The sequence below is a fragment of the Rhineura floridana genome, chromosome 5 (genome assembly GCF_030035675.1).
Source record: "Rhineura floridana isolate rRhiFlo1 chromosome 5, rRhiFlo1.hap2, whole genome shotgun sequence".
In the NCBI taxonomy this organism is placed as follows: domain Eukaryota; kingdom Metazoa; phylum Chordata; class Lepidosauria; order Squamata; family Rhineuridae; genus Rhineura; species Rhineura floridana.
Genome location: NC_084484.1, coordinates 2672784 through 2790544, shown reverse-complemented (window position 1 = coordinate 2790544; position 117761 = coordinate 2672784). Strand labels below are relative to the sequence as shown.

The window sequence follows — 117761 nt, the reverse complement described above, 5'->3', positions numbered from 1 at the left end:
TGCTGAGTCCAAAGCAGGATACTCCCACTTATGTTTCTTGTAGCGATTGAAGCCTTTCACATTCACAACACAAAAATAACAATCATTGTGATGGTTTTGCGGCTCTCTCCACACCATAGGCACACCAAAGTTTAAACGTTTCCTTTCTCCATTTTTCCACTGTCATAGGCACTCTATACAGGTTTTGCAAACCTTATGGGGAGCCCAAGACTTATCTTGATCTCCAAGCTTCACTCCAAAATAAGCAAGATATGCTTGTTTTACAAAGTCAGTGATGTTTTTTCTTTGTTTTTGCAGAGTGTATTCGCCACAAATGTAGCAGAATGCATTAGGATTGTTTAAGCGCCTCTTCGTGACGAACTCATATTCCTCTTCAAAAAAAAAAAAGTATTGATATGATATTATATGCAATGGATAAACTTGCAAAACAGTGTTCAAGAGTAAAAAGACTAAACCCTGCTGCATATGTCAGCAGATACAGGTCGTATTGGGGTACAATTGCCATTTGAGGGATATCCATTATTTCAAAAACTAGAGCCAATTCGGCAAAACTAATGTCATTTTTGGATTTAGCACCCCCAAAATACCCTAAAGTCATTCAAACATCCTTGGCAACTAAAATTTTTGTTGTTGTTGTTGGGCTGTGAAATAATCACATTACAAGTATTTTATCTAATACTGGTATTACTTAGTTGTCACTTTAGCATTTTCTGGAAAGTTATTGGATGATACTTTTTTGAAATTGTGAAATCTTTCCAGAAGTGTACAGCAAAGGGACACCTATTCTAAACATTTGATCCTGTAGAGTTCTTAAAATTCTGGTAAGGGTGTGGAATTGGATAGGTGATATTTGGATGAGGGCTACAGATACTCTTGTGACCCCAGAATTCAATACAGAACTTTTGTTTTTTGTAACAGAAAGACTTAAATCCCAAAGTAATGGAGGGAGACTTGATCTGATGTTTTGAGCCATCCTAGACTAGTAGTGATTGGAAACTAATAGAACACACTTGATGAAACTTTAATTTTTAGCAAACAATTTATTAGAGTGCATATACTTCAGCTACACGTGGAATGGAAAAAAGTGACAATTTTCATATAATACCCCAGCAACATTCATTTGCTTTAGTTCCTAAAATTTCTACAATTTAAGAACAATTATGTGCATGCTGTTTAATATATTCCATGATACCCCTTTTTACATAACTGGGGGGTGGGGTGATGTGCGTGCAGACTTCAAGGTAATTTGCCTGCCTGGCAGAAAGACTGCAGATGTCACCCATCTACATTGCTTGGTAGGTAGTGCTGAGGATGAGTCAGGAGTCAGTGGCTGTGATGCACGTTGGCATCAATGAGAGAGGGAAATGCAGTTGTGACGTCCTGGAAGCAAGATTTAGGTTGCTAGGTAGGATGCTGAAAGCCAAGACTTAGAATGTGGCTTTCTCTGAAATGCTACCAGTTCTACATGCAAGGCCAAGTAGACAGGCACAGCTTTGTAGTCTCGATGCAGATGAGACAATGAAGTAGGGAGGGTGGGTTTGGATTTTTTGGCACTGGGGAACATTTTGGGAGAAGCCTGGCCTCAACAAAAGGGCTGGGCTCCACTTGAACTGGGATGGAACCAGACTGCTGGTGCTTAAAATCAAAAAGGTGGCACATCTGGTTTTAAACTGATGGGAGGGGGAGCCGACAGGAGCTAAACAGGGTCCAGTTTAGGACAAATCTCTCCCCAGGATAAATTTATTTATTTATTTTATTTATTTTATTACATTTTTAGACCGCCCTATAGCAATAAGCTCCCAGGGCGGTGTACAGCATAATAAAACAGGTTAAAATACAAGTGGATGTAAATACAATACACAATAAAACATAATTAAAAATTTTCAAGACAAATAAGATGAAAACAAAAATAGGGTAGGCCTAGAATTAGGCATTATGAGTGCAAGGGCACAGAGTAGCAATCCAGAGAGGCAAAAGTACTATCGTCCAAACCAAAAGTGCCAAAGACGCTTAAAAACAAACTGTATATAAGTTTATACGCTAATGCTAGAAGCCAGTGAGCCAAGATGGGAGAACTGCAGTGCTTTGTCACAGAAGACAACATTAATAGAGTAAGCATAATAGAACCCTGGTTAGAGAAAACCAGTAAGCCAAGGATATATCGGAAGGATATACTGAGGTGCTGCCACTCTATACATGAAAGAGGGCATTGAATCCAGGAAGCTAGAAACCCCAAAAGAGGCAGACTTCATAAAATTATTGTGGGTGGTGACACCAGACTCCAAGAGTAATTTTGTACTGGGGAGGTTCTGTTGTCCCCTGATCAAAATGCTGAGGGAGATCATGAGTTAAAAAGTGAAAGCGAGGAAGCATCCAAACTAGGAAACATAATAATGGGTGATTTTTAACTACCCTGACATTGACTACATATGTGTTGCAGTCACAACAAAGAAGTAAAATTTCTAGATAACATAAATGACTGTGCCAGTTGATCATGGAACCGACCAGAGGGACAGTGACCCTGGACTTAATCTTACGTGTGGCACACAGGACCTGGTGCAAGATAGGCATTGTCAGACCAGTTGGGAACAGTGACTACAGTGCTATTAAACATACATGTAAATGGCCAATTGCCAAGAAAATCCAACACGGTAACATTTGACTTCAAAAGAGAAAAAATCCCATAAATGAGGTAAAAAAGTTGAAAGGCGAAGTCAGGAGGGTCAATTCACTCCAAAATGCTAGGGAGCTGTTCGACTTCCCAGGAGGATCCCTCCGCCTGTGCTGCCTCTGAGATGGGCTCCCGTCTTGGATGAAACTTATCCAGTTTTAAATTCAGTCAGAAGGGTTTTTTCTGACTGGGGATGATTTCTTCCGGATAAGGAAGAAGCGTGAGATCTGCCACATAGTTTTGTTTTGATTGTTGGAGCCTGGAATTCGTCAGAATTGTCTGTCTTCCAGCAGTTCAGACAGAGCGAGGATTTTATGCTAGCTCAGCTGGATAAGTGACCCGTTTTTTTTTAACGGACTAGCAGGCAAACCTCCTGTCTACATTTATCATTTTCTTATCTATATAGCTAAAGAGATTTGTGAAAGTAACAGCAATTAAGATAACCTAGATGAGGTAAGACTTTCCTTCTTTATTTACGGAACTAAGGGGGAAGAAAATATAAATAGCTTATCTTTTTTTTTTTTTATTGCAAAAAGCTGACATGGAAAATTGCATTTTAAAGATTACAATGGATGAGAGCTTTCTGATTGGGAGAGATAAGAAATCTTTTTGATTTACAAGACTTTTGTGTAATATATATAAGGGACTATTTTTTCTGATCTACTTTTTTTGTTGTTGTTGACGAATCTGCTCATTCTCTCTGCTACTAGTTATTTGAACGCTGTGAACTAAAAGCTGTTTTTGCACTTCTGGACATTTAAGAGATAAGGACTGTCTAGCGTGTGACGTTAGTTGGTTGGAAAGATTAACTCCTTTGTAACTGGATAAAGAAATAAACTGCTCTTTGCTTGGGACATTGAAAATTGAAGGAGTTTTGTTCTTTTGGTTTTAAGAATGGCAATTAAGAAGATCATGGATGTACAAGAAGGGACTTTATTTCTAGACATGCTTCAGAAAATAATGGATGGGATTAACTCAATAAAACAAGAACTGAGAAATAATAGACAAGCGTGGAGAACTGAATTTCATGAAATGAGACAGGAGCTGAAAGAAACTCAGGATTCTATGAGAAAGGAGAATAAAGATAGATCTGGAAAACAAAAAAAGGATGAAAGAGAAATTAAAGGCAAGGTTCAATCTATGGAGATTGGCTTAAATATGGACATGAAAAAAGATTTGGATTTCCTGGTTGTGACGGATCCTGGAGATAAATATTACAGTTTGGAATACAGCGCTGTCTCTGAAGGAATTGAAGAGATTGGAGATAAAGATATTATCGGTTCAAAAACATTCCTGGACTGGAAGGATTTGATGGAACTTGAAATGGAGAAAGTTAATAGAATTAATCCCTGTTTTGTGTCAATGGAAAAACCTTCAAGAAATGTACTAGTGTATCATGTGGAAAAGAGGAGCAGAGATGCGGCTTTGAAACAATACTTCAGTGTTACGTTTGGATTTGATGGTAAGAAAATATCTGTGATGGAGGAAATTCCTATCAGGCTTTTATTATATGACTATGACAGCAAGATTTTTGGGTGCGTAAAGATGGAAGATGGACCCAATATGGATAATGACAGAAGAGCGATTTGAAACTACTGGACTCAGTAGATTTGATGAGTTGGATTAATTGACATGTTTATTTAGGAAAAAAAATTGATTGACATATATCTCAAGGATTGGAAACTTCTCTTTGACTTTTTGTGGAAGATTAAAATGATATGATGTTAATGAGATTTGAAACCAACTAAGATAACTGCTGGAGGAAGGTGATTTTATAATCTATTAAGAGATAGGTCTGTTATATATTATAGATTTATAGTTGAATTATGGTGTTTTGAAATTACTGGATTTAGTAGATTTGATGACCTGGATTAATTGGCATGTTTATTTAGAAAAAAAATGATTGATATATATCTCAAGGATTGGAAACTTCTCTTTGACTTTTTGTGGAATATTAAAATGATATGATGTTAATGAGATTTGAAACCAACTAAGATAACCGCTGGAGGAAGGTGATTTTATAATCTATTAAGAGATAGGTTTGTTATATATTATAGATTTATAGCTGAACTATGACAAATCGGAAGTCAATATTTTTATATATATGTATTTTTTTTGTATTGTATTAGTTATTGATTTGTGTTGTTTTCTTTTTGTATTATTTTGGTTTTGAAAATTAGAATAAAAATTAATTGAAAAAAAAAACAAAATGCTAGGGAGCTGTTTAAAAATACAATAGTGAAAGCTCAAGTGGAATGTATACTGCAGATCATGAAAGGTACCACCAGGGCTAAGAGGATGTTGGCACGGTTAACGAGCAGAGTCAAGCTATAAGAGGCAAGAAACCTTTCCAAAAAAATGGAAGTTTGAATGAGGAAAATAAAAAGGAACACAAACGCTGGCAAAAGAAATGCAGGAAGACAATAAGGGACGCTAAAAAAGAATTTGAGGAGCAAATTATTAAGAACATAAAAACCAACAACAAAAAATTATTTAAATACATTCAAGGCAGGAGACTGTCTAGAGAAGCAGTTGGACTCATGGATGACAAGAGAGTCAAAGATGTGCTGATGCAGAAGTAAGAAAGTGGCAGAGAAGCTAAATGAATTATTTGCATCTGTCTTCACAACAGAAGATACAGGGCAGATCCCTGTGCCTGAACTAAATTTTGCAGAAAGGGAGTCTGAGGAACTGAAGCAGATAGTGGTGATGAGAGCTGAAGTCCTAGGCTTAATAGACAAAATAAAACAGACAAATTGCTGGGTCCAGATGGCATCCATCCAACAATTATCAAAGAAGTCAAATGTGAGATAGCTGATCTTCTAACAAAAATATGTAACTTGTCCCTCAGATCTGCCTATATACCTGAAGCCTGGAAAGTGGCCAATGTAACTGCAATAATTAAAAAGAGATCTGGGGGGATCCTAGAAATTACAGGCCTGTTAGCTTAACGTCTGTCCCAGGAAAACTGGTAGAAAGTATTATTAAACATAAAATAACCAAGCATGTACAGTGCTTTGAGAGTGTCAACAAACATATAGATAGAGGTGATCTGGTTGATGTAGTGTACTTCGACTTTTAAAAGCTTCAATAAGGTACCTCACCAAACACTTCTGAGTAAGCTTAGCAGTCATGGAATAAAAGAAGAGGTCCTCTTGTGGATCAAAAACTGGCTAGGAAAAAAAGCAGAAAGTTGGACTGTATGGACAGTTCTCCCAATGGAGGGATATACAAAGAGAAGTCCTCCAAGGATTGGTATTGGGACCTGTGCTTTTTAACTTGTTTATAAATGATCTAGAGTTAGGAATGAGCAGTGAGGTGTCCATGTTTGCTAATACTAAATTGTTCAGAGTTGTTAACAACAAGTGATTGGACTACACGCTAGATATCTCTTGAACCAGACCACCTAGAAACTTATTTATTTTTTTAAATGAAAGCTGAGAGTCCAGAGATTGAAGCAAACACCAGGAGATCCAGAGAGGACCCCAATAATCTGGAGTCCCGGGGCAAAAACCAGAGACCTGACAACCCTACATATCTATCATTCTGCTTGATCAAGGAGTTGCTGCAGGTGAGAATTCTCACAGTCTATGCAAGCAATAATTCTCACATGTGGCCCCCACCTTTCAATACACATGCATAGGTCCTTGTAGGGTGCAGCAGCAGGACCCCCAACACCACACCTGTACTGGGCCCAATAAACTGAACAGGATCCATAGCTTTCTTTCTTTCTTTCTTTCTTTCTTTCTTTCTTAAGTCAGGGACATTCCTATGCACCAGCAATTCTAGTAACTCACTGTAGTAGTATTCAGCACAACTGTTATAAATCAAGGGTAGAGAGACACTATTCTGCTAGTTCCAGTGTGTCTCCACCTCTTTTCTGAAAATGAGGACACGCAAAGCTAGTCAAACCCCGCCCCTTTTCCTGTAAAACCTGGTGGGATCAGCTTGACTGCATTTAAAAAAAAAAATCAGCTTCAAAGAAATTTTGCAACTGATTGGCAGATCAACCCGTTGCCCCCCAGGTGTGGCCAATGGAAACACTTTGCTGTAGGTGACTCGTGTGTTCACAGCCTAAGTTGAAGATCTAGCTTTTCTCAGTATAAAATTGCAGTTCATTTTGTCTGCATTATAGACATTTGCCTGAATTTCAGAGTGTTTTAAGTTGATAAGATTACCATTTTTTCTGCAGTATCATGCACTGACGTTGACAAGGCGCCTAATTCAAAAACCTTTCAGTAAACACGGAGAAGCTTAGGGGTCAGAAAATCTGAATATGCCTTATACCATTTTACAGGAAACCCAATTGACCCCAGCGCTTTCCAAGTCTTCATTTTATGAATGACATTAAGAATTTCTTTCATCTGTAATGGTTTTAACCCATCTGTAAAGGAAAGGATCTATACTACCTACAACTACCACTTTAGCAACTAGAGAAATGTTGTATATTGTCTCATCACTTACAATTTGACCCATAGCTCATGCTAAAGTAACTTTATGGGATAATCCAGATTTGAAGATAGAGGGGAGCCTCTTTTGTGGAAGAAATTGGTTGATTGTGGAATCTATACATCAGCTCATCTGATAGGCTCAGATGGAGAATTTTTGTCATTTTCTTCATTGTGGCTTAAATATCATTTACCAGTGAGCATTGAATGGCAATCTCTTCAATTACAACACCTGTTGGTGTCTATTTAGGGACAATCTGCTTTGAGTACTTCAGCATTTCCTAAATGGATGGAATGATTGGCTTTTCTCAGAAAGCTAACTCTACAACTGCAGTTTATAAATGCTTATTTGACTTTTTGTAAAATAAATGTTCAGGAACTTAAAGAGTTGTGGAATACGGAATTATAATATGCTAGACAACCTAAACAATGGAAAATTGTTTTAGAATCTATATGGAACATTTCTCTAGATTTGAGACAGATCCAGCAAAAATGGATGTTTCGGGTATATTAGACTGAACAATGTATAGGAAGGCACTAATAGATGCTGAAAAGTCCTCATTGAGACATAGGGTGTGGGCGTGTCCAGTGACGTATTCATTTTGGTCTGAAGTTGTTCTCCATTTCAGTTTTGCATTGGAAAAGTTACTGATATTTGCAGATATTCATATGCTGTTAAACTATAGTATGGAGATTAACAGCAGGACAACAAAAAAATTCTGCAAACCCATTTATCAAGAGACGTATACTCTCTTGGAAGGCTAAACACCCATCGTCCATTACACAATGGTCTGAGGACCTTACCACCCTTCTTACATTTGAACTTTTTAAAATATAAATGCCAATTTCATGTGGACACCTATTTGGACATCTGGAGAGCTTATATCAATTTATATGCTTTGTTTTAGATGGAAGTACTAATTGCTATTGTATTCTCAATGTGAGCTGACAGTGCTTATTATGGATTTTCATTCCTTTTAATGTTTTTCCTTGTTAAATTTGACACTTAAAAATGAATAAGATTGCCCTATTATGTTCACTATCTATGTTCAACATCTAACAGTAGATTACGATGAATATCTATCTCCATAGGGGCTTAAACGCTTTCAAATAAGTCAAAGCAGAGTGAACCTTCTGCATGTTCAACAGCTGCTGCCAAATTACCTTGTTCTTTGTAGCTACCCCATTGACCAGAAGGAATATATTTTCATTCATATCTGTGTGTGTTCTTACAGTGTCTAAATAATTATGGATAAGTATAGGAAGATACGACTAGTTTACCTTTTATCTATCTTCTATTTATTTATCTACCAATGACGGTTTGAAAATCTTCCTCTAACAAAAGTTAGAGGAACTAACTGATACACCTGCCTCGACCTGATATACCGGCCTCAACCAAGAAAAGCACCAATTGTGATATATGCTGACCACTTTCAAATGTCTAAGAATGCTGTCACATTGACCGCTATGATAACACTCAGTGGATTGTTGTGATAACGCTCAATGGAATGTCCTGGTTTCATTTTGAATTTTTTGAATTTTTCATTTCTACAGTCATCAATAAAACCGAGCACACTTTTTTTTCCTGGTTGACAATTGTGTCTGGACTTTTTTTTGTAATGAAGTCACCTATTACCATAATGTTTTGTGGCCTTATACATAATGAAGTATATGGCCAAGTTTCTGTACACTGATCATTTTCAGTAATTTTGAGTGGTGGAGCATGATCTGATTTGATTTTTCAGTAAAGCCACCATCTCTTTCTGCTACTGTAAGTATTTTTTCCCATCTATAGACAATGTACCTGTTTTGACAAAGTATGATTCTCTAGATTTGTGGTGAACCCAAAGATCTCCAAATAATTCACAAAAGTAATTGACAGTTACAGTACATCTTTAGTTTCCTGTTGTGAGTAAATTGTGTTTAGTTTTTCAAAACTAAATTAAACTATTGTTAGGTAAGTGTTTTGAAAAACTTAAGTTTCTCAGTTCCTTATATAATCTGCACTGCGAACCTTTTTTCAAATTTTGTGTACCGATAACAAATCCTTTCAGATGTAACCTTATTCAAAATTTTGCTGTGACTGATTCCAGAGATTTCAGAGATTCAAAGGACTCTTTGAAATATTATCTATTATGGGAAACAAAGGTTTGGGACATGATGATGATGACGACGATGACTTGTTAGTTGCTTGTTACACAAGTGACTTACAACATAATTAAAAACAGTAACATAAATATGTTATAATATTGGCACATTCATACAAAAACACATGCACTTCATTAAAAATATACAAAACACTCCCATCCCCCAAGCTTTGGCAGCACACTAACAGCAAAAGTATCACCATCAAGACAAATTCAATTATGCCTCCCTCCCCCTCTGTGTTGTCTCTTTTTTGTTTTGTAAACCATGTCTGATCGTTTTCTCTCAGAACAACTCTTGTCCTATTTCTTCTATCTATATTACACTGACTTTTAAAAAAAAGAACATTGTTTATTGTCTGAAGTCTCTCTGAGCTTTGCTGTGGTTCTTGTATTATTACTCCTCACCCCCTATCAATTTTTGAGGTAGTATTTTTTTACTCTTCTCTCAGTCTTTATTGCTGTGATGGCATTTTTACAAAGTAAAATTCCAGATGCTAAAAAAAAAAAATCTGAGTTAGCTTAAAAACATTTAATGTTGGTTCTAAAAAGATAGTGTACCAACTTATACTTTACACTTGTAGGATATTCTGCATTACAGTAGAGTCATTGTAACAGGCTATACTATAGCACAGTGGGGAGGAGAACCTGGCTGGTAGTCCAGAGTCTCTGAGTTCAAACCCCTGCTCGTGTCTCCTGGGTGACAAGGGCCAGCTAAAGATGACCCCCACAGTGAGTGGCTCAGGGTTTATGTGCCCTGCCACCTGTGCAGCCGTGGGGAAGCTGCATAGTCCCAAGGAGCCCAGTTGCCCCCCAGCTGGCAGTTGTGGCAGTGGCGTCACTAGCAGGAGTGCGGGGGGGTGCGGACCTCTGGCACGCGCCCTCCTAGGGGCATGGATGAGGTGGCTGGGCTTGAAAGAGCAGGGATTAGGGCAGCAGGTACTAACAGAAGTCGTGGGCTGGTGGTGGCAGCTGACATTTTGGTTTATATCTTTTGAACCAGACCACCTAGAAACTTAATTTTTTTAAAATGAAAGGTAGGAATCTGGAGATTAAAGTGACTCACCCAGAGACCCGGAGAGGACCCCCCCCCAAAAAAAACAGAGTCTCTGGGCAAAAACTGGAGACCTGACAACCCTAATACGAACACCTGTGGACAGATTCTCACAGATTTCCAGCTTAAGGAATCATTCTGGAAAGAAACAAAAGCAAAAACAAACAAGTAATTAGCTGGGTAGATGTGTGCAAATAAACACATATGTTCAGGAAGACTTACATCTGTGTAAGCCTGTACAGGATTGTAGCATACCTTTTTATTTCTTCCTCCCTCCCTCTCTTCTACAATGATCTGTCTGTCAGGCAGAATTATTCCCTCAGCCTTCAAAATACAGACAGGCCTTTGTCATTTGATTTTTCTCTTCTTTTTAACCAATCTATATTTACTGATGCTTTTAATAATGCTTTTATGGTTATTTTTTATGATTTTATTTTTATAGGTTATACTCTGCCTTGATATATTCTTATGAAAGTGTGGATTATAAATACATAAATAAACGATAATACAATAAAATTACTTCACAGCTGATTTACTGTTACCTGTCCCCAGCTGTTAGAACATAGACAGGAGAACTGCACTGGGCCTGCTTGACATGTGATAAGAAGATCCCACTGCTGTAATGGACTGGGCCACTGACATCTAATTACAAGCAGAGAAACAAACCACTGAGCAAATGTCAATGAGATTTAGCCTATTCGCTGGTTATTTGCACATCCCAGTTTTTCTAGGATTCCTTGTTCACTCTCTCTTCAACCTTGGCAAAAAAAAGTCTTGATTTTTACAATGGGAAATCTCTTGTGCCAGTAGAATTATTGTGGTGGTTTATTTAAAACACAAAGAAGGAAGCTGGCAAGTCAACAGGTGCAGTTTGCTGCCTCTCTTGCTATATATGTTACCTTCTGATTTCACCAGCTCCCTGTCAGAACACTGGGGAATCTATTGGAAATTATCAAATTAAACTAGTAATTGTGGACAAGTAGCATGTTGACCCAAATATAGACCACACTTTCTGTGGCCTATATTCAGGTCAAATAGGAACTAAGCAGGGGACAAAAACAGACGTGTCAAGTATCTGCATATTAAACTCCTAATTCTTTTATTATTACATATTTATGCCACCCTTTCTACTCACAGAAAGTCCTCAAGGTGGTTTTTCTCCCTGTTATTTTCACTCTCGGGAACTGGAACCCTGCTATCACTGTAACTACACTACACTGGCGCTCTCTTTTTAAGATGGAACATTCATTCTTTTCCAGCTGATTATGAAACCGCCTATGTACAGAAGACTCTTCTAGTTCTCTATCCATATGCATGGTCCTCCCCTCTTTAAGGTCATATTCTAGAACTGAAGGAATAGGTATCACATATAGAATCCATTTGGTGACTCCCTCTGCAGACACTGGAGTACTGCCAGCATTCTAACTTTATTCTGGCTTCAGAATGAACCTGACCGTGCACCAACTTTGCCACGACTTTCTGTTATAGGCTTTAATGGGGCAAGAAAACCTTTATAACTTTTGAACTGCAGCTTAGAAATTCAACAGACTGATAAGGATTGCCTTCCTCAGCAAGCCTGAATAAAGTATATCAGTAGTTTTAATTGAAAGTTGAAATAAATATGTTATTTGTTGAGGGAAAAGGGTAGGTGTCAATTTTCAGCTCATTTTTTATTCTATCAGTTTAAAATTTGGAATATTCATAGACCTCATCAAGTAGCCTTTTCTTGCCAGGTTTCATGTTAGCACAACAGTGTCATTTTTATAAGCAATAGAATTTAGAGGCTCACAACAGTGGAGATTTTTTTAAAAAGCTCACCTTAATGGAAGGGACATTCCAGTGCCCCTTTAATAACTGTGGAACACTAGATGACCTCAAAAGATGCTCAGTTATTGGCTCAAGACAGATGCTTGAAGTTTCTGCTGTGGCATCTTGATTTGTCTACAGAGAGAAAGATGGGGGTTGAGGAGAATGCTACAACTGCATCCAAAAGTTCTGGGAAAAGGTGGAGAGAACTTTTTTCTCCTCTTAATTGTAGAACTTGGGTTTGCCCCATAAAAGTGATTGCCAATAGATGAAGATAAAGTACTATTACAGATTTTTGTGGAATTCACTGCTCCATAATGTAGTGAAGCTCCCTGGTTAAACACCTGAAATGTATCTAATCTCTCTTAAACTATCTGTCAATGACTATTACTTCTTTCAATAGCTAAACACAACCTATGTGCCACCCTCATCATTAACGTCCTTTTGATGGGATGTATACCCTGCTTTTTAATTCTATTATTCTGCTTTCTAATATTCTATTTTATATATACATATATTCTTTTTCTGTTTTATATAGAGTGACATGCTTATTGCACTTTGTTGTTTTACTTGTTCGTTGTTACATTTACTAGAAATCAAAATAACAACTCTTGAAAAATAAATAAATAGCACGCCACTGATTACTATATATATATATATATCAAGATAAGGGGGCAGCTATTGACATCATTTCTTGCATGTGTGCTTCCTGGGGGTACTAGCTGACCACAGCTGAAAACAGAACGCTGGAGTAGAAGCACCCTCGGTCGGATCCACGAGGAGGACTGCTCTTCTAGTTATTGTTAAATGACATCTTCAATTTTGCTCCCTCCACCATTAGTTCCTCAGGGTACCCACAGAAGAACCTATGCGCACGGGGCGCAGACATGCTTCCAATCTACACATGAAAGCCATATTCATGTTCATAATGTCGACTATGTGTGCATGCTGGGTATGTGTAGGCAGTAGGGCTTATTTAATGCAGATTCCCATTCGTTCCAGGATCAGTCAGTGCATGGGACTCGCACACTGCCCGAGGAAGAGTCAGAGGAAGGCGCTGTTGTTGCTTCTGCGTAATCTCTCCTGCTAGCCCGGCTCGCTTTTCGGTGAAGCAAAAGTAGGGGCATCTCAAATAAAGCGAGCGAAGCCTCTCGCTGGCTAACTCATCCATGACATGACGCAGTGGTGTACGCACTATTATTTTTTTCTAGTACACATAGATGTTGAGTGACACATCTCATTATCTGGGTAGACAATTTCCAGGTTCACAGTAAAAGGCGTTTCTAAATCTTTCCTCCGGCGGAAGTCGTGACTTGGAAACAAAACATAGCAGGAAAAAGAGGAGTTCGACCTTTTTCTATTCGGGTTTTATATATTCTGAGCGTTGAAACATTTGTAAAATAGCCCTGTCAAGTGAAACATCAGTGCAATACCGTTCCTTATCCCCACCTTATGGTATATGTCTGTATGTGTCGGGTGCGTGCGTGTAGTGACTTAAAACTTTATTTAAAGTCGCTATCATGCTTCCACTTCTACAATGCACAGTATCTGACAGAGCAGACACAACTAAATAAAATAATTAAAATAAATAATAATAAAAGGAAAAAACAGATAATTTGATAAAATATATTATCTGTTTACCTTCTCCCAAATGCCCCCTCAAAGAACTGGAAGGCATGTAGTTACGTGGCCAAACCCCCGACTGTAGGGAAGGTAACTAAAAAGGCACTGTTCCTCTTGGCCATCTGCTGACATAGCAAAAGGGAGGAGACCTGAAAAAAGACTCCAGATGTTGAAAGCGGTGTACAGAAAAAAACGCTTAGGGGAGAAGGCAGACGTTAAGGTCCCAAGCCATGGGCTCCTACTGGGAGGAACAGCGGGATATATACCAATAGTCACATCACACTTCCAGGCAGAGTTCGAAGGGCAGCCTCACATACAGTAGTCTAGCACTGAGATTACTGTACTAGTGTAGGAATGAGACCATTATGTATTTTCCAGCCAAAAATCCCTACAGAAAACACCCCATCACGTTGCAGCAAACAATCTTCATAAATCTGTTTTTATGCAGCTATGAGCTAGAAGGAGCACGCGCTGGAAAGCGTTCTTTGCTGTCACCGTTTGTCTTGGAAGTGGACATGCTGACGTCTAGCCAAGTATAGCAAAGTTCTGCTTTTCCAGGAGAGGTTTCACTTCCGCTTCAAAGGTGGAGGAAAAAAATTCTACAGAAGCCAGTAAAAGACTTTTATCTGTGGTCTAATTATTAAGTCTACAGTCCGTAAAGTCGCCATAGATCGATGAAGGATGGAAAGCCCCGCCTCTCCCCTTCCGACGTGACGGCTTCCTTTGCTCCCGTCAGAGGCTGGAGCCCTCATTTTCCTCTGTCGTAGCGCTCTCTAGCCTTATATCTGCAGGAAGGGAAAACGCGTAACTCGTCGTAGGCTGTGCGCGGGACGAACACGGCTGAAGCCTCCGCCGTGCCTGCAGTCGAGGCCTGCGCCTGGAGTGTCTGGCGCCTCCCTTCCGTGCCCGGGAGTGAGGCTGCTGCCTTCGCCGTGCTTCCCGACGGCGCTCTCCATGGGCTCCGCTCGGCTTCCAAGGATCGCAGTCAGCCTCTTCTTTCCTACTACTTTCAGGTATGTTAAGGTGGAAGACGAATTTTTGTGTATACTGTGACGTAGAAAGTGTTGGGTGAGTGCCTGTTTCCGGTAATTTTAGAATGAAGGAGCCCGCTGCTCTCGCTGTGTCTTTTCTAGGGGCCTTTACCACCCTTCAGTGAAGGCCATTAATCGACTTAGGTTGCAACAACGGGCTATGTTGCCCTCCACCTAGACAGGTTGGACTATCTTCAGACATTTGGCAGATGCAAATGAAAGCTTGATTTCACTGTACTCTCTAAATCCAATTGATGTAAATTGGTTTTCAATAATAATAACGAAAATAGAAAAACCCTCATTTCCTTTGTATCTGTCTTTGGGATCTTCTTGTCAAAATCTGTTATTTTAGAGTTTATTTAATAATTAATCGTACTAACAGGTTTTGGTTTTCACTTCAGAAATGGACCAAAAGCTGGCACAGCTGGTGGAGGATCTTACAACTTCAGGAGAACTACAGCTGAATCCCATTAAGATTAAAGAGCTAAAGAAGATTTGCAAGTATGATGCTTGCCTGTTTTCACATGATCTTACTATAAAGCAGCAACCGCATTGTAGTAACATAATGTAAATGCTTTTGAAAAACAAACTTGAGTTTGCTTCCAAGGTTCACATTTCTTTATATTAGGGTCATGCTGGTCATTAACCGTAACAATAAAGATTATTTTTATATATATATTTGGGATCATGTGCAATCCTATGAGTTATTTATTCAGGAGGAAATCTCACTGTATTCATTGGTGCTTACTCCCAGGTAAGGATTCCAGCCTGAGAAGTAAAGGACTTTTAATTGGGGGAGGTTTTGCAGCTGGAGTAACAATTAAGATGAGTTAGTTTAATTTTCATGCTGTATTGTATTAGTCTTTTTAAAATGCCTCATAGTTGATGGTATTTATTTTTTTGCTTATATGCTGGTTACTTTTCTAAAGGTCTTCAGATGAGCACATTAGTCATGTTTATCGCCTGCTGATTGCACAGCTAAATCAAGAGCATGCTGAGATACGTCTCTCAGCATTTCAAGTTGTGGATGAACTCTTCACCCGGTCCCATCAGTTTAGGACTTTAATCATTTCAAACTTCCAAGAATTATTGGAGCTCACAGTGGAAACAGACTATGATCGGCCTCTTCCCCCGCCAACTGAAGTAGCACAAAAACTAAAAAAAGCTGCTATTAAATCTGTACAAGAGTGGCATGAGAAATATGGAGAGGCCTACAAGAAACTTTCACTAGGATTCCATTTCTTAAAACAGAATAAGAAGGTACATGAATATTCACTTTCATGATTTAATGCTAAGTGACTTTATACAAGTAAAGGTGATTACTTCTGAAATTTCCTTGCAAGCAGACATAAATGTATTAAACTTGAACAAAAAAAATATAGTTCTGTATAAGTAAATAGCTAGACAAAAATATCGATTTTATATTGGGTTAAGCTACTGTTGTGCATAGACTGACTGGTAGTACTGAAATACTCCTTGGTTAGCTTAATATAGCCAATGTTGAGAGATTTATTTTCTGCATCAGATGGTATCTTTACTGAAAGATTGTGTCTTTTTTAATAATTGCTTTGAAACAAAAAAGGTAAGTATTATTGAACAAGAGTGGCTAAGAAAATCTGGATATCTTCCCATGCACACTTACAGCTATTTGTATTAGCAGCACCTTGTGTATATTTAATTTTCCTTGACGGCTTGAATCCATTTGTGCTACTTCTAGAAAGCAGTTGCTGTGAGATCTGCTCTAGGCTCTCTTCAAAAAGAGACTCTCTAGAAATATCAGGAAGCATTCTTTTGTGCAGTCTGTTACCTTCAGATGTTGACCACCAAAGGAAATTTGACTGATATGTACAATGTGTTCTGAGCCAGAACAACAAAATCAAATATATTCTACAATTCTTTTTTAGGTGGATTTTCAAGATATAAGTGCCAGAACTCTAGCAGAAAGGAAGAGGGATGAAGAAAAACAAAAACGATTGGATAATATTTACAAAGATAAAGCTAAAACAGCTGAGAGGGAAATGGCAGGTGAGTGAGGTTTAGGGCCTTGATAGGTGGTGCATTAGTCCCAATTTCATTTTAAGATATCAGTTGAACTATCTGCTCCAATACTAGTAATTCTTATTAATACAAACATGTATCTGCTAGGGGGGCTCTGTTCCCTCACTCCACTTGCCAGGAACCTCCACTCCCCTCGCCAAAACGTTTGCCTCGCCTGTTCTCCACTGCTACCACTTCCCCAGACAAACGTTGATGCTGCTGTCCATCCAGGCTGCTGCTACTGCTGCACCCCACCATCGTCTCCCTGGAAAAACACCGCCACCCCACAGTGCACCTAGGCTGCACGCTGGCCAGCCACACCTACGCATGCCCTTATCTGCTTTCTGAGGTGGGCAGTGCGAATGGCATGCAGGTCTGTAAGGTGAGGAAGTGTTCACTGTACCATTCACCATGCCACCTGTCTGTGCTGCTGTGAACTGCAGCGTGACACATTTTTATTTAGATACAGTACTATTATTATAAAAGAGCTTCATAGGCAAAAAGTAGGCAGACTCCTACTCCAAAGAAGCTTATAATCTAAAATGGGCAAAGGAGGAAGAGAAGAGAGAAGGGAGAGAAAGGCAATGCTGCTGATAGAAGAATCTGGGCAAAACCAGATACAGAAGTTTTGGAAGCTTCAAAAGCAAATGCCATGATATCAGAAATATTTCTGGGCATAATTCCAAGAGTTAAGCCTCATTCCATCTTCCTTTGGTAATAAAAGCATCAAAAATTTCCAAGTGTGAATGGGTCTTGATTCCTTCCACTCATCAGGGAACCATACTAGCAGTACCTTTTAACCAGACAGCTCCTCTATTCCTGGTAGCCTCCTTGGCTCCCGACAGGGTTATCTCTCACAGGGTAAGGTGTTGTGTTAACTTCATGGTGGGTCACATTGAAATAGGCTTTGCCCTTTGAGGACATCAGTAAGTCCTGCTACCCTTCACTTTTTTAACAAAGAAAAGGCACCGAAAACTGGCTTCCTCCATGATTTGGAACATTGTGTCCACGAAACCAGATGATAGGTTTGCACTCTAATGTTATACAAAAATTAATTGGCAGTCTCTGTAGTGGTGGGAAACTTTTTTGTAGGAGGCAAATTTGTTTTAGTGTGTATGTTATTTCTGTATTGTTTATGGCAGCATTTTAAAACTACTACCACTTGACAGATATGTCGCAAGAAATACAAGCTGCGCTGACTGCGATGGAGAATTGTTTTCGGCTTCTGATGCCAGATCCTTTCAACTTCATGGCAAATGACACTGAAGCAGTCAATTGGAATGCAGCTGATGTGGACATAGCTGTTTCCTGCTCATCTGTGGAGGGGGCAGATCAACAGCCACAATTTCTTGATGATAACGAGCAACCTTGTTGCAGCAAGGACCTTCCTTCCATCTCTCTGGTTCCAAAAGCCGGTAGCAGAGACTTGAATAGGGAAACGGAGGAGAGTATAGGCATAGAAGATTGTTTAGAGTCTGAATTAACCCATGTTGGTGCCAGTGGAGATGATGATTATGCATCCTTTGTTCGGAGTCATGGTCTTGGCTCTCATAAATACAGTCTCAGTCTTGAAGTATTCCCAGGTATTTGGATTCCGTTTCATGCAATCATTGATGATATATTACTTTTAGTTGCAGGTTATATGATTTTCACTAACCAACTAATGGGTGTTCAGAATTATGTCATCAGTATGTTGCAAGTTCTCAGCTGGAAAATGTGTTTTTTCAGGTAGGGATTTGTAGCTTGGAAAAAGACTGGAAATTACTGATTTAAGATGAAGAGCTATTGAGATTTAGGCCTCACTTCATACCTTTGTTCAGTATCTTCCATCTAGTTATTCATTTAACTCCTGTGGTTGCAGCTGCTGAATGGCTAAACCAGATTTGGGGGGCAGAGATTGCATGAAGGAATATCCTAATTCTTAATACATTTTAGACCAACCTACTTAATAGGTGGATGGTATATACTGTACCAAAACATTTTGTCAAAAATCTGACATATATTTGTTGTGTATTTTTTTCTGATAGATGTGAAACTTCAGGAGAATGAAGACAATACAGCTATAATAAATAATGTTACAGATGCCTATAAGCTTATCAGAAATAAATTCATGCCCTCTGTACAATCTTGGATTCAGGTGAGGAAAACTTTTCAGATAAGAAAAAAATTCTATCCATTCTGTATTTTGGTTGCTGTCTGTGTGCTAAAATGTTGATATGTTCATTTGGTACTTTAGATTCCCTGGGCTCTGCACCAACTTCAGGGTGCTGCACTAACTTTGGGCACAATATTTTGTGAACTTGGAGCAAACTTCTATTGATTTAATACTGAGTTGAGTTCGGTATTTGAGGGGAATATCTCTTCTGACTTCAACCAAATCTTTTGTATTCTCATGCTTTAAAAACCTTTGCAAATTAGTATTCAGAAAGTTACCTAGGGAGCAAAGTGAAGGGAAGATCTTGTGCTTGTTTAATGGCGCTATCAGCACTGCAGTTTCATAGACAACTACAGTGATACAGTTGGAGGTAGAAAATGGGCCTTTCTTTTTATCCTTGATTCTAGGTTTCTAACCTGATCCAACAGGATAGTTTGTAGCCAGTTATTCTTTTGGATTAGGAAAAATAGGCACTGGTGGTAGAGAGACACAGAGATACTTGGCACCCATCTCTGTTGCATTGTAATTGAACAGAATAGACTGTGGGTTGTTTCCAAAGTGCTTGTAACGTGGGTAGTTTTAGGTAATTCATCCCTTTCTTAGAAATATTAATTCCAGAATAATTTTGCTATGGAAATCACCATGGGAGGGCAGAAATATCACTGTAGTAACCATGGACTGGGGCAGATTTGGCTGGTGGTTGAACCATGAGTCTTCATTATCAACAGACAAATCTCTTCTCCCACACCCTCCACTTCATTTGCCATCTAGTCTGATGAAGAGTTCTTAAGAACTCAAAAGCTTTCACCCTGTTTTGTGATATTTTGATTGGCCTAATAAAGGCATTTCCCTAAGGGTTTTGGAAATTTTCAGATGGATGAACACAGCTACCTTTTACTTTTTATCAACCAGCTGTGTCTGTTTTGAAACTATTGGGGGAACAGGTATTGCTTCAGTAATAGTATCCATACAATAATTCTAATCTTTTGAAATTCTACTCTGAATTTAAACTCAACATGGTAGCTATTTGCTCTTGTACCTACAGTGGTAGTAATCTTACATAGCTCCATTGATGGATTTGTGAATACAGTCTAATCCTAACCCTAACCCTTTCAGCTTTCTAAACACTGAGCTAAGTGGGCCAAACTCACTTGATCTCTGCTTAATACATTGGTTCTCCATTTTTTTTGGCAATAATTCTAGTTGTTCTCTAACACTCTTCAAAGTTTGAATTTCCCTATCAATATATGTCACCAAACATGGGCTGAGTATTTCAAATTGAACTCATCTGTGCTTATGCATGGTAATTGGTAAATGGAAATGGACTGCCTTCAAGTCGATCTGACCTATGGCGACCCTGTGAATAGGGTTTTCATGGTAAGCGGTATTCAGAGGGGGTTTACCATTGCCTCCCTCTGAGGCTGAGAGGCAGTAACTGGCCCAAGCTAACCCAATGAGCTTCATGGCTGTGTGGTGATTCGAACCCTGGTCTCCCAGATCGTAGTCCAGCACCTTAACCACTATATCATTAATTCTACTAGAAATGTTTCACTTAAAATACATTCACTAATTATTTTGTTGTTGCACTCTCATTATATTTGTACATGGTGGTCTTGGGGAATATTGACTGATGGCAAGATTATCTTCCTAGTTTTGTCCCAGCCAGTAACAAAGTTGACACTGCCAGCTCCTTGATGCAATCTTCTCCAGGCAGACTATCATTGTTTCTCATTTCTGACCAAGAGTTCACTATGTAACGGCCTTGCCCATTGACATGCAATGTTCTATAAGGTCAGCAGTACAGGGCCTTGGCTATCCTTTATTCTGAATCCTGGTGCACTTTTCCATTAGCAACAGATAACTGGTGTCAATTGTTTCTAAACAATACAGTGCCTTGCAAAGGTAATCAGACCCCTGACCAATGCTCTCATATTACTGAATTACAAATGGTACATTGTAATTTCGTTGTGTATGATATTTTATTTTGAAACACTGAAACTCAAAATCAATCATTGCAATGTGACATTGGTTTTATGTTGGGAAATGTTTGTAAGAAACATAAAAAACTGACATGTTGCTTGAATAAATATTCAACCCCTGTGCTGTGGAAGCTACCAGTTTACACAGATGAAAGAAATTGGAGTTTGCCAGAAAGCATGAGAATGCTCCAGCTGTGATGTGGGAAAAGGTTTTGTGGTCAGATGAGACCAAGATAGAGCTTTCTAGCCAAAACTCAAAGTGCTATGTGTGGTGCAAACCTAATACTGCCCATGCCTCAAGACACACCATCCCTACAGTGAAATATGGTGGTGGCAGCATCATGCTGCGAGGATGCTTCTCATCAGCAGGTACTGGACATCTTGTTAAAATTGGAATGGATGGAGCAAAACAGAGAAATACTACGGCGCGGGACCTCGATATCTGTTGGAACGCCTCTCCCGCTATGAACCGGCTCGTACACTACGGTCTGCTACGAAGGCCCTCCTCTGGGTTCCGACTCATAGGGAGGCCCGGAGGGTGGTGACAAGATCAAGGGCCTTCTCAGTGGTGGCCCCCGAACTGTGGAATAGTCTCCTTGAGGAGGTCCGCCTGGCGCCGACACTGTCATCCTTTTGGTGCCAGGTTAAAACCTTCCTTTATTCCCAGGCATTTTAATTTTAATTTTTGTTAATGTACTGTAATGTCTGAAACTTGATTCTGAGCCTTTGCTGTTTTAGACTGTGATATTTGATTTTAGACTGTGATGTTTTTTTTTTGTACCATATTGTATTTTATTGTATCTATGTTCACCGCCCAGAGAGCTATTGCTAGTCGGGCGGTATATAAGTTTTAAAAATAAATAAATAAATAAGAGAACCTGCTTCAGTCCACTAAAAACTGAAGCTTGGGAGGAAATTCACTTTTCAGAAGGTCAGTGATTCCAAGTACAAGGCCAAAGCAACGTTGGAGTGGCTCAAGAACAAAATGATGAATGTCCTACAGTGGCCCAATCAAAGTCCCTCTCACTGCATGCAAAGCTGGTACATACCTACCCCAAAAGACTTAAAGCTGTTTTTTCAGCGAAAGGTGGCTCTACCAATATTAATGTGTGTGGACTGAATACTTATGCAAGCAATGTTTTGATTTTTTTTGTTTTTTACAAACATTTCCCAACATAAAACCAATGTCACCTTATAATAATTGATTTTGAGTTTCAGTGTTTCAAAATAAAATATCATACACAATGAAATTACAATGTACCATTTGTAATTCAGTAATATGAAAGCATTGGTCAGGGGTCTGATTACTTTTACAAGGCACTGTATGCAGTTCTTTTTGGTATAAGAGAATCAAATATCTGCACAGAACAAACCAGGCTCTTCAGCAGAGGCAGCTGTCTGTCTGTCTCTCTCTCTTTTTTGTTTGCACATGTGCGAAGAAGACCATTCTGGTTACGGTGATAGACTGCATTGGGCTCTCCTGTCAGGTGTCCATTGAGGAGCCCATGGGAGTAAATAGCCTGCTGATTCTGAGCATAGGTTTTTTGTTGGCTTTATCTAGGGGCTCTCCTTTAAAGGTATCCATGTAGCTGTTGTCTGGGAAACAATCTTTCTGGTTATAAAAGTAGCTCCTGATTTTGATCCATGGGTAAAATTCCCACTTGCTGAACACAGAAGAAACTTAATAGCTAATATTTCTCTCTCTCTCTCTCTCTCTCTCCTTCTCTCCTCAAAAAAACAAGCTATCTTCCAGTGTGTGCGCGATATATGCCTCTAGTAGGATTTAAGATCTAGGACCAGGATTCAAAGAACCGTGAAACTAGTTCCTTGAAGCTGCAGGAGATTTTAGATCTATTTTTCTTGAACAGCTATGTTAGTGCCATCTATGGCAAACTACTTTTGAAGCGGAGGAGCTTCAACAGTAATTTTATTTTTTTAGTTCAGGCATTTATATCCCACACTTCAAAAAACCTTCACAGGGTTGCTATAGTACAACACAAGTGTCTGATGTTCAAAGAAAAAAAAAGTGATCTACTGAGTCTGCTGTAAGCTTCTTAGGTATAAAAATTTACTGAGAAATTTTAACTGAAGGAAAACCATTGTACAGTTGATAATTTCTACCTGCAAGTCATAGACAATGGGTAGGAGAGAATTTTGTGCGCTAACGGCACAGTCCTATATGTATTTACTCAGAAGTGAGTTCAGTGGAGTTATTTCCTAATACATGACTAAGATTTGCAGCTGGAAGCTTATGCATCATTTACTTATGAGATATATCTGCTTATTAACCCATCTATTGCTGCTTTTTACTATTTGGAAATAAAGCTGGTTGCTTTGAGTATAGATGAACTGGTAGTTGCTAAGTATTACAACTTTGTATTTTTCCTGTGGCGTGCCAAATGTGTATGTCTTGACATGCATGTGAATGAAGTAAGTTAATTTTGTAATTTTAAATTTATAGTTGTTCACAAGGGCCGGAATAAATGATGATCGTCTAAGACAAGCTATTGATCTTAAAAATAAATTGGAGACTGCTACAGAGAAATGTAAGGAAATGAACATTGACTTTAAAGACAGGAAAAGGAAAATGGTGAGTTGAGATCAATATTGCTGATATAGGATATTTGGGGAATACATGACGTGAATACAAAAAATAATATCACAGCATTTTCTCAATATGACATATACTAGTCTTAATTTATATATACTTTGGTTATATGGAGGCCTCTAGAAATCAGGTTCTTGCTTTATCTTGACCTATTTATAACTTGACTCAGAATCACTGTGCAATAAAGGGAGGGATATAAATTTAACATATAAATCATACTAATTCTCTTCAAACTTCTCACAAAACAAACTGGATTCCTTTGAACCGGCTTTGTAGTTTGAGCTTCATTGTTCGCCATATCTTTAAAATAGTAGAACTTATTATTTCCTCCTCTCATTTTGCATAAGGTTTAGCATTGATGAAGCATTTATGCACACTAGTTATACTATAATACAGTTTTTAAGTCAATAAATATGGAACAAGATAGTGGCTGGTATAGGGTGAGAGATTCTTGTGGGAAAACCAAGAGTGGACTCATCTTGTTATCAGATTGGTTTTTTTTCGGGTGAGTAACTTTACCTGTCACCTAAAGCCCCTATGTTGTATACTGTAATGAAGATGTACATTCAGTTGAGCTTCGATTAAAATTGAAAGATTGTTGCACACTAGTCTTCCATGTCTACCATATCTATGGAGAAAGGCGTGGAATCACTTCTGACACAAGCAGATTAGGCTGGTTATAGACAAGGAGAGTCTATTTACATATATAGGGGGTTAGGCCAGCAACTGCAGTCCCACTTCCCTGTCCACCTGTATGTTATGTATGGAGAGCTACTGTGTGAACATACCAAGTGCTGAGTTCCCACTGACATAGCCCTGGATTGAGAAAGAAGTTACAACCTACCTCCCACCCCCACCCCCAAAATGGTCAGACATTGAGTCTCCAGCACAATGGAATTTGGCTGAGGAATCCAAGAACACCTCTTTACATGCAGGATGATACTACTTGCTTATAGAGCAAAAATGTGGTACTTGTTCAGTGGCAGATACAAACTACAGAATGAAGGTGTGCAGTTAATTTTCACTGACCATTGACTATGCTGTCTGGAGCCACCCCTGTTTCAAAGTCTACTTTTTCACTGTAGGATATTAGGTGGATGAATTTTAATGGACTAAATAAACCTCCGTATTTCACACTTCAGTTGAGGTTCTGATTATTTCATGCTGCAGCTGATAGTTAAGGCAAATGTCCTGCTAACAGAGGCCTTAGTTGGCAGTTAAATTTTCTTAACGCGCTTCAGATTTGCACTTAATCTAGCTGTACATTTTAGAACTGATAGTTTGTGTCCACGGTGATAGAAATGCTGGGAAGAATGGCACTAGTTTCGGAGAGAAACATACTACAACTTTGTTAGTAGAACATAAGAAAAACCCATGGGCAAAGTAAGAACAAAAAACCCAGTAATGCAAAAATCAGACTTACTCTAGTTTTGCTAGTTAATTGGGGCGGTGGTGCCAACTCTGCTCCTATTTTATAATCAAAGGGGTAGATACATCCCGAGGAGGTGGCTGTGGGTTGTGTCTACAGTTTTGTTTTTCTTGTAGCTGTCATCTTTTCACCACAGCCACCTGAGTTTCTCTTGATAATTATTCTGTGCCAGTTACCTTTTTTGGAGACAGATTTGTTTCTTGAGCACCTGGCTTTTCCTCTGTAACAGTTTCCTCCCCCCCCCCCCCGCCTTGCATTAGTGTTGGGGAAGCCACAGCCCTTAACAAGCAAGTGTCCAGTTGAGTCTGCTCTAGAATTGTCCTGAGCATGCCCACGGTGCGCTGCCCCACTTAGAAGTGAGGCCACAGATTGACCACAGAAATATGTTTGGATTGTCAGACAAGAGCACGGTTATCAAACATTCTCATAACTTGACAATAGTGAAATTGAACAAGACTTTCCGTTCTTGTTTCCCAGTATTTTGAAGTCCTTCTGAAAGATGCAACTGATTGTACCATATTAATTGAGATTCCTCAGGCTTAGTTCAGATGAAACCCATGGCTTGCACTAACCATTGCTCAGTGCTCAGACTTCCAAATAACCAGCTTCTAAATAATCAGGCAAATTAGTTTTTGGCTGTTCACCTGCTTTCGTTTTTCCATATGTTCAGCACTCCTCTCTCTAGGTCCAGTGGCCTTGGCAGTTGAAGTGATGCCCATAATTATAGGTTGTAAATTCAGACACTGTGCTGAGCCATGGTTAAGTTTTCTTAACCATTATTTGTTGAGATGTCTGAATTAAGCATTAACTGTCATTTTAAATTGGCAATGCATGTGGCAGTATTTAGTTGTTAGGCTCTTTACCTGGTCCTTGGACTAAAGCATAATAAGAAATGTGATACTTTAGGTCCTACAAAGGCTGATGCAGGGCAGGCCAACACAGGGTTCCAGTCTTTTATATCGGTAAATATGACTGGCACAGTACTTGAATTCAGATACTGAGAGCAGAGCTGGCTCCAGGCATGACTGGGCTCTTGGGCACAAGCCTGCCCAGTCCTGCAGCGCTGTAGTCCAACACCCCTTCCTATACAGGTGGCATGGGGCTAATAAGCCTGCCTGTGTGCCCCATCTGCCTCTTGTGTCATGTGAATGACATGCGAATGTAGTGCACATGCCTGCCATCAACCAAGATGGCGGCAGGGGCATCAGCATCTTAGGAAAGCCCCTGCCACCATCTTGGGTGATGGTGGGCATGCTTGCACATCACACATGGCATTCACATTGACAGGAGAGGTAGGTGGGGCATGCGTGTGGGCTTATTGAAACTTGTGCTGTCTGTATTGGGAGGGCTGGGAGCTCCCTTTTCGTGATCTGTATCAGGGTCAGGTTGCAGGACTCGACACTGCTGTGGATCAAGGAACAGGAGCGCCACTCTCCCACTCTAAGGAGGGTTTCTTCAGAGGCCTCTCTGAACTGCAGGGGTTCTTGGCCAGGATCCAGTCTGGCCACCCTCGAGCGCCAACCTGACTGACAGCTACACCTTCAAAGAAATTTTGAATTAGACTTGAATACTTTTTTCCTCTGAAACGACATTGTGCTCTTTTTAAATGGGGACTGGCATTTTTATTTTTATTTTGCTTCTAGGGCTTTGGTTCAAAGCATACTTAACTTGGTAGTAGGTCCTGCTAAAATCAGTACAATTCTGATCTGAATATTTTTAGATTAAAGATATAAACTATACAAATTATTTCAGGTGGCCAGTAGGGGAGTGCACCCAGCATCCTGGGCGCTTCTGCCCCCATGATTTAAGGAAAGGTGGGATATAAATCAAATAATAAATAAATAAATAAATGCGTCTGTGAGGTGAACATAGAAGTTTCCTTCTAGATCTCTTTTTCAATGTTTATACAGAAAAAGCACTCATTTCTAGAGGGTACCTTAAATTAGTTGCTCTTGACTAAAGCTTTTCTTTGTATGGTGTAAATCTATTCCAAAGATTTTCCTAAGACTAAAGTGTTAAGCACAAGTATCTCATGGCTACCTAGTGTAATTGGCTCTACATTTCTGTATATTTATGCTTACCTGTATTCTAATTGACTTACAGTGCTAAAAACACAAAAGAAATTTGCTTTTGCAGTTCAGACTGAAAGTACCAGTGTTTCTCCCCTTGCTTTACTGTTGTGAAGGATATGATAATAGTAATCCTGTTATCAAAATCTGTGTTGGGAAGCACTGATAATCCATTGATTCTGTAATTATGAACTGAACAATAGTTTGCAACTACGGGGAAGTATAACAAGTTGTTACATGGCGTTGACCTGGTTCACACACAAAACATGTTTTAACATTAACTGTCGTTTATTAAACCATGGCTGGGTGTTATTTGTGAACTGGTTTAACCATGGATTGTTTACTCTCAAATGAATCGTGATCTGAAACCATGGTTGGTTGTTGGTTTATGAACCTTGGTTTGCTTTAACTATGACTTGGTGTTTTGTGTTAAACCACACCCTTGCTTAACTGTTGTCTGCTTGACCTCTTGATCTGGACACTTGTTAAATTACCAAGGAAAGAGCAGCTGGAAAACAAAACAAACGTTGGAGAAACAAGCCACGTTTTGTTTGATCGTTGATTGGATAGCTAATGGTTAACATGATTTATTAATAAACTATGACTTAAACAAGCCACAACTAAGCTATATTCTATTGCATTTTTGAAATAGATTCCATTCAGCTGTTAAATAAAGATAAACCTAAACTGTCAGCCTCTAGCCCTGTAGCTTTACAAAACTGGGGCAGGCTCTGCCTTTCAGATTTTGCTCCAGGTAAATCTGAACAATAAAATTAAGGCAAGAATTTTAACTTGTTCCCTGAAGGTGGGGCATTAAAAAACAGGGACCATAGTTCACTGGCAGTACTCATATTTTACATGCAGAGGGTCCGAGGTTGATTCCTGGCATCTCTAATTAAAAAGGATCAAGTAACAGGTGATGTAAAATACCTCTTCCTGAGACCCTGGACAGGCACTGCTAGTTAGGATAGACAGTACTAAGCTAGATGGATACTTAGTCTGACCTGGTATAAGGCAGTTTCCTGTGTTATACTTAACATGCATTTTACTGTACTATAATATGCTTTCTGAAAACATGTGTCACTTTATCAGTTCACAACCCTTCCTGTATAAACTATGCAGTCACTTCTATTAAGTGGAGTACTCATTAGCACATTTCATCAAGTACAAATTTCAATTATTATTCATATTTAAAGCATTTCACTTGGTAATGCAAGATCTGTAAACAAATGCATAAATAGGGTATATTCTACCTCTGTGTCTACTCACCCATGTAGTAGGAACATCAGAAATCGCTTTACAGTAGTGCTGAGGAAGAGAAAAACCACGCCCTTTGGGTTGCATAGAAACGGGAGATTCTTTTATGGATACACTCAGACCTCAGATCCTTTCAGCTCCCCATCCACCTGATGGCACAACAGTAGATATACTTGTATATAGTTCTCAACAATCTTTTAAATAGTTAATCTTTTTTCTTTGCTTCCAGAATAACTGAGTAGATTGTGAAAAGTTTATTAGCAAACCTCCGTAGCCAGGGATGCAGTTTTTCTGGTCAGCCTTGAAGGCACGTAACAACAATAACCCCTCTGTGAAAGTCTATCTCCCAGATCTTGGAGATGCCGCTTGCCCCATACCCTTGTTGGTTCTTCATCTCCTTCACCCAGCACAAATATCTTCTGCACTGCAGGCATATACGGCCCATCACTGACACTTCTTTGCTTGGTATAATTATTGGTCCATCTATCTGTGTCCTACCCTAGATAAGCTAGGCAGGTGATGCTGTAAAACAGCAACTTGACTCAATTGCGCCATTGCCAAGAAGGATGGAACATACTTGGATATTGGTGGGAAACCCTGAGCTCCTCTTAGAGCTTTAAATTCCAAATCTCAATGGACTAGAAAACTCCTATATAAACTTAAGAAAATCAACAACGTTCGCTTGGTCAAGATGTTAGTCTGGACAAGAGGCTATTGTAAGGACGGAATATGGAGAAACTGATTGGTTCCCAATTGATAAGGGTGTGACGGGTGTATTTTATCACCCTATTTGTTTAATTTATATGCAGAACATATCATATGGAAAGTGGGATTGAACAAAGATAAAGATGTGAAAATTGGAGGGAGAAATATCAATAATTTAAGATATGCAGACGATACCATACTACTAGCAGAAACCAGTAATGATTTGAAATGAATGCTGTTGAAAGTCAAAGAGGAAAGCACAAAAGCAGGACTACAGCTGAACGTCAAGAAGTCTAAAGTAATGACAACAGAAGATTTATGTAACTTTAAAGTTGACAATGAGGACATTGAACTCATCAAGGATTATCAATACCTTGGCACAGTCATTAACCAAAATGGAGACAATAGTCAAGAAATCGGAAGAAGGCTAGGACTGGGGAGGGCAGCTGTAAGAGAACTAGAAAAGGTCTTCAAATGCAAAGATGTATCACTGAACACCAAAGTCAGGATCATTCAGACCATGGTATTCCCAATCTCTATGTATGGATGTGAAAGTTCATAGGCTCCTACTGGAAGGAAGGGCAGGAAATCAATCAATAAAAGCTGGATAGTGAAAAAAGTGGATAAGAGAAAAACCAACTCATTTGAAATGTGGTGTTAGAGTACAGTTTTGCAGGTATCATGGATGGCGAAAAAGACAAATAATTGGATGTTAGAACAAATTAAAGCAGAACTATCACTAGAAGCTAAAATTATGAAACTGAGGTTATCATACTTTGGACACATAAGACATGATTCACTAGAAAAGACAATAATGCAGGTAAAAACAGAAGGGAGTAGAAAAAGAGGAAGGCCAAACAAGAGATGGATTGATTCCAAAAAGGAAGCCGCAGACCTCAACTCAACAGGGTGATTTATAAACAGATGCTATTGGAAGTCGCTGATGCATAGGATCGCCATAAGTCGTGATCAGCTTGAAGGCACATAACAACAACAACTGCGCAATCTGGATAATGTTCGTTTATGATGTACCTGACCTCAAAATACAAAAGATGGCACCTATTTTCTGTGAATTCTCTCACTAACATAGACAAGATATAGTGTGAGCATTTCAGGCTTCTTGGGCAACTCTTTCTCTGACCTTGTGGTGAAATCAGATCTCTAGATTCTCTCAGTACAGGTGCAGTTGGTTAAGCCCCTCCTCATTAGCTCCAGTAGATGTAGATCAAGGCAAAGGGTGAACCATTAAGAGTTCTCTTCTCTCCACTCCTGTGTAATGTACAAACAGGTTGTAAGGAACATTGACAGTCTCAATGCAATTCAGGGTATAAATAGGATGGTGCAAGAATGAGTATAACCTGGGATAGAAATGAGATTAAAAGGCATGTGTATATAGCATAAATACACTTTTGTCTCAATTTCTAAATAAAGATATATTGTGGAAGACATTGCAAGGAGGGGGATTATGCAGGAGTTATTAGAGATGAGTTTATAGTAATAAACATTTCAGAATTTAAGGAAAAGCTTAAAAGTATGGATGCATTCAGATTGTGCAGTGGAAGGACTGTAATTCATCTACATGAATACTATGAATCAGTGAGTGGAACAGGCTGACCAGTAGGTAAAAAAATAAAAATGAATGGGTGTCTCTAGACCTCTTAATCTAAACGGGATGGGTACATCTGAACACTTGTGAAAGGACACATTTAAATGTCATTTTTGCTATTGGTTTCTCTATATAGAACCTCCTAAGGTCACTACAGAAAATTATGCTAGATTGATTTTCTTTGACAAAATATTTTTTTCTGCACAAAAAACTGAAGTAGATCAAATCTATTTGGATTTTAGTAAAGCATTTGGTACAGTATGACAGTAGAAAAACTAGAAGAGTTTAGAACATGTTAAGCTACTTCAGGGGAAGACACCAGGGGAACTGTCAGATTGGAAAGATATAAGTGATGGAGCCCCCTCTATCAGTCATCTATTTATTTATGTGGTTTGTTTAAAATAATATACATTCAATAATAACACAGTATGAAATAAAGTGAAAGCATTCACAAACAGAGTGGAGACAGAACAGGGTGGGGAAATGAACAATGGGACAAATATGTTCATAACAGGCCCTCTAAATGCCTGTAATGATGGCAAATTGGGCCTCTTGGGGAGGGAATTCCACCATTTGAATGCCATTATATCACAGCTAATTGGACCTCTGATGACAAATACCTTCTCCCGCAAAAAATGGCACTGTATCCTTCAGGTATCCTGATGGCAAACCATTGAGACTTGGATGTCTATTCATTATTTTAATCATGACCTGGAATGGGACGGGAGAAAGGATAGAGCAGTAGTGTGGTGGCAAATTCAGAAGTGCAGGGTCCCTTCATGATAGTCACAGCCATGCACACCCCTTTTTTGCTGCTGGGTTGAGAATGAGATTGTTATTAATACCTTCAACAATAATAGAAGTCCCTAGAAGCCAATAAGCATAAAAGGGGAGACTGTTAGCTCCTCAGCAGAGTCTTCTCAGTGGCCAGCTCACCTCCTTTCATTCTGATTTGCTCCAAACTGCAGAAAAGGACAAGGAAGAATATCGGTAGCTAACACAAGCACTTTCATGCTGATTGGCTTATAGGATGCTGGAGACATAGGGATCCTTCTCCCCCAAAAGTAAGGCGTCTAAGACCCTATGAGACCCTGGATGGCTACACCCCTTGGATAGAGTAGATGAAATATGCATACCACACAGGTTACAAGACTTTTGAAGATAGGAAGTTTTGCAGGATGAATTTTGAAGATTTAAATAGGGTAACAAAAAAGGAATAATTCAGCAGAACAAATTGTGAATTTATTATTTTAGGCACAAAGTGTATTTTGTTAGACCCAGTGGCTTGTCTGGAAATGATTAGTGAAAAATAGACAAGATAGACAGATATGAGTTGTTACAACCTCCAGGCTGGATAAGTGTAATGCGCTCTATGTGGGGCTGCCCTTGAGGTTGTTCCGGAAGTTGCAGCTGGTGCAAACTGCAGTGGCGAGACTGCTCACTGGGGCTGGGTATCGCCAACATGTCACCCTGCTGCTGAAAGAATTGCACTGGCTGCCCATTTGCTACCGGGCCAAGTTCAAGGTTCTAGTTCTGGAGTACAAAGCCCTTTTCAGCTTGGGACCAGGATACCTGAAAGATTGTCTTATCCCTTACATACCCAGTCGATCACTGCAGGTGAGGGCCTCCTGCAGATACCATCTTATCAGGAGGTCCGTTCTGCACAACATAGGAAACAGACCTTTAGTGTGGTGGCACCTACCCTGTGGAATTCTCTCCCCTTAAATATCTGTTATCTTTTCAGTGCCTATTGAAGACTTTCCTCTTTCAACAAGCCTTTTAAGTTAAGACCTATCCCAGTCTGCGTTTGTGTTGGAATTGCTTTTTATGTTTTTTTAAACATTTTTTTCCTAAACAATGTTTTTTTAAAGCTTTTTATTTAAGATGTTTTAAAAGCTTTTTTAAACAATGTTTTTAAAGTTGTTTTGTTTTAATGTATTTTAAGGTCTTCTTTATGATGTTTTAACGTGTTTTTACTGCCTTTGTTTGCCGCCCTGGGCTCCTGCTGGGAGGAAGGACGGGATATAAATTAAATAATAAATAAATAAAATAATACAAGATAGCAATGAGTTTCAGTGGAATGTAGTTACAAAGAGAAAATTCTATTGCTGTTGAGTAGGATTAGGTGGAATACTGACACTTCAATGTAAACCCATGTTGAACTTGAGGCCATACCTGGAATACTGCGTCTTGTCTAAGAAGGATGAATTCATACTGAAGTTCTGCTCCCCAAGATGGGCCAAGATGTACTCTTGGTAAGAATAGACTGTGGCCGTGTGTAGTTGCTTTCCTTTGAAGCCTGTGGTTTCGTCCCATCATTTCAGTTACATCTAATTGTCTGCTCCTTTTCTTTCTGTTTGTGGCACATCCTTGGATCTTGTTGATGGATCTGTATCTGTGGCAGAGGGTTTGTACTAGATGACCCTTCCAGCTATGTTTCTATGAACTGGTTATGTGACTTTGCTTATGCCCTCCACTACTCTCTCTTGTAGCATGGTCCCTCTAGATTCTGGTCACAGGAAGAGTCAGAGCATAGAAACATGTTTCTGACAGCTCTTATAGAGGGCAGCCTGGTGCTCTGCTGGGCTCCTAATGCTAGAAGAGAGAGCCTTTGTTGGACTCTTGAGCCACAGCTTCATAGCATTTAATAAAGCAGCATGATGAATAGGGGGGGGGGCTAGTTGCTCAAGGAAAAGTTGCAGGCAAAGGCTGTTTAATCCAAAGGGCTTGGAGTTACTGTGACAGTGTCCACTAGAGGGTAGGCAAAGACAAGGGGAAAAAGCCTTTAATTTGGGGATGAGGGGAGGAACAGGAGTTTCTTCATTCTTAGGCTAGCATCTTCCCCTCCCCCATACATCCTTTGCCTTGTGTTCTTCCTCCCCTTTCATGAAAAATGAAATCAAGGAAGCATCCAAATTAGGAAATGTAGTAATGGATGACCCTCAAATAGACTGGCTACGTAAGTGTTCCAATCACAACGAAGAGGTAAAATTCCTAGATACCCCAAATGACTATGCTTGGCAACCCTGGACTTTAATCTTAAGTGGTGCCAGGACCTGGTTCAAGATAATTATTGAACCAATAATAAATAAATAATGATAAAGATAAGATAATTATTGAACCAATTGGGAGTGGTGACCATAGTGCTATTAAATTAAACATGCATGTAAATAGCCAGTTGTCAAGAAAATCCAACATGGTCACATTTGACTTTGAAAGAGGAAAATTCCCAAAAATTAGGTAAAAGGAAAGGTGAAAGGCAAAGTCAGGAGGGTCAAATCACTCCGAAATGCTTGGGAGTTGTTTAAAATATTAGAAGCGCAACTGAAGTGTATACTGCAGATCAGGAAGCAGGAGACTGTCTGGGAAGGCAATTGGACCCTTGGATGACGATGGAGTCAAAGGTGTGCTTTAAGCAGAATAAGGAGATTGCCGAGAAGCTAAATGTATTCTTTGCATCTGTCTTTACAGTTGAGGATATAGGGCAAATCCCTCTGCCTGCCCTAACATTTGCAGGGAGAGAGTCTGAGGAACTGAGGCGGATAGTGATGAGAGATGAAGTTATAAGCTTAATAGACAAAATAAAAGCTGACAAATTGCTGTGTCTCAAAGAACTCAAATTTATTTATTTTATTTATTTATTTTATTTAATTTATATACCGCCCTAAGCCCGAAGGCTCTCTGGGCGGTGTACAAAAAGATAAAAACAAGCAATGTATAAATACAATAATACAATAATAATACAAATGTGAGATAGCTGATCTTCTAACAATAAAGATGTAACTTATCCCTCAGATCTTTTTCCATACTTGAAGACTGGAAAGTGGCCAATGTAATGCTAGTATTTAAAAAGGGATTCAGGGGCCAGTTAGCTTAATATCTGTCCCAGGAAAACTGATGGAACGTATTGTTAAAGATAAAATAGCCAAGCATATAGAAAAACAAGCTAGTGTGTGGCAGCTGTGAAAAAGATAAATTCTGTGATAGAGGTCATTAGGAAAGGTATTGAAAATAAAACTGCTGATACCATAATGCTGTTGGACAAATCTGTGGTGCAACCACATTTGGAATATGGTGTACAATTTTGGTCGCCTCAACTAAAAAATATTGTAGAATTAGAAAATGTTGAAAAAAGGGTAGCCAGAATGACCAAGGGGATGAAGCAACTCTCCTATGAGGAAAGGTTGCAGCATTTGAGGCTTTTTAGTTTAGAGAAAAGGTGAGTAAGAGGTGACATGCTAGAAGTGTATAAAATTATGCATGGCGTGGAGAAAGTGGATAGAGAGAAGCTTTTCTCCCTCTCTCATAAGGCTATAAGTCATGGACATCCAGTAAAGCTGAATGCTGGAAGATTTCAGGACAGATAAAAGAATGTACTTCTTCATACGGCATGTAGTTAATCTATGGAACTCACTCCTAGAGGAGGCAGTGATGGCCACCCACTTGGACGGCTTTCAAAGAGGATTCGGCATGCTCTGCCTCCACAACTGGAGGCCATATGGTTGTCCACTGTGAGAACAGGATGCTGGACTAGATGGGCCACTGGTTTCATCGAGCAGGCTCTTCTTACGTTCTTATGAGGAGCCTCACATCTCGCTTGGCTCTGGGAGGAGTTACCACTTGGGACGCCTCAGTCACGTTTGGAGACAAAGGAGATATTTATTAATTCTTATCTATTAAATTTGTTACTGACATACACTACTGAGAACCAGCAGTCTCTGGATTCATTACAGGAACCGCAGCATACAAATATAATTAGTAATCTGAATTCATTGTGAATTCCCAGCCCCCTGTTTTACTGCAGTTCTAAGAAAGGTAAAAGCAAATTGTTTACAGATTGGTTAATGTGCCATTTACATTTATGATTTAAAAGGTATAAAAGTTGTAAAAAAAAAATCACCCTCGCAGTAAGGTACCTTGTTTTGCTCTACATTGCCAGTCATTTCAAAAGGCTTTTATAATCTGTTAATGACCACTGCGTGATTTGGTTACACAAATTGTAGTTTTCCTTCATTTAAAATGATTTGACTATATTTTACATCATGTATGAATTCAAAGTGCATTCACATAAAGTTGCCCATATAAATTGGTTCCACTGCAGTAAGGATTAATTCCTTGGCCAAAAATCCTCTCTGCTGTAGGAAAAAATATTTAGTTGGCTGTGAGTAGATGCACATGAAATATTGGTAGGTGGAATAATTTGCAAGATCTTCCAGTGATGGTATTAGCATATAAATAGCAGATGCAATGATGACCATCACAGCTGAGTACATTTAATTTTTAGTTTATAAGATAAAATGGGTTTTTAAATGCATAGTCATCAAGCCTGCTAAAAGACAAATGAAGTTTAGAGTTCACTTATCTGAGGATGCCTTACATCATGTTAGACTCAGTTAGCGGAAGAGAATGCAAGCCTGCCAGCCAACCATACCTGAAAAAAAGATTTCTTGGGGAAAGGGAATGGAAAGTGTTCAAGTCAGAACAAGGAGTCTAGCAAAACATTTTAATGATCCTGGATTCAGTGAGCAAATAGCTATGGCTTCTTGGTTTCCATTCCCTTTTACTGCAACCATGCACCACATTATGTCTGTGGTTGCTAGGCCAGTACTTGTGCTTGTGTAATGTAGTTTTCTCAAGAGCCAACTCAAAAGCACAGTAAATGCAACAAAAAAAGTGAATGTAAGAACAGAAGCAACCACATCTATAGTTGCTCTGGCAATACTATCATTGCACATTGATCACAAGATTGCTCACTGGCTATGTACTTGTGTTACCCTTTCATGGCACCTATCAGTACATGGAATATGTCATGGAATCTTCTCCATACTTTATCCCACACAGGATTTGCAAACAGGCTGCTAGCCTGTAGCTCCTCCCCTGTAACTAGTGTCCTTAGTCCAAGGTTTAAAAGGCTTAAACATAAATACAAAGGCCACTGACCCCCCCCCCCGAAGGGTTTGTTGCCTCCTGGGGTATCTCCACTGGCATTATTCTTAGAACTGCACACAACATATTTGTATTGGCTTCCATATAAGGGAAGCAACCATTTTGTAATTGTGAGGGAAGGGTGCTACAAGGAAAAACACACTATTGCAAGATAATAGGAGATAATTCTGTGTGCTGTTTGGTAACTTGGGAAGAACACATGGATTCCACCAGGGGCATAAAAAAGCAGAGCTTGGAAAAGTTACTTTTTTGAACTACAACTCCCATCAGCCCCAGCCAGCATGGCCACTGGATTGGGCTGATGAGAGTTGTAGTTCAAAAAAGTAACTTTTCCAAGCTCTGAAAAAAAGTTTGTGGGCTATAAAAATTGAAGTTGAATTAGCAGAAATCATTAGGATTTTAGCTAGATTATGGAAATATAAATAGGTATCTACCATAAAGAGCAGTATCCAATGAGAGTTCTGTTAGGGTAAGGACTTCTGCCTGTGCAACCCCCCCTTCCCCCTCCTTCTCTCCATGGTCCCCTACGCCCTCTCCAAGTCTGCTCTGGAGTATTGGTGGAACCCTCAGGACAGATTTAGGGGGCACTTGGGAAGAGGAGAAGGAGAAGAAGATCCATTGTACAGGCAGAAGTTCTTGCCCTAACAAAGCTACTTTGTTGGGGTACTATCCAAACTAAGCTAAGCTTTTCATGGCTACTTGTTTTGTTCACACAATAAGATGAGCACAATCAATTTATTCCCTGCATTAGTCGTGATTCGCTTTCCATCCTCACTCAGACCAGAATAGTCAACCCAACAGATTGTCAACAGGAATAAGAACTCTAGATTAATTGTTGTTTAATGCATTTTTACCCTGATTTTCCAAGGGTCTAAAATGTGCAGGGAGCATCCATGATTATAGGAGACTTCCCATAGTAGCCCTACAACTCGTGGAGGGTGATAAATGGCAGGGAGGGTGGAGCTAGTGCTCTTGTCCTGATGCCCCACCCAGTGTGATTACTGTCCACTGCATAAGAACTCCTGAAACGTGTCTGTTACTCAAGCCTAAAATTCTGTGGTGGCCAAGCTTATAAATAGTCACTTGCCTTATTGCCTGTGGCAAGCAAGATTAAATACAGGTGACCTGACAATGGAGCCTTTGTAAACTGAATGAGAGGGGATGGAATATTTCCTGCAGACAAGCTTTTTTTAAAGAAGTGGAAGACTAGTAACTTGTTGACTTGTTTGCAAGACTGCGGGTAGTACTTAGATTACCAACTTACATAGTAATCACATATAGGATTTATGTTATAACTAAGAGTATCATTAAAAATCTGCAGTGTTTATAGGTGTTCAGCAGTTAGGGTTGTAACAAAAGAGGAAAGGCCAGGAGAGCCTATTTATGCCTTTCCTTACACAACTGGCTTGTAAGGTAGGAGAGTTACATCACAAACTATCTGGCAATTGCTGCCACCAGCACCCCCTTTTTATACCTGCAGCTCCCAGACAGGAAGAGATTCTGGTGCTCTCCAGTAAGCACTTAAATTGGTTAGCATCCAGTTTACTTGTGGGGCAAAAAAAATTGCTTTTCTCTGCCAAGGTCCCACTCAGTTTGCGAGGGGCACAAAGCCAGCACCCATCTCTCTGTTGCTCAGAGAAAAGCAGGCTGCACTGATCTCTGTCAACCCCAAACCTATACCTCTGTAGCATAAACCAAGTGACTTCTGGTCTCCTTATGAGTAACACAGGATAGATGGTCAGTTGCTGGTTTTCTGATGGTCAGTGAGGGACAAAGGACTGCATGGCTGCAGCCCATTTTTAAGAGTTTCTTACCCTTTGCATTTGACCAACAGCTGGCACCTGACAGCCAATCCTGCTGTAGGTTATGTTTCTCAGATAGCCTGTTCACACCTTTTGAGGGTGGGGAACCAGGATTTCCCAATGTTGTTGCCAGACAGAATCTATTCTTTGCTTGTGTATTTGGGGAACGACATGCTTGGCTTGCTTAGACGAAATGGAGGGTCAGAGGTCAGAGCTTTTCTCCACAAGGGTAACTAAACACTACTATATTAATACAGTGCTGTCCATAATTATGGTTTAGATATGCATCTAAAATGAAACTGCCTAACTGTAATTTACTTCAATCTGTTCGACATTAATCATTAAAAAGAGAGAGCGAGGACATGTTTATTGTGTTTTCCAGAAATAGGGCAAAACCCATAGCATACAGGTATATTCAGAGTTGTCTCTCAAAGCTGAGGAAGGCAAGTGACCAAATTAAACCGTATACCAAAAGGCATCATGTCTCAAAAATAAATGAGTGTTATCTGAACCATTTATATTGGTTTATGTTTGAGTGTAAATTTACAAAAAGGGCATTTAAAGTGACTATCGGCATGTTCCACAATAGTTGCTCTTAATGTGTTTGCTTGACTAGTTGCACCAAGGTGGGGATGCATCTTCTGCATTTGAAAAGAATGCAACGTGGGTAGGCAGCAATACACCAGCTGAAGCCTGCTTATGCACATGCGCCATCTTAGCTTGATGGGGGTGGGGGGTGTTACTTCTTATTAATTGATTTTGGAGTCTGTTGAAGTGCCTGTTGCCAAGGGTCTAATTACATTCAAGGACTGTTGCCAAATGTGTACCTTGAGTGAAGAGAGTCAGAACTGGAGTGTTGGAAAGTGCAATGAGTTAGAGTGAAATTGAAATGTATGAGTGTCTGTTGGCATAAATGCCTACTTGAGAGTGGAATCCTGGGCATGAGGCTTGTCTGGCCGTATGATACTGGATTTTGCGTCAGAGCAGATTTTTAGGGAAAGAAAGGGGTCCCGATATTGCAATCAGAAAAAATTAAGTAGTTTTTATAAGTAGCTGCTCAGTACTACTTCCCATTATATGCCTCTTTTAAGCAATTATCTTGGGTTACAAATGAAGAAAAATGTGGCTTGTTTTAAAATGATATGAAAACAAATATTTTCATATCTAAGAACTGAGGCTTAATTTCTCATAGTTAGCTAAGCAGTTAAATTATTCTTAGAGGAAATACAAATTTAATAAATTCCTCAGTGAATTCAAGGGTGCAGACAATAAGCATAATATTTTATGAAAATGACCCTCATATTTAAAATCTGGCATTATATGTTATGCATTGTAGCACCAAGTCCACATCTACCTTTTAGAAAATTAAAACACATAAATTCTGTTTAGTGTTTGATATGCACTGCACTAGCTGAAAGCAATAATGGCCCTAAAACCTTGGGTTGCTTTTCACCTTTCATAAATTCCTGGGTAGATTCTATACAAAAAATAATTTTCAGCTCCGTGGCTCATTGTTATTCAAACGTGATTGATTGTCGTCATTTACTCAGTGAGGAAGTTAAGTGCTCCTGTCATTTCCAAAGAGTATAATTGGGACGTTTCACAGGTCAGCGCTAGTGACAGGTTTTCCTTTTGATTAGTGTTGGACTGATAACAAAAATTACAGTTTCCTATGATTAATGCTGCCTATAGTGCTTAAATGCGCAGCTTACGGACTGAGCCTAAACAAAGTGACTTTGCATCTTATTCTTTCCCTTCTTAGCAAAGCTTGGTGATGGTCTCAAAGTTTGAGAGCCTGCAAGTGTGCAGTAATGTTGGCATTCCAGTTTCAGATCAGACTCATGCACTAGCGCTATTAGCATTGACTTGAGGCCTCTTTGGCTGTAATGCTTTCTAAACCCTACTTCTCCATGTAAATTAATATCCAGGAAAGTCTTTAAAAATTTTGTTTTTAACTTCTTCAGATTTTCCCTGATTACAGAATAGGTGACTTTAAAAACCACATTTTATTTATTTATTTATTTATTGGATTTCTTAGTCGCCCATCTGGCTGGCTAACCAGTCACTCTGGGCGACGTACAAAATTTGGATGGTGTATGCCTGCAGTGCAGACATATCCTAAGTCTTCAGCAATACGAACACTAGCATTAAACATTTCAATTGACAGATAGTATGAAGGGCTGGATTAATATATTATTCACTGTGTTTTACTAACATCATCATGCTTTACTAAAATTGGGGCTCAAGCGTATTTATGAAAAAAAGTAGTGCCTTTTCCCTTCACCAGCAGCAGGGCTATTCCACATCTCAGTAGGAAAACTCCCAAGCACACAAGCAAGCAGCAGCTGTCTTAGTGGCAGCAGCATTGCTAACTGGAACATATTTTATTTAGGCACAGATATTTTCTTTATACCAGTTTTTCTACATAAACCCTTGCGTTCACCTGGGCAAAGGTTTACCTGTAATTAAAATAAAGCTTCAAACCATAAATCTCACACATACCATTACAGATTACATTTAAGGTCCCATTTCATTTGACAAAAAAAATTTTTTTTTAAAGATTTGCAAGGGATTGCTTAAAAATGAGGCCTCAGCTGCTCTTTGCTTTTTAAAGTGCAAAAACTAATCCTGACAGTTGTGCTTCTTAAAACACCAAAGAACTGTTTGATGTCTGTTTCAGAAATACCAAAGCACATCATTGCAAATGTTCCAGGCCTTGATAGATCTGCAATCTTATAGTGGGCTCAAATATGTCATTATATTTGGTAGTATATATTTTCCATATTCCTCATACAGCTTTATCCAAATATAACAAATTATTTGCATCTTGTCATATATGAATGCTTTGCTTGCCATTGATCCCTAATAAAAGACAATTGACCATTTTTGCTTTTGGCTTGGAAAGGGTTTTTATCAATGTGAGTTAAAACTTTCCTTCTTTTTCTACGAATGAAATAGCCTACTAATTGTGTCCCTTATAGTCCTGTTTTCTGAAACATTTTACAGAACCTGTTACCTCTCAATATAAATTCTTCACAGCTTGTTTTAAAAGAGTAGGGCATTCAGCACTGGAGTTTAAGATGCGTAGTCCCTATAACTGGGCAAACAAGGAAAAACGCTGATAACTTTGTTACAGATGGTGGATTGCCTTTCTGTCAGCATCAGGATTTTTTAAAAAAAGTTTAAAAGAGGATATGAAAAAATGCCTTTTGAAACTAGTGTTAAAGTATAAATTTCCCTTTGCCCTAAATTACTGTTACATAAAAATTAAGCACCCTCTATCCCAAAACCTTCAATTCTCTAAAGAACAGTGTGCTTTCTTTTTTTGTCAAGAGCACAGTTGGAAGAAATGTAAAGGTGAGGGTGGTCTTTGGTTCACGAGTAACTCAGCAGCCTCAGGGTGCTTGATGCTGCTATGTATGGCTTGGTTTCCACTATAGCAAATGAAAGTTGAGGCGGGGTGTGAGTGTATATATGGCTGCCTCTATATGTACAATTAGACACAATCCAAGGCTGGCCAGCTAGAATGTGGCAGATAGCTGTCTGAAAAATTAACTCAGCACCACAAGTTTTGTAGAGGAGAGACTACTCACTATTTAGTGGAGATGGGACAATCCTTAAAAAAAATGTGACCCGGAACATTAATGTGCCATTACTACTGCAAAGAATCTGCAAAGTTCTTTGTCTGTACCAGTGCATGGAATTCAGATCTCATAACTGTGATTTATAAAAGATCTGCTGCTCTATTGACCTCTTTAACTGTTAGTACTAGAGGAATGGCTCTGTAATGTGATAGTGAAAACAAATAGCCTTTGATGAATATCCCTTAATTGCATTTGTTTTGTTTGAATAAAATAAAATAATTTTAAAAGTGATGCGATTTCTTGCCTGTTGCTTGCTTTTATATGTTGGCAGCTGATGAAGGCAGAAGCTGAAACATTCTGTTAATATAATAAAAACCTCTGTTTGGTTAATCACAATTATGTTCATATATATATATATATATATATATATATATATATATATATATATATATATAGCACTGTAAACTTTAGCTAGTGGTGAGACTCTGGTGAGATGTTTCCTGCATGATTCCTGGACATAAATATTCCAGAAATTCCTAGGGTTAGGGACTTAAAGGGCACTACAGTTCTAGCTATTTTTTGTAGTGACACAGGGTGAGTTTTTTAAAAAATGCTTGGTTACACTGAGAGAATTTATAGTTCACAGAGCAATAAAATATATTGCTAAATATATGAATATAATTCATAAAATATATGAATTGGCTGCTATCCTGGGCCCTTTGGGGAAGAAGGGCGTGGGCTAAAAATTGAACAAATTTAACATGCATTTTTTCAGTCCACCTTTATCTATTTACAGTATGTCTCTTCTACACATTCTTCATGCAAGGGCAGATTCAAGTATTTGAAGGTTCTGGTGCAATTCCCAAAATACCACACATAAAATAAGGTACCACAGAACAAGCCATGTGGTATCTTAGAAACTATCATCTTTATTGTGACAATCTTTTGTGGACTACAAACTACATCTTGAGCCTGTGGAGTTTCACAACTCTCCGCAAAACACACACAAACATTTTGCCAACCTTGATAAACAAAAAATAAAATACTCTGAGCATGGGCAGTTTTACCTTTTAAACTCACTTAACTCATCATTGTTTTTTTGCTCACTTCCTGCCTTGGGCCAATCACCAATTCTCACCTTAACCTATCCCTCATGGCTTTTGTGAAGACATAAAAGGAAGTATAAATGGCTGCAAAAGGGGACTTGTATCATAGGCATCAGATGTTGGTTCCTTTAACCAGAGTTCTCATGTCCAGGAGGTGGGGAGATGGCCTACTCTGGACGGAGTTGCGCTTCCCTGGAAGGAGGAGGGCCACGGCTTAGGGGTACTCCTGGATTCAACATTATCTCTGGAGGATCAGGTGGCCTTGGCAGCTAGGAGTGCCTTTTTCCAGCTCCGTCTAGTCCGCTAGCTTCAGGCCCTTTTGGACAGAGATGATTTGGCCATAGTACTTCATGCTCTGGTAACTTCCAGATTGGCTTATTGCAATGTGCTCTATGTGGGCTGCCTTTGAACAAGACTCAGCAACCTCAACTTGTCCAAAACGCAGCAGCCAAATTACTGGCTGGGGTTCCCTTTAGATTCGTATAACTCCCATTTTAAAATGGCTACATTTGTATAACCACCATTTTAAAACATCTGGCAATCACTGTACAATTTTCAACAAATGCCCCTCTTTACCCTGGCCTTTGACACCTGAGATGTATATTTTTAGGACCCATCCTGTTTTTTTGTGATGTGATTCTAGGCTGGGTTAAACTGCTTTTAATGATGATTTTTAAAACTGTTGTAACCCAGAGTGATGCATCTTTGTACTATAAAGGGCTATGTTGTTCTGCCTCCATGTCCAAATTAGTACAACTCCAAGGCTTCAAGCAATCTTAATCTGGCCTAATTATTGTATGTTTTAGATGTTCATTTGAGCTTGTTCTCAGTTTAGAGTGCACAGTGGATTGATTCCTAAGGAGTTAGTTTAAGCCTGTAGCCACTGGGGATGGGAGACTGCGGGAAGCAGAGTGATCTGGCTAGCTAGCTATGTATGTATGTATGTATGTCCTTTTTACTATTTTACTTTTACAGGTAAAATAGTAAAGAGAAGCATAATGCCACTTTCCATTTTCTGCCCCAACAGCAAAATCACTGAGATAATTAACAGGATATATTTTATTAATAATTTAATTGCATTAAATTTTGATTTTACATGCCTCTTTTATAAAATGACTTGAAACGTGATAGAATGTTTATATTTAAATTCTGCCCCTTCCCCACAAGAAAGCCAAGGCTGCAATCTTGTACCTACTTTCCTGGAAGTAAGCCCCATTCAACAGAAGGGGACTTAGTTTTGAGTAGATATGCATAAAATTGTACTGTAAATTAACTATACAGTGAATTCTTAAGGAGTTCCAGCACTTCAGCTTCTGCACAGCAGGAGACCTGCTGAAACCTCTTTGCAAAGTTTTCATGTTTTGTATTTGCATCTATTGTGAAGTAGCTTTTGCAGAAAATAATTTGTTAGAATTAGCTGATCTCAGGTGAACCTGCCACAATAAATTGTTGTTGTTATTATTCAGTTATTAATAAAGTTGCATCCTGGTTGCTAGGATGAAAGGAGGAGCAAAGTCAATGCTGGCTCCTGATTTTTGTGGGCCCTTGGGCAACCAACTATGACTGGTTACCCTTTGGTATCACTCCTTGTTGGTCTAGATCCTGATCCAAAGTGTAGACAAATGATAATAAAACCTCAAGCTTTTTAAAATGAACTATCTCTTTCCCACATGCCATTGTCACTTTGCATGGAATTCAGATACAAATTGTTACATGTAAAGTGTAACCCTGTTCAGATTATACTTATCCAAACTCTTAATTTTGTTCACCCAGAACACCACAAAACTTTCTCAGAACATGATATATTCTCAAACCCCTAAACTTTCTCCCCATTTATTAGATTGCTTTGTGGGGGTGGCAGTAAAGATGATGCATAAGTGGAAGGGAGGATTTCACCCCTTCCAAATATTGGAGAAGGTGATAAAGACATGAATGATGTTTTAACAGTGCCTTGTATAGGTTTGGAGCTGAAGATGAAATGGGATGGTACAACTTCAGTTGCTAAATGCAGAGGTGCCTGTTGTAACTGAAGCATATCTGTGAGGGGTAGTCACATGCACTGCTGGATATTTTCAGTGTGTGTCTGATGCATTTGACTTTTCTTCATAGATGAAAGATGATGATGATGATGATGATGATGATGATGATGATGAGTTTGTAGAAGTGCCTGAGAAGGAAGGCTATGAGCCCCACATTCCAGACCACCTTCGTAAGGAATATGGTGAGTTTTCCCAGCTGTGAAAACTTAATCCCTTCATGTTGTTACTACAGTAAAGCAAATAAACAGTCATTATGAGGTAATAAAGTGATCAGTGATGTGGGTAATCTTTCTGACTGCTGGGAGGAAATCATTACATAGATAGGAGAGCAAGACTCGCTTTAGAAAAATATTCTTTAGGAGGCAACTTGGGTCAGGGGGGCTTATTTTATTTACTCATATTTCATTGTAGCTTTGAACAAAGAATTAGCTGCACGCATGTGCATGTGCCTGTGTGCATGCACACTAAAACAGGACAATTATTTGTTCAGGTGCACAGAACAGGATAAATATTTGTGGCTTAGTATTACTTACAATCATTTGATAGAGCAGGATAAATGTGTTATTACTCACTGCAGATCATGCCACTTACAGAGCCAGTTTTTCAGAGAACTGATAAAGCAGGGTTTCCATTCAAAACATCAGCATAAAGGCCATCATAAATAAGGTTGAGCAGAGCCTGCTTGAGAAGAAAAACATTTGTACGGCTTTTATTTTAAAACGTTAGTCTTACTTTTTCATATAAAATGCTCTGTAGAGCATATTCTTGGGTGTGCAAGGCCAATGTTTGTGTATACCCCAGTTATTTGTCTGACAATTAGCTTTTTTGTGGCCCTCTGAGTTTGAGAGCATATCAGCTTTAAGTATATCACAGTAGAGGGAAATGCTTTAATCAAGAAAAAGTTAAAGCTCTGACTGTTGAGAGTTTCTTGGTTCATATTCCAGATCGCCGTGGGACTTACTGAAACAATGCTATGATAAACTGAAACTTTGTGCTCCAGTAACTTGTTATTGCAGAATGTTCAGACAGCAACATTTCATGTATGTGCATTCAACTAAATAATAGTGCCAATGCACAGACTGGACTTTCCACTCTTACTCCTGCTCTGCCCCAGATCTGCTCTGGAGGGTTGGGGGAACCCCAAACAGATTTAGAGGGTTCATCGGGGGGGAAAGAGGGGGGGAGTCTGTTGTGGTGGTGCTGATCCTTGCACTAGCATCGTTATTTAGTTGAATACTGCTCAAAGAGACTTTGCTGTCACCCATAATCTTCTACTATTTGTCAACATGCATCTATTGACCTTGACCCTGTTCATACTTAGACAAGCTGTGTGTTGTGAATCTTATAATGCCTGTGTTTGGCACCACACTTGCCAGGATTATTTGGCTCAGGAAAATCTCTACATATCACAGTTTCCCAAAACCAAAGAGTTAATTATCCCACCCCATTGTGAAACTTGAGTTAAAATAGCTTATTTGGTTCTTGTGTGTCTCCAAATTCTAGTCAGAATGGAATTGCCATTAAAATGTGCATATTTATTAATGATCCTTAAAATTCTATATACTTGATTTTTTGTCTAAAATTAACTGCCGTATACCTAAACCAAATAACCTTAACTCTTCTGCCTTCATTCCAACTATATAGTACCAAAAAGCTTCTTCGTGATGAGTAATGCAGTTTTATTTTCCTGACTGCAGTTTTAGAAATTTTAAAATAATAAACAGTTAAAATTTGCCACTAGTTCCAAAGCGTCTCTCTGTGTGGGTGTTTATTATTCTTCCCCAGAGAATTTTGTGCTCTTTGCTTATTGTTCTGCTATAGGACCTTTATGGCATAAATTTGTGCATGTTTTCTCTGAAGTAAGTATTCAGTGGATCTTACTTTTAGGTAGGTGTGCATAGGATTGGGGATAAACTGAACTCTAACATTTTTGTACCAATAAATGTTCATATTTAATATGTGGATGTTAACTGCATAAAGCCTTTTAAAATTCTTCCTTGGTTTTTCTTTCAACCAGTTGATTGATGAACCAGTTACATTTAAATGGATATGCATATTGAGATGTTGCAATTAAGGTTTATTTTGGAGGATACAGAAGAAAGGGAGAACTCTTAACTGTGAGATCTTGCAGTATGTTGAGTGAAGACATGTTAGGATGAAAGGCCATATCTAATTATCACTTAACTGGAGAGTATTCCCAATTACTTTTCATACAAACTTGAAGAAAAGACTGCTTTTAAATTTATTTTTCATCAAATTTGGTAAAGGTAAGAGGAGAACAACAAGCGTGTCTGGGCAATATGGCAGGCCCTTGAAGAGTCCATAATCTTTAATTATTCTCAGCTTCACTGATTAATCTGAGGACACTTTTTAAGGTGTGCTGAAGGCTTTCATTGATTGATGACACCAATTAATCAATTAAAGCCTGCAGCCCTAATTTAACAGTGGCATTTAGCGCTTTCTAACCCTATGAATCTTTACTTTCACATTCATCAGCCCTTTTCAGTTGTTAGTCAAGATTTTGGCTGGCTTGTCGGCTGTGCTGTAGATCATAGAATAGTGGAGTTGGAAGGGGCCTATAAGGCCTGCTCAATGCAGGAATCCAGATCAAAGCATTCCCGACAGATCTAGCCCCCTAACCCAGTTGAAGAAACGGCCATTTTCCAGGGGTTTGCTAACTAAAATAAGACTTATACTCACTTATGTATGTTTTTGGGAGCCCCATTATACAAAACACCACTGTCTCTGTGGTGAGATTGCATGCAAAGCTGCTCTTAGCTAATGCCTGTTGACAGCTTTCAGACTACTCTATAATGAAGTGGTTTGTGCAGTGAAGTGGCATGTGATAGTTACTGTTTTTAAAATAGTGAAAATGTTTTTAAAACGCATGTGCACATTATCAGGCTGCAGTAGTTGAAAGTGATCCAAAAACAGTAAATTGGATGGTGCTCTAGACAGTTTAAGCAATTTTACCCTCATAGGACCATAGGAGACTGCCTTATACTGGGTTAGACCATCTAAGCTCGGTGTTGTCTACATTAATTGGAAGCAGCTCTACAGGGTTTCAGATGGGACAGTACCAGCCCCGCATTTCTTTATGTATTTATTACATTTATACCCTGCCTTTCTTTTCATGATAGAAACCCAAGGCGGCTTCCATGTGGTTCCTAGGCGGTCTCCTGTCTAGGCACTGACCAGACCTGACCCTACTAGCGTCAGCAGGGAGCTGGCCTTATGTGCCTTCATACCATTGAGCCTGGGGCCTTCAGCATTTATCACAGATGCTGCATGGCCGACCTCAAGCTTGTTACAGCAGGCTACTGAGGGTACTATTAACTCCTCTTGGGTAGATCCCACAAGCACTTTGGCGGTAGAGAAATAAGCCTTTTTCAGCAGCACAACCACTACATGGTGGTGGTGTTATTATTAGTATTAGTATTATGTAGCTTCACTTGCAAGAACAAGTACAATGCAATGGTAGGCTCATGAGATGTGCTCATACCTGTGTTTTATGTACTCTAGCTGACCTCCTTGCTTCATCGTTTGCAGCTCCCTAGAGTAGCAGGGGTCCACAAAATTCAGAGAGGGCCACTTAAAAGCTCAGCTATGACTCCACCAAACAACATGGTCATTTGGTTTGCAACTCATGGAGAAACACTATATTACCCAGTGCCTGATTTTTTAAAGGTCTAATCCTATGTGTGAATATTTGGAAGTATGTCCTATTTTGTGCACTTGCTTACAAATAAGTGTGAATATGATAGCAGCCTTGGACTTCAAATAAGTGGTTTTGTTTAGTGTCCTTGTTTGTGTGCAGAGATAAGAAAACAGAAATATGTCTTAAGCTGCTGGAGTTCTACAAGACAAAAGGTGTATAGGCTGTGTGTCCAAAGATTTGGGATTAATCTCCTGGGTTGCTTAAAGGTTCTATTTAATTGAGAATCAATGTTTTAATTGTTATAGTAATGTTACTATGTATGCCTGCTCAGAAAATATCTGAATTTCAAAATGGGTAACTTGATTTAAATCAGTGTTACTCTCTTTTTTGTAATTTTTAAATCAATGTACTGTACTTCCTCTCTAGATGGCTGATCTGTTCATTCATTATCTTTATTTTTTCCTATTAATTGGTTTTATTGTTTTTCAATACACCCTCCATCAAGAAACATCATACTGAGTTTTCATTTACATATTACAAGAATTCTTGAGGACCACCTACTCTTTTCTTCATCCAGTGGTAAGGGAGTTGGAAATATGTTGCACAAATTAACTCCTTTAGTAAAGTTGCTGCTACCAGGCATTAATTATTTCACAATTAGGGATCAAATGTGCTCAGGCACAGCGTTGCATACAAATATGTACATTTACATGATGAGTACAAAATACAAAAGAGATTTGTCATTAAAGTACAGACTTTTCCCCCCGGAAATAAATGAATTCTCTTTATTATGGTCTTATGACCCATTCAGATTGAAACACATTACAAACAAAAAAAGACCAGGAGACCCTGCAGTTCATCCAGTTTGATTAAAGAAACCAAGCTCAATACACATAGGGATTAAAAAAATTAGCCACCTGCTCAGTAATATATAGTACCTTGTATGGTAAACAGTGCATAACCAGGACCTCATCTGGGTGCCCCAGGAGAAGAAGGTGATGATTCAAATCAGAATAAAAGTACTCCAAGATTATATGAACCAGGATTCTCAGAAATCTGCCCTGGAGTAGAACATTAAATCTTAAAAAATAAATGCTTTGAGGGCTTCTTTTATTTTCTTTGAAGGGAAATCAAATAAGATGGAAACTGCCTTAATTGGGTAGGACTCTATGAGCCATGGGGGAACAAGTTCTATTAGTCTTTAAATCAGTACTTTCAATCAGGGGTGGATCTCCATATGTTACTGGATGGCAGCCCCCACCCAGCATGGCCAATAGTCGGGGATTATCTGACTGTTATATCTGGAGGGGACACAATTAGCCACCTCTGCTTTAAATGTGGCTTGTTGTCGAAGCATTAGAAAAGAGTAACGAGACGCCAGTTTGACAAGGTTTATTTGCAACTTAAACATTTTTTCTTTGAATGAAATTTAACCAACTTTCCCCAATAATGTGATTAAAATTTGGTGGAGCTGTGGGGGGAAGGAGATTGCTTTGATGACGTAGAGCCACCAGTTGGCAGTCCCTGCATCATCTAATCCCTCACTGTCACACACACATGCACGTGAGCCCATAGATACAATACGATGCTCCCTTGATGATGCAGTGGATTTGCCAAGTAAGAGTTTAGTCTTATTTTAATGGACAAAATGTATGTTTTGAGTTACAGTTATTTTGTTGCTTTGCACAGAGTTATCTGTGCTAAGGTAAAACGTTGCATATATCATTTTTAATATAACAAAAGTACATTTTAACTACAAATTAAGGCAACAAATGAGAGAATAGATATTAGGAGAGAGAGTCAGTTTGAGTTCCATGTGTAATATGAAATGTAAATTTGTAAAAGAATTTAGGTGATTAGGCAACTGAAGTGTGAAGACATAACCCATTAAGAGGTGTCATGCCAAATTAACATTACCAGGCTTTTTAATGACCTCTCATTTGTATAATCCTTATTTACACTTACACCTGATCTCTTAGGATAGCAGCCATTTTGCATTATCACAATCTGAATGCTTCCTGTTTTGTATGCCCTGCAGTCATACAAGACTACACTCTATTCTTCTGTCTAGAATGGCTACGTAAATTAGTATGAAGAGTGATTTAACTTGTGAAAGTGTGATTTTAATGAACATGCGTTATGAATGTAATAGTGAGATGTTCTGAAGCATGCAACCATTATGTAAAAACAAACAAATGGACCTCTGTGTAATGCAGCATTTAATGCATAATAATAGAAGCAAGACTGAGAGGTCAGATTGCTTGGGGAAACCTCTAGGTTTCCAGATTTTTTTTTAAAAAAAACTTAATGGGGCAACCACCCCTCCCCCCCCAAAAAGCTGAATGAAGACTGAGCATGCTCAGCAAACACAGAATATTAAATGTCAGTTAGAAAAGGAAAACAAAAAATCAGGGTGGGAGGAAGAATGGAATGCCCTACTTGGAGGGAGGAGCTGCCTGAAAACCTGAAAATGAATTTTCCTATTACAGGGGAGTATACACTGCAACATTTTGTTGCAGATCCCACATGTTAAAACATTACATAACATTGATTTATAGATATACAAAGAAATACATATGATTAAGGGCAATGTATAAAGAATAGTCACTGCAATGAAATGAAAACAAATAGGCTGAAAATTGCAATCCACGTGTGTCTCTGTGTGTGGGAAAACATTTAGGTGCACTGAAGCTGAATCCAGACAAGACTGTGGCTCTGTTAGTGAGTGGCTCCCTAGACTGGATGGAGGGGTTGTGGCCTGCTATTTAAGGAGTTAGACTCCCTCTGAAGGAGCGGAAAGATAGTTTGGGAGTACTTCTGGATCCACTACTGTCACTTGAGGCTCAAGTGGCCTTGGTGGCAAGGGGTGCCTTCTATCAGTTTCAGCTGATGGCCAGCTACGATCCCATCTGGACAGGGATAGCCTGACTTTTGTTGTCTATGCTCTGCTAACCTAAGTTAGATTACTGCAATGTGTTATACGTGGGGCTATCTTTGAAAACAGTTCAGAAACTGCAGCTGGTGGAAGATGGTTTGAGGACATAACACAAATTCTGTCACAACAACTGGCTACCAATTAGTTTCCGGGCTCAATTCAAAGTGCTGGTTCTGACCTATAAAGCCTTATACAGCTCAGGATACCTCAAGGACACGTTCTCCCTATATGTACTAACCCGGACCTTGCAGTCAGCATCGGAGATCATTCTTTGTGTGCCCACTCTGAAGGAGGTGTGGAAAGTGGCAACAAGAGAATGGGCCTTCTCAGCAGCGGCCCCCATTTGTGAACCATCCTCCCCAGGGAGGTACATTTATCCATCTTTAGGCACCATGCAAAAACATTTCTCCCAGGCATTTGGTTCTTAACCTTGGAAGGCTTTTGGAGGGCTTCTGTTGTGTAGCCTTGTGTAAGAAGGGTTGCTCCACCACCTTTTATACTTTAAAAAAAAACACTTATACACACACACACACACGTATATGCATATATGCATACATACAATGCCTTGCAAAAGTAAACAGACCCCTGACCAAAGCTCTCACATTACTGAATTACAAATGGTACATTGTAATTTCGTTCTGTATATTTTATTTTGAAACACCGAAACTCAAAATCAATTATTGTAAAATGACATTGGTTTTATGTTGGGAAATGTTTTTAAGAAACATAAAAAACTGAAACATGTTGCTTGCATAAGTATTCAACCCACACACATTAAGATTTGGTAGAGCAACCTTTCGCTGCAGTAACAGCAATATATCTTTTGGGGTAGATATATACCAGCTTTGCACGCAGTGTCAGAGGGAGTTTGGCCCATCCTTCTTGGCAGATTCACTCCAGGTTGTTCAGGTTGGTTGGATGTGGCTTGTGGACTGCAATTTTCAAAGAGCGCCACTGATTTTTTCTTGGTCTCTGACCACAAAACCTTTTCCCATATCGCAGCTGGGGCACTCTCATGCTTTCTGGCAAACTCCAGATGGTGGACTTTCAGAGGGTACTTTTTGAGTAATGGCTTCTTTCTTGCCACCCTCCCATACAGGCCAGTGTTAAGCAGAGCTCTTGATATGGTTGACTGGTGCACCATGACTCCACTCCCAGCCACTGAACTCTGTGTCTCCTTCAAAATGATTGTTGGCCTCTCTGTGGCTTCTCTCACAAGTCTCCTTGTTTGAGCGCTGAGTTTTTGTTGGGCTTAAGCAAGCTTGCATGCTGCCCCTTTTGATAGGGAGATGTTCCCTCTAACCAGTGTTGGGGATATCTCTATATGTTTGTTCACCATGATGTGGGGTTATTTACCTTCTTCCTCCTCCTTTGCCTGGGAACATTGATCCCTTTTTGCATTAGCCTCTAGCAGAGGGAGCAGGCAGACATTCCTTCCAGGAACATCCTCACCAATGACTGAAAATGGACTGAGACTACAGATTATTTCTGTCTAAGCTAGAGCCTATGCTTTCTTAAACATATGAAGGTCATGAGTAAATATTCTTTTATTCTTTTTACCTAAGAAGATTGTCTCTGGGAGTTATTTGATTAACTAGTATGTCTAACAGAAGGTGTGGGACTGGTTATTCTCAAATCTGCTGTTCCATTTATACTTTGCTAAGAAATAGGACTACATATTGTTCTTATTTCATTTAACCAAACAGTTTTGAGGGATGGCTTTTTTTTGGCAGTGCCTGGGTGGTGTGATGCAGCTTCCACTTCCTGATTATTGATCCAACTGTGCTCACTGGGATATGAAAACACTTGGATATCAGTTTGGTCCCTTTTCTTAATTTATACATTTGTATTACATTATCTCTCTCTTCTGTAGAATGCTCTTTGGTCTTCATTTTCCTTCAGATCCACAGCCTGACCAATGATCCTTCAACAGTGGGGCTTTTATCCTGACAATGTGACAGCAACTTTAATGGTTCGCAGGTGGAGGCCAACGGTAAGGTAATTGTGTCCTCGGTAGGGCAATTTCTTTCATCTGTGTGAACTAGGAGCTTCCACAGCACAGGGATTGAATACTTATGCAAGCAACATGTTTCAGCTTTTTATGTTTCTTACAAACATTTCCCAACATAAAACCAATGTCACCTTACAATAATTGATTTTGAGTTTCAGTGTTTCAAAATAAAATATTATACAGATATACAGATTGAAATTACAATGTACCATTTTTAATTCAGTAATATGAGAGCATTGGTCAGGGGTCTGATTACTTTTGCAAGGCACTGTGTGTGTGTGTGTGTGTGTGTGTGTGTGTGTGTGTGTGTAAAACAAGGCACTGTGTATATATCTTTTACCTTTACTTTTAATTTTTATTTACTGTAGGTTGCATTGAGTGCACCTTTTTATGTAGAAAAGTGACTAACAAAATGTAATAAATAAATACTTGAAAGATAATGACCACTTGGTAGGATCTAAATTCAAATTACTTGTCCAAAGGGCACTATCTTTTTTTTAAAGTTGCAAACAGCTGTTTATATTGACTAGGAGTCCCATGTCTCCACTCTCATGCAGCACCTTTTCAACATTTTTATCAAGCTATCCAGTCAAGATATCTTTCCTGGTCAGTCATTGCCAGTTCCGACCCCATATGTGTATATATGTGAAGCTAAGATGGTTTGCTCCAATATTCATCACTTTACACTTGCTTACATTTTTGAGCTCTTCACAATCTTTGTTTTAATCACCATGAACAGTTTAGTATCATCAGGAAACTTGGCCACCTCACCACAAACACCTAAGTCCAGATAAATTATATGAACAAGTTAAAATGCACTGGGCCCAATACTGATCCTTGGAATAACCTCACTTCTTACATCCCTCGATTGTTAAAACTGTCCATTTATTTCTGCTTCCAGCTTCCAGCTCTTTAATTGGTTGCTGATCCATAAGGGAACCTTTCTCCCATATCAGCCGTAGTGTAGTGGCAAATTCAGAAGTGCAGAGTCCCTTCATAATGCTTTCTTTCCTCTGCCATCATCTCCACACTCCTTAGTTCTTCCTGCGTGTGCCTTCTCCCACAATAGCAGATGTTTCTAAGAGCTAATCAGCATGAAAGTGAAGTGTGTTTACTACTGAGAAGAGTCTTCTCAGTAGCTGGCTCACCTTTTTTCACTCTGATTGGCTCCAATCAGCAGGAAAGGACGAGGAAGCTTGTTAGAAGATTCTTCTCAGTGGCTAGCACTCATCAGCTTCAGCCACCTTTCATGTTGGTTGACTTGTAGGATGCTGGAGATATAGGGATCTGACTGGGACCCTGCTCCCCAAAAAGCAAGGGGTCTAAGACACCCCCCCAAGACCCCAGACAACTACACCCCTCGTTCTCAGATTATCCACAGATTAGAAAAATCCTAATGGGGAGCTGCCACTTGAATGAGGAGGATGTTGTGTGGACACACACATGCACACACACACACATGAGAGAGACAGAGACAGAGAGAGAGAGAGAGAGAGAGAGAGAGAAGCAAGCAGCTTCAAATCCACATTAAACTGTAGTGTAGATGAGCCTGCTGAAATTTGTGTTCGTTTTAGTTCTTACTTGGACAAGATTTCCAGTTTTTGAAGGAAGCTCTCTTGCCTCTTAGAGCTTCTTTGACTCTTCTTGTTGACCTCTTCATTCTGGTGACCTATTTCTTGATCTGTGATATAAACTCTAGCTGAGCTTCTAATACTGTGATTTTAAACCAATCCCAAGCATTTTGGAGATTTAACCCTCTTGACTTTCCCTTTCACCTTCCTTTTTATCAATATCCTGCTGGGAGGAAGGGCGGGATATAAATACATTAACAAATAAATAAAAACAACCCTAATTTTTGGGAAGTTTCCTCTTTTGAGGTCAAATGTGATTCTATTGGATTTTTCTTAGGAATTGTCATTTACATGTACAATAACACTATGATACATGTATGATAACACTATGGTCACTGTTTCTAAGCAGTTCAACTACATGTTGCACCAGGTCCTGGATGCCATTTAAGATTAAATCCAAGGTCATTGCCCTTCTGGCCGGTTCCATGATCAGCCGTTCTAGAGCACAGTCATTTAGGGTACAGTACTTAGAAATTTTATCCCCTTGTCATGACTGGAACACATATGTTCCAATCTACGGAGGCTAATGGATTACTATAACATTTTCTCTTTTGGATGCCTTCTTAATTTCATTCTCCATCGCAAGATCTCCCTGACCATTTTGGTCAGGGGGATGAGAGCATGTCTACAGTACTAAATTAGTCTTGGGGCCTAGTATCTTTGGAGGAGTTTGCCCGTTCTGGGATTTCTAGCTTGCTGGACTCTTATGCCCTCTGACATATGGAACTATACCACCTGCAGTACTCCCTTCCCTGTCCTTCCTATAGAGTTTGTATCCAGAGATACCCATGTTCCACTGGCTCTCTCCATTCCAATAGTATTCTGTTATACCCACTATATCTGTGTTCTTCTTTAAAACCAAGCACTCCACTTTGTTATCTTGGCTCCAAGGCTTCTGTCATTAGCATATAAACATATATATATGGTATATGTCTCCAAATGTCTCAGGCATGTGTATTTCCCCCTACGGCGCTTTGGCCTCTTTGAATGACTATTATTCTTTCATTATCTGCATCCACTCTGTCCTTATTTGGACTTTACAGAAATATTTCACCTTTTTCCCTTAGAAACGATTCATCCCAAATGATATGCTTCTCTACTCCTGTCAGCGTTCCCCTAGTAATCAGTTGAAATGCTGCTATGGCACCGTAATTATTTTAAGCACCAGCAGTCTAGTTCCACTCTGATTCAAGTGCAGCCTGTCTCTTTAGAACAGGCCCAGTTTCAATATGTTCCCCTGTACCTAACAAATTCAAACTCTCCTCCCAACACCTCATGTACTACTTGACTTTTTGTTTGCTTCTTATTCCTAGGTTAATGTGTTATTTGACTTTCTTTCATCCTTTCATTCGGAGTGCTTCTGTTGAGGGTGCCAACTGGCCAGCCATGCCTTTTTGGGGATACTCCACTCTGTTGCATTCCTGCCCTCAGCATTTTGTCACCACAGCACATGTTCTGTCATCATTATACTGTTTTTTTGGGGGGGGCAGGGGAGGTGGCAGGTTCCCCCCTTAGATTACCTTGGGGCTTCCCTGAGCGTGGTGGTACCTCTTTCTCAGTAGCCCTGTTTTGGCTATATAGCCATCATAACTCGGCACCCAAATTCTTTCGGATAAAAGGTAGAAAGATGCACAGGTTCCAAAACAACTTGGAACTAGTTCCATGGGAAGTGTGAAAATCAATTTGTGATAAGGAATGCGTGTACGTACTCATATGCATGTTGTTCAAAGAAAAAAAGTTTTAAAAAATTCCATTGGACACACACTACCGCTTTGTCATGCATAAAGTAGTCATTTACATAAATACCAGCCTATATGAATAGACATTTATGTATTTTGGATGAGCAAGTGCCGTGTGCAGAACAAAATGGAGGAAGGGGAGAAGACCATGTTCTTCAAATGTTTCTGTTCATGTTATTTATATTCTAGTTCTGCCCCCCCCTTTTCAGTTAAATATGTATTGCTACCTACTTTTGATTCTCTTAAGTCCAAATGGCTGATGAAACCTGTTCTTTTATTCTCTCTGAATTGAGGCACTTTTATCTTCCCTTAATCCCACCATTTCTGTCAGGACACAATCTCTTTCTCAAATTTACATTTTAATTACAAGGCCAGCTGAACTAGCTAAAATCAATAATGTCAGCATTCAGCAGCCTAACTTTCAGCTGAAATCCCAGCCTCTCTATTTCCTACTATTGATTTATCTCTTTAACACTGTCTACTTTATTGCTTCAGGCAAATAGGTGCCATTTGGTCAATTTAAACAACAACAAACACCACCAGGAGATTTGGGTTTTTTAAAAAATATTCCTAAAAGCAAGCATTGGAATAAATTTGAGCCAAGGTATTGTAGCAGTGATAATATGAAGGATAGCTGAAAATATATAAAATACTTAGTTTTAGCTTTAAACCTTATTCAGTTTCTGGTACAAACATGACTTCTGCCCAAGAATTGTAATTTCGTTTAGTATTTCTGCTTGTACTCGGTGTAATCAAACTTAGTTTTATACCTAATTATTAGAATAAATTTGGTTTAATGTACTAGAAACATATCTAAAAAGGAAACAGTATGGTTACCAGTTGATAACTTGTTTTCATTTGTAATTACTTCAGATTATCAGTAGTAAACTAGTTCTAGTTACAATTGCCATGTTTTTTAATCTTTCTTACATTCTATATTTGCTACTCTTGGTTTTGCACTCAGAATTGCACAAAGGCAATTATCCAGTTTAGATTTTTTCTCTCTGACTTTATAGTTACTACACTGATTTTTTTTTCACCTGATCAAGCCTCTATCCCTCCACAAGCTAAGAAGTCTCTGGTCTTCAGCATATGTGGGGCATCCATGAAAGAGAAAATAGTTGTACTTAAGTATAACTTACTGTACCTCAAATGGCTCTCTGTAGACTATCTACCTTCTCCTTCATAGAGGCATCTCTTATTGAAATTAATCTCTGTGATGTTTGGACGGAACTGAGCAGGTGAGGTTCTGACCTTGCCCTTCAGCTGAGGTCCTGGATATTAAAACCGTTGATCGAGAGGAGGGGAAGGAGGCGGCTTAGGCTCCAAGCTATACAAGATTCAAAGGCCTGACCTACTCATCTGCAGATCCCTTATGTGGGAATGCAGAGCCTCCTGAAAAACGAAAGGATTTGTTTTGTTTTGTTGTCAGTACTAGGGGCTCTGCCCCAGCTTACTTCGCTCGCCAACCCCGCTTACCAGCTCTTCCCCCATGTGCCAGCAGCATGCCTCCCTCCTTCTCCCCCCACAGGTCACTAGCACTCTCCTCCCTCCCCACGTGGGTCACCAGTGCTGCCCTCCCTCCCCCCTGCACACAGGTCACTCGTTGCCATGCTTTACTCACTGCAGCCACTGAGCACCTTTCGCTCGCTGCCACACTTTGCTCACTGCCTCTGGGTGCCTCTCGCTTGCTGTGCCTTGCTCACTGCCACTGCCAGGGGCCTCTTGCTCACTGCCACGCCTGGGTGACTGCTGCTGCCGCCAGGCACCTCTCGTACGCGGCTGCAACTTGTGTGCTGCCACTGTTAGGCACCTCTTGCTTGTTGCCACACACAACTCGCTGCTGAGCACCTTGTCTCTCACTCGCTGCCACGCCTTGGTTGCTGCCGCCATCGCCAGGTGCCTTTCCCTTGCTGCCGTGTCTTCCTCGCTGCCACCAAAGTGGCAAAGAAAAGCCCATTGTTGTGTATACAGTTTTCTTTCCTACCAAAACAACATAAGGGGCAACCATGTTGTGGATAGGGGAAAAAAATCACAAAATGCCTAACCTAGTAAGAATAGCAGATATAATGGGGTGGCCATATAACTGGCAAAAAAGTTCAGGACTCTTCTCCTTTGGCTTCCTTAGTATAGGAACCACAATAACAGTGACACCTACAGGTCTTGGAATCCTGATTGTTTCTTCACTGTAAAGCAAGGGGCATCTGTAATGGAGAAGCACTGAAGAGGCAGAGATGCATACGGTCCTCCTTCCATCGGTCCCCTGTGCTGCTGCTTCCCCCTTTCCTGCTGAGTTTTCTAAATGTATGTTTCCCACATCAGACGGCGGACTCTGGGAACAGAAAGGGATAGAAGCCTGCTGCTTCTCTGCTGTAAATCGCCTCCCCCACCCAAGCACTTTGCATGCGGGGGAAAAGGCAACAATTTCCCCAAACCTGAAATGTGCTATGCAAACTGACCAGCTATTAACTTTGCTTTGCTTTTTGCAGGATTGGAACCTGTATCATCTTCAAAAACCTTAGCAATAGGGAAAGCATCTGCAGTGACCTCCCAGACCCAAACTAAAAGACATGAAGAAGAACTTGATCCAACTTGTGCAGCTGCAACATGGAAAATTATCCAAGAGAAACGGCCTAGATTACAATTTCCTGATGCGAGGTGATAATAAGATATATATTGTGTTAGAAATCTTATTCTTGTGCATTTTAGGTCTACAGCAAAAGGTAAGATGTAATAATTGCAGACCTTTAATCAAGATTAATGAAGGTAATTAAGTAAATATTTTCATTTAATATTTGCGGTGTTTGAAGGGAGGAAAGCAGGCCTGCAGTTTTTGGGGAGAAAATGCAGCTTTATGTTTATAAATAAGCACTTGTGTGTGTTTTGATTAAAATAAGTAATTTTCTCCAGACTTTTTGTAGGACATGGGAAGTACAAACTTTACCTCTTGGGTTATATTTTTTTGAAATTGCAAATCCCAAATGAAATTTGGTGAAAATTTAATTAAAAGTGTTGTAATAATTGAATTCTGAGTTTTTTTATTTCCTGAACAAACTATTAGTCTAAGTTTTGTTTTCCTCTCTTATCTGAAGATTATTTAAATTCAGATATATTTTTCTTTGAGTAAGAAGCAGCTGTTCATATGCTGTATGGTGACAGCATAATAGAGTAAGGTTTATTTGTAAATGTAACTTTCACAGCAGACAGTCATCAATTTAAAAAAAATTAAGTGACATATGCATAGTTTAGAATATATATATATGCATATGCCAGTGCGCTGTCTCTTATTCAAGCACAATGATGCTACAAATGCATAGATGTATAAATATCAAGATTACTTTTGAATCGCTTTAAAAATAATAGCTAACTAGCTAAAGAAAAAAACCTGTAAAAACAGATTTTCAAAGATTACTGTGTCAGGAAGTAAAAGGTGTTATCGGCCCAATACATTCCAGTACTGTGATACCACATCAGGAGACCCAAGTCTGCTTTTGCAGTAATTCTGCTTCTCTTTTTTTAATTGCTGATACGTTAAATACACCATAAACTTCAGCAATTGGCTGTTTTCCTGTGAAAGCAGATGTCAACCCCATAGAATAGCACTGCTACTATATTCTGAATGATTTGTTTGTTTTAAACCTGAAGATACTTGAGAAATCACAGTGCAGGATTCATTTTTGCCGTTGTAGGAACTCTACCCTTGTCTTTCCAATTACTGTCCAGTTTTATTCTTGAAAGTTACTTTTACCAGTAGCAGTTAGGAGTGAAGAGCTTATCAATTGTACTCAACGATTTATGCTTCAGTCCACAGTCACCAAATAATAATTTCTAGCAACTAAGCAAGAATTGGAAGGAAACAAATTAACAATTTAGAAAAGAATACATGTTTAGCTTTAAATGCATAATTACTGTCGTTTCAAATTTTCACATTGCCAGATCAGTTAATTCAGGTTTAAATGAGATTCCTAGAGCTTTATGGTCCTATCTATGAATCCTTTTTTTCTTTCTCCTTAACTATGTCAAAAAGGTAACCATGACAGAAGATGCCAATATAGTGCTGTATGTTGTCTTTGGCAGGTAACTGTCTTTAGGTTGTAGGATGTTACCACAATGGCAACGTAACATCATATAAATGGCTTCAGAAAAAAGTCCTTACATACCCACAAGAAACTCGATTATAGGATAAGAGATTATTTATTTTGTGGGCATGTAAGAATTTCCCACTCTTTTACAAACCAAATTTGATGAGATTGCTACAATTGCCAGAAAATTTCCTTTGTAAACTCCTCTTGTAATCTTGCACTGTTCTTACTGGAGAGGCATATAAATGATGTTAACAACATAAACCTAATTAATGCAGTAATTTTTTTCTTTCACATTTCTGGTTTAATATTAATTGCAGGATTATTTATTATTATTATTATTAATTGCATTTCTAAACCGCCCTATAGCAACAAGCTCTCAGGGCGGTGTACACAAGATAAAACCACAATTAAAATACGAAGAAGTGTGGATTATAAAACATATTTAAGAACAGAATTAGAATACAAAATTAAAATAAAAATTACAATTACAATTAAGTTTAAAATTAAAATTAAATTTAAGCTTAAAATGCCTGGGCAAAGAGGTAGGTTTTTACCTGGCGCCGAAAAGATAACAAAGAAGGCGCCAGGCGTATCTCATCTGGGAGGGCATTCCATAATTCGGGGGCCACCACCGAAAAGGCCCTAGATCTAGTTGCTGTTCTCCGGGCCTCCCTATGAGTTGGGACCCGGAGAAGGGCCTTAGACGTTGAGCGCAGTGAACGGGTAGGTACATAGCGAGAGAGGCGTTCCATCAGATATTGCGGTCCGATGCCGTTAAGGGCTTTATAGGTAAGAACCAACACTTTGAATCTGGCCCGGAAACATATTGGTAGCCAGTGCAGTTGGGCCAGAACAGGTGTTATATGGTCGAATTTCTTCGTCCCAGTAAGAACTCTGGCCGCAGCATTCTGCACTAGCTGAAGTTTCCGAATCGTCTTCATGTACTTTGTAGTGCTTTGTAGTCCAAGGCAAGCCAGCAGCCCATGCTCTCTGAACTATTCCAGTTAATAGCTAGTCTAGGGGATAGTTAGCAATTCCTTCTACTAGACTGTCATCATGCTATAGTGATGCCCTCAGCCTGCAGAGGGTCTCTCACCTCCACCTCCTTTTCTCCACCCTCCCATTGAGCAGTCTGTTCTGTTGGTAAGCAGCAGGGAAGGGCAAGCAAGGCAGCTGCAGTCAGGGATGGGGACTTTTTTGCCAGCCCTTCGCTGCATGTTGCCCTGGAGGGGGACGAGACAAGGTGGGCAGAGCTGGTGACAGCCACCGCTGAAAGGTCCAGGCCAAACCTTATTCCTCTCAAGTCAAGCTCACCCTGGTGGTGGAGGAGGAGCAGACAGATGAAGCTGTGGAGAAAACACTGTTGACACAGAGGAGGAGGCTCCATTTGTCTACTTTAGGGGGATTCAGGGAAGGCCAGGGAAGAAGGGTGCACATGTGTTGTGTGTGTGTGTGTGTGTGTGTGTGTGTGTGTGTGTGAGAGAGAGAGAGAGAGAGAGAGAGAGAGAGAGAGAGAGAGAGAGAATGTTAAGCCTCTAGTGACGGGGTGGGGGAGTACAGCTGGAGAGGAGGAGGGATTGAAGAGAGGGGCAGGTAAAAGTGGCAGGGGATAAAGGGGGCATTTGCAGTGCTGGGGAGAAGCAAGCAGGTGCCCTTGGAGGAATGAGAGGGAATATGGGAGGAAGAGGCGAAATGTGTGGTGGGTACAAAGGGGGTTGCAGAATGGAAGTGGCTTCAGAACTGGGGTTTGGAGAGGTGAAAATGAAGCTAAGTAGTTTCATGGGATGGGAAGCTCTATGGGATTGATATGGATGGCGTGTTGGGGATGGTGAACAGAGTGAGCGTGGGCTGTTACTAATAAATGTATAAAGACAAAGGCAACATTTAATCTGCATCATGGTTCTTGATTGTATTTATATTGTTTTTGCTTTTCCACCTCTCATTGTCAAGGACCTAGGAAAATCATGTTATGTACTTCTTCTGGGGCATCTTTAATTCGTTGTATTTGTCTTTAGCAGCATTTTAACGTAGTAAAAGTTACAGTAGGTCTAGCATGAGATGGATACAAATTGTTCTTGAAAGTTTATTGTAATTCTTGATAATGGTGTTGCCATATACCACTGTCTCATAATTATCTTTTATCTACACATGTAGAAATTCTCAACCAGCAACTTCGGGGGAACAGAACAATAAACGTGAAGAAGAGAAAGCCAAGGCTCCTTTCGTACCTTTTGGGTTAGATCTTTTCTACTGGGGCCAAGATCAACCAACTTCTGGGAAAATTCTTAAGTAAATATATTCCAAGTTTTATTTTAAAATATTTAAAATTATTTCCTATTTTGATGCAATCAATTCCAAAGAAGCTTCTGGTGGGTGGTGTTGGTGTGCATAGACATAAGTGGACGATTTGTAGCTCCATCCTTTGATGCAAAGAAATCTGTATGAAGCATGGAGGTGGCATCTCACATCGTTCCTCTTAGAAAAAGGGTTTGTCTTCCTCAAAGCAATTCAGTTACTGTGTTCAAATGCTACAACGTTATTTTAACTGATGTTTATGACCCATGAGGAGTCAGAGGGCTAGATGAAAATGGAAGTGGACTGCCTTCAAGTCGATTCCGACTTATGGTGACCCTACGAATAGGGGTTTCATGGTAAGTGGTATTCTGAGGGGTTTACCATTGCCTTTCTCTAGAGGGCTAGATATAAATATTTAAATAAAATAATGTAATATTTTGATCCTTAGGGTAGGATTCAAAAGCATATAGGAGAAGGGCAGAAAAAATTAGGCTAAAATTTCCAATATTTCCATATGTAGCAAAATTAAAGAGTACTTGTATAAAATGGTGGTAGACCACACCAGCTAGGCTCTGAAAGGAAACTAATATGGTGCTCTTCAGATGTTGTTGACCTACAGCTCCCATCTGGATGGCATTACATTGGTTACTCCTGTTTATACTGGAGCTAGAGGGAGCCCCCAGCTGACGAAGCGTCAAGGCGAGTTAAGCAGCAAAGCGAGAAGAGGGTAAGTAGCATCCATTTATTTCATTATTTAATTGAATTAAAACAGCTCAGAGTAATAAGTCCTAAGGGCAGCCTAGGGTCACCCTGAGCTAGGAGCCAAATCCTGAAAGAACCTATATCTTAGGAGACAGATCCTAGGAGAAGGAAGCCTATAGAAAGCTAGTTGTCAGCACCACCCTAGCAGGAAAGCTGCAGGGGACACTGTAAGCAAGGCTAAATTCCAGTCGGAGAGAAGGGGAAAAAGGAAACTCCACCAATACACACAGGAGAGAGTCAGCTCAGTCTTTGCTAAAAAGGGCACCTTTAGCCTTCCTTAAACACAACCACAAGCTCTGTTTCCCAGGTTAAGGAAAGGTCAGGCTGTTCTAGGTGGGAGAACAAAAAAGACTCGCCTGGAAGTCGCAGCCTCTTGCTTAGATTAAAAGCAGCCTCATCTTGAGTACTGCGTCCAGTTCTAGACACCGCACTTTAAGAAGGATGCAGACAAACTGGAAGAGGTTCAGAGGAGGGCAGTGAGGATGATCAGGGGACTGGAAACAAAGCCCTATGAGGAGAGAGTGAAAGAACTGGGCATGTTTATCTTGAGAAGAGAAGACTGAGGGGAGATATGAGAGCACTCTTCAAATACTTGAAAGCTTGCCACACAGAAGAGGGCCAGGATCTCTTCTCGACATGGAATAATGGGCTCATATTATAGGAAGCCAGATTTATACTGAACATCAGGAAAAACTTCCTAACTGCTAGAGCAGTGTGACAGTGGAACCAATTACCTAGGGAGGAATTTGGATTCCTGCACTGAGTAGGGGGGTTGGATTCAATAGCCGAATAGGCCCCTTCTAACTCTACTGTTCTATGATTCTATAACATATTTAGAAGTACCTGGGACAAACTTCTGTCCTTCATCTTCATCACCTTATATATGTGTTGATATACAAAGCCCTGAACAACTTGGGTCCAGGATACCTTAAGGACCATCTGAACGCTAATATCCCAGCCTGATCACTGGGATTATTCGAAAGACCGCTGTTAGTTGTCCCCCAATGTTACGGACGCTCAGCTGGCCTCAACCAGATATTGGTCATTTCATGTCACCAGTCCCATGATGTGGAACACTCTTCCAGCTGAGATTTGGCAGGCATCCTTGCTTTTGACTTTCAGTCATCTCTTGAAGAAGCTGTTTAAAAACTTTTTTTTGAGTAGCTAGGCATTTTAATGATTGTTTACGTGGTGTAGTTGTTAAGAGTGTCGGACTATGACCTGGGAGACCAGGGTTCGAATCCCCACACAGCCATGAAGCTCCCTGGGTGACTTGGGCCAATCACTGCCTCTCAGCATCACAGGAGGGCAATGGTAAACCACTTCTGAATACCTCTTACCATGAAAACCCTATTCATAGGGTCACCATAAGTCAAAATCAACTTGAAGGCAGTCTATTTTTCATAAATACATAAATAATACTCTGCATCCCGTTGGCTGCTGTTGGATGAGACTCTTGGTCTGATCTAGAAAGGCTATTCTTATGTTCAACTCAAAAGTACATGTGAACATCATTTTGCTAGATATGATTCCTAGTGAATTAATTGTGTGAGATAGTTTAATGTAGAGAACATGTCTGATAAGAATTTCTACAATGGTTCTGTAAGAACAACCTGAAATATCTGGTCTTTTGTTATTTTTTATTGTATTTTTAATTTTTTGCTGAAATGATTCTATACTTGTGAAGCTGTCTTATAAAACCTTTTTTATTACTTTCTAAATTATACAGTACATATATATGAAATCAATATTTTCAATTATTAATTATTCCATCCAATTATTGGCCTTTTGCTATTAATGCCAGATGCTTCTTTTTGTAGCACAGAGGAGAGGTGGGGTCTTGCTCCATTTCCTGCGATGCTTCAGGGAAGACAAGAAGCGGTACAAAACTTTTTCCTCCCCTTGCCTGGTGTCTGTGGCAGTGATGGGGAAGGGACATGCTGCAAAAGGGACTCAGGCTGCGTCGTACATTCTCTGAAACCCCCACAGAAGTTGAAAGAAGATTCTGCACCTCTGTGTAAGCCAGAAGGCACTGGGTCTTGCTCCATTCCAATTCAGATTTTGTAGAAAGGCAGCAGAATTAAGTTCCCTGCACCATTTTTGCAAAGGCAGCAAAAAAGGAAATAGATCCCTTTGTTCCCCCCATTCTCTGTAGTTCACAGAGTGCTTGGGGAAAGGATGCTTGCTATGACATGCTGGAAAACCGATTTGTGGAGCCCTTGCTTTCATCTTCTACACTGTGGGGTGTGGTATTCAACTAAATAGTTGCCCAAGTGCAAGGATTACTGCTAGTGCAGTAGGACTTTCCCCCTTCTCCCCCCACATACACCCTATGCCGTCCCCAAGTCTGCAGACGGTTGGAGGGAAACCGAGAACAGTTTTTGAGGGGTATGGGGGGAGGAGAGGAGGAGAATGTTCCATTGCACAAGGAGAAGTCCTTGTTCTGCCAGAACTACCACCTTAGAGCTACATTGAATATAACCCTATAGCAATATGTTGTTGTATTGCCAAACTATGATTAATATTGTATTGTGTTTTATAAGAGGATAAATTCTAGTACACATTTGGGACAGGGAGTATTCTCTGTGTTTGCAGTGATAGTAGTGTCCTTTATTTCCAGTTCTTCTGTACAGTTATGAGTTTTAGAGTATTTTAAAGATTGAAAACTGTGGTTAGCAGTACTTGGTGTTTTGTGTGTCAGGTTGTGGACTCTGTGCTACCTAGAAGAATAGATGCTGAAACGCTAGCCTCCACAAACACCATATGGTACACTAGTGAAATTAGAGGGAGAGTTAATGTTTGCCCACTAGTATGTGTGAGGAAGGCAGTGTTTTCCTGTTGTGAAAACATTTGCACCAAAAATAAACCGATAGACTACAAAGCAGACTATATTACCAGTAAGCTGCAAAAAAAAAAAAGCCACATTGTGGGGTTCTTAAATCAACACTTCAGGGGCTTTAGTACCATTGACGTCAGAGGAATCAAACCATTGTGCTGCTTAGGACATCTAATTGCTAGGATTTATTTGTTTTGCTTTTCCTTCATGAAAATTTTCTGGAATTTAGAGGAAAGTGTCTACATGGGTAACTGTCATTAGTTGCATGGCTTATGCTACTAATAAACCATTTTAGAAAAGTAATGTGACGGGAGCTAATTGTGTTCACTGAAATACATAGGTGTAGCCTGAGAACATAAATATTTGATAACTTTCACTGGAAAAAAATCCACAGTCCACCAGGGGGCATAAGAAGTTAAGAGCACTGTTATGCAACATTGGTGCAGACATAAAAAAAGCAATTATGTGCTTCCCTTTGCTGTGCTCTCCCTTTAAGAAGGAAGCTTCAGTATACATACCATTACTAATCAGTTTTAGCAAAGATCTGCTTTCATGGTAACTTTGAAAAATTAACTTCTCATAATAAGTAACTACTTGCTTTAGAACTAGGCTAGTAAAACCTTTTAATAACTTTGGACTGTATATTCATAGTATATAGTGTGAATGGGCGTAATTGTTTTTTTGTGGGGGGGGGGAAATAGAAAATATTTTATAAGTGGCGTGTTTAGATTTTTCCATAACTCAGTTTTTCTACAACTATAGATTTCTATCCTGCACCCCTGTGCCCCAGCCTTTACATCAATGGCTTAAATATTTGGGTGACATTAACAGTTGGTTTCATATTACTTTTCCCACCTGTTTCAGGCGGGCAGTCTTATCTAGATTCAGTTGCATAAGCTTACTAGTGTGGATGGAAATCCTGCTTGAGTGTTGTGTTCTGGTTCTTTCCCCTTCTTGAAAAAAAGAGTAAGAAAGAAACACGAAGGAGCACAAAAATCATCCTATAACACAATGATGTACATTGTGATATATCAAGCCTTATCTGCTCATTTTACTGAGAGGCTGAAATGCAATACATTTGTGCATATTTTCAAATATTAAAAGCCATCTGATGACAATTAGCACTTCTGGCATAACCAGATCCATTTGTAGAAACACTTTATGTATTTATTTATTTAAAATATTTCTATCCCGCCCTTCTACCCTGTAATAGGGCACTCAGGGCAGCTTACAAAAATAAAATCAAACATGTACATAATAAAATTGTAAACAATAAAATCACAAAACATTAAAATAAATTTAAACACATAAAATACAATATATAAAATACAATATATATATATACATATTTACACATATATACATATATATAGGGAGTTGTACTAAAGGGGACTACAAGGGTAAGATTTAACGTAGAAGGCATAAAACCATAAAGTCAGTGTCAGGCTCTACCTTCAGTCCTTCCCTAAGGCTCTCCGGAACAAGATCGTTTTCAGAAGTCTCCAGAAAACAACAGGGAGGGAACAGAGCGGACTTGACCTTACAAGAAGTATACTGGGACTCCTTACAGAGAAGATAATTACTCGCAGTCTTCTTAAGACAGTAGTTGTATTTTGAAGTCAGCTTGCAGCTAAAATAAATAATTTTTATTTTTAAAAATCAAAGTTGTGAAATTCGTCCATCTAGCCAAGCAATGGAGGCTATTCCACTAGGGCTACTGGGGCACACTCCTCCTAATGAGAATGTCAAGCAATTTTTAAATATCCCCCTCCCAATCATCTAAAAGCCACACACTCTTTCTTGTTCCACACACATTTTATACTTCCAGAACTTAGGGAGCCTTGTGGATGCATTTCCGTCAGTCTCATGTTCTCTGGCCAATCAGCTCTCTGCATCACTCAGTCAATCGTAATCCAAAAGAATTGCTAGGTAGGGAAGTCCCTCCCATGTGTCTCTAGGAGGACAGTCAGCGTTTTAGCCTGTTGCTCTGTGTGTATTTGTGTTGCTTAATTTTGTTTAAAAGCAACACCACAGCAGCAGAGAGTAACAGCAGATGCTGAAATGCGAGTGTGCCAGCGTGTGCGTGCGTTTGCCTAAGAAAGCAGGCTTTTACCCTGCATCAGCATCACTGAGACTGGAGACTTAGCAAAATAAGAAAAGCTACTTTATTTAGAGAAATACATAGTAGATAGAAAAGGCAAACCTAGTTCTAACTAACTAGCTAAGTTGGAGGCGTAACGCCCAGGTGCGGGGGTTAGCCTCATGCTTGGAGAGAGAGAAACAAAGGGATGTCTCCTCTCTCACGGACAGCCAGAGAAGAATGGAACGGAAAGGGCAGAAGGAGGAGGGGCAGGTAAGCTTCCCTAAAGGCGTCACAGTCTAGCCACAGAAGGAAGTCAGTCAGAGCATCACAGGTAAAAGGTACACAAGCCTATCCATCTGGAGGACCCCAACTCTATCTCCCTTCTGGAGCATAAACAAAAGAACAAAACAGGAGTTGCTCTTGCCCCACTTCCAACATAGCCATTGTTGAGGAGCTTCCCCCTCCCACCTGTTCTTATTTATTTATTTATTGTTTGATTTATATCCCACCCTTCCAGCAGGAGCCCATCTATATTGACTACATTTATGTGACAGGACTGAGGCCATGATAACCTTACCGCAATCATACAGCTGATTCCCTGAAGTCCAGATCTCGTTTTATCGTGTTGTAGTAACGAGAGAAGCAACAGGGAGGGTGTTTACTACTTTGAGGAGCTGCGTTTGTTTGCTTTTTGTTTTGTGACCTGGCGGGGAGAGAGAAAGAGAGTAAACAAACAAGCAACAGTGATTAAAGTATGAGTCTCTTCTATACTATATGTTTTACTTAATTGTGTTGCATTTATTTTTGTAAATTGGATTTAGAGGAGAAATGGTGGATGGTTTCTGTAGATGTTGTAACAAACTATATATTAACCATTTTCCTGCAGTCCTCATTAAAAGCTGCAGTAGCTGCTGGGTGGGGCAGGGCAGGGCAGGGCAGGTTGATCAAAGCCACATGCAATCCCAGAGTATTACCAGAAAAGGTGTGTGGAACTGCTTCCGGCAAGTCCCTCCTATAGCTTAAGTTCAGAACATCTTGAATACAGAGAAATGGAGAAAAATGCTGCTGCTATTATTTCTTGCTTAGGTTTCTTTGGAGGTTTTCAGTCAATTTCTACAGTGAAAAAATTGGGACCTATGCCTGGCTGGATATTACACTGACTCTATGCCCTTTCCCAAACCTGGAAGATACTCTCCCTAGTCTCAGACATAGGAGGCTAATTATGATTTGTCTGTTGTGGTGTACTCTGCACATAAGCAGAGGTGTTTCACATTTTCAGGACTGAAACATGCATTGCAAATATGTTCTGTGCTCTAATGTGTCCTGGCTCAAAGGAAACAATCATTTTTGTCTGTTGGCTGGAATACTTTGTTATTTTAATTTAGAGAAAAAAGGATTTGGATAATGAAAAGTTTTGGGGGGAGGGGAGGAAAACTGCATGCAACCAGGAGCAAGTGTTCCTTGCGTTTCAAAAATGTTTGAATTTAGGGATTTTTGGCAATGCTATATAAGTGTAATCAATGCATAGTGATGGGATCCGTTGGCCATTGCTGCTTCAAAAGCATTTTGTCAACCTAACAGGCAGTATCGATTTGAATTCATTCTTTGTCTATCTGCTGCTTTTACCAGTCTGATATTTTCTTTCAAAATACCAATGTTTTCTTTGAAAATGTTAATATTTTGAAAGAAAATACTGATATTTTGAGATAAAATGTTGATAAAGGAAAGTGGCTTTGCCTCCTACTCTGCTGTAACTGAGACTGTCAGTTCTGATGTTAGCAAAAAGAGACTGGCTGTTTTCGTTTTGGAAAGGGAAGGAAGAAAGCAGCTTTCAGTGCCCTCCACCCCACCTCCTCCTTGGCAAGCCTTAGTATGGGTGAGACTTGGCTTGCTTGCTTCCACTTGGAGCTTGGATTATTCAATTGGAGGGGGGTGTCAGAGAGAGAAGAACCTATATTGTTGTGAATAAAATCAACAAAAGGACAATATATTTGAGGGAATATTCAAGAGGGAAAAGTCCAGTGTTGTGGGGAAAGCCACTGAAGTTCAGAGCAAACAGAATCACTCTGCAAAGATGGAGAATATATAGACTATTGAAAAATCTGGTGCTAAATCTGAATTCAGTGGAATTTTCACCCATCCATATCAATGTATGAGTTCAAAAACTTATGTCATGTGGTTATGGCTTAATTTCTAAATAAGAGTTATGGAGTCAATCTTGTCTGAAAATCATACTTGGACCTTCTTATGTGGGAGCTGTTCCTCTGTCCTTAGATGTGCCAAGAATAATTGATATTTTTTCAGCAAGGAGACAGTGGCACTCTCCACATGTGTAATGGCACACTTTCCTAAATAAGTGCTATACAAGTTCTATTGTGATGAGAAGAGCAAGGTATTTAATCTCTCCCAAGCAAAAATTGTTCAGATGTTTAAAAGCACCATTAAGAATACCGCATATATCAGGAGGAGGAGGTTGCATTATAATGATTCTATAGAATTTATGTCTGCACTGAGGAACGCCTCCAAAATCACCGATTGTGCCACCTGACGAGATCAGCCTCGCAAGACCTTCTCTCGGTCCCACCGGTGAGAACAGCTAGGCTGGTACGGACCAGAGAGAGGGCATTCTCTGTTGTGGCCCCCACCCTCTGGAACTCCCTCCCTTTTGATCTCAGACATGCTCCCTCCCTGTCCAGCTATCGCCGAGCCTTGAAGACCTGGCTGTTCAGGCAGGCCTACAAGATTGGGACAGGTTAATTTTATGTTATAACTGAATTAACGGATGGTTTCTTTAGCTTAAAATTTGATTATGTTGATGTATATGGATTGTTTTTATTCTTGTTGTTCGTCGCCTAGAGTGTCCCTAACCCGGACAGATAGGCAGCTGAAAAATAAAATTTATTATTATTATTATTATTATTATTATTGTGTTCTCTTTCCCAGATTTTCTTCTCAACATCGCTTCTGGGCACCCAGTGAAATGGAAGAAGAAGTGGAGAACCAAGTAGTGGCAGATAGTTTGAAGAGCAGATGCATAACATTTGCTGGCACGTTTGAACCAGTGAAACACAAATGTCGGGCTCCAATGCCTAATGGAGGACTTTGTGAAAGGCAGGATAGATTTAAGGTGGGTACATAATAACATCTCTAAGAGTGTTCCACTACATCTCATTTTGCCTTTGTTAAAAATGTTAATAGTGTAAGGCAGACTTTCCCAACTTTTGCTGGCTGGGATTGATGGGAGTTGTAGTCCAGCAACTTCTGGGAACACGAAGGTTGAGAAAGGCTGGTGTAATGTACAGAGAGTTTGTGCGGCAATCTGGTAGAGAGGAACTGAGCATTGGATAGGGGTGAAGGCACCTTCCTCGTCCTCCTGGATCTCTCAGCGGCTTTTGACACTGTTGACCACGGTATCCTTTTGTACCGATTGGAGGGGTTAGGCATAGGGGGCACTGTTCTGCAGTAGTTCCGTTCCTTCCTCTCTGATAGGTACCAGAGAGTGGCATTGGGGGATGAGGTTTTGGATCCTCGGCCTCTCACTTCTGGGATGCCGCAGGGCTCCATCCTCTCCCCAATGCTAGTTAACATCTATATAAAGCCGCTGGGGACTATCATCAGGAGATCTGGGCTGCAGTGTCACCAATATGCGGATGATACACAGCTCTATCTCTCATTTAAATCTTCACCGAGGTTGGCTGTAGAAACCATGTCCAAGTGCCTGGAGTCGGTGAGTGGCTGGATGGGAAGGAATAAGCTGAAGCTGAACCCTGACAAAACCGAGGTACTGTTCGTGGGAGACAAGGGAAGGTTATGGGATTTGGACCTGGTGCTCAATGGGGTACAACTGCCCCTAAAAGACCAGGTCTGCAGCCTCGGGGTCATTCTTGACTCCCAACTGTCCATGGAAGCTCAGGTTTTGGCTGTGAGCCGGGCAGCACTGTATCAACGCCATCTGATACGGTGGCTACTCCCCTACCTTCCCAATCATCTGCTCCCATCGGTGGTACATGCCCTGGGTCTCCTCTCACCTTGACTACTGTAATGCGCTCTACGTGGGGTTACCCTTGAAAACGGTCCGGAAGCTGCAACTGGTTCAGAATGCGGTGGCGTGCCTGATCAAAGGCAGCTGCCGGCGAGATCACATAACTCCAGTGCTCAGAGAGTTGCACTGGCTACCAGTTGCTTGCCGTGCCCAATTCAAGGTGTTGATTTTGACCTTTAAATCCCTACACGGTTTTGGCCCAGTCTATCTGAAGGAGCGCCTCCAGCATCATCAGCTATGCCGCCTAACAAGATCGGCCTCAAACGACGTTCTCTCTATCCTAACAGTCAAAACAGCTAGACTGGTGAGGACTAGAGAAAGGGCTTTTTGTATTGTGGACCCCACCCTGTGGAACTCCCTTCAAAATGATCTCCGCCAGGCCCCCTCTACAATGAGTTTCCGCTGGGCTGTGAAGACCCGGCTCTTCAGGCAGGCCTTTGGGGTGGGCTAGATTTTATCATTATCGCTTTTAGATTTTAATGTTATTGTATTGGTGTCTCATTTTGTGTTATTTTGTTCATTTTGTACGTCGCCCAGAGTGGCTGGATGGCCAGCCAGATGGACGACTAAAGAAATCCAATAAATAAATAAATAAATAAATAAACCAATCAATTCCTGTGTGCTCTACTTCGAGACCCACATAGTACACCTGATATATTGCTCAGAATTGAAGTAGGCCTCCCTTCTCTAAAAGTATACATTCTTAAATCCTTGATTCTGTACTGGAGGAAAATCTTGTTAATGACAGACCAACATGTAGCAAAAGAACAGAACAGAAAGACTGGGCACAATACAGCAGTAAGTAACTTGTTCTGTTAGCACAAGGATTTATGCTTGCTTCAGAGAACTTTCCGCTGTCTCCTTCTCCTATGCTCCTCCACCGAGTGGATTGTGCTTGTCCAGCTGTTTGAGGCAGGAAAAACATGATCACAGGAAGCTCCTAATCTCCCTCCCTTGGAATGCCAGCTAGCTTTTTCCTGCCTCGCTTCAGCAGAGCTACATCCACTTATCGCTCTCCTGGCTGTTACTATCAGGTTCACTCTACTATTTGTCATGAGTCTTATGTGTTGTGTGAATGTCTGTGCTTAAATGTTTCTCTGTGTCAAGCTGCTGGTTTCAATTGGTGTGTATGTGTGGTGTGTGTGTGTGTATATGTTCCTTTCCTCTCCCTTACTGCATGAATTAGACTTCTTGATTAACCTAATTCATTGCACATTGATTATCATTTAATTAACTGAAGAACTGATTGAGATTGATTTGCTTCCCTTCTCCCCACCAAAAAACCTACTTTAATTGCACCTCACCCAATCTTCTTTCTGCTGCCCACCAAGGTTCCATATACACCTACCTCAACGTTTTTTAAAAATGCCCACGGCCCTAAAGAAAAGTTCACCTGGATCCTCTACTGGGATATGAGGAGCAGCGACAACAGCGGCAGCAGTAGAGCTGACAGCTCACTCCCGCATACCAAGCCAAACAATAGCAAAATATTAATTCGTCTTTAACACCTATTTTGCTTAAACAAATAAAAGAGGCTTTAATGACCGAGATGGGCACCGAATTGGCAGTCTCAAGGCAGTCTGTGTCCACTGAATTAAGTAACCAGAGCCAGCAACCACTAAACAGTCAGGTGTCAGTGAACACACCAGTGGTCCCACACCAGTCATCAGACCCACATGCTGCCCCCAGGTGTCAGTTACTAAAGAACCCACTACTTTAAGGGTGTTGAGGTCCTTTACAGAAATCCAACAACCAGATGAGCATAATTTCTTAAACCCTCTTGACCTAGACAAGGCGGAATAGAGTGAGGGCTCAGATGCTGAGGAACAAACCTTGACAAGACTCTTCCAAGTCTCTCACTATGTGCCAATGCTATGCAAAGCAATGGTAACACTTGATCTAAAGGGTGAAATTGTACCCTCAATTTAAAGGGGTGCAATAGTTCTATTAGATCCAAAGCAAAATGACAAGGTAGTCCAGGTCCCAAATATGCTGGAAAAAATGTAAGCCAAATGGAATTTACCAATGCAGTCAAATAAATCAATTTCATTTGCTAATAAATATTCTCTTCTAGTTCTGGAGCTAATGGAACAGCTGAAACCCCCAGCTATCGACACCCCCATAGCGGCATTTTTCTCCAAGTATTTACTGTCGTCTATGGGATCTTAATGAAGCACAGACTAGTTATCATCTTAAAGAAGGTGTACAAAACCACAGCCTTGGTGATAAGGGCCTCCTGTACAGTCTCAGTCTTTGCAAGAGCATCCCTCCTGTGGATGGATAGTATTCTGGATGACCAATCACAGGATCCAGATAGTCTTTGTAAGGCTGCAATAAAGATTTCAAGAGCCACAGTATTTATAGCAGATGCAACAATGGATACAATACCGTTCACTGCTTATGCCATGGCCACAGAAACCGCAGCAAGGCTCATCCTATGGCTCTGTCACTGGGAGACAGACGTGAATTCCTGCTTAATTCTGGCCACTGACCCATATGATAGAAAAAAGTTGGAAGGTGATGAGGCACTGAAAGACATCTTGATAGAAACCAATGATAAGAAGAAACCCATGTGTTATATGATCCAGAAACAGGCCAACTGACACCTCTTTCGTTGATACCAACCATACCAGCCCTTTTCTCATGCATATTTGGAAGCAGAGGCCAAGATTTTCAGCTCACCTGATCTACTTAGATTCTACCAGATTCCAGCCAAAAGATCAACAATAGTCTGACTCTAAATCTCTGGGGCAGATGCTAAACTATCATATCTCAGACCACTGGGTGAAAGATGTACTATGCTATGGATATTGAATAGAATTTCAAAGACTACCACTAGGCTGCTTCATCACATCCCAGTATTGACAAGCTAAGAGAAGCAAAAACTAATGTAGGCAGCCATAAAACACCTCCTTCAGATAGCTGCAATCAAACCAGTGACTTCAGAAGTTCTCAGGTGTCTAATTGGTATTCATTGTTCCGAAGAAAGGGGACACCTTGAGAACAGTATTGGACTTTAAATTCCTGCACAAATTTTGCATGGAAATGCTGAATCCGTTCAGGAGGTGCTACAACCACAGGCTATCTAGCACTGGAGGATCTTTGCAAAGCCTACCTACACACGCCAATACACTTGGAGAATAGGTGGCTTCTGCGCTTCACCATATGAGTCAGCATTTCCAATACAGAGCAATGCCATCAGCCCCAAGGATCTCCACAAAAAATCTTTGTAACTATTGCTGCCTGCCTCTGCCAGGAGGAAATCCACCTGTACTTACACCTGCAAAGCATCCTGATCCAGTCACAGTCTATACAGGCAGTGAAGATTTGAATGTAACCTTGGCAATTCTGAAGGATCACAGATTCTTAGTGAACATTATAAAGAGCCATTTACAGCCATCCCAACATCTGCAATACCTTGGAGTGACAATAGACACCAACAAAGACTAATAGTGTTTACTAATTGCAAAGCCAGCAGAGGATGTCTTTCTGCTTGCCAAAGGCTTAGGGATATTAATGTCAACCATACAAATGAACCTGTGGGCCACACTCCTTCCATATCCTCTTCAGTGGACAATACTTCTGCACCAACAATTACACATGCAAACAATCAGCTCTGAGTCTCGCTTAAATTATGGACAAACAATACCAATCTGTGCAAGAGAGTTCTCCCGAAGAAACCTCCAAGGGAGGCAGTCACTATGGGCAACAGTCTAGTGGGCTGGAGTGCCTATTGCAGGGGACAAGTACATTCAGGGTACATATACAAACAGTAAATTGGCTAGAATTATGAGTAGCATGATTAGTCTTGCAACACTTTGTCCCAGTGCTGGGGCTGTGGGATGTAATGCTAGGAACAGACAATAAAACCACAAAGGCACAATCAAACAAAAGAGAGGCACCAAATCCCATGCCTACAGACAGAGGCAACCCTATTGCTGAAATGGGCAGAGAAATAATGCCAAAGCCCAAGGAATGGTAGCTAAACAGGGAAGTGTTCAAGAAGCTTCATTGTAGGTTGAGGAAGATGGAGGTGAACCTCTTCATGTCAGACCAGAACACTTTGCAGGTTCTTCACCAGATTTGTGTTAATGACACACCGACATGTAGCAAAAGAACAGAACACAAGCTTCATTGGTTTCAATGGGGCTTACTCCAAGGTAAGTATGTATTGGATTGCAGCCTTATTCTGGCATTCCCTTGTTTGGGATTTTTTGGGATTTATATTCTAACAGCCATTGGCTACAAACAGTAAAAAATGAACTGACTTAATACTTGGCCAGAGTGTTGAACATGGACCAGAGGGACCTATGTTCAAATCTACACAGTCACGAAACGCACAGAGTGGCCTCACAGTTCTGTTATGGGGATGAAATGGAATAATCCCATATATACTATCCTAAGCTGCTTTGGAGGAAAAGTACAAATGGGAGGAATAAATGAGAATTTTTAAATGTTCAGAATGATGTTTGAACTCTTTAGCACATTTAAGATTAAAAAACTGCCTTGGTGGGTCAGACCAAAGACTCATCTAGTTGTCCTCTCACACTGATCAATCCAGTGCCCTTGAGAAGCTCACAAAAGCAGGATATGAAATATGTTTTTCTCCTTGCAATTAAGAGTAAGAACTAAGGATGACTGCTTCACCTGCAGATATAGTGCTTCTAAGTATGAAGGTTTGATCTTTGTCTGACATTTATAATAGCTAAATAACTATTCATAGACCTATTCTCAATGAATATGTTTAATTATTTTAATAGGAATTTGTGGTGAATTCCACAGATACACAATCAGCTGTGTGATGAAACATGTCCTTGTTTTCCTCAACCTAATGCTAACGAATTTGAATGGATGTCCCCAGGTTCTAGTGATCTGAGAAAGAGTGAGAAAATTCTGTTGTGTTTATGTTGGCAATTTTTGGTTGATTTTTATTGATGTAGTTTTTATGTATTTTTTAAAAAATTGTTAGCCCGTTTAATGTTCTTTTAAAAGAAATTCAAGATAATTTTTCCAATAAATCAAATATTTCCAGAAGATTAGTTATATTGATCTGTTGCACTTCTTAAAAGACTAAGGCTGCAATCCAATACATGTTTACCTGAGAGTAAATTCCATTGAGTGTGATAGGACTTTTTTCTGAGTAGGCATGCACATGATTGCGCATTTAGTGTGAGAATAGTTTCTGTATATTCAGGTTTTCTACATTGTTGCTCATTTTATAACCTCTGTTGTATCTCCTCTTAGACATCCCTCCAAACTAAGAGTCCAAGCCTCTTAAGGCCTTTGTAGGAAAAATGCTTCAGCCTTGATGTACAAGATGGAATGACCAGCACCTTTTCAAAAGGAACAAACAAATACATAGATCATGGATTGGATCTTGGTCTGATCCAGTAGTATTTTGTGTCCAGAGAGGCAACATTATTCATACAAAAACAAAGCCCAAATGAAAATGTACAATCACAGTAAGATCTAAGAATGACAAAAAGTAGCTGGTAAAACCACCCAGTGCGTCCAAAACAATGCAGGGATTTAAATTCAAAACTCAAGCCCACCTCTCTGACTTCTGAAGGTGCTGACTCTCCAGAAATCCTTTTATTTTCACTATCACTTTCTCAGAAGTTTTTGTATATTGGGAACTTGGAGATGGATGAATAAGCTTAGAGTGTATATTGGGAACTTGGAGATGGATGAATAAGCTTAGAGTGAATTAATAATATTTTTGGTGTGGGGAATTCCTACCAAATTTTTTGCTCAAATAAACAAATCTTTCAAGGAACTAAAAATAATGGTTTTCAGCTCTGAGAGAAACTGTGGTTCCAGCGATAGCAGATTTGGATATTCACATCTCCAGAATGATATGGATCAATCAGCACAGCTGCATATAAAAAAAACCCATTTATGAATTCTCTGGTCTGTGTGTATATCACAAAAGATGTTCCTAATCAGGCCTAACTTATTTGTTTGAACACACACATATTAAAAAGCAAATATTATTTTTTCATCCTGAAGTGCCCTTTTCATGGAAAAATAATCCCAAGAGATGAATCTGGGATTCCTGTTGATCAAGAGGACAGAGAGAGAGAAGCCAAGCAGGAGTTTGAGAAAAAGGAAAAGCAACCAGGTTTGTATATTTAATTAAATCTGTGATTATTGCATTTGAAAAACATGCAAGGTAATCTTTGAATGTAACTATGATTTGGGGGGGGGGTGGCAGACGCCAATAAATTGGTATAATAAAAATGACAAATCCATGTTTGAATTTATAAAGCAATATTGGTTTATAAATTCAAACATGGATTTGTCATTGCTGGGAATTTGGAGAGAAGATATATTATTCCTGGTGATAAAGACAAGTAACTAATACCTTTTTTACTGCATTAAAGTTATTACTTTGAAAGGGTCGTGCCAATTTCCCCCCATAAATTAAAGCACTATATTTTGGATATCATGAGTCATTTCCTAAATACCAAAGGAAATAACTAGTTTGCTGCTTTTATTGCATCATTTAGGGTGAAATATTACAAATCCTACAGATTAATAATTCCTGCACTTCATAGCCTAAGAATGGCTACATTCAAAGGCACTGTTGGATCAAGAAAGTAGCTAAATTCTCAGATCCTCAGGTAACAAGGCTGGAAAGGGCCTTGAGCCTGAGACCTTTCAGCGTCAACGCTAGTTTGTTGTTGTTGTTATGTGCCTTCAAGTCGATTATGACTTATGGTGACCCTATGAATCAGCAACCTCCAATAGCATCTGTCATGAACCACCCTGTGCAGATCTTGTAAGTTCAGGTCTGTGGCTTCCTTGATGGAATCCATCTCTTGTTTGGTCTTCCTCTTTTTCTACTCCCTTATGTTTTTCCCAGCATAATTATCTTTTCTAGTGAATCATGTCTTCTCATTTTGTGTCCAAAGTATGGTAACCTCAGTTTTATCATTTTAGCTTCTAATGATGGTTCTGATTCGTTCTAACACCCAATTATTGGTCTTTTTCATGGTCCATGGTATCTGCAAAGCGCTCCTCCAACACCACATTTCAAATGAATTGATTTTTCTCTTATCCACTTTTTTCACTGTCCAACTTTCACATCCATATATAGAGATCAGGAATACCATGGTCTGAATGATCCTAATGTTAGTGTTCAGTGATACATCTTTGCATTTGAGGACCTTTTCTAGTTTTCTCATAGCTGTCCTTCCTAGTCGCTAGCCTTCTTCTAATTTTTTGACTATTGTCTTTATTTGGTTAATGACTGTGCCAAGGTATTGATAATCCTTGACAAGTTCAATGTCCTCATTGTCACCTTTAAAGTTACATAAATCTTCTGTTGTGGTTACTTTAGTCTTTTTGATGTTCAGCTGTAGACCTGCTTTTGTGCTTTTCTCTTTAACTTTCATCAGCATTCATTTCAAATCATTACTGGTTTCTGCTAGTAGTATGGTATCATCTGCACATCTTAAATTATTGATATTTCTCCCTCCAATTTTCACATCTCCTTCATCTTGGTCCAATCCCTCTTTCTGTATGATATGTTCTGCATGTTGATTAATTCACTAATAGACAAAAAATCTTGTGATTTAAGAACGTACCTATAAGCCAACAGATATTTCTATCAAACTTTAAAAAGCAGGGAAATTGGGCAGCTATAGTGAATGCACCAGGGGAGCCGGAGACCTGACCTCTCTGAGATATTGAACTGCCCTACAAATTTGTCAAAATGCAAACACAATTTGGGTTGGTCTTTCACAGTCTAATCCACTTACTGTGTAGCTTGGAAGAATCTATAAAGCACAGGGTGATTTCTTCTGAAATTCCTTGCTCCGTTCCATTATTAAATGTATGCTTGCAGTATGATCTCTGGTACCTTTTCCCTTTCTAAATCCAGCTTGGACATCTGGCATTTCTTGCTCCATATATGGTAAGAGCCTTTCTTGTAGAATCATGAGCATTACTTTACTTGCATGATATGTTAAGCGCAGGCAATAGTTTGATCATTACTGCATTCCTTGGGATCCCCTTTCTTTGGAACTGGGGTGTATATTGAATGCTTCCAGTCTGTGGGCCATTGTTTAATTTTCCATATTTGTTGACAAAAAAATTTGTCTCAGTAACTTGTAGCAACTCTATTGGTGTTCCATCTGTTCCTGGTGATTTGTTTCTTCCAAGTATTTTAAGAGCAGCTTTCACCTCACATTCTACAATTACTGGTTCTTCATCATATGGTTCCTCCATGAATGAATCTGTCGTCGTTGTCGTCGTCATCATCATCATTTATTTATTTATTTATTTATTTGTTTGTTTGTTTGTATACCACCCCATAGCCAAAGCTCTCTGAGCGGTTTACAACAATTAAAAACATTAAAAACAAATATACAAATTTAAAAATGCTTTTAAAAAAAAAAAACTTCCTAAAATGCCTGGGAGAAGAGAAAAGTCTTGACCTGGCGCTGAAAAGGTATCAGTGCTGGCGCCAGGCGCACCTCGTCATATAAATCATTCCATAATTTAGGGGCCACCACTGAGAAAGCCCTCTCCGTTGTTGCCATCCTCTGAGCTTCCCTCGGAGTAGGCACCCAGAGGAGGGCCTTGGATGTTGAGCGTAGTGTATGGGTGGGTTCGTATCGGGAGAGGCGTTCCATCAGGTATTGTGGTCCCAAGCCAGGTAAGGCTTTATAGGTTAAAACCAGCACCTTGAATCAAGCTTGGAAACATACAGGCAGCCAATGCAAGCGGGCCAGAATCGGTTTTATATTTTCGAACCGTCTGGTCCCTGTTACCAATCTGGCCGCTCTATTTTGCACAAGCTGCAGTTTCCAAACCGTCTTCAAAGGCAGCTCCACATAGAATGCATTGCAGTAATCTAACGTGGAGGTTACCAGAGCATGGACAACTGAAGCCAGGTTATCTCTGTCCAGATAGGGACGTAGTTGGGCCACCAACCGAAGTTGGTAGAAGGCACTCCTTGCCACCGAGGCTACCTGAGCCTCAAGTGACAGAGATGGTTCTAGGAGAACCCCCAAGCTACGAACCTGCTCTTTCAGGGGAAGTGTAACCCCATCCAGGACCGGTTGAACATACACCATCTGGTCAGAAGAACCACCCACTAGCAGCATCTTAGTCTTGTCTGGATTGAGCCTCAGTTTATTAGCCCTCATCCAGTCCATTGTCACAGCCAGGCCCTGGTTCAGCACATTGACAGCCTCACCTGAAGAAGATGAAAAGGAGAAATAGAGCTGCGTGTCGTCAGGATACTGATGGCAATGCACTCCAAAGCTCTGGATGACTGCACCCAATGGTTTCATGTAGATGTTGAACAGCATGGGGGACAGAAGTGACCCCTGCGGAACCCCATACTGGAGAGTCCAGGGTGCCGAGCAATGCTCCCCAAGCACCACCTTCTGGAGCTGACCCGTCAAGTAGGAGCGGAACCACTGCCAGGCAGTGCCTCCCACTCCCAACTCAGCCAGTTGTCCCAGAAGGATACCATGGTCGATGGTATCGAAAGCCGCTGAGAGATCAAGGAGAATCAACAGAGTCACACTCCCCCTGTCTCTCTCCCGACAGAGGTCATCATACAGGGCGACCAAGGGTGTTTCTGTGCCGAAACCCGACTGAAATGGATCCAGATAATGGGTCTCATCCAAGAGTGTCTGGAGCTGGCCTGCCACCACTTGTTCAAGGATCTTGCCTAGGAATGGAATATTTGCCATTTGTCATCCTTGCCTCTCTTTTATATACTTCTTCAGTGTATTGCTTCCATCTTCCTTTTATCAATCAGTGTGTTTCACTGTTGATGAATTTCCCTTTAATTTCTCTAATATTTTGGAATAGGGCTCTTGTTCTACCTTTCCTGTTGTGCTCTCCTATTTCCATACAATAAGTATTGTAATCGTTCTTTGTCCCTACATACTAGTTGCTGTATTATTGCATTTAGGGTTCTGACCGTGTTTCTATCTCCTTTTGCTTTTGCTTTCCTTTTCTCTTTAACCATTTTAAGAGTTTCGTCAGTCATCCATTGAGGTCTTTCTCTCTTTTTAATTAGAGGTATTGCCTTTTTGCATTCTTCCTTGATAATGTCAATCCATAGTTCTGGTTCTCTGTCAACTAAGTTTAAAACCTCAAATCTGTTCCTCATTTGATCTTTGTTCTTCTTTAGCTTTACTCTGATTTTCAATATTATGAGTTCATGATCTGTACCGCAGTCTGCTCCTGGTCTTGTTTTCACAGAAAGTATGGAACTTCTCTATCTTCTGCTACCAATTATATAATCAATTTGATTCCTATATTGACCACTTGGTTGCTCAAAAAATGTGTTTGCAAGAAACAAATGATTGGCTTCACAGAATTCTCCTGCTTCATTTCTATCTCCTAAGCTCCATCTCCCCACAATTTCTCGTTCTTCTGTGTTCCCTAGTTTAATGCAAGTTTAAAGCTGGCTTAAAGGGACCAGTAGTCTGGCAAGAATAAGGCAGTGATTGTGCTGCATAGTTTTTAGTGTCTTTACAAGGGAGGAGGATGGCAAGAGAAGCAGAATTAGCTGACTGACTGCTATTAGCCCCACCTGTTGTAACCTCTGGCAACACCTCACCAGTACAAATGGACACCCACAGGTTCGTTTCCTTTTTTGGAATCTGGATCCGCTGAAGGTGGTGTTAGCTACTGTGTTTGCAGGACTAGAAATGGGGAGAGGGAGTCAGGCAAGGTAGGAGAGGGTCTTGCCAAAATGCAGTGCAGAGTACAATCCATGCACTCTGTAGGAAGAGCATATGTGCTTTCTACAGGTCAAGCTCTGAAGGAATCTCTTGCTGACCCTGGTCTGCAGGAGGGTTGGATTGACCCAAGCCACCCTTGTAATTGCGCCCTCCCTCCCCCACCGTGATACTATGTGGGTCCCCTCTGGTACCCTTTATGTTTTCATGTCCAAGTAATTGAATGTGATAGAAGATGTGCAATCATAATGCTACAGTGTAACAATGATGAAACCTTGATTTTTGTTTTTTGACAGTTTTAAAATATTACATCCCAGCCAAGTGTCCACAGAGCAGAGCTTCAGGCTTTTCAGAAGTGACGAATCGTGAGGGATTAGCCTGACCTGCTAATCTGCAGTGTTCATCCTTTTACAATAGTTCACACAGAGGAGCAAATTAAGTGCCTATTTTAGTGTCAGCCCTGAAGAATATCTGGTTTTTCAACCCTTAGTGACTTGTTAACAAACAGGTATCAGGACAAGGTAGTGAAGGCAGCCTCTGGCCAGTCATATGTGAAATAGTATCTCTTTACTAACTACAGTATTGATTCCACCCTTTCCTTGCAAACTGTGTAATTTTCTTTTCCCTGCTGCTAAACCAGTAACAATGTATGAAGAGCTTTAGGGGCCCATCAGTGCTCAAAAAGGCTGCTCTTCCTGGCATGCAATCGATTTTTCTCAAAGGCTTTTAAATTGCTCCTTCATTTTACTCAAATGCTCATTTCATCTCTACTGAACACCAGCATTTTTGTTTTATTTAAACAATTGCTCCATTCACTGGATTCCTAAACTGTGTGTCTGTGACGCCTTCTTATTTACTAAGAGATAAACTGTTTAGACAGTTTTTGTTAATCTTGGATTAATTGTTCCTGTATCTGAATTCTTCTGCTTTGTATTCCTTTACTTAAAAAAAAGAACAAAACACTGTGTGATCCATCTAGTGCAAGTGTATGTGTTATTTCGCCCTTCTAGGCTTTTTCCCCTTTGAATTCCTTTTAGAGCTCCGTGTCGCCATTTGCTCTTGTAAATGGAACTAATTGTCTGGCTCTGTTTGCCTTTTCTAGGTTCATCACCTTCCCTAACCTGGTGCCCTCCAGATGTTTGGACTACATCTCACGCCAGCTATGCTGACTGGGAGTGATGGGAATTGTACTCCAAAACATCTGGAGGGAAGGCTCTTCACCATATCTCTTCAGTATGGAATGGCTTGATTCCATCTTCCTTGAAAGGAAATTTTTCTATTTTATAATCCATGGCACTTAAATATCTATGTTAAAAGCACATACGCAAATATTAATGAATGCTGATGGCATCTATAATTTGATATTATTTTCATTTGATAGCAAAATATAGGTATTAAAAGGCTGCATAACACTGTCATTTTGTACGTTTTCCATCAGAAACCTTAAATGCCTTCGGTTTTACTACTTCCTTAGACTATGTACAAACCATACATTTAAAGCACATATAAAGGTCATGACTTCTCCCAAAGAATCCTGGGAACTGTAATTTACCCCTCACAGAGCTACAATTCACAGCATCCTTAACAAGCTACAATTCCCAGGATTCTTTTGGGGAAGAGATGGGCTTTTAATGTAGGCTTAGACTGTTGAACAATAAGATGTCATTGTTTCCCTTTTTAAAAAGATGCCTTCCTGTGAATTTTATCAGCTTATTTTTATTTATTTATTCTTGCATTTATATCCCATCTTTCATCCAAACAGCTCAAGATGGTATACTTGCCCCCCTCTCCATTTCATCCTTACAACAACCCTGTGAGGTAGTTTAGACTGAGACATCGTGACTGGCCCAGGTCACCGGTGAGCTTCATGGCCAAGTGGGGATTTGACTCTGGTCTCCCAGGTCCTAGTCCAACACTCTAACCACTTCACCATGATGGTTTCCATTTTGTTTACTTAATCCTGTTTGTTTGTTTGTTCTGATTCATCATCTAAAGAAAGAACATTGATTCTCGGGGGACCCCACTTCTTACATCCCTCCACTGAGAGAACTCTCAATTTATTCCTGCTTCCTTCAGCCAGCTACTGTTCCTTGAGAGGATCAGTCTTCTTGTCCTATGACTGCACACAGGACTTTTTGATGAGGGAGTCCATAATGTCTACTGGATAACCCCAGTACACATGCGTATTGACACTCTCAGAGAACTCTGAAAGGTTAGTTAGGCAGGACTTCCTCTGTGGAAGCCCTTCTGTTTCTTCTATATGCTTGGTAATTTTGTCTTTAGTGCTTTCCATCAACTGAATTGTAAGTTTCTGGATGTTTTTCAAAAATTATATCATATTGGCAGCTTTCCAGCCCTCTGGTGTGATCTTAGGACAAGTTACATTTTTTTTTAGAAGATCAGCAATTTCACATTTGAATTCCTGAAGAACTACTGGGTGGATGCTATCTGGACATGGTGATTTGTTTGTTTTTAATTTGTCAAAAAGGATTAGAACTTCACTTGACACCACTGTGCAAGCACAGTGCTTGTTGCCCTCTTCCTTCCCCGCTCCTTTTTCCTTTTGTATCATGTCTATTAGATTGTGAGTCTATGGGCACGAACGCCTTACCTTTAAATATATGTACAGCACTTTGTATTATTGTATTAATTACAGCCTGGGACCTCATAGGACCCTCATCTTTTCTCTTTTGAGATGTTTAGCGTTAGTACAATTCAAAATATTTTGACTCTGAAATTTCATTGTGTGACTTAGAGGAGTGTTCTTCAATCTTGCGTCCCCAGATGTTGTCAGACTACAACTCATATCAACCCCAGCTAGCTTAGTCAATTTCCAAGGATGGTGGGAGTTGTAGTCCAACAACATCTGGGAACAGTGACTTAAAGCATCAACCAATATTTTTAATAGTGTTTAACTTGTTGTACTAGACTAACCATCCCCAACCTGATGCCCTCCAGATATTCTGGACTGCAATGACCATGCTTGCTGGTGCTGATGGAACTTGTATTCCCAAACATCCGGAGGGCACCAGGCTGGAGAAAGGAGTACTAGACAGCACACACAGAGGCCTTTTTTCATCAAACTCTGGGCAGTAACTGGGCCATAAATTCATCTTTTAAGTGAACTAGTATCTATTTTTCTGATGGAAAACATACGAGGGTCAATCCCAACCACCCCTAGCTTAAATATCCTTTAAAAAAAATCCTTGTAATGATTTTGCTTCAATTTTTTATTTGGTTCTGACATTCTGAAAATTCAGCAATAAAACACTTGTTCGGTTTTTGTCTTTGTTAGAGTGGCAAGATCCACAGTTCATGAGAGAAGTTGAAGCAGCCACTGGGATTGAACTTGGATCCTCTCAGTATAGTGGAAAAGGAGGGAAGAAAAGGGGGAAGAAAAAGAAGTATGCAAACCTAACAGATCTGAAGCAGCAGGCAAACACTTGTCGTTCCCGCCTGGAAAAGAAAGTTTTCAATAAGTAAGAACCTACTTTGTTTATAATGCCTACATTTTTTGTTGCTTGTTAACTTAGTCTTGATTTATTGTCTTGCTTCTTCAGTGTGCCTGTCTGTATATTAAGGAAAAAGTCTCCCCTGAAACATGAACAGGTTAAAATCTTGTGACCTTTTTGTTTGGCACAGGTAAACGGCTCACAAATTCACACATGCAGTATAAAGCATGTCACTTAAGGTACCTACCTTAACATCTGTGCCATATAAGCAGTAAACATGCGGTATTCTACAACCACAAGAGTGGCTATATACTATAACCAGCATGGATTTTTCACATTCCGCAATGTTAAATGGAAAATATCCCCCCATGCCATTCTGAGGCTTCCCATAAGCTCATTTCAAAAACAAAACCTTACAAAACTTACAGTCCTGAACTCATAAACACTTGCTTAACAACCCTCTAAATTTTCATAGCGATACACAAAACAATCAGATAGAATCGAGAGTTCTAAGTCTAGAAAGACAGGAAAAAACTCCAGACCCCTTTTGGACTTTTTCTGCCAGAGTTCTCATAATCTGTTGAAATTCATTAAAAATCAGCCATGTTGACAGAGTACCTGGAATCCTATTACTGACCTTGCCCCATACCCTGACCTTCATCTTCTGCAGTTAAAAAGATAAAAAATGCCTGGCTGATTTTTAATTAATTTAATAAATTTTACATGGAACTCGATAATAAGGCTGGGCATGGTCAGTAAGAACCAACTGTCAGTGTTCTATAAGCCAGACTCACAGCTGCTGGGCTTGCCTAATCAGGGGGCCACACCCACCATCAGACCTTTATTTCACATGAGACAGTCACGGCTTCCCCCCAAGAATCCTGAGAAGTGTAGTTTGTGAAGGGTGCCACTCTGCTTGAAGGTCTGTGAGGGGAACAGGGCTTCTCCTAGCAACTCTCAGCACCCTTCACTAACTACACTTCCAAGGATTCTTTTGGAGAAGCCGTGACTGTCCAAAGTGAAATAAAAGTCTGGTGTGGATGTGGCCAGGGACAGCTTTGGTTTAAATTTGGGTGGTAGGCTGAATGTGCCTGTTGTAGAATAAAAAGGTGGGGCAAATTCTGAAAAGTAATGATACTGTTCACAGTGTTTTCCTTTTGGAAAGGAAAGGGGCTTCCCTTCTGCCCAGTGCCCACCCATCCAATCTCCTCCCTCCCCCTCCCCTAGGTCAGTTTCACCTATCCTAAACATGTTTGCACAGAAATAAATCCCACTGAATTCAAAAAGTATGCAAATGACCAAACCCACCCTCCCTTCTCCCTCCTATCCCCTCCCTCTTGCCCCTTCCCTCCACCTTCCTTTGCCCCTCCCTTCTCACTCCCCATCCAATCCCCGCCTCCACCCCTCCATGGTCAGTGTTATCTATCTTAAGCATGATTGCACAGGAGTAAATACCACTGAACTCAATAAGCATGCAAATGATCAGACCTGTCCTCCCCTCCTTCTGCTCCCCTCTCCTCTCCCTTTCTCCTCCCCTCCCCTCTCCTCCTCCCCCATGGTCAGTTTTACCTATCCTAACCATAATTGCATAGGAGTAAATCCCATTGAACTCAATAAGCATGCAAATGATCAGAACTGCCTTTTCCCTCCTTCCCCTCTTCTCTCCCTTCTGCCTCCCCTCCCCTCTTCCTCCTCCCCTGCCCACTCCAGCCCTACCTACCTACCTCCTGGTCAGTTTTACCTATGCTAAGCATGATTGCATGGGAGTAAATCCCACTGAAATCAATAAACATGCAAATGATCAAACCTGTCTTTCTCCTCCCCTCCCCCTCCTGCCTGCTCCCATCCCTCTTCTGCCCTCCCCATACCCTGTGGTCAGTTTCACCTATACTAAGCATGATTGCAGAGGAGTATATCCCACTGAACTCAGTAAGCATGCAAATGATCAATCTATTCTCAGCAAACTTGCACAGGATCCCTTTCTTACCTCCCGTATTAAAAAGCAGAGAAATTCACTAATGGGCAAAAAACCTTGCAGTTTAAGAATGTACCTATAGCCCACAGATATTTCTACCAAACTTTAAAAAGCAGGGAAATTGGGCAGCTATAATGAATGCACCAGGGGAGCAGGAGACCTGACCTCCTCTCTGCTTACACTTGCTGTGTAGCTTGGAAGAATTTGGTAACGTGTGCCTCTGAGCATATGGTGAGTGCTGGCAACATCTGCCATCTCCAAAGATGGAGAATTACATTTTTGTATGTTTGTTGGTGTTCTTCTTACTATGCTTCATTCCTGTGTTACTATTGTTTCTACAGAGAATTTAATCTAGAAAACTTTATTTCCCTCATTATTCATCCTAGAAACCTGTTTATTGGTCAGTGTCATACAATAGTGAAGACAGCCTTTTGTGTTTAAAATTAGAGGTTATGTTCTATTTCTATTTTGGGTGCATTAACAGTTGAATCTGAAACTGCAGTTTGATGTAAAATCAGACTGATCACAATATGTTGCTACTTCAGCAATGACTCTAGCTCTTGGAAAAACAAACTTAGCCTGCCCAAGATGCATGTTTCCAGCCTGCTATGTTTAAACCACTTCATTTAAGGCAAGGTAGTCACTGTCAATTAAAAACATAGAGCACAACTAGAATTTTGCTAGAATATATTTCATCTGCCACTGTTTTATCAAATTTGTAGGGCAGTCCAATATCTCAGAGAGGAGCTCAGGTCTCCTGCTCCCCTGGTGCATTCACTATAGCTGCCCAATTTTGCTGCTTTTTAAAGTTTGATAGAAATATCTGTTGGCTATAGGTACATTCTTAAACCGCAAGGTTTTTTGCCTATTGGTGAATAGTCTTACATGCTGTTCTCACAACTTCACCTCTGCGCACCACACTTTACCTTTTTCCCCCAGTCCCAATCAGATTATATCCATTCTGAGTTTTCTTTTTCAAATTGCATATTGGGAAGACACAACATTTTAGGAACATAAGAAGAGCCTGCTGAATCAGGCCAGTGGCCCATCTAGTCCAGCATCCTGTTCTCACAGCGGCCAACCATGGGAAGCCAACAAGCAGAACCTAAGTGCAAGAACACTCTCCCCTCCTGTTGCTACTAGCTACTGGTTTTTAGAAGCATACTGCATCTGACTATGGTGGCAGAGCACAGCCATCAGGGCTAATAGCCATTGATAGTGTTATTCTCTATGAATTTGTCTAATATTCTTTAAAGCCATCCAAGTTGGTGGCCATCACTGCCTCTTGTGGGAGCGAATTCCATAGTTGAACTCTGCACTGTGTGAAGAAGTACTTTTTTTTTGGTCTGTCCTGAATCTTCCAACATTCAGCTTCTTTGAATGTCCACGAGTTCTAGTGTTAGGAAAGAGGGAGAAAAACTTTTCTCTGTCCACTTTTCCCATGGCATGCATAATTTTGTACACTTCTATCATGTTGTCTGTGACTCACCTTTTCTCTAAACTAAAAAGCCCAAAATGCTGCAACCTTTCCTCATAGGGGAGTCGTTCCATCCCCTTGGTCATTCTAGTTGTCTTTTTATGAACCTTGTCCAATTTTATGATATCCTTTTTGAGGTGAGGCAACCAGAACTGTACACAGTATTGCAAATGCGGTCATATTATAGATTTATACATGAACAGCACTTTCAAACCAGAGCTTGGAAGATTGCTTTGAAAAAGTAATAAATTATAGTTACAGTTACATGGCCCAAAAATGTAGTAATTACCGTTACAATTACAACTGCTCTGAAAGTAACTGATTACTTTTTCTCAAAAATAATCACTACAGTTACATTTCAGTTACTTTTAAAAAAAACTGCCTACAAGGTGCTGGCCTTGGCTGCTGCACATCTAAGCACCCTAAAACAACATTATAAACACACACATACAGAGGTAGTAGAGTAATTCTTTTTATCCATAAGTTAGCAATGGTGGTCTCTCCGCTGGTAAGGGAGGTGGGGAGGGAAGCAGAGGCCACTACTCAGATCTTTGCACATCAAACCAAGTGCAACCTCCGTCCCCACTCAGCCAGCAAGCATAATCTCTCTCACTTAACCACCTCCTGGACCCTGCCCAGCCACCAACTAAGGGACACTCACCCAAGCAAACATTTTTTCCCTGAGATGCAAAAAAGTTAAAATACTGCAAATGCAGCACAGTAGCCAGAGAGGGTGGTGGAGGCCACTGTGTGCCAAAACATGTTGTCATCTTTCACCTCCACAGTTGTTTGTCTCCATTCTGCTGCTGCCTCCTTCTCCTCCTTTATCCATGTCCTTGCCCTCCAGCTCCTTTTTCCCTCCACTCCATTTTTTTAAACAATTGTTTTCTCCACTCCACCCTGTCTCACTCTCCACCTCCTTCCTTGTCACCTCCTACCCACCCACAGACCATGATGGTAATGAAAGTTAAAGAGGAAAGCACACAAGCAGGACTACAGCTGAATGTCAAGAAGACTAAAATAATGACAACAGAAGATTTATGTCACTTTAAAGTCGACAATGACATTGAACTTGTCAAGGATTATCAATACCTTGGCAGAGTCATTAACCAAAATGGAGACGATAGTCAAGAAATGAGAAGAAGGCTAGGACTGGGGAGGGCAGCTATGAGAGAACCAGAAGATGTCCTCAAATGCAAAGATGTATCACTGAACACTAAAGTCAGGATCATTCAGACCATGGTATTCCCAATCTCTATGTATGGACGTGAAAGTTGGACAATGAAAAAAGCGGATAAGAGAAAAATCAGCTCATTTGAAATGTGGTGTTGGAGTAGAGCTTTGCGCTTACCATGGACTGCAAAAAAGACAACCATTATAACCAAGTGACTTGCTGGAGCTATTATTTCAAATAAATAGTCTGAATGCCAGCACTCCCCCGTGGCTCCTAGATCTGAGGCTTTGACTTGTAAGTTTGACAGTTTGATTTAACGTCAGTTCACAAAAGCACCAAACATCCAGATAAAAGCTGGCTGCAGGATCCCCAGTTCCAGCCTCACTTCATGGTCCTTGATAAGTCATTTGAAATCTGCTATATTAATGAAGCATTATTGCTGGATACCCCAATATCACCACACACATACATATGCGAAGGCAACTCCAGAAACAAAGCCCAACCACCTCTTTCAGAGTCCGTCTACTACCTCAACACTTTCAGTAAGCTAGGAGCCTCCAGACAGAGAGCTCATATCTCAGTAGCAGAGGGTATGTGTTTCATGCGCTGAGGTCCTAAGTTCAATCCCTGACAGTTAAGAGGATCTCCGATGACAAAGCTAGCAAAAGCCCTTCGCCTGAGCGGCTGCCAGTCAGAAGCAGTAATTCTGGGCTAGATGAGCCACTACTCTGGTTCATTATAAAGCAGCCTCGTATGTTCAGAAAACATGTTCAACTCGAGGCATCTCCTTTCAAATCCACAGAACTTTCCAAACATGATACACACACTCCCCCCTATGAAGAATTCAATAGCTGACAGAACCTGGGTTTTTAGGACCCAAACAAAACATCCATAATTCCTCCTTCATTCAGAACCTGGAGAACTAACAGTCTACCCTATTCATGTTTACTCAGAAGCAAGCCTCATTCCCAATCCATCTGTCCTTGACCATTTGTGGGGAAGAAAGCACCTATTTCACCAAAGAGCAGGAGGGTTTTTTTGGGGGGGGAGGGGGGTCCAGAGTTCTATAACAAGAGCATTAAGTTCAATTAGACTTGCTTCCAAACAAGCGTACTTACGATTCCAGTCACCATGCAGCCCAATCCTATGTATGTTTAGCGAGATCAATGCAACTTAGTCCCCTGAGTGTGTTTAGGCCTGTGCACTGAGTAGTGCAAACCAATCCTATGCATTTTTTTAATGCTCAGAAGTAATCCACCAAATTGACCCCCATATCCAATTTTAGATGGTAAGCTCCTCCAGGCAGGCACCTGTCCTCTGCCTTAATACGCACTTCTCCAGCTCACTCTTGTTCATGGAAGCTGTCACTTCATCTTCTGCAAATAATGATCAGAAACACAAAATGTATCATTAGCGATTTATTATTATTATTTATCAAATTAATATCTCACCCTTCCTCCTAAAGCCCAGAACAACAAACAACAGAGAAACAAAACATTATTTAAACAGCAGCTGTTTTCCTGTGAGACATACACAGTGTCTGCAGCTTGTGGCTGTGGATCTGCTTGGCAGCCTTGATGTATGCATACATCATAAAGTGGATTATCCTAGTTGTATGGAGAACTTCCGCAGCTCTGCCAGCCACTGCCACAAAATGTGTGCTGATAACATGATCCACTCACAGAGGTGGAAATTCACATTAGAAGGCACTCTGCATGTTGCAACCACTGCATGTTCCAGCTGTGTCACAATGGCTGTTTGAAGCCAACCTCCATGAGGCAACCATAATGGGCAGACCAATAACTAGTGTGATCTAACCAAGTGAAACAAAGCAAATGCTATTAAATCAAGAAGCAAAACACTTTGTAACAAAAATATTAGTGTTCACAATATTCTATAACTTCAGAAGCCTGAATGAGCCATTTTGAGGGATGTTCATTATTTAAAAATGGTGTTCCTCTCCTTTTCTTGATGTAATGGTTGTTGTGAGTAATGAAAACACATTGTTTTTCTTCTCCTCACAGAACAACACATTGTCCATGACAATCTTGTATTATCTGGCCTTATTTTGAGGAGTCAATAAGCCATAAAGTTCTAATAAGCAGAATTTCACATCAGCTTTAGAAAATAAAATTTTAAAGTTGTTTTTAGTTTACTGTGCTTCGTGCTAATGATTTTGAATGTGTGTTAGTGCCGGGCGTGGGAATTCAATCTGTCATATTTTAATAGGTTTCATAGTTTGCAGCACTAAACAAGATGATAACCTTGGCTTTATATAACAGCCCCAAATTACTTGAAATGTACAGGTGATAAACCCGGGCTCTAGTCTGCCAATAAAGTTAAGTGAAATTGCACACAGATCATCAGAGTGGGATCTCATTTCATTTACAGTATCTCACAGGCTAGTGGTGCTAATGTAAAACCTACATGACATGAAAGTGCCAAGGCCATTCTGCCGTGCTAAAGACTCACTTTTCTCCTGCCAATTAAATAACATTCCAGCTCCAAAGCCATGGCCTCATAGTTGTCGTTATTTTATAGCAGTGCTCCTGTAAACTCCTCAAGCAGAGTTTTGCTTAAAAGGGCACTTTTTACAATCCTCTGCCTTCTGACAGCCTTAAAAAGCATACAGTAAAATTGCTGGAGTTACAAAAATAACCTCCATCATTGGCCATAGCATTCAGGGAATATGGTGACAAGCTCAGTAGACAGTGGCCTCAACAACAAAGTGTACAAGCTTTGACACATCTACTGATTTGACTGTCGTAAGTGCCTTATGTGGTATGCTGATTCATAAACTCGCTTCATCTTTTGGGTATGAGAATGCAACCAAGATGTGTGTGAGCAGCATACATGGACATCCGCTGCCAGTCAGTGTATTAGTAGAGGGGATAGCTCTGCTTGAATATTAAAATGGCAGTTCATAGAAGATTCCGTTTATGGACTGGATCAGTGAAACTTCAGTCACATCCTGTTGCAGGCAAGTAGGACAAAGCTGGACACCTGTCTCTAAACTAGACATGTAAAATTGCGAGAAAACCAGTGTGGGGAGGGATTGGAATAGATATGATATTTCTATCAAACCTATATTTCAAAAATGTGAAATATTGGAGTTCAAGGCAGTATACACAGTTCTCCTTTCCCTTCACCTTCACAAGAACTCTGTGAAGTAGGTTTGGCTGATCAGCCCAAGGTCACCAAGTGAACTTCATGGCTAAGTGGGGATTTTGTTGCCCTGGTCTAGTCCAACATTCTACCCACTACGCCACTCTGGCTCTATAATAAGTGTAGTTTAACACATACAATTGTATTGAAATAAAGAGTAAATACCTTCAATTAACTGAAAGTATTCTCAAAAATATTAGAGCTGGAGTTGCAAGCTGCTACATCCTCAGAATCTTTAGTATCTTTTTTTACAAGTTGGAAAGAAAGGGAAAATATAAAAGTTGAAAATACATATTTATCTGCATTGTAGTAGACAAAAATATTTTATTGTCCAGGCTTAGCAGTAGTATACATACTCAGAAGTTAAAAAAATTGTATTTTTATAAAGAGAAGATAAACATTTTTTCAATATAATTAAAAAGTTACAAAATACAGCAGCATCACTGATATTACCACCTATTGAACCTAAGAGATACTCAGTGTATTCCGCTATTTCTATACTGTCCATCTGCTTAGTCCTTTGGGTAATATGCAGAACTTTAAAAACCAGTAAAAAATATAAAATACAGTTAAATAAGCTAAAACCGATATCAATATAATACCTATACTGGCCACAAAAAACACTAATGTGAATTGGCTGTGTAGCAAAATTTTCTTCTTCATGCTCTCTCTGCAGTCACTCTGTTGCAATCTGTACAGAACAACTTCAAATTCCCTGAAAGGGGAGATATTGTCGCTTTAAAGGGTGAAGTGAGCATCTCTCAATTCAGTTATCTTCTAGCTAATGCTGGGCTAAATATTCCCTTCCCCCCACCAGATTTTTTTTACTACAACTCACATCAGTCACAGTCACCGTGGCCAAAACATCTGTAGGGCACTAGGTTGGGAAAGGCTGCCCTATGGGAATAACAATTCATGTCTCCCACCACCACCTTTCAGAAGTCCGGCCACTTCTGTAGGAAGGTCAGCTGAAGTCCTCATTCTTAACCTCCTGTTCAAAGACCTCATCTTCATTTTTTAAAAGAATGTCTTGTTCTTGCACCTCTCATCCCTCGCCTTTGGATTGTGCAGTTATAGAGGTTTCCCTATCTTTTCCATTTCAGGTCTCCCTCCCCCCAAAAAATGTTTGTTTTTTCGCCGTGTGTGTGTATGTGTGTGCCCCCCCCCCGAAAAGCGTGTGTGGAAATAGTTCTACACAGGGGTCTTATGATTGTTTAAAAGAGCTAGTTACAGGTTTGGGGGATGGAACTGGATGCTAGGATGGATGTGCTGCTGAGAGTCACAGCACCTGTCAATAGGCCTTTCTTTGTGCTTTAGGGGCCCCATTAAATGATTTTGATAGTTTCAAAATAGTTGTTTGTTTATATTACTCTAGTTCAGTGTTTCCCAAACGGTGGGACTCCAGATGTTGCTGGACTCCAGTTCCCATCATTCCTTGCCATTAGCCATGCTGGCTGGAGCTGATGGGAACTGGAGTCCAACAACATCTGGAGTCCCACAGTTTGGGAAACACTGCTCTAGTTCATTGTATCTTAATGTGCAAAACGTTTTCTGTTCCTCAAGTTCAAGCCATTTACTGATGAGCAGAAGATCATAAACATTGCCCCCTGGAGTTCATGTTCAATATAATCCCACTTCAGTGTTTAAAATTTCACTTCAGTAATTGCCTGAAATGACTGTGTTGGCAAAAGGCGAGGAGTGCACGATCGTTATGTTGAAAGACTTCTATTTGTTTCTTTCTGTTAATGAGCCTATTGCTAAATTAAAACTGTATTTCTGTAGCTAATTTAATTAACATTATAAATTTGTTCTGTTTCATCATCAGTGTGGTGTTTCAGGCTTGATTAGCAATTAATCATATCCCACTTAATTATTTTTGCTCACATATTCGTAAGTGCTGCCCTCATTAGCATGTAATGTCAGTTTAGCTCTCTCTCTCTCTTCCCCTCCCTCATCTTCTGTTTTTTCTTACAGAACAGCAGTGAAGCGGGTGGTGAAAGAAATGAATCGAATGGACCAAAGGAAACATGAAAAGTTTGCAAACCAGTTTAACTACGCATTGCATTGAACTGTCATAAATGGCAAGACAGAGAACATTTAGCAATGCTGCAACTCTTAAAGCTCTGCAGATAAAGCATTTTATTGGAGTAGTTTAGTTAGTGTAAACTTGTATAATTAATATATTTGATAATGAACATGTACTCGTGTGTGTTTTAATACACAAATTGATAACTTTGGACTGAATACTTGTAATCTGTATATATTCCTACACCATTCTAAAATTGTTTACTTTTTGGTGAATTGTAGATTTTCAGCTTTTAATACATTTTATAAGCAGAAATATGCTAGAGATTTGGTATAGTGCAGACTTGCTCTTCACTTGACCAGTGGTGGATGGGTAAGGTGGCGTATGCTAGAGAAAGCTATAACTTTGACAGCAGTTGGTTTATTAGCCTACTGGCTTCTGTAGACAAGTTCTCTAGCCATTTATACTTCTTTCAGTGAATTGTTTGAAATATATTGTTTTCACTATATCTAAGAGCAGTTCAAATCCTAGCCATCATGTAGTCAGGTAATGGCCAGAATTCACACGATGAACACAGTGAAATGCTTAACAGTGGGAAGAAGAGCAGTTCTTGCACTACAGGGGTTCCCATCTCTTTGGAAACAGAAATGTACAACTGCGCTCTGAGGGACAATATTTTTCAGATGTAAGAATACTCGCAAGTTGGGGAAGATTTTATAGTGTGAACTGTGAATAGAATGAGTAGCACATGTCACAAAGACAATATCCACAGTGGCTTCCCAAAGCATGAATGCACAGTGACATACACTTCCTCTGTAGTACATGCTACAGCATAGATAGGGAATCTGAGGCCCTTCAGCTGTTGATGGACTTCAGTTCTCATCAGTCCCAGCTAGCATGGCAAGTGGTCAAGGATGATGGCAGTTGTAGTCTAGCAATATATGGAAGGCCACAAATTCCCCAACTCATGCTAGTGTCCATGGTCTGCCCCCCCCCCATTTTGGGGGGTACACACTTCTTCCAATTCATGCATTCATACTTTTACTGAAAGAATAATACTTGAAAGAACCACCTCCCTTTGAATAGTGTTCATGTCAATACGAATATGAATTCATTCCAGTGATTCAGTTCTGTTCACAGTAGTCAGCCAGTTGTCTTTATGTGAGGTGTTCCCAAGGTTTGATGGAATCCTCTTCTATATTCAGTGCACATAAGAATATGAGCACCTTCCAGTGAATTCTGCAAAACATCCTCTGCAGATGTAACTTTATGGACATAAGGCTTTACTGGAAAGGCTTCCATATATAACATGTTTTGACCCTTGGATGCACATGATCATGCAATCAGCAATACAGTCATTGTCGAGGTTTTGTGGATGAGATCAAACTTGTTTACAGTTTCCATTTCATGAAAAAGATATGTCTTCTGGAACTAATATCCCATTACCAGAGCAAGAAAAATCTTATTTATATATGACTTTAAGTTCATGACACCGTGTTTGTTATGGTTGTCAGATCTATCTTCATCTTTTTGTAGACAGTTTTACAAGAATCTGTCCCCTCATTTGTAGGCAAAGTTAGTTCCTGGCTGTACATGTCCTGGATAACAAATTGGGCCCAGTGAGAAGGCATGGGTAATCACCGAAGCGTGCAAGAAAACCTTAGTTTTTGAAGTTAAACCCTCTCCCAGTCTCCTCCCTCCCAGAACAGAGGAAAAATCTCCACCTGTGCATGGCCACATGGAAAGAGCAATGTCAGCTAAGGGCACAGGTGAAAGACTAAAGGATACTGAAGGGTCAGAAAATAATGACTTTCTCACCTAGCTGATACCAGAGGTCCGGCTTCTGTTGCCCATTGTGGATATCAAACTCATGGTGCTCCTAACTCCAATTAAATGGAGAGTGCTGCTTGTGGCCAATTCCAAAGGTGTAGCTGCCCAGAACTGGTTGTGTCTACTTTGTACACACATGTGCATGAACACATCTCTTACATGTTTGTTCATAGAAAGTCCTAATTTGAGGATTAAGCAATACTTTCCTTGGGATGGGATTTTTAATGAAGCCAGTTCCATGCACACAGAACTGCATTGGTTATGAATACCTTGCTGACTTTGGGGGATTTTAGCATGACCAATAAGGAGCCTATATGGGTGTGCCTGCTCTAAACACTATCAGTAAACGTACTTATTGCTACTGTAATGTTTATAAAAGAATAAAGATTTAAAGGCAATGTTATGTGCCTTCAGGTTGATTACAACCTATGGCGACCCTATGAATCGGTGACCTCAGAATCTGTCATGAACCACCCTGTTCAGATCTTACAAGTTCAGGTCTGTGGCTTCCTTTATAGAATCAATCCATCTTTTGTTTGGCCTTCCCCTTTTTCTATTCCCTTGTTTTTCCCAGCATTATTGTCTTTTCTAGTGAATTGTGTCTTCTCATTATGTGTCCAATATATGTTAACCTCAGTTTCATCATTTTAGCTTCTAGTGATAGTTCTGGTTTAATTTGTTCTAACACCCAATTATTTGTCTTTTTCGCAGTCCATGGCATGGGTCATAGTCCAACACTTTAAGGACAAATAACAAACACGCTTCAGAAGCAAGGGAACAAAGTAAGGAAAAGGTTCTAGAGAGGTAAAAGAGGTAGAGAGGAAGCAGGTCCCATTACTGTTTGCAGTGGTAAAGCATCTGAAAAAGAGTGGTGTGGAGCAACCGCCTGGTGTGATTCCAAAAATTTGAATAAACCAAGGATGCAACATCCCCAGTCTCAGGAAAACACTTGATCAAGCAGCCCCACACCAAATTTGAAAGGGCTTTTTCGTACAGGATCCAGACTTGGACTGGATGGTCATTACCTAACAAAAGACATAAAGCCAAGTTCCTGGAACCTCCGGAGTCATGCAAGTGAAGTGTCAAGCCACAGGGCTAGAGTTCTGCTGTCTCTGCCCATACTTTTTTTTTTAAGCAAGATGCTCAAATCTATTTTTGGCACGGTATTGTCCTCACTGAAAGGAAGATTGGGCTTAGACCTCTCAGGAAATGAAGAAAGGGTATTTGGATTTAATTAAGGCAGGATAAGCTTTTCAGCTGAGAAGCATTCACTCACAAGGGGAACTGCTAGCATAGATGTAGCACTGGATTTTGGGGCAGGGGGCAGCCTCATGCTTATGGCTGGCATGTATTGATGCTAGTGCTAGCTACCACCAAAAAGGCTTTTCCTAATCACTACAATGATGCTCTCATTGCTCAGAGCAAAGCTGAGTCACACACACAGCACGGGGGTATATGTGGAGTTCCAGCTGAACCGAGCTACTCAGGAACGACTAGGTCTGTCTGGGTTGTGGCATGATTTAAAATATTGCTGCAAAAATAAAATGCAAAAATAAAGATGAAAAAAAGATAAAAGCAGACTGATAGCAATAAAGCATGAAATAAATAAAACATGGACTAAAACCAATATAAGTAGAAATAAGAATTGGTCTTGAAGAATGGTGTCTTCACCAGACAGGAGGAGGACGGCAGTGCTGGTGTCTCTCTCCCCTACCCAGGGAGAGCATTCCATAAATGAGGTGTCACCATAGAAAAGGTCCTGTCCCCAGATGTCAACCTAGTGACTGTCCTGTGATAGGTACAAAGTAGGGTTGCCAGGTCAGAAGCATCCCAAACCTTGAGATTTTAGGGGCAAGCCCTAGTGATGTGATATGGGGTGACCCCAAGTGATGTTATTAAGCACAATACATTAAGCATCAACCACAGTTGCTTGGAACATACCACTCAAAAAAATTTCTCTGATTGGAAATTAAGATGGAAAGCCAAATAAGTGTGTTTCTAGGTCCAGCTGAAGTGACGGAATAATTCCTTCTCGCCTGCTTAGAGAGCCTAGGTAAGGAACATTTAATCTAGCTTACTTGCTTCTGGCAAGAAGGTTTAAGTGCCCTCAGGCTAGGGCAGTCACCAGAAAACTATTGTAGGAAGAAGTGAGTCTAATGTGGAGATGTTAGATGCAAGCACTCAGGAGTAAAGATGGATGCCCCTGAAGGCTGCAATTCTAAACACACTTACTGGGGGACTAAGCCCCATAGAACTCAACAGGACTTACTTCTGAGTAAATGTGGTTAAGATTGTGCTGTTGGTAAAGGTTGACTAGGGATCCTCTGCAACAATATCCATATCAAAGCAGGGTTGGCAACCCCCTACCTGGAATGCCCTGCCTGCCTTTTAACATGGCTGCTTGAAACGTCTTTACAGACTTGACCCTTCACTGCAGAGTTAGGTTTGAGAAATGAGTAAGAGTTAAGAAGATTCTCTACTCTTTCCTGCCTACTCTATGGGCTGCTATAAACTGACGTCGACAGCCAACCCAATTCCAGTGAGTAATAATTGACTACAGCACACATGGTTTGGTCTACCTTCACAGGCAGTAGATTGGGAACAACAGCAATTGAAGCCACACTTCCCAGTATGTGAATTCTCTTTTACCACTATTGGGCAAGAAATAAACCATCACGCAAATAACAAAGTGCATCATCAGTGGGTTTAAAGTGGTTAAGCTGACCACATTCAACCACTGTTGTTGCTTCTGTGGATGTAAACGAGTAAGGTCAGAGGTAACTGAAATGCAGTGATGATTTCCTAAATGCAATACCATACCAACCACAACAAGATTCCTATGAGTAAGACAGAAAACTCAGCATCCCATAACCAGTCAGGGTTTCTAACCAAAACTAAAAAAATTCTGGCAGCTTGTTAGCCAAGGTCACAGAAATCCCCATGCAGGCCCAACCTGACCTGGGGGCTGCAGTTAGTGCAGAATGCTGCGGCATGATTGCTGACATGAGTGAGACCCTATGAGCACACAATACCTCTGCTCTGAAATCTGCACTGGTTGCCAATTTGCTATCAGGCCAAGTTCAAGGTGTGCTTTCCATGTTAGGAGTGCCACATAGCACTTGTTCTTCTCTTGTAAGAAATCAATCTTTTAGTGTGGCAGTAACTATGTTTTGGAACTCCTTGCCTATTGACATTCGGCAGGCGCCTACATTGTACTCTTTTGAGCACCTGCTAAAAACATTTTTGTTCACACAAGCCTACCCAGGCATGTAGAAGCTATAGTGTTTTTTATATCTGTTTTTAACTCATTGTTGGTTTTATTATTTTGAATGTTTTTACATACTTGTCTTTAACTGATTTCGCCAATAATTTTATTGTTTCAATTCCTTCTGTAATCGGTTTTGAGGTTTTTTTATAATAAAGCAGTATATAAATGTTGTAAATAAAATACATACATAAATTTCGGAGTCACTGTGGCCCTTGGTTCTCTTTCCCCTTTTGTACCGAGTCAGGCCACATGGTACCATCAATACTGATGACATGGACTAGCATTGGGTCTCCAGAATTCCAGGCAATAGTCTCTTCCAGAGATTGAATTGGACCTTGGCATGCAAAACATGTGCCCTACCACTGAGGTACAGCCCTTCCCGTTTTAAAATTATCTTTTAAAATTGTTCTTTTCAATTTGCTAATGAATGCACAGCATACTAGGGCAGATCCACACCATGCATTTAAAGCACATTCAACATACATTTGAAGCACATGAATCCCACCACAGAATCATGGGAACTGTAGTTTGTTAAGAGTGGTGGGAACTATTAACTGTGAGGGGGGAAACTACATTTCCCAGGATTCTTTAGGGGAAGTCATGTGCTTTAAATGCAAGTTAGATGTGCTTTAAATGTATTATGTGGCTCTGGATTATGTCATAAACGTTCCCTACATATAAATCATTTTAATTAAATTTTAAAATGGAAATAAGCTACAAAGTGTACTGGATGACCATGGGCTACGCACCATCTCTCAGTCTAATATGCCCCTCAGGATGAAAACAACAGAGGGGGACCATGACCACCCCAAGAAGAAGGGCACACTTAAAATGTAGAGGAAATAATAATTTGCAATCATAGTGTGAAATCAGATACATATTAAGACATAGTATGATGAAATATATAAGCACGAATGTCAAAGATGATTATTATATACACAACCTGTAAAGATATTTATAGTGCAATCCTATGCATGTTTACTCAGAAGCAAGTCCCAGTGTATGCAATGGGACTTACTCAGACAGGGAAGCATGCACAGGACTGCAAATCAATTATAAGGAACTTCACTCACCCAATCCAAATTTCAGAATCATGCCACTTTAAGTTGTTTTGCAACTGTTTTATATTTGTTTTATGGTTATTGGATTTTAAATGGCTTTATTTCTTCTTGTGAGCTGCCTTGGTTTTCCAACCCTACCTCACGGGGTTGTTGGAAATATTCCATATATACACACACTGGAGATGTAAAAATATACACACCCCATATAATAGTTTATTGTCAAAACCAGTTGCCCATTGCAGAACTTTTTCTGTACAAAAATGAAAAGTATTAGTTTCCTTCCAAATAAAAGCACTGACACCTAAGTAAGCCCTGCCTAACTACTTTTTTAAAAAGGATCAGAGGGAGAGAGAAAGATTTACAACACAATCCTTTTCTATGTTCACTCAAAAGTCCCATTGATTTTCAGCACAATCCTAACCATGTCTACTCAAAAGTTAGTCCTACTGAATTCAATGGGGTTAACTCCCAGGTATGTGGAATTAGCATTGCAGATTTACTCCCAGAAAAAAATCATATTGGGAAGGTTTTCAAAACAGGTTATGAATAAGACAAATGAGCTGCCCTCTTCAACAGTCCAGTAAAATTTAAACTTTTTTACTCCTATTAGAAAATTATAACACTGCAGCATGTACAGTTTTTAAAACTTCTGTTCAAAAATTAATTGAAAGGTAAAAAGTATAATATACAATTTTTACAAGTAATTAAAAAAACCCTGCATGTACACTTTTATGCCTACCAAAATCCTGCTGTGATCTTCTGTTGTAGTGCAATCCTATGCATGTTTACTCAGACGCAAGTCCCAATCCTGTACAGAGAAAGTAGCCTTTATGCTGCTGAAAGCTCTATATTTACTGAATTCCTGATGTCAGACAAGCAGGAAAAGGAAACTGTTCTCAGAACCTGAAATGAGGTTTAGCTATTGCTATTGCCAATCACAACCCTGACTTCACTTATTGGTTAAAAACCTGAAAGGGCAGTGATTAGAGCAGCCAGAACTAACAGAAGTTGCAGAGGGCGGTTTGGCAGACATTTTGGTTTAAATCTTTTGAACTAGACCACCTAGAAACTTATTTTTTTTAAATGAAAGCTAAGAGTCCGGAGATTAAGGTGTGTCACCCAGAGACCCAGAGAGGACCCCCCAAAACCAGAGTTCCTAGGCAAAAACCAGACACCTGGTAACCCTAGTACCCAGAGGAGGTCCTTCAAAGTGGTGGATGGGGAATACCTGAGAATTATTGGTAGCATTTGCATGACTTGACAAATACTTACTATATAGTCACATTCTGCTGCATTAATGTTTTAGAAGCTTGCAGTTTTCAAATATGTTTTCAACATACATAAAAACTTAAAAGAAAGGTTAAAATGCAAGAAAAATCTGAATGAAAGAACAAGGAAAAATGTTTTGCAAGTACAATTTCTGTTTTAAAAAGAAAATATAAATAAAAACACTGGAAAAGACCAACAGTATGAGTTTATATAAAGTAAACAATATATAAAATGAAAAGCGATATTTACAATCAAAAGATACTGATTTTTATGGTAGAAAAGGGAGGAGTGGTTTGTAAAACCTTTTTAAGTAGAGAGCCTTGTCAAGCCTTTTAAGCAGAGACCCTATCCCAGTCCACATCTGTTGGAATTGCTTTTTGATATGTTTTTAAAGCTTTTTTGAAAAAGATGTTTTTAAACTTTTTTAAAAGATGTTTTTAAATATGTTTTGTTTTAATATGTTTTTAATGATGTTTTGTTGTAATATATTTTAAAATCTGTTTTTCTGATGTTCTAGAGTGTTTTTGGTGCTTTTGTTTGCTGCCCTGGGCTCCTACTGGGAGGAAGGGAGGAATATATAAAAATACATACATGCATACATTAACAAAGATAGGACCAAAATACAAGAGATTATGAAAATGTTTATGGATCTGTGTGACGATCCCACCTTTGGCTCCCCCTATCAAGTTCCCACCTGCTTGTGGCTACTGCCTGTCACTAGGCACCACCTCAGGACACCACCAGTCAGGATCGTCGTTTTTATTTTTTCTCACTCCACTCTAGCACAGATCTCAAAATATCCCACTGCTAGTCAGCACCACCAGCCACTCCCTGTAAACAATACTGCTAGAGACTTCGCCTTAGTCTCCCTATGGCTTGTTACTTTGCGTCTGGGTGCCCTTGCTGTCCACAACCCCCCTGTATCTTTGTCTATAAAACATACAATTCTGGGTTGCTCTGGATGCTTGACAATGTTACAATTTCTTCCTTCACCGCTGCCACCATTAGATACAGTTTCCCTCCAGCCTTGGTAATTACCCTGCCCTCCCTTTTGGTCTGTGTATTCCCAGCCAAGGACCAGGCTTTTGGTAAACCAATAGAAGTATTTATTTGATAACACCAGGAAATAACAAGATTAGGAATGTTTAACAAGCGTATGGTTTTGTTAGATCCAAACCCAACACGCAAGCTGTCCTGTTACCCCAGCTCACTTATTACACCCCGGGAGAGTGCGGAGCTGAGTAAAAATGAACCCACTATCAGAGATCAAACAACACAAAACAAAGCCTTTGCAAAGGGGACCCAATACTTACAAGCCAAAGCAGGTGAGCATGGGAACCGCGTTTATTGATAGATGGGGGTTTATATAGGTTTACCCCGAAGTTTACAGTATCATGTTCACGTCATAAAACATAAAGAAACAATTGCTAACTGCCCTAGCTTTAGGACGTATGTGACAAACAAAAAGGGGTACAGGAGAAGAACAAAAGTGGAAACATTGCACTGTCAACTTGTCTACATATTTCACATGTCCTTGAGATAAGCACTATGCAGGAACGGACAAAGGCGCATGGGAAGAGGAGGTTCAATTGCAACCGGGCGCCCTCTAACTTAAACACAGACATGGTATCATTTCGTCTTGCATATCAAAAGGGAGGGATACAACTCGAGAGCTATGAGGGACAATAAAGCAGCCTTTGACATTTCTGAGTGAAACATTTTGACAGTAATAAGCAAAGCCATAAGCATATATACGGTATGAAATGCATAGTAGGGGAGTCTCCAGCGTAATCCGGCTTTTATTATGTGAGCCACTGGAATGTTGGTAAGGGTCAGGTCACAAGGAAATAAATCTACATTTTATACCGAAAGTCAGATAAATGCCACTCTGGTTCTATTTCTCATGAAGCCTAAGCTGGTTTAGGTAAGACCAGTGAATTATAGTTTTATTAACACAGGGGTTTCAATTTGAACACAACAATCCCCCCTTTCAGCCCTGAGAGACTAGTTAGTCTCTCAGGTAGCTGCATCACCTTGTTTGGATTGCCAAGCCGGTCTCAAAGCCAATTCCATGTAAGTTGGCTGTGGTTTTTTGAAAAGGGACACTGTGAGTCGGTTCAGGCAGGCAGAGGCCAGTTGCATTAAATTGGGAATACATTGTACACAGCAACAAACTGAAATTAACAAGGCACCTATTACAACAATATAAAATAAGATCTTATGCCAACTGGGCCAGGCTGAAAACCAATTGGAGAAGCTCGAGAACAAGGAAAAATTCCCTATGTGCTCTACTTCGTGATATATATTTCCGATGTCGTTAATGTGTTTTGTGACATCAGCCTTACTGTCTGTTATGCCCTTGTTCGTTGGTGAGATCCGAAAAGGCAATGGCCGAATCATTCATAAAACGCTCAAAAGCTTGAGACAATTCTATGAGCTCCTGGTATGTTTTGGCTGCGCCATACTGTGGAAAGAAACCTCTCAGCACTGCCTCCCCTGCGCTTCTTTTGTTACGGCGACGCAGAGTAGGCAACGTGGAGGAAACCCGGAGTTTTGGAACTACCCTTCCCAAAGTACAGGTCCAGGAGCCCGTTACTGGTAATTTCCTTACCGCTGAGTGCCCACAAAGCCACCAGAGTCCAGCTGGGGTTTGATGATCCACTAGATCTGTAAGGAAAGGTACTAAATGGTGGTCCGCAAAAGTCAGGTGTAGCAAATGCTGCCAAATAGAAAGCCACGTTAAACCCGCTGCTTTTCGTGTTTCATTTATAAAAGACCAATTACCTGGTTTTGTAGAGTAAATTAAGCCATCGCATAACATCCCTCCCGCTGGCTGGCTCCCGCTGCCTACGCATACTGATCTAGCGATGGGCCCACTAAGAACCAACCCCCCTTCTAGTTCCTGTGAGCTGGAATGTGAGGCGAAGGAGAGATAGTCATTTAACGGCAATGGGGCCCCCGTCAAGGGGACTCCCGCCTGTCCGTGCGGTGGGGTGTGTGCACAAACATAACAGGTGCCCTTTTCCGGAGCTGTTTCTTCCATTAAGGCAACAAAAGTATTTCCGTCCCACCCATCGCCTCTTTTAGTGTTTCTATGTTTGAACCCGCCCCATGTTTTCCTGGTTTGTGTAGCTTGTGTCACCTTGTCTTGTATGGGTTTCTGAGCGCCCAGTTTATCTTTTAGCCATGCATAACATGATGGTTCTCCAATACCTACACAAAACTTTGGTCTTTCTGCCATCTTGGGCTGGGTTGTTCCATATTTAACCTGGAAAGTAAGCATGTTATATTCTGAACTTATAGATGTTATGTCTACCTCTGGAGGGCAGCCGTAATTAGGCATATGTCGATATTGCCAGCATCGAAGTGCAAGTCTAATAGGCCATTCGATTTCAGCCTGGGTGCAATGCGTTACCCAGCGGCCAGTATAATTATGTTGCAAGATAACGGCTGTTTTATGACACAACCGTCCCGCTATGTCAGCCTTCACTATCCCTTCCTTTATCTGATTTTCATCGTAAAGAAAAGGGTCTGGGCAATCCCGTGTTTTTGGGATTGTTCATCCAAAGTCTTTCAGGTAGTAATAATCATTATCATTGCATATCTTCACGTTTGGGGGGCAGCAAAGGGGTAAGGCATATCGAGCTAACACAGTCATCCCCCATAAGTAAATAGACATCCTTTCTGTTTGTTGGAGCATTTCTGTGTTGATGTCTTATTCAATGTCCGCGTTCTGGAAAGGGAATTGTGCCGCCTGCCACTGGCCGGTTTCTTCGTTCCTCTGCAACCGTATCTTGGGGACCTGGGGTGGTGGCGGTGCCGCTACTACAGCTGGCTTTACGTGGGAATGGTGTATCCACGACTTTCGTCCTTCTAGGAAAACAGCAGCTTGTGTAGTCAACAGGACTTGATGTGGTCCCGTGTATCTTGGCTGCAAGGAATCGCCCCTCACGAATTTCTTTGCCCAAACAAAGTCCCCGGGGTTGTATGGATGCACCTGGTCCTCAAGGGGTACCGTCTTAGTGGATCCGGCAGCTTTCCACAGTTCCCGGAGCCTGGTCTGCAAAGAAAGATACTGGGATACAGTTATGTGATCCCCCCCCCAATAGTGAAACCTCCACATTTGGCAAGCACCCCCCTTTTGTGGGAGGCCTGCCATACACTAATTCGAACGGTGAAAGCCCTAACGCCCGGGTAGGGTGGGTACGCAAATGGAAAAGAACGAGAGGGAGTACCTGAGGCCACCTTAAGCCTGTTTCCTGAGTATACTTAGCCAACGCTGTCTTAATTTCCCGGTTCTGTTTTTCCGTCGCTCCGGATGATTGTGGATGGTAAGCGGTATGGAACACATGTTTAATTCCCAGACCTTCTTCAATTTTTGTCAAAATCTGTCCTGTAAAGTGTGTTCCTCGGTCTGAGTCTATTACCTCTGGAATTCCGAACCGCGGTATTACTTCTTTCAGTAATATTTTGGCCACCGTTGTTGCCGTAGCGTTTGTGGTTGGGAATGCCTCTACCCATGCTGTTAGAGGGCATACCATGACTAGAAGATGTTTCTTTCCTTCCGCCTTAGGGAGATCAACGAAGTCGATTTGGAGCTGAGTAAAAGGTGCAGCCGGCACGGGTCTACCCCCTTGTGGGGCCCTGTTTGGTAAAGCTGGTCCGTTGGCTTGGCAAATGTGGCATGCTTTCACTATTGCGCCGCATACGGGTTGGATTCCAGGGGCATACCAGAAACGTGTGATCGAATCTGATAAGGCAAGTATGCCGTAATGGCCTCCATGGTCATGGAACCATTTTGCTGCTGCGTGATACAACGCTCTGGGTAGACACGCTCGGCCGTCCGGCATGGTCCATAGTTGTTGTTTCAGGATCGCTCCTAGTTCAGTCCATTGCTTCACTTCCTGTGGGGGTATTGAAACAGATACAGGCGGGACAAAAGCAGTGGTCACTAGTGCCAGAGTTGGCATACTCATAGGTAATAATGCTGCGTGGCGTGCAGTCTGGTCAGCCAGGGCATTTCCCAAAGTCACTGGGTCCTGTTCCTTAGTATGTGCCTTGCAATGCACCACTGCTAGCTGTAAGGGATCAAGAATAGTTTGTAACAGTTTTTGCACAAGCTCCAAGTGTTGGATAGGCTTGCCCCCTGCAGTTGTAAACCCCCTGTATTTCCACAGATGAATGTGACAGTGTATAACTCCAAAAGCATACCTGCTGTCGGTAAAAATAGTCACTTTCTTACCTGCTGACAATTGACATGCTCTGGCCAGCGCATAAATCTCTGCTGCTTGCGCTCCCCATCGTCCTGGGAGGGCTGTCGCCTCCACCACCTCCCACTATGTTGTTATCGCAAATCCTGTATATCTTACCCCATTTTTGTAATAGGAGCTGCCATTTGTATCCGATTCTGGCAATGGCTCATCAGACAAGTCTGGTCTGATCTGTAAGGTAGATTGTAAGACTTGCACACAGTCATGCTCCGGGAGGGGCAGGGGTAAATCGGGTAAGAGTGTGGCTGGATTTAATGGTCCACAGCGTTCAAAACTGACATTTGGATCCTCTAGCAGCTCTGCTTCCAGCTGTTGCTGTCTTTGTGCTGAAAACACCTGTGTGGTACCCTTTCAATGCTAAAAAAAAAGGCATTTTGAGATCAATCACGGTAAACCACTTCGCGTCCCATGGAATCTGACTGATAATCGTTACTGGATCTGGAACAACAGTGTGCAAAGGGATCACATACCTGTTTACCGCCCTCAAGTCTTGGCAAAACCTCCACCGGACTGGATCTCCGGGTTTCTTTGGAGGTTTCTTTATTGGTAGTATTGGTGTGTTGCAGGGGGTCCGCTGCGGCCGGATAACTCCTTTTGCAATGAAGCCTTCTATTATGGGGCGTATGCCTTCTCTTGCTTCTAATGACAGAGGGTACTGGGCAACGTTTGGTGGCGGGAGGGATGGCTTTACCTGAATTCGAACGGGGCTTACTGATCGCAATAGCCCCACGTCTGTATCTTCCGTGCCCCACAAGTCAGATGGCAGGTCAGCAAGGTCTCCCGGTAAACCGTCTCATGCATGTTTGTGTCTAAGTGTATTACCCGCAGGCACCCCTAATACACTCATCAGCAAGCCCACCCCTTCAGGGGTGCAGGTTAAGGTAGCCTCCAGTTTACACAACATGTCACGTCCCATTAAGGAAATGGGACAAGAAACAGAGTAGAGAAAAACGTGGTTAAACATTTTATCATTGTATTTAACTTGCAACGGTAGTGTTGTGCACATGGGCGTGGGGTTTCCATCTACCCCCATTGTCATTTTTACTTCTTTACTCAACCAGTTTCCTGGCGCTACATTAATCAGGGAGTATGTAGCTCCCGTATCTACCAGAAAGGTCACCGCTTGTCCTTGCACGTTTAGGGACAGTCTGGGTTCTTGAGTTGGGAGAGAGAGAGAAAGAAACATCCCTGCTAAAGACATCAGATTCATCAGACCGGATCCTGCCCCCTCCCTTTCCACAGTTAGTCATTGTTGGTGTGCTGGGCGCCCTCCGTACTGATCCCATGAAGCCGGCGTCTGTTGGACAACGGGAGGGGGTGGAGGTGGGTAATCCGCTTGCGCACCTGTGAAATCTGGGTAAGAAGGGTTGTTAGAAATGTGTTGCACGTTCCCTGTCCTCCACGGACAGTCCTTCTTGAAATGTGTGTACTCTCCGCACTGAAAACAAGCCCTATCTCCTTGCCATGGACTCCTCGTTTGTCCTCTTCCTCTCTGATTTCCGGCTCTCGGCCCCCTCGGAAAACCTCTGCCTCTACCTCGAAATCCTCTATTTGGTGGCTGGCCTCTTATAGCAAGAGCCAGCATTTCAAAGTCCTCTTTTTTCTCCTTCCTACTTTTCTCCTTGTCCTTATCCCACACAAAATCCGCTACTTCCAATATCACTGTCACAGCTTCCCCCCCCCCATCCGGGTCTGAAATTCAGAAAATAATCCCTCACCGCTGGCTGCGCTTGATGAACGAAATTGGCAATGAGGGTTGGGTGATCCAACACGTTTTCTGGGTTCAGATTTGTATAGCTACGTGCTCCCTCTAACAAGCGCGACCAGAATTTTCTGGGAGGTTCACTGGCTTCTTGTTTTATTGCCATGAATTTAGCTTGGTTGGGGGGTTTCTGTGACATCCGCTCCAAGTGTGTCAACAGCCTATCCCTGTCGGTCTGCAGCTGGGCGCGGCGAGGCTGCGTCCAGTCTCCCGCTACCCACGCTGCAGCCACCCGTGCTTGGTCCGACCAAGCTCTATTTCCCACTGCCTCCGCAGCCCATGCAGTCTCCAACGTCCACAACCTGCTACGTTCTTCACCTGTCAGAACCCTTCTCAGCAAATGTTCCACATCCGAGTATGTCGGATTGTGGCTTTCGAACAACCTGCCCAACAACTCTCTAATTCTCCTTGGCTGCTCACCAAAAGTTCCAGCCATCCTACTCCATTCCTTTAAATCCCATTCCAACCAGCTCTTTAGCTCAACTACTTCGGTACGCTGGATGCCCCCTCGGGCATCTACGTACGGCTGATCATGTACAAGTAATGGCATCTCTAACGCTTCTGCCTCCTGCCTTTTCTTTTCTTTTGTTCGCTGGCGCGTGTCCATACCCCCTGAGGCACCCTTCTCCTCTTCCCTTTCATCTGTGTCATCATCCGACACACATGAAAGAAACCTCTTCTCCGGAGTGGGATTTCTGCTCCCGGGAGCTGGGAGCGGATCCGGAGCAGAAGGTATTATAGATCGGCTCAGGACCGTTCTTTTACTTGACGTATTGTCATTAAAATAAGAAGGAGGGGGTTCCTCAATGGACAGAGTTCTTATTGCCATCAAAGTAAGACTGTCCCATTTTTGTGACCCTATTTTCCATAGGAGCCAGAATTCCAATTGGTCTGGGTGGGTATCCCCAATCCGTCTCCGCAATCCCAACAACGGAACGGTTTCAAAGGACCCATCCCTCGGCCACCGTTCACCCGGCACCGATACTGCAGTCATCCGCGGTTCTTTTTTAAACCTCTCCTCCTCACTGGCAACTCTTCCTCTTGCCACAGCATGCACATAATTCCCAAAGGGCTGTCCTTGACCGGCACACCCTCTGTATTTCCCATGACGTCTGATAGCGGGTTTTTCCTCAACTGTGCTTTATCCCCGAACTGTCAAAGCCGCCCGCTCGCGTTGATAACCGAGGAAATCCTCGTGGCGCCTGTTATCAATTTAAGGCGTGCAATGGCAAAAAGGGGGTCCGCACAAGGGATCCCGGACGAACCCCCAATTGTTAGATCCAAACCCAACACGCAAGCTGTCCTGTTACCCCAGCTCACTTATTACACCCCGGGAGAGTGCGGAGCTGAGTAAAAATGAACCCACTATCAGAGATCAAACAACACAAAACAAAGCCTTTGCAAAGGGGACCCAATACTTACAAGCCAAAGCAGGTGAGCATGGGAACCGCGTTTATTGATAGATGGGGGTTTATATAGGTTTACCCCGAAGTTTACAGTATCATGTTCACGTCATAAAACATAAAGAAACAATTGCTAACTGCCCTAGCTTTAGGACGTATGTGACAAACAAAAAGGGGTACAGGAGAAGAACAAAAGTGGAAACATTGCACTGTCAACTTGTCTACATATTTCACATGTCCTTGAGATAAGCACTATGCAGGAACGGACAAAGGCGCATGGGAAGAGGAGGTTCAATTGCAACCGGGCGCCCTCTAACTTAAACACAGACATGGTATCATTTCGTCTTGCATATCAAAAGGGAGGGATACAACTCGAGAGCTATGAGGGACAATAAAGCAGCCTTTGACATTTCTGAGTGAAACATTTTGACAGTAATAAGCAAAGCCATAAGCATATATACGGTATGAAATGCATAGTAGGGGAGTCTCCAGCGTAATCCGGCTTTTATTATGTGAGCCACTGGAATGTTGGTAAGGGTCAGGTCACAAGGAAATAAATCTACATTTTATACCGAAAGTCAGATAAATGCCACTCTGGTTCTATTTCTCATGAAGCCTAAGCTGGTTTAGGTAAGACCAGTGAATTATAGTTTTATTAACACAGGGGTTTCAATTTGAACACAACAGTTTCATACTTTATGTTTCTGGTCATATATACTGTCTAAATATCAGCCAAATATAATCCAGCCCTCCCTCAGAACTCTGCCAACCAACCCATCCAAATAACTCCCCACTAACGACTCTCCAACAACTCTCACCAACTGACCCCCTCTCAACTGTCATCCTCCCATTTATACCTTCAGCCATTCAAACACTCAACCAATCATCATCCAGCATTCTCCAGCCTTCCAACCCATGCTATCCCCCCTCTCATTCAATTCACTTACCATATATCCCTTAATAAACCCGCACTTACCATATTTACAGGTTTTAACATATAAGGACATCACAATCTGCACCTTGAAATAGAGCATTAATTTTGTTCTAAGAACTTTCTTCTCATCTTTTCTGGTAACCCTTATTGCTTTCCTACTTGCCAGTGTGGGCAAGCCCCCCCCTTTTTTTTCTTTCCACTTTTCTAGGCAAGGCTGGTTTAATCAGCAGGAAAGGTGGCACTGTATGTAGCTAGCCAGCCAGCCTCTGAGTTCAGGAGCCCATTTCCAGAGGTACTTCAATGCAGAAGGTGAAGACCAGCTATTAAGCATGGGGTGGCTGCCTGCCTATGCTGTGTATGTTGGGGACAGGCACATAATATGATATTTGGTGCACAATTCAGCATCCCATGAATGTCAGCCTGCGAAAGTGCACTGCTGACTCATGATACTGAAAGGACAGCTGAAATTTGGGTTATCTTGGCAATTTTTTTAAAGTACAAAGCACATTTAGTTAGTTAGTTAGTTAGTTAGTTAGATCCCGCCCATCCTCCTAGCAGGAGCCCAGGGGGGGCAAATTTATCAGGAGTAGACAACCTTTTTCTCACAGAGACCTGCATTTTCTTTTAGGTAATCTCTTTGGGCCCACTTGCCTGTGCGGAAAGGGCCAGAGCAGTATCACACTGTCTCTGTTTTTCCCTTAAGATGATCGCCATCTCTCAATATTTACTTTGAGAATTGAAGAGAACAGCGCAGGTAATGATCATCTTAATTTTCCTCTTCCTTACTGCAAGCATGAAATTAAGGCTGCAGGTTGAGGCTGCAGGTTACCCACTCATAACATTCATTATCATGTTATCCTCCCATTATTATTATCATTATTATTATCATTATCATTATTGTCCCACCCTTCCTCCCAAGAGAACCCAGAGCAACAAACACATCAACAAAACAATGTCATAACAGCAACAACTGCTGTGTTCCAAGACTGAAAGAGTGGGGAGTGCTGTATGGCTGCTTAGCAACTGCAAGGACTCTCCTCTGCTTGAACAAAAGAACTTGAGGGAGGAGTTCTAGCCTCACTCACTTGCCCACTAATCGCTAACTAGCCATGGAATCAAATCACCAATCTCTAAGGACTGGTCCATATTAGGGGGGTGGTGGTTGTTTTTAAAAAGCTAGTATTATCACTTCTTGCCTCCTTGCGATGCACACATTTACCCCCACTTGTGTTGATACTGTTGTATCTGACCCTTTTTTCTGGGATTCTCCGAAGAGATTTATGCCAACTTTTCCAAGTGACTGTCTTTTGCTTCTGCTGTTCATGGCATGTGAATCACAGGTGTGGTGGTATTATTATGATTATTTTGGTGGGACTGGCTTTGATTATGCAGAACCATTTGGCATCCTTTTCTTCATTTTCCTCTCCCACCTCATCTTTGGCCTTATACTGAATCCTTGGGAAGAACATTTTATCCTCCACTTTAAGGTCATATTAAAGCAGTCATCTTTTTTGGATGCTGCTTCTCGGTATGCATCTGCACATCTATCTGCACAGCTCTAAGTAGATATTTTTCAGTAACTAATGCTGCTATCTGTGCTGCTTCCTTCCTCAGATGGATGGCATGCAAGGGTCAGGAAAATGCATGCATAACCATGCAGGGAGGGGGGCAACTGGCAGCACACTATACAGAGGGAGGTGAAGAATCCATGATGACAGGGCATATGTGGAAGAATGCTTGTGCAAGAGCCAAAAGCTGGCTTCTTCGGCCTTTGCCACCGTTACATATGCACACCATTCCCCTAACTCGTCATGGCCATTTTAGTTCCATTATGGGAAATACGTTCTGTTGGGAGGGTACACTGTGCATCTTGACTGCGGTCCCTCAGGGATCATTGGGGCACATTCTTGGATGCAGACCGGGTGCCGCTGCTCACCGACTGAGGATGAGTGGTGGTTTGTACAAGGTAAAGGCAGCCCTGCTGGCCATTAAGTGACACACAAGACCAAATTCAGTGAAAGGGACCACAAATATGTTTTTGAAACAGGTGAGAGACAATGACATGGGGGGGAGTATGTGCATTGCTGTCTGCGCAAGTGCACATGTGCATACAGAGACTTGGCTTAAAAAAATACATCACCAACAAAATCCTGTCAGTTTTTGTGCTTGGACCATCATGTAGCACGGAGTCGCATTATATGTTGTAAACAAGGGACTTATAGTGTGGTATTCCATGCAATATGCTCTATGACCAGCAACTGCATTTGTAAAACAAATCCAGGACAGCACTGCCTCACAAATGCAAGGGACTGCAATGTAGATTGGCTCATCAAATTTGTGCTGCCAAAATTGGTATCTCTCAAACACTGGGCTTCTCCAGTTTTCACCAAGATTGCCAGCTGAACACAATTCAGCTTAAACTAGTCTATTTACATTGCAGTCAATAGGACCTGCACTACAAACTTTCTGTACCTTCCCAAAGATGAAGAAGAGTAAGTTCTGGCCAAAAAGAAGAAGGTGTTTAATATGGTTTGGGCAGTTTAAATATGAAAACTGAGCACATTCTATCATATAATTTGTTTATATATGGTCCCTGACAGTGCCAGTTATTTATGTGCTTAACAAATACAATGTGTTTAAGTTTGCCCCCTATTTTTCCAACTGCACATTATCAGTTTTCCAGTTGCACACATTTTTCCAGTTGCACATTTGTATTACCCAATTATTTGCCAAAAAAAACACGATAGTACATTTGAGCTAAAATCATAATTGAACAAATGTATGTTTAAAGATGATTTTCATAATTTTTAAATAAAAAAATCAAAATTACCTATGTGATATGAATGCAGTTATTATCTACTGTTTATAATGGTTTTATTAATCTAATCACAAATGGCATAGGTAATTTTGATTTTTTGATAATGAAATAAATAAGAACGTTATCTTTGAATGTGTGAAATTCATGCTATTATAACAATTTGAAGCTACACTCCATCTGCCCCTCCCAATCTTGCCCCTGGGGTTGGGACACCAGTTTTGCACCACCGTAATTATGCTACTGCTGAGGATGAAAGTGGGGACTTGGCTGTGGAATGACCGCCTTGCTGCACTTCAGCAGGAGGAGAAGCCATTCAAAGAGGCAGCTCTGCCTCTAGCTATTGGAGCTTCATGCAGGACCACCTTTCCAACACAGTGGATCTGCTTCCATCTGGAAGCAGCTACTTCAGAGCTGATAAATGTCTGCTTTATTAAAAGACCACCAATCACTTTCCAGGACTAATATACTCTCCCCAATGCATTCCTAGTCTAGACTTGAAGCATCAAAGTATTACAGGATTCTTAAGATGGTTTAAATGTGGTGTTAGAGAGTTTGGAGACAGCAAAAATGTTAGGTGCTCAGTTACTTTGCTGCTGAATAACCATTTCTGCTACTGTTCCAGTTCGCATAGTGATGTGATGATGCTATTTGTTTTATTCCTAATGCTGCTGGAGAGTTCACATATCCTCGAAAACTCTAAATGTTGTATAGAAATCGTGAATGATTCACTGTTTTTTTAAAAAAGAAGCGTTCATTGTTTCAGATGCACAATAAGTAGAGGCAGCACAGTAAGTTACACACCCTGGTATATGGCAACAGATTGTTGTGTGCAAAACTGCCCTTTTCACCTTGAGTGCACTGTCTGCTCCCCAGCCTGAGAAAGACAAGACAACTCAGTGGTCTTTTGCATATTGCACAGCCTCAGATTATTCCATTCGCTGCATTGCTCAACAATCACACTATTCATCAGGTGGGTGACCTTGGGCCAGCTT

At 40.6% G+C, this 117761-nt stretch overlaps 1 protein-coding gene across 2 annotated transcripts; it reads left to right on the top strand.

Annotated features, from left to right (window-relative positions):
- Positions 1-14429: 14429 nt before the first annotated feature.
- UVSSA (UV stimulated scaffold protein A) lies at positions 14430-99382 on the top strand. Of its 2 annotated transcripts, XM_061629830.1 has the most exons (14): positions 14435-14759; positions 15179-15278; positions 15707-16037; positions 16682-16802; positions 17984-18397; positions 18842-18951; positions 23410-23538; positions 45170-45281; positions 59563-59731; positions 63313-63447; positions 72078-72261; positions 79186-79297; positions 87181-87364; positions 97103-99382. In XM_061629830.1, the coding sequence occupies exons 2-14, from the start codon at positions 15181-15183 to the stop codon at positions 97194-97196; spliced, it is 2193 nt and encodes a 730-aa protein (XP_061485814.1). In that variant the 5' UTR covers positions 14435-14759; positions 15179-15180; the 3' UTR covers positions 97197-99382. The 2 variants fall into 2 exon arrangements, with proteins under 2 accessions (XP_061485815.1, XP_061485814.1); XM_061629831.1 differs by lacking the exons at positions 79186-79297; positions 87181-87364; positions 97103-99382 and adding an exon at positions 66036-66232 and having other exon boundaries at positions 14430-14759; positions 72078-72241.
- The last annotated feature ends 18379 nt before the right edge of the window (positions 99383-117761 follow it).

Excerpts from the sequence above, each read along its gene's own strand:
- UVSSA (XM_061629830.1), top strand. The coding sequence starts at position 15,181 with ATGGACCAAAAGCTGGCACAGCTGGTGGAGGATCTTACAACTTCAGGA. Across the intron at positions 72,262-79,185 it reads AAAGGCAGGATAGATTTAAG|TGCCCTTTTCATGGAAAAAT; the intron begins GTGGGTACATAA and ends TTCATCCTGAAG. Across the intron at positions 87,365-97,102 it reads GAAAAGAAAGTTTTCAATAA|AACAGCAGTGAAGCGGGTGG; the intron begins GTAAGAACCTAC and ends TTTTTCTTACAG.